The sequence below is a fragment of the Solanum verrucosum genome, unplaced genomic scaffold, assembly GCF_900185275.1.
Source record: "Solanum verrucosum unplaced genomic scaffold, falcon-dt-bn FXZP01000121.1, whole genome shotgun sequence".
Taxonomy (NCBI): Eukaryota; Viridiplantae; Streptophyta; class Magnoliopsida; order Solanales; family Solanaceae; genus Solanum; species Solanum verrucosum.
Window position 1 is genome coordinate 698,740 of NW_026020509.1, and position 104,651 is coordinate 803,390.

Consider the following 104,651-nt stretch of genomic DNA (forward strand, 5'->3'; position numbering starts at 1 on the left):
TTTGCATTAAATTAAGCAAGATTAATTAACTAAAGTAGTTAGATGAAGTTTAAAGGAGGAGTGTTGTTAATTAAAGGTGAGTTTGTGGTTGTGTTTTATCCTCAGCCTTTTTAGCAATCCCTTTCCTATTCATGAAATAAGCTTTTCAGTTGAACACTGTTTTTGTCTCCCTCTACTATCTCTCTACACTACAATCTCCTAACTACACATTATTATCTCCTTTAACTTTTACAAAAAGAACTCTAAAATAGTTAATTATGATTAAAATAATGTAACTATTTTATAGTCCCACAAGTTGGGCTTAGGAAGAATGAGGTATACGCAGATCTTATTTCTATTTTTATAAGGTAAAGAGGTTATTTTTTATAGATATGATTTGACAAAAATGTAAGAATAAATAGTTGTGGTAAAAATATTAAAAATAATCAAATTAAAAAAATTAAAATAATAATAGTCGTGACAAATCGAAAAATAAGATAATGCTAATATAATAATAATAATAATAACACTAGAAAGGGAACAAATAGCTGTACTTTGCTTTACCACTGGGAAGAGAGAACACCCGAGTATGTACTAACTATCTATCTTAATTCTCGACTTCGAGGCTCTCCTATCCACATGTCTTCGGTGAACTGAAGATATTAAGTCAAGTCATGTTAAATCACATCTTCACAATTCATTTTTGATTTAGTCAACCTCTCATACCTCTACCTTTTCTCATACCTACTCACGAAGACAGACGTGCTTCACATGTCTAAGCTATCTCAATCTCGCTTCATACACCATGGAGGACACATCGAACTTGCCCCGTATATCTTTGTTCCTATTCTTGTCTTTTCTAATATACCCACACATTCATCTAAGTATCGTCGTTTCAGCCATCTTTATCTTCTAAATGTGTGAGTTCTTATCTGACCAATACTCTACGCTATACAACATAGTCGGTCGTCTAGTAATCACTTTATAGAACTCACCTTTAAGTCTCATAAGGGGCACATACTTATTACACAGTATACTAGATGCGAGTTTCACTTTCATCCATCTCACTTCACTACTATGAGCGGTATCCTCATCAATCTCCCCATTTCCTTAAAATTCAAAATACTTTGAAACTTTCTCTTCTGAAGATAACTTGTATATCAATTCTTACTTTCCCATATGCCTCTTGTAATACGACACTAAACTTATACTCCATATACTCTATTTTAATCATACTCAGCCTAAATCCTTTTGAGCAGGGCGGATCCACACTAGGTAAGGTGTCAAGTGACACTCCTTCGTCAGTTCTAAGTTAAAAGTTTAGTCTAATGGTTAAGACGTGAAAATTCTTTGAGGTCGTGTGTGTTCTAATCCTATTAGCCTCATAATTATACTTTATAATGACACCCCTTAATGATAATCTTGATCTTGGTCTCGCTCGTGAGTTAAATATTATTTAAAAAAACACACTAATAGTTTCACTCACCAAATAACTACTAGTTCCTTTTCTTCTTTTTTTCTATTTTATTTCAATCACTTGTTTGTTGGTTTTTAAAAAAATCTGGAGTTATTTATAGTGACTCACCTCTCACTTTGTTCAAGCAAATAATCCCTCAACCGTAGAGAAGCTTACTTCCATCAGAACTTCCATCAGCCACCCACCCACCCCCGTTCCTTCTTCATATCTGCATTGAGTTTTCTTGGTACATTTTGTTAACTTCCTATTCAATTTCTTCTGCTACTCTGTTCTATTGACTCATGTAAACTGGTTATTGCTCTGCTCAAATAACTAACTTTCTTGCCTAATTGTTCTTCAAGGGTTCTAATTCTGAGTAATGTAATAGTAAAAAGCTACTATCTTTGGTACCCCTTTTGTTTAAATCATTCATTTTCAACTTCTTGATAATGGGTTCTCGTTAAATCTCTTGATTATTGCTTTCTTGATATACCCATTTGGTTGAACTTGCTTTAAACCACTAAAAATCACTTTTTTCTATAAATGGGGTCTCGCTAAATTCGTGATTCTTGGTATTTTTGTCACCAAATAGCTTTGTCAGATAGTAATAAAGTTCTGACATGTAACTGAAAATTAGATCCCTGTTTGCCCTTTGTTCTTGTTGAAGTGCATTTTGGTGGCAACTTGTATTCTCTATTTATACATGTAATGGATCTAGAGCTGTTCGGAGTCAATCGTTAATTCGAGATCTTTGTAGATGGAGTACTTCATTTCCTTTCGTTAAGGCTTGATTTTTTATATCAGTTATGGCTTTACTCCGTTAAATTTATATGAGTTGTGGTCCTATGGAATTCAAATAGGCTTGTTTGGAGGTCTTTGACATATCTCTAGACATATAGTATTCATTGCTAACTGATTCTTTTGTTCTATACTAACTTGTATTCTTTGTAAATCTGTTAATATGTAGAGTTAGATATATAACATCTTATTTTATGGACCTTAATGAAGGTCAGTATACAGTTAACTTAAATGAATCAGCCAATAATCTGTTTTATCCTAAACACTCTAGTCATGATCAAGTAGGGGTTGTTGTCTTCCTGCCCAAAGTTTTTTTCCCTTTGCCTATGCAAGTCTAGTTGAGTTTGATATTGGCCTCTCGAGTCCCTTCGATTCTGTTTTAGTTTGTTGTCCTTCGAGTTTTCTTATCTGTCAAAACGAAACAAAAAAGAACGAAATTTCCACCCTTCATTTCGGACAAATTTTGAGTGATCATGGAAGAAACATTTGTTCCCCTACGTGGAATCAAGAATGATCTCAAGGGGAGATTGTTATGCTACAAGCAAGACTGGACTGGTGGTCTCCGTGCTGGTATCAGGTTAGCTGAAGTGCAACTTAATTATCAATTATTTGCACTTGGAAAAGCTTTCTTTTTCAGTTAAATTGGACTATTAACAGTGTAGTGCATAAGTAGTACTAGTAAATTATTTTGTTCTCTTTACTTTTTTTGGATGCATAAAAGTTGTCTATCATATTCTGTTGCAGGATCTTAGCTCCAACGACCTACATTTTCTTTGCATCAGCAATTCCAGTTATTTCATTCGGGGAGCAACTGGAAAGAAGCACCGGTTAGATTTGATCTTTTCCTCCTGTATCCGCTATTTCTTATTGATGGTTTAGTCACTGAGATGTCGTGTCTGTCAAATGTTATCTCAGATGGAAGTATAACTGCGGTGCAGACTCTTGTTTCAACAGCACTTTGTGGTGTAATCCATTCCATTCTTGGTGGACAGCCACTCCTTATACTAGGAGTAGCTGAGCCAACTGTCTTGATGTACACTTTCATGTTCAACTTTGCGAAAGATCGGAAGGATTTGGGTCCGAATCTCTTTCTAGCCTGGACAGGATGGTAACTTCTGAGCACTCTCAAACTCCTCCTAGCTTCATCATCACCCTTTCTAACATGTTTATGTGCAGGGTTTGTGTTTGGACCGCCTTTCTGCTTTTCTTGCTAGCCGTTCTGGGGGCGTGCTCCATAATAAACAGATTTACACGTCTGGCTGGTGAATTATTTGGCATGCTCATAGCAATGCTCTTTATGCAAGAGGCTATTAAGGTAACCAAACTTGAATATGTTGTATGATACTAGTTTTCCGTCAATCTCCTGATCAGAAAAAACAAATTGAAAGCAATGCAGAGTGCATCAAACCAACATAATCACAAAGAACATAAAAATAAAATCTTAGTTCTGCTATTGTTTTTTCTCAGAAAGTAGCAGCCGACTTCCGTTCACTATAATGGAAGCTTTATCTTTGTGAAGCTCTTAGCTAAATAACCAAAAAATCTTATGAAGTTAATGTCTTTTTCGAACTATTTTCAGTATTTGGTGAGGTTTGGAAGACCAATTCCCTTTTAGCATCAGTAAAGCCAGTTATGGCCCATTTCTACAGTTTTTCCACAATTGGCTGGTTTGCACCAAAGACAGGGTTTTCCCCCAATTTGTACAATTGTCAAACATATTGGGACAATATTCTTAGAATTAGCATAATGCTTTTCTAAATTTCAATGCTCGTCGCAAAAATGCAGGGTTTGGTGGAGGAGTTTGGAATACCTCAAAGAGAAAATCCTCGTCAGGCTGCATTCTCACCTTCTTGGCGCTTTGGAAATGGAATGTTTGCACTAGTTTTATCTTTCGGGCTTCTTCTTACTGCACTGAGGAGCCGTAAAGCTAGATCCTGGCGCTATGGATCAGGTTTATAATTCTGTATAACTATGTGAATATTACTGATAACAGAATGAAATTTTATCGTCTTAAAAACATATTATTCTTAATATCTAATATAGTTTGTTGGTAAGACACTTTCTAATAGTCATCAATTTAGAATGGTCATTTCCTGTTGAAACTAAGAAGGTAATTTATTAATTTGCTGACACTTCAATGTTGTTCGAAGGCTGGTTTCGAGGATTTATTGCTGACTATGGTGTCCCACTAATGGTGCTCGTTTGGACGGCTGTATCTTACATACCAGCCCGTGATGTTCCACAAGGGATACCACGGAGGCTTTTCAGCCCCAATCCATGGTCACCTGGAGCTTACTCAAATTGGACAGTTATCAAGGTGCTTTTCTAAAAAAATCTGTAGTATTTGATCAATCTCAAGATCATGGATTTAAGATTTGAGATATTGATATCCAATCTTGCATATTTTAAAACTCAAGATGATGCGTTTTACAGGAAATGATGCATGTTCCTCCTCTATATATTGTCGGAGCATTTATCCCAGCCACAATGATTGCTGTCCTTTACTATTTCGATCACAGTATTGCATCTCAACTATCCCAACAAAAAGAGTTCAATCTAAAGAAACCTTCCTCGTATCATTATGACCTCCTTCTTTTGGGCTTCTTGGTATGCTGTTGACTCTGGCTTTCTTGTTTGTTGACGTCAATTTTACATTATAAGAGTACATTAATTACGTTTTATGTTCATTAGGTCATAATATGTGGTCTTCTTGGCATTCCTCCTTCAAATGGAGTTATTCCACAATCTCCAATGCACACAAAAAGCTTGGCCACTCTGAAACATCAGGTACTGAAATTATCTCTCAATATAGAAGTCTACACAGTTCTCCACAAATTCTAACCCTTTCTTGTTGAATAATGCAAGTCCAAACACCAGCCTCCTAGGCACATGTGAAATCTTAATTATTCTTATTTTTTTATTGAAGAGTAAGGAAATAAGGATCATGTAATCAAAAACCACATGATGGGCCCAGAATGGAAAAAGCTTTTTAGTTTATCAAGTATTTGTTTTCTCCTGCTTTCTTGGTAATTTAGGATGATCAGTCTAATTTTCTTATGTCAGAGAGTATTCTAATTTTCGCACTTCTATTTGAAACAGCTTTTACGGAATAAACTTGCATCAACAGCGAGAAAAAACATTGATAAAAATGCAAATCTTGGCCAATTATATAGGAGCATGCAGGAAGCTTACAATGAGATGCAGACTCCCCTTGTGTATCAAACTCCTTCTGGCCTGGTAAATAGTGAGTCATTTCCAAATGGCTATGATTAAGATAGTTAAAATGCTTATTGTTACAGTGTTCCTTCAAACAGGGGTTGAAAGAGCTAAAAGAGACCACAGTTCAACGGGCATCGAGTACCGGGTACATAGATGCACCAGTTGATGAAACAGTCTTTGATGTGGATAAGGATATTGATGAGCTCTTACCAGTAGAAGTCAAAGAACAGCGTCTAAGTAATCTCCTTCAGGCGTTAATGGTTGGTGCTTGTGTGGCTGCTATGCCTATCTTGAAAAGGATTCCTTCTTCTGTTCTCTGGGGATACTTTGCTTTCATGGCAATAGAGAGCTTGCCAGGAAATCAGTTTTGGGAGAGGATATTATTGCTTTTCACTGCACCAGGTAGAAGATACAAGTACGTCACTGCCCAATGCTCCAATCATATCTCAGTCCCTACTCTACCTCCCATCTTTGTTGTTCTAATATTGTTTCATAAGTTATAAGTGTGCATGTCGGATCACATCCCAGAGAGAGGTCTAAAGTAATTTAGACTGATTAGAATCTTTAAAAAAGAGATGACTTCTTAGTGAACTAAAAGATAACTTTTCTGAAAGACCTTTAAGAGTTAGAATCTATCCTCATTTTCACCATGACCTCTTACAGTTTCCCGCGAGGTTCTTATATTATACATATAGAATGTAGTCAGTTTTGTCTCTGATATTGCTTCTGGTATACCTTTCCTAATCTGCACATTTATCAGGGTCTTGGAAGATAATCATGCAACATTTGTCGAGACAGTACCTTTCAAGACAATTGCCTGGTTCACCTTGTTTCAGACAGTTTATTTGCTCCTATGTTTCGGCATCACATGGATACCAATAGCTGGTGTTCTTTTTCCTTTGTTGATCATGCTTCTAGTCCCAGTGCGCCAGTATTTGCTTCCCAAGTTTTTCAAAGGAGCACATTTACAAGATCTAGACGCTGCAGAATATGAAGAAGCCCCTGCAATAGCATACAGCATGTCCTATGCAGTAAGTTGTCAAAAGCCTTCCTACATCTTTCAGCATTTAAAAAGAAATTCTCTTTTTATCCTCATCAGTCTTAAATAACGCTCACCACTAACCATTGATCAGAATATGAAATTTGGCCTAGGAAAGTAGTGAATGAAAAAGTTTTAGATGGAAATGTATGATAGCAACTGTCCTGATGGTGTCTTCTTAATCCTATGATTTATGCACTTGCAGGATCAAGAACCAGCCTGCATTGATGGTGGTGAGCTTCTTGATGATATGATCACAAGAAGCCGTGGGGAAATCCGGCGCTCATGCAGCCCAAGAGTAACGAGTTCAACTCCCACCTCCCTTGAGGAAATCAAGTCAACACACAGCCCACAGCTATCTCAAAGGGCTTATAGTCCAAGAATCAATGTACTAAGAGGAGAAAGAAGCCCCAGATATGGCAAGGGACTTGAAATAAAGCAAACTCCCAGCCCTCAGCCATCTAAACTTGGTCAAAATGATCGCGGTCCGTCTTCCACCTAGTATTAACAAATATTGTTGTGAAATTAGAGTCTCTAGTTGTTCTCGAGAGGTCTTGTCTAAGTCTAAGTAATGTGATTAATCTTTTCCTAGGCATCTGTGTTTCCTTGTTTGTGTGCTTACTGGTCTTTAACAATGTATACTGTTTTATTTGTGATGTATTCTTGTATGCAAATCAAAATACTCTGGGCAGAGGATAGACAAACCATTATATCAATGAATAAAAGAGTGAAAATTTTCTTAAGTACAGCTGCTTTTGTCAAAGCTTTTCAACTACTAGCTTTTAACAGTTCTTCTGTAACTGCATTTTGTTTCATCTGCATCTGCATTGATCTTTTATTGCAATCTGCACAGACAAAGTTAACTCTGGACTTTTATTTATGCTGGTCCTTCAAATAACACTGAAGTTTATCATGTCACCTTTTCCACTCATCACCTGCACTGCTTAGCTTCTTTAAAACCAGGCGTCGATTGGTGGGTGGGATAAGGATAATAATTTCGAGATGTCCAGAATATCTTTGTCTATCTCATTCTACCAACCAAACGACCCCAAAGGTTAATCAGATAAGTATAATAATGACAAGCTAGGCTAACTTTATGTAACTTGTCCAATTCGTTAAGGGGGTGCACAACCTAGTGGAATGTATACAAGTCCTTCCACTCTATCTGCAGCTTGTTAATTATTATTCTAATATGTTAAAAGCAACCAAGTATCTTGTCAAATCTTAATGGAGACAAAAAATATGAAATAATGGCTGATATTTTTCCATTTGTCTAAATTTTGGAGGACAACATTACTTGGAGGATTAGTTTAAGGCATGCGTGCAAGTTGAACGGGACACCCTTTTATTAAAAAGAAAAAAGTAAAAGAGCATCAAAGTATCTTGCCTACCTAACTCCATATAAAACTTTGAGGGAGATAAAGATTTTATGACCACTTTTGGATGTCATAAAACAGATGTCTTAAACCTGATTTTGTAATTGGTCTTTTTCATTATCAGATCTTTGTGAATTATTTTATCTCTCTGTCAATTAAAGCAATTACAGGATTTTAAAACTCAAAAAGAATATAAAATAAGTATATGCTTACAATTGATTCATGATGTCAAGATACTGAGCATTCCAATTTGGTGTCAAAATCAACATGCACAAAAAGGAGATTAGATTAGGTATACTTACTATGACACTAAAGATTAAATGAGATAGAGAGGGGGATAATACTTGCGCGGAGGATGTGATGACTAGAAATTTAGACTTCGAGATAAAAACAATATTAATAAAAAGTGTCTCGGTGAATTTGAGTTGGTCGGAATCCAATGCAATAGCAACGTGACTAGATATATATATACAGATGCATACGATGTGTTTGTATATGAATATGAGTTAACATGAAAGAATAAAAAGGGAATTCGACAAGAATGACTTTGAGGTCACACGTATCGAATTAATAACACTACACTTCAATTTGTGTGTAACAATTTGCCCCAGTGTCAGATCACATGATTAAATTAACAAAAGAGATCAACTTGGTACAAGTCATAATCTTGATAAATTAGGACGTGATATGACACGTTCATATAAATTTTAAAATTTTTTTTAAGAAAGTACTTGTTAAAATGTGTTACGTATTAGAGACCTCTACTTTAAAGCAAAAGTATGAAATAATTAATACTCCTGAATTAGTAATAATATCGATAATGAAAAAGCATCCTTCAAAACATGTGGTTTCGTACACTACATTGGTGGCACTAAACTTGATCACAACTTCTAATAAAACTTATCACTTTCTCTGAATGAAAAAAAAAAAGTAAATGAGTCATCCCATACGCAAATGGGTCATAAAACTCAAAATAATTACATGTTTATATTCCAATCCAAAGTAATTCAGGAAATACCCATTCTCTAAAAAAAAATTACAGCTCATACCCCATTCATTAAGACTGATAGTTCTCACTTAACTGATACTAAATTAATATCATATTATTGGTATCATTAAGGCTGATAATGTCACTTAAGTGATACTAAATCAGTATATATATATTGTATTGGTATCATTAAGGTTTCTTCTTCTGAAATTACTCATTAGTCAATGATAATATAAGAGTATATGTATATTGTTGTGGTATCATTAAGGTTTCTTTTTCAGAAATTACTCATTAGTCAGTGTAAAAGGGTATATATTTGTAATTATTTTGATTTTATGGGATATTTACTTAGTTTCTCCTTTAATTTTTCGAAAAACTTATTTCACATGCTTTGAAACAAACACCAAAGCATTTGATTTAGAAAATTAGTACTAGTAATTTCATTAAGTTTTACTTCAAGTTTCAACACGAGTGGTAGTGGGCTGGGCTTGTAATGCAGATAAAGTCAAAATGAACTCAGTAGCCCAATATATAAGATGAGCCCAATAGGGCCATTGACCCGTTCATGCAACTTGGATGTACATTAACAGGCCCAAAAGTTTAGTATTTCGTGTCAATTTTGGGCCGTAAAATTTGGAAAAGTTGCACATTTGGCTAGATATTTGTATTTGAGAAAAATCTTTGTTTTATGTAAAGATAACCTACATTTCATAGTGGTAAGAGCTAATTATATCATATCTCTATTCTTTTCCAAATTACAAAGCTCTCGTAAAATGATAGGATTTCGGAACATCAGAAAACCTGCGTATACATAGCTCACAGATTGCGAATAATACATTACTTAATGAGAGGGAATAGGGATGTATCTAAGAGGAGAGTGATGTATACGAGAGGGGATATGGATGTATCCGAGTGGAGGTTTTTGTATTTTTTTTAAATGGTTGAGAATTTTAGAGAATATGGTAAAATAAAATGGGTATTTATGCATTTTTTTCTTGTATCACTGTCAATACAACAATAACATATCTAAATACAATTTTCACTTAAGTGAGATTTAAATAGGATAGAGTATTGTTAGATTAGGTCTTAGGCCTAACTCACACCCCAAAAGCTAGCTCAAAAGGAGGAGGATTGCCCAACATCTGGTGCGTGGGCAATTTTGATTTTGGGGGGCCCAACATCGGGTGAGACGGGCCCTGCTCTGATACCATGTTAGATTAGGTCTTAGGCCTAACTCTCATTAACCACCGATGTGGAACTTTTGTCATTCTTTAACAAGTATGTACAGACGTTAGAAGTTGTTTCCTTTTCTTTAATATATATAGTAATATATATCCTTTTTACGTTTAATTGGCTTCTTTCATTTTTCCTTCCTTCTCTTCTTCTCTTCTCATTTGTGCAAAGAAAAAACAAGACAAAAAAATCCAGGAATCTAGTTGTACTGAATGAGGCCACAAATAGTATTATTTGGTGACTCCATTACTGAACAATCCTACAGATTAGGTGGTTGGGGTGCTGCTCTTGCTGATACTTATACTCGCAAGGTTTGTATTTTTTTGAATTTTTTTTCAGTCAAGTTGATCTATTGAATGATTATAGGCATTTTAATGCTATAAAATCATTAGATTTGATGCATTATTGTAAAAGGCTGATATATTGAATCGTGGCTACGGTGGATACAACACCAGATGGGCATTGTTCTTGCTGCATCATCTATTTCCATTGGTATGTAACCCCATCCTTTTAGAATTTTCCTTTTTGGCACAATTTTTTTGGATCATATTATAATTTAAAGTAGAATATTTGATGGGTTGTAATTATTTAGGATATTTTGTTGGAGTACATTGCTTAATTTGTAATTTTGATGAAGAGTAGTAAGATCAGAAATTTTATTGAATTTGCAAAATTAATGGGCACTGAGAGAAAGAAAGATTTTGTGTTTTTTGTAATCGAACTAGTTGATGGATTCCGAGGATTCACGTAGCTGACCCCAACTTATTTTAGATCACATCCTATACCGCATGGTGATAAGATATTTGGGAGTTGTAATGATTTGGAAGTGTGCTGATGCTAGTAAAGAGAAGTATTTTTCAGCATTAATGCATATAGGAACTAGCTGACATCCTGGGATGTAAGGTGGAAAAGTTCCCCACTCTTAATTTGGGGCTTCCATTAGGATCAAGAAGGAATGATCAAAGTATTTGGCAAGGTGTCCTGGAAGGGGGCAGATTTACTCTTGTTAATAGTATATTGGATGGTATGCCTACCTATCTTATGTCCCTATTCTTAATGTGAGCTGCAACGGAGAAAAAAATGGAACTCTTTGTGAAGTCAATTCTTTAGGGATATGGTAATGCAGACAAAAATGGCAGGATGCTCCAACACTTCCTGCACTGTTACTTACTGCCAAATCTTTTGATTAGTGTATTTCTGTTGATATTACAGGATGCTCCAACACCTCCTGTTGCTGTCACTATATTTTTTGGAGCCAATGATGCTGCTCTTTTGGGAAGAACCAGTGAAAGACAACATGTCCCACTTGAGGAATATAAGGAAAACCTACGAAAAATGATACAACATTTCAAGGTTTGGAATTTTCTCAATTCAATCATGATTGTTCATTGCTAAATGCCAACTTTTGTACGTGCTAAAATTTCCCTCATAATTATGTTTGTCTGTGGAGGACTTGTCAAATAATGAAAACGGGAGGATCTGGAAGATGAAAAGTATAGAGTTACTAGTGACAATGATTTTTTAAAGTAGTATTAGGCCAATGCAGCAAAGAAAAAAGTGGAGTATATGCTATGCGGAATAAGTAAAACACAGAGTTACTCAATCCCACCGTTAAAAAGAAAATATTGCATAATTTATAGCTACTTTTTCCACATAATTAGATATAGAAGCATTGCAGCAATTTTTGTTCATATTATGAAGATACTGAAGAATCAAATTGAGCCTCTGATGCTGAGCTGTTATTTAAAGCTTGAAATTTTGTGAACAATATTTTTAAGGTCAGGTTAGTAGTCATTTCTATCTCATGGACTTCCTTGTCCGGCAATTTTGTAATTTGTGAAGCTTCACTACCGATTGTGGTTGTGGATATCCTGTGTTAATCAAATAAATTTATTGTAGGTTACTATATTCTTGAAGGCTGATAGGGTTATTTGCCTCTTAGTCGTACCTTTTGTTCTTCTTCTTGCCCACTTTAGAAGAGGAACACTTATATTGGTGGACTTACTACGAGTATAAGATTCAGATATGAACTTGGCAGGGTATGTGCAATTTTTAGCATATTTGTATTGTATTTTCAAGGTTAATGCAAAGTGAAGATATACATATCAAACCTGTTTGACATGATTACGTCTTGGCAAAGATAAGAGTCGGTGTATCATAGAGGAACACATATTCTTCATTAACATCAGAAAGAGTTAGGAGCCAATGCAACACAAAGGAACACATATCCGTTAGTGACATCAGAAAGAATGAAATATCTATTAAACCAAGTTTGGAAGACGCTATGCAAGTTGTGTTATGGTAGTCCATGATGGTATGCAACCTTGCAAGAAAACCTAGTTGCTATGCTAGTTGAAAGACATGCAGATTCTGCCCAATTTTTTGTTCATACTCTTGCTAAAATGGTAGATTTCTATCATAAGTGAGTGACTTTACTTAAAACCCAAATGATTTGCAAAAGAAAAAAAAAATCATTCAATTTTGCAGGAATATCTTAATTTTACAAACTATTCATTACCACAAATAAATGAGAGAAGTACAATGCAGGAAAATGGGAATGTTAAATTTGCAAAAGCAAGCTGAGTATTTTCCTTAATTGGCATAAGCAGGCCGAGTATAGATCTGGGTTGAGCTTTGCTCTATTTTGTATATCTCATTCATTTTATTTATAACACAGAAATGCTCCCCGTCAGTGCTAGTATTGCTGATAACTCCACCACCAATTGATGAAGCAGGACGGTTTGAATATGCAAGGTACGATCCACTTTCTCTTTATTCGTAAAATAAATAAAATGAGGCAACCAATTGCTATTCTGTTTTTTTTTTTAAGAAAAATTCTATGGCATCTAAGATGTTGGAGAACTTCTTGACACACCCCTAGCTCCTTTTAGCAATGGGATAGAACTTTAACTGTTCACAAGCAGAGTAGATAGCAGTATCCATAACTTATCAGCATATAACTGGAGAGATAAGCCAACCTCTCAAACATGAATCGGAGAGAATAATCTAACTTCCATCGAAAAATCCAAAACAGTGAAAGCAAAAAGAAAGTGGGAATGAGCAAATTGGTTTTTGTGTGCAGTGCCTATTTGAATGATAGATTACAGCTATTGCTGCAAAGACAGCTTCAGTATCATTAGGCACTGTCCATTGTCACGGCTATCAAACAGTACCCCATATAGCAGCCCATTATGCAGTTTCACACGAGACCAGCCCGACACCAGTGTCCCCTCATCAAAGAGGACATTCCTTTCTATAATTTTTACAGCAACAGTTGAGCAAATGTTCCTTATCATGTACTCCATGGACATCATGTCATATTCTTTGCATTGTTCTTTGGTCATTTTCCTTTTAGCCAATTTTTTCCACTTCGTTTTCCCTCTAAAAGCAAAGCAGTTCAGTTTTTTAACATTTGCAAGTGGATCAACTCTATTAGCGAAGCCAAGTTTTTTTTCCTATTTAATTTTTCATTTCATTTATTCAGCTTTTGGTATTGCATGAGTTTAAACATAAGTGTTTCACTGTCAACTGAATAAAATATTATTGTGTTGGGATATCTTACTTTTCAATTTTAAAAACAGGTCCCTATATGGAGACAAAGCAATGCAATTGCCAGAAAGGACAAATGAAGTTGCCGGAGAGTATGCAAAACAGTGTGTTGAATTGGCAGAGGAGCTAGGTCTCCCTTCTGTCAATCTGTGGTCTAAAATGCAGGAAACCGAGGGTTGGCAAAGAAAATTCCTCAGGTAAGTGACAAACTCTGCAGATCCTTTTAAGTAAAAAACTTTGCATAGTTCCATGAATATTTGAAGTTCGTTGTACTATATGGTGTTAGAGGAATGATCATGCCTATATATGTTTTATAAGAATGATTGGGAGTTCAGGGGAATGGGTGGGGGCGATTGACATTCTTGTTACAAGGTTATCAATATACGTGTGTCTGGACAGTTACTCTGCTTAGTACTTGTGCGATATTCTTAGTGGTGAAATGTGAAAATTCTCATTTGTTTTGTTTTATTTTGCTACAGTGATGGCTTACATCTCACACCAGACGGTAATGCCATTGTTTACCAAGAAGTCATTAAAGTGTTCAATGAAACAAGTCTCTCTGCTGCAAAGATGCCTGCTGATGTCCCTCACCATTCAATAATTGATGGACAAAAGCCCGAGAAGGCCTTCCAGCTACAATGCCCTGCTATCTAATCCTATATTTCAATGAGAAAGAAGCAAAAGGGTATTGTCTTCCCTGACTCCATCAAGCTCAAGAGTGGTAATTGCTTTCAAGTTTCCTAGGTTTCAAAGGATTCAGACAAATGACAGTTGAATTCACACCTATACTAGTTTTATCAACAAAAGAATGCCTTTCAGATTTGATTTAAATACAGAAACTTCTCTTTGCTTTGATGAACATAAAAATTGTGATGTTTTGGATTGTGTACACACCCTCCTCAACATTATGGTATGAAATGCAACAAGAGTAGACAGCTCAACTAATGTTTTTTAGTAACAAAATTGCTTTTACTACCAAAAGTGAGGTGAAAGATTGTAAGAGTTGTACATGTCATGACAGGGTAAAATGGGAGGATAAGGTTAAATAATACAAGTTCTAATATTTTAAAATAAATGAAAACGAAATAGTGTCATATAAGATGAAAAGGAAAAGGTGCTTAATATGGTGAATCATTTTGTTAGAAAAAATCTTGTCAATATTGCCACACCCTTTTTTGTTGGGGTCGTCCATCCGGCGTTTGGTATCAACATTGGAGTCCGACTATATCCTAATTCGCTTTGGGAAGTCCCAAATTAGGGCATGCGTTTTTTTCTTTTGGTTTTCCATCTGATGTCTGATATCCACATTGGAGCCTGACTAAATCCGAATTCGATCAGAAAAGTTCACATTTGGGGGGGAGGGAGGGGGGGGGGGGGTTAAGCGCTCCCTAAAAAAGGTTTGCTCTTATCGTCCTCATCCACCGCAACAACCTTTTTTGGTATTCTTCCCTTCAGGATTCAGCATAATCTTGGAAGAAATGTTCGCCCTAGTTTCTTTCCTGCCATTTTGTGCATAGAGGACTTGGACAATTTAGGCTTATATTCACTTTGCTATAAGCTTAAATTGTCCATTTCTAGGGCTTTATACTGAGTCGAATCAAAGAGTTCATCTCTGTATAAAAAGACAAGAAAGAAAATAGGTGAACATGTCTTTCAAAATTATGCTGAAACCTAAAGGAAAGAACACCATAAAGGTTGCGGTGGCGGATGAGGATAACAAGAACAATCATCTTCAATGCCAATACCACAAACCCAACAAATAAGGGGTGTAACAAATATCACCCTTTTTCGATATATTTTTCCTAGTGATTTGAGAGTTGATATCATACCTCACTTAATATACCTATTTCATCTTCTAATAAAATTTGACCAATATGCCTTTAAATTGTTTTTATTTTATTTTAAATAATAATAATAATAATAATAAAATACTATAGGTAGCTGCTGAATTAATTCATTATAATGGACTCAACATTACGTTTGCTAAGTCTTACTATGTCATCTATGATAATTTTCTTACTATTAATAACACTTAAATGTTGTTTTTTTAAAAATAACACTTTAATGTGATAGGGAGTAATTTCAGAATTTACTTCTGCGCAAAAAGCCTATTCGTAGGTACTAAGACAAACATTCTAATTGTCCAATTAAATGGTCAAAGTATTTATTGGTAGACTATAATGGTAAAAAATCTTTATTACATTTAAAGACTATAAAAATATAAAGTACTAAACTAAAACACGAAACATGTTTTTTTTTTTTTACCTATGGTAAATTTCTTTTCCAGAAATTAAAATGGGTTTTCAACATAAATTCTCACATGAATATTTTGACAAAAAAAAAATCCATTTTCAAAACATTTATCATATCATTGTATTTTAAATATATAGAAATATTTGGTCATATTTAATTAATGCAAAGGGCCAAAACTAAAATTGAAGAGTAATAAATTTTTGATTTTGAAAATGTATTTAGGAAAATTGTTTTTAAGGAACACTTATCTCAAAAGAAACTTTATTATCCTGAGTCAAAAATTTATTAAATTGCAGTCAAGTTTTATTACATTCATTTACACTAAATATAACAAGGAATTGCTACTATTGACTACTGCTTTAATTGAAGAAATGTTATTGACTTATTCTTCAATACTAAGTCAAATTTCATATTATGTGAATTTATCAATTGAAGCAGATATTTAGTGGTACATTTACTATGTCAAATATATTTGTAATTCGTCAGGATTAGCAAAGAATTTTATTATTTAACTATTGAATTTATCTATCGCTAATTTCTATTTTTAAACACTGATTTATATATGAATGGAAAAGAAAAAATGAATAAAATATTATATACTAATTTGGAATATCATTCCACCTACTAATTCTTTGTGATAATAAGTTTGGATCTAATTTTAGATACATACAAAATTGACCTGAGTTGATTAGTCACAACAATTCTTGGAAAAGAGAAGTGGTATTGAATTAACTTTTCTTTAATGTATATTTCCATCTATAAAAAAGGTAAAATGTACTTAATAATACATACCCAAGAAAAAAAGGAAAATTTGACTAGATAAAAAATCAAAGAAAAAAATAGATTTTGCAATCAAATCAGTCAAATTCAAGAAAAAAAATATCTACTTGGGAAATCCAATCATTTATACCTCTATTTAGTAACTACTTTGTTTTAAGTCTAACAAAAACAAGTCTGGTGTTTTAAATTATATTTTACCATTTAGATCACTCATATATAAAAATATCGAGTTTAATTTATATATATTGACAATAAAATTTTAACAATCTTGCAATTATTCTATATACATAAAGAAGTTTTTACACATTGATTACAAAAAAAAAATATTTAAATAAGCTGGCCACTATAGTTACAAACGCAAATATCACTCGACAAGTCTGTAAAAATAATACTAATTGACTTGCTACCACAATTAAAATTCTTTAACAATATAAAATATAAGTAAATAACTCACCTCCTAATTAAAAATTCTTTTTTTTTTAATTAATAATATCATAGTATAAAATTAAACTTCAAAAGGTCCAGGTACATTCACATTCAACAATGCAATAAATCTCACTCCTTTACTACTACCATTAAGATAACAAAGAGAAAAGGAAATTAATTATAGATAGCTAGAGAGCTCCATTTTTACCCCTCTAATTCCTCCTTTAATTTATTTTTCTCTCATACTAATTTTCTTCCAATGGAACTTGATCCATTTTTTATGTCCAACAACAACATGTTGAAACAAGAAAATGATGATTTTTGCATAGACTCTAAAGATTATCTTCAAGATTTTGAGCACCTTGATCTTAATTTTTCTAATACTTTCAACAATTTTTCTGAAAATTTTGTGATTGATGGTAACACCAATGGTACTTATCATGACCCCTTTGATCCATTTTCTAATATTGAGGATAATTTTTCTTCATTAGGGGATTTTAACTTTAGTAATTATGAGCTTAACCCATTTGATCAAGAAAATGGAGAGAGTAGTGGTATCAAAGTCATGAAGAATAATTTTCATGTTGTTGATGGTGTGAATGTGCCTGATGATCAAAGTTCATGTGTCACTGGTGATATTTATCATAACAACTTATCTTCATCTATGAAGAAAAAGCTAGGTGGGGATAGAGGGAGGCCGAAGAAGTCTAAATCGTCTAAAGGACAATGGACGATTGAAGAAGATATGTAAGTAACCATATCTCGACTATTGAATTATATCATCATCTCATCAGAGTGCATATGTACTTTTAGTTACTTATTTATGTTATAACTATTGAATTATATCGGAAACAATGCCTAGATTGTTACACATTTTTTTGTGCCCTTAAAAACTTGCTTTGGTTAATTTTCTATATTTTAAAGAAATTAATTGATATTTTTTTTCCAAATAGTAATAATAGCTTTATATTTTTTGTGAAGGCTTTTGATCCATTTGGTAGAGAAATTTGGAATTAGAAAATGGTCTCAAATTGCTCAAATGCTCAAAGGTAGGATAGGCAAGCAATGTAGGGAGAGGTGGCACAACCATCTCAGGCCTGATATAAAAGTAAGTATTTAACATTTTTTTCTTATTAATAATTTATTTTTTTGTAATTAATAATTTTAATCTTTCTTTCTGTTTAGGATCTTCTCTTAATATTAAAATAATATTGTTTCATCTTTTTGTTAAATACAAGTTTATCACATCCCATATAAAGGTTCTTTTTTCTTTATTTGTGATTGTTGTTTCTATCTATGTGCATGTGATGGATTTTGTTAACAATTTCTCTATTGATTCAAGTTATATATAATGACTCTTTTTTTTATTTCTCTTATGTCATGCGTGCATCTTTTTAGATCATGTTTGAAGATCGATTCCTTTTGAACAAACTAAATATTTTATTAGAAAATATTTCAAATGTTAGACGATAGTCCAATATTTTGCCTATAAGGTTGATCAATAAATGAGAAAAAAATAAAATCAAAATCTAATGTTTTTTGGAAGGATAATTTTTCAAAAGCTACATTTGCACAACTATTAAAAATATATACAAAATCTAAATGCTAGTATAAAAGGGGGAGATTTGTATAAATCAACCTACATACAAGTATTAAGATTTTCACCACCATCACTATAGTTTTACCAAAATAGCAGGTTAATTGCCATTTTTATCCATTTAAATTAATATTTATATATAATTACCTTATTATATAAATATTTTAACATATAATTATCTTATAAATGATCTGAACGTGTTGACTGTCAGTGCATAAAACTTAAATTTTGTTTGTATTTGTGTCGTCCAGAAGGATTTTTGGACGGAGGAGGAAGATAGGATCTTAATCCAAGCTCATGGTGAAGTTGGAAATAAATGGGCAGAAATTGCAAAGAGACTTCCTGGAAGAACTGAGAATTCAATTAAGAATCATTGGAATGCAACAAAAAGAAGGCAATTTTCAAGAAGAAAATGTCGTACCAAATGGCCAAGACCTAGTTCCCTCCTTCAAAATTACATCAAAAGTTTGAATTTAGAAAAAGGAAGCACCAAAAAGAGCAATGACACAAATCCCAATGGTCGCGTTGATTTGATCAGTCCTGTTGAGTTGTCTAATTATCCAGGAGGCTCAAGCTACACAGGTCCAATCCCTGAAAAGAAAAATGAAAATTTGGTCAACAGGCCTAATAAGCGCCATGCTAAGGTATCACCTAAGCCAGAAGCTATTGAATTTTGTCAAGGCAATAATAATAATATTGGTGATTTTGATTTGAGTGAAGTCCCAGAATTTACATTGGATGATACTTTTTTCATGGAAGAAATTAATATTCCTCATGTTGGTTCTTCATCTATTATGGTTAATGAGAATAATTATGAGAAATGCATGGGAATGGAGATTATGCCTTATTATGAAGTGCCAACAATGATGCAAGGTGAAGTCAACAAGGAGATTGATTTGATGGAGATGATTTCTAGAGTTAATTAATTATTAATCCATAGATATTAGTATAATGTTTTAGAAGATTTATACATGTTTAAATATTAAGTATGACAAAAATAAGTGTACTAGTTAATAGGGAGTGATAATGTTTCCTTGTGTTGTTTTATGCTAATTCTACCAACTTTATGCATGTAGTGAAAGACTCTAGTTAATATATCATACATTGTGTCTTATGTATAATTCTTTGGAGAAGTTGTTTTTCTAAAGAAACTTGCTTTTTCTAGAATTCAAAAATATTGACCAATCAAATATTAACAAAATTGAAAACACATTTTCTTAAAAATATTTTTCTTAACACATCTAAAAAGATTCTGTTTTTCACATTTTTTTCAATCTACGTGACTTGCTCCACTTTTGCAAATACAAATGATAATTGAACTTTTGTGTTATTTTATGCATTAAGTAAACTTACCTATATGTAAATTTAAAGGATCATTTAGCTCTTTTACTTTAACTAGTTTGATACACGTAAGTTACACGTGAATATCAAATCATGTATAATATTATTTTTAAAAATAATGTCAATATTATTAAATAGTGGATGTCAACTTTCTTTTAATTACTACTGCAAGTTGTCAAATCAACATCCGAAAAATGCCTATAACTATTTATAATATAAAGTTAGATATAGATAAGGTGATTTGACACTTCTCTGTGACCTTCAATATAATCTAATACAATATATAATATAAAAGATATATTTAATTTGGTGTTTTAAGTTGGGGGGGGATTATAATAATTTAACATTTAAGTTAGGTAGTTCATACTTTTAAGGTAGTATAGATATAGATTTGTCTAATTTTAATTTGATATGAAATTTTAATAAATAAAGTTATGTACAATATATAAAAATGTCTTTTAACTTTATGGTCTTAAACATGTCCAAAAAAAAGAGCTTTCAATATTTAACTGAATAAAAATAAAAGTACAACAATTAAATTGGAAACAAAGGAGTACTTATTAAATCTAGGTTGGACTATTCAAACAAGTTATTGATCAAATCTTTTTTCTCCAATAGTTTGAGGCTTTTCATAACTTGAACACCAAGTTGTAGTTTGTGCAACATAAAATCATTGAACTTCTTGTCAAGTAGAAGTTGTTGCAAAAGTATATTTATGGCAATGAAAATGAGTACATATTAATTATCTAGATAGTCTTCTCGTTTGAAGTTGCGTTATTCCATTCTCTTTGTTGCATCATTTTTTGTTGATCTGTCTAATTTATCCACAAAAAATATTGTAATTGCATAATTGAACAATTCTCACAGTCTGCCTTGTTTTAAGAAGAAGAATAATAGAAAACTTACAAAATTCGTAGATTAAAAATGTGAGAAAAATCCTCTATTTATAGACAACAAATGATAGTATGAACGAAATTGGCTGATTGAAAGAAATGAACAACTTAGTTGGGTAAAAAGGGTAGTGGGTGGGTGGATGGGTTGGGTTATCACATTAGGGCGGGTCAAATTGAAATTGAATTTCATAATACATAAATATGTCATTTAACTTGTCTTGCATTTACCCTCTATATATATACTAAATTGGGTGTCTTAAGTTTGTTGTATTATTGTAAATTAACATTTATGGAGTTCAAGTCCACTAAAGTCATAAAAAAAGTAAAGGTTCCACCGAGACTTGAACTCGGGTTACTGGATTCAGAGTCCAATGTCCTGACCACTAGACCATGGAACCCAATTTGCTAATTTCTCGGAACTTAATTAACAAATTGACAATTTCAATCAATTTTAAATGAAGCCAAACTTTGGACATTTTTATTGAAGATTTACTTGTCAAGACTAATTTTCAAACATTTTTTTTATTATTGAAGTACATGTAAAAAGTAGCTAAAACTACAGTCACGTGTGTGTGAAGTGTTTATTCCCCAAAACAAGGTATTGGAATTTCAACAACTCAGCATTCAAATCTACTTCAAGTAAGTTCAAATTTGAAGCATAATTTTCATATATCATAAATAACAAACTCCAATGATTAATCTTTCAAAACAATAACAAATCGAACAAACTCATTTGACATCGTTTTAATTTTGTATGACTAAAATGCATGTAAAAATTGACTAAAACTTCATTCATGTGCATCTAAACTCTGAAGTGCAATTGAATTATTTTCCCCAAAAAAATTATTCTTAAAATTTTAACAATTTGATACTGAACTTACTCAAAATATTTAAAACATAAATTTCATATATTACTAATAATATATATTTTAAAGAAGCTAAATGTTATTTTGAAAAAAGTGGATACTTTTTAAATGAGGACCACCAATTGGTTACCAGTGAAAATAGATATAGGTAATATAAAGCCCATTAACATATATTATCTCTAGCCCAAGTCCACTAATAGCCTAACCCTAAGCTTCACTACAAAACCCAATCTCTTCGTACATCAAAGGGTTATTCAACGGCGTCAGTCTTCTCTGCTATTTCTGTTCGATTCTCCGCCGGCGACAATGGTAAGTGATATCATGCAATGTATTTTGCTCTGGAAACTGCTTAGGATTAAGTGATATATCGAGAATTTATTACAATTTTCTGAAATTGAAAGAGAAAAGTAGCAGATCTTTACTAATCATTTCGTATAGAAGTATGCTGCTAGTTTGATTTTGTATAATTGTATGTGTTTCATTGAATCTAGTAATGTTTTGATGTGTTATTGATGGATTTATGAATGTTGAATTTTTGAAGGTGAACGTTCCTAAGACAAAGAAGACTTACTGCAAGTCGAAGGAGTGCAAGAAGCACACCTTGCATAAGGTTACGCAATACAAGAAGGGGAAAGATAGCTTAGCTGCTCAAGGAAAGCGTCGTTATGATCGCAAGCAGTCAGGTTATGGTGGACAAACAAAGCCCGTCTTTCACAAAAAGGTGAGAAACATTCTCTAGCATGTATACAACTTCTATGTTTCAATTCCAAATTTCTGCGTATTGGCTATATGATCTAGAAGATACATTTCCACTGGTATCAATCTAATAATCCAATTTTTAAGTGAGGTAGCTAATTCTATAAATAGTCATTTACAACAACATATGCAGTGTAGTACACAAAGCTAGGTCTGGGTAGTGTAGTCTATGTAGACCACCTACCTCTTACAAGTAGATAGGCTGTGTCCGATAGACCCATGTCTCATCACAAAACAGTCCAACGCAGTCCCGAGAAAGAAGTAACGGAAGTACAAGGAACAAGATTATAGCAAAAAGCAGATATTAACCGAACAAAAACTGCAATTAAACAACATTATATGAGCTATACTGCATTAAATAATCATTTACCTGTTTGGATAAAACTGATCATTGGCATTGCAAAACTTTGGTTACAAATTAAGACAGGTACAAATTAGTCTATGTCTTTATTCACTGTAAGTCCTAAACTGTTTAGATAGTATTGTTTTTTGTAGATATTATATTTTAGAATATCACCATCTGTAAATTAAAAGAAATATGAGATTCAATACACATAATGTATGTTTTGTATAAAAATAATGAAGATTTTGGGACTCTTGATTAAAAATATCGTTACTATAGTATTTTTTTTTATATAAGATATTTGCTAAAATTTGAATAGTGTCAAAAAGGATTGTTAATCTAAGTATGCTTTGTTATAATGTTAGGTAGTTTCTCTATTTTCAAAGTATGCTTTGTTATAATGTTCACGTATATTTGCCCAAATGATATGGATTCAAGGCTTCCATCTCTTATGTGATATTAGTCTCCCAATAATCACAGCTTGTTCGTTTATGATTTAAAGTGCATTGAGGCAAATGCGGTTGTGTTGGAAGTTAAAAGATATTGACATAAGGGTCTCACTTATTGTGTTAACAGCTCTAAAGACATTTATGTTTGCTTAAACAAACGAAGTGCTTATCGGCACTTTCTTGGCAAATACATTAATTTTTATCTTCAGTTTTAGTACTTGTATTCAAACATGTAACTGCCTATTGATAAATAAATTAGCTTCAACACTTCCAAGGTGTTTGTTTGACATTTAGTGTTTAAATACCTCTTCAAGCCACCTAAGCCAAACAGTCTATAGATCCCTCTTAATCCAATAATTAATGAACATTTGATAGTTAGTGACTTAAATGTATTTAAATAGAAATTTGATATTTAGGTCGCAGGTTCAAGCCCCACACCATGCAAAGCGAAGCCTGGTATTTAAGTGGAGAAGGGTAGAGGGGCGGGCCCATTATCCACCGAGTTTAGAAGGCTGTGATTGGTCCAAAGGGCGGGTCACAGACGGATTTCTCGGTTATCAAAAAAAAAAAAATTAAAAAAAAAATAATAGAAATATGGAATTCATTTGATAATTCAAGAAAGAGGGAGAGAATGAGATCTCCAATTACTAAGCGTCATAGTTAGTGTGTATGTGGGGCATGTTTGATATTCGAGGCTTGTTTCTTTATCACTGATTTGTTTTTATCTTTCTTTCACCTTTCCAAACCAGGCAAAGACCACAAAGAAGATTGTCTTGAGATTGCAATGCCAAGGTTGCAAACATGTGTCGCAACACCCAATCAAGGTTGGTTACTGATAAATCTCTACTCTGCAAGTTTCATTTTCATTATTATATATATAAAAAATATTCATTGTTCTTGATGTTGTGCAGAGGTGTAAGCATTTTGAGATTGGCGGAGACAAGAAAGGAAAAGGAACCTCTCTTTTCTAGATTGCTTGTGAAGCAGAATTTGATCTTTCTCTTCTGTTCTATTCACTGTTCAGATATTTTTGTTATATTGAATGTAGTCAAGGAGTTTATGTTATCAATTCACGATTAATTATGTGCTCAATCAGTGATATTATCAGGAGATGAAATGAATATTTCAAGTTTTTGATTTAGCAGTTTTGATTGTCTTGTTGATGCAATGATGCTTGAGCTTTGGCAAGAAAGTTCAACCGATGTACTGTCCTTGAATACATCAATTCGAACATTGGTGTTGTATTGTTTATTTAGCTACTTAAAAGTACACCAGTCACCAAAGTAGAATCTGTAGTGGAAGTTACATTTGTTGCAAGATATTTCCGGTTTTCCTCTCCCTTCCTTTCGGTAACTTGGAAATGCTGTGATTACTTCTTCTTTGAGTAAATATCTCAAAAGATACCTCGAACTTGAGCCTGAATGTTGAATCCACTTTTTTTATTCTTTCTCTTTCCTCCCTTGTTCTAAAAAGGGAAAAAAGAGAAGAGGGGGAGAGGGATTCATCATCAATATTTGATTGGATTGATTCGGCCATCAAGCTATTTTGTGGGGGTAGGGGACCAGACTGGTTATTGTGGCGGTTGTTGTCTGCAGGGTATGTGACACCCCACAAGTTATAGTGTTGAGCCAACTTTTAGAAATTACGTAGTAACGTCATTCAACTTTGTTTTGTATCAATAAAATCACTTATTCAAATTTTTAATCAAAAAAATCTGACTTGACAAATGAACTAATATATATATTATTTTTATTTGTTTTGTTTTTTATATAGAAAAAATCTAAAAATAATATAAAAAGAACTTTTCAGAATAATTTTCTTCATTTCATATTATATTTTCTCATACGATTATCATATGTTAAGTTTTCTTGATTGATAGTGAACTCCAAGGTAAACGTAACACCCACAAAATTCTATCATTACCTTTGAGTTCGTTATATTATTTTTATATTTACTAAAATTCTGTCAATTTTATTATGGATTAAAATTAAAAGATTATAGATAATTAATTAGTACTAAAAAGATGTTTAGTAACTTGATGTTTAATATCTCTCCTGTAAACTTGAGCTGCAAGAAACAATTAATAGTGCTCAGACTTTTGATCCCAATAAAAGTGAATTCATTTGATACGACATATATTTTAGGTCCAAATTAATTTGGAAAACTTATACTAAGACCTTAAGAAAAGGAAAATAGATGGAAGTTGTATTGCTTGACTGTCTTTTCCAGCCCAAGGATGTTTAGGATGTGGACTCTTCACCGACAACTTAAAACAAAGAAAGAGCAATATGCGTTTTCTCCATAGGGATTATGGCGTGTACGCGTAACTATTTAACCGTTTCGCTTTCTCTATCTATGCCCACCTCACATGGCCTTATCACCCAACACTTTCCTTATCATTTCTCTTTTTTCATGTCACCGTAACACGTATTGTTACTTTGTTTAACACACCTCACGGATTTTTCCTTTAACCCTACTCATACCTACTAATTTAAATTCATGCAACAACACCTTTTAATTTCTAGTGAGACGATGATGAGTGTATAAATTAATAAATATAAATAAAAATTGGTATGCTAATTTAATATTGATCGGACATAACAAGAAACTAAAAGAGAACACATTTCTTGAGTCAATACAATCATCGTTGAGCTAATGATATATCTCGAAGACTTGCAATTTTAGTATCATTTCAATTGCCTAAATCTTTGCAAAGTGCAATATTACTTTTTAAAAATATGTAGTATACATTTTTGGGTTTATCAAGAAAACTCAACAACCAATCCAACACAGAGAGGTGGGTCCTCACTTGCCACCTCCTCTCTATGCCATTTGAAAATTCAAAAGACTAAAATAGACTACTCCAAAAAGGTAATATATGATATGTCTTACTGGTTGCTACCCTTCTTATTTGTCTCGATTGTTACTTAAATTTTATTATAAACAAAAAGTCTCATTTGGTGTAATAACGTTATAGGGTGGTTATCTTAATTTTTTCATTTTGTCTGTACTTATTAATTTAATAACCTCATTTTATTATTTATCCTACTTTTTTTGTAATAGCTCTATATGTATTCTACTTTTCTTGTAGATTTACCCGTTAAATTATTAATATGTAACGATAAAAAATAATACAATCAATTTAAATATTATATTTATTAAAATAATACAGTATAATCCTAAAATTATACATTTTACACCCATCAGTATAGTTTTATATTTGCATGGGCATATAGAGATTGTGACTTTACATTGTAGGACTATACACCCTATTAGACATTAGCAGATCTTATTGGGATAATAAATAAAGAAACTTGTCCTCAAAGAACATCTTCCTTTTTTATTCTCTCTCTTCTCTTTATCAGTTTTTTTTTTTTCTCTTTTTTTATTTTTATAATCCTTAAAAGTAAAGAAGCAAAGCATTACACCCCACCCCACCACCTTGTCTTTCTTTGCTTACAATTAATTACTTAATATCAGTTCAAAATTGTTTACCTGGTAATAATACGTTTCTATAGTTAAGACGTCTTTTTAAAAATTCGGGACAACTTATGTACAAATATATACTGAAAAGTTTGGAATCTCTACTTTACTTTCTAACATCAATGTTGGTCAATTTCTTACCACCTGTTTTGCATTTTCTGAGCACAACAATAACTGTACAAATATTCCTCTTATATACATTGTCCATGAGAAACTTGCTTTATACTGCATTTCACCTTTGCCCTTAGCTTCCTTTATCTACTTTTACAGTACATAACATATTCCCCACAACATTTACACATCATATATCACAAGCTCCACATTTACAAAATTTAGAGTTTCAATTTTTTGTAAAAAATATGAAAAATATAATGAGTATTTTAACAAGAGCTCCAAAGAATTCTTGGCAGCCAGTGATGATTGCTGATACAACAATTCATAAGTACTGGCTTAATTGGAGGTTCTTGCTATGTTGCATTTGGGTTTTAACATCAATGATTTTTGCAGCAATACTTATAAAGAAGTATGAAGGTCCTCGAATTCGAAAAAATGGAAACAGTGAAGCCCAGAAAACAGAGTCCTCTGGTTTATTGTATCAAGATGAAGTTTGGAGGCCATGTCTCAAAACTATTCACCCTGCTTGGCTTCTTGCATTTAGAGTTTTCGCCTTTTTGATTCTTCTGTTGTTGCTAATTTTAAATGTTACTGTTGATGGAAGGGAGATTTTTTACTATTACACTCAGTAAGTAACGTTATTATAGAGAATGACTGTTATAGATAAGTCTGACTGTTTTTAACATTTGATTTTTTTTGTGGAATAGGTGGACATTTACGCTGATTACTATTTATTTCGCGGTAAGTGAGAGTAAAATTCATGGTTCAATGGGTACAATTTTCGTGTCTTATGTTATAATATAATGTTTGTTTTATGTAGATTGGATCTATTCTGTCGATGTATGGATGTTATAAGTATCACAATAAAATTGGTATTGATGGAACTGATATTGAGAAGTTAGATACTGAGTATGGTTCACAAAATTCAATTTCTGCAAAACATATGGGGGAAAATGCAGAAGCAGAACAGCCTTCTCGCCAAATTGCTGAGTTTTGGGAATATGTTTTTCAAATAATTTTTCAGGTATATCACGATTCGATTCAATGATATTTGAGAGGTGAAGTAAACAACTTTTGAGTTTTTTTAATTAAAGATTGTTTCTTTCTTGTTGTTATAGATGAATGCAGGAGCTGTAACGCTTACGGACTGTGTCTTTTGGTTCATACTTGTTCCATATTTAACCATTAAAGGCTACAAGTTAAATTTTGTGAGTATGCTACACTAGCTCAATGAGATTCTGCACATTACTGTTCGTTGTTGTTTCTAAATGTTATGTTATCTATGTTGCAGTGGATTATAAATATGCATTCAGTCAATGTTGTATTTCTACTTGGTGATACTGCTCTGAATTGTTTGGTAAGTTGCATACTTTTATCGATACCAAATGTGGTGTTTGTAGATTTAATATAGTTACTGATCAGCAGCTAATTCCCATTGTTATGCTATTTCAGCGGTTTCCATGGTTTCGGATTGGATACTTTTTTCTGTGGACAGGAGTTTATGTTATTTTCCAGTGGGTTGTTCATGCCTGCATTTCAATCTGGTAATGATAATGCTATATTTATATGTTGTTACATTTTCAATCTTGTTTGATTGATTAATTAGTATCGATGATATTTTGTTAAACAGGTGGCCCTATCCATTTCTTGATCTATCATCTGCAGTTTCACCTTTGTGGTATGTACTCCCTATCATGTCCTAAACTATACAAAAGAGCTATGTTGCTTGGATTCTTTAAAAATGTTGTGTATGCAGAATCCTATAAATTTTGTGTATTTTTGGAGAGTCCGAGTAGCATAGACAAAAAGAACTAGCAGATTACTGTTGATTCTTGATGGTTGCTCTCTTTAATCAAGAAAACAAACTGCTTAATTGATATTTCAGGTACTTGTTGGTGGCATTTATGCACATACCATGCTATGGTGTTTTTGTTTTGGTAATGAAGCTGAAACACCATTTGCTTTCGAAGTGGTTTCCTCAGTCTTATCAGTGTGCAATATGATACAACAACTTCCACGCGCCTCAGTCCCAACCAAGTCAGGATCGGCTTTATGAATCCTCATTGTACAAGGCCAAATAACAAATTTTCAGCTTTCAAGACGGATATACTAGGGGAAACACTTTTCTATATATATCGGAGAATATGACAGCAGTTCACGTTTTGAACACCAAACTTGGATCTTTTGTTCTTTTTTCTGGAAGGAACGATGAAATGGAAAAAAAATTATGTAGCAAAGTAGTTGTGAATCTTTAGAAGTTTAGGCAAAAAAAAATACAGTGATTTAAACTTCTGGTTTGTTAGATGTACATCTTGGGATAACTATGGAACAGAGATTTGTTATTCATATAACTTATTATTGAGCTCTTTACTTGCAATGTGTATAGATGATTCCATATTAATTATAAAGAAGTCTAAACATTTCTTTCCCCTTCTTTGTTCATTTCTAATCCTGGCTCCGCCTCTGAGTCTTGGGTGTTAGACAAGAGAATTAGTAGTACTTTGTTATTGTAATTTCTCTATTTCAGTTTGTTAATACAATATTCAATCTTCACTGTTGTTGAGTATTTGGAGTAGAAGAGTAGTATTGACTACAATGTGCTTTGTTAACTTAAATTGTAGAAGTTTCAACACTAGTGTTGAGATCTTTTGGTGGGGGCAATGACTAGATGTACTAGAAAAAGAAACTCAATCCCAGTCAAAAAGAGCTGGTTAAAGGATGTGGAATCATCATTTTTATATGATTATATCATAAAGATAGTCCCTTGGGACTTGGCTTTCATGTTTCAACAGGTTCAAATGGGCCCTTTTAATCCACAAAAGGTAGCACTCTAGGTTCTGTCTATAAGGACTGGATTTGACCATTGCCCCCCCATCCAGAGTCGTTGGTCACCACGCGCTCGCTAATGAGTATTATGTCTTTCTAGTGAAGTAGAGTCGTATTCATAGGCCTAGCTCAACAATCTCGGTGTTGATGTTCCTGTTGGGGTTTTGGGCCTTTTTCTCTTCCTATGTGGATAAATAAAAGTCTAAGGTTTTGGGTCTTCCTTCCTTTCCTTTGTGGATAAATTTAGCCCAAATTTGATTAGTCCACTTTTGCCCATAAGCCCAATATTATGGTGCATATGTAAGACTTTCTTTTAAGTCTTATTTGAGAAAAAATATCACAAGAGATTGAGAGCAGCCATATAGAAAGAAAAGTGAGAAAGTGCAGATTTTTGCACAAGCCCTAGCAACCAATTTCAAATCGCGATTCCCACTTCGTTTCTTGTCCGATTGAGCTGATTTTTAGACAGTTTGTTCTTTTCAACTTAATCTTTGATTGGGAACTGAGAGAGGGTGATTTGGAGTCTTGTAGCTCCAGATTTTAGCTCGTGAATAGTAGCTTTGGGTTTGGTGCTTTTGCTTCTTTTATTTCTAGTTTTTGGTGCTATCTTGTAGTTGTGTTGCTCATTGTTTGACACTTTGTTGGTGGCCATTTTGGAGAACACTTTTTGTAACTCTTGTAGATTATAGTGGAGCTTTGGCCTTGCGGTTTTTACTCTTCACACCGAAGAGGTTTTCCACGTTAAACTTTGGTGTCTCATGTGTTGATTTATTTTTCTTCCTTGGTTGATTTGTTTGCTGCCCAAACAATTTTATTCTTGCATTATTTTGTCTTCTCTTGGTTCAAATAGAAGGGAAAGTTTTGACTTGGGTTTTCTTCCGCTATAACCCTGTCGTGCACATTTATTTTGTGCTTGCCTTTCCCAACAGTTCCAAGAGTGACAGGCCAGGTCAAATTAAGATAAATTTGTACTTAATGTTTATATCAAATCATACAATTTAACCTAAGCAATTAAAAATTAAAGTGAGAATACGTATCATTTAATCACAGTTAAGTGATAAATATGCACATGAAAGACATAAGTAAATAACCAGTCCAAAAAGGTCCAAATTGGCCCTTTTAATCCACAAAAGGTAGCACTCTAGATTTTGTTTAAAGGGATTGGATTTTACCATATAACTCCCACTCTAGAGTTATTAGTGATAATGCGCTCATTAATGAGTATCACATCTTTTTAATATAATAAAACCATCTTCATAGGCCTAGCTAAACAATATCGATGGTGATGTTTCAAGCGTGATGGACCAAAGCAAATTAATAAGTTTGATGCACCTATACAATCAAGTTATTTAATTCAAAATTAGAGTAATAATACATATCATTTAATCACAGTTATTTGATAAATCTATGTATCAAAGACTTTAGTAAACAACCGATGCAAAAAGGTTCAAATTGGTAATCCACAAATAGTAACACTCTAAATTTCATTTAAAAGGACTGAATTTAACTATATCAATTCAAAATTATCGATCAACCAAACATCCACTAATAAATACCATATTTTTCTTATGAAGTAGAATCAGGCCTAGCTTAACAATCTTGATGGAGATGATTTTAATGGATGCCACTAGCAAAATGTGCTATTCAAGGTTGATTATTAATCCCTATATTATTGAAAACCATATATTATAGATGTGTAGGGTTGGTGCCAATTGCCAAACGTCCTTTTTTCGACAATTTGTCACCATACGTCCACATATCTTAATTAGAAATTAAATACTCTATAATATTCTACTACCCTATAACCAAATCAATGAAGGAAGCCTTTTTTTTTTTTTTTGTGTCTGTGTGTTTTTGTTTTATCAAATTCAAAACTGTTTAATGCAACAATCCATTTTAAGTATGGTATTTTTTTCATTTCAAAATACTTATCACAATTTTCTTTTTACGAGTTGAATTATATCAATTTTGATCAATATTTTACGATACATTTTTTTTATTATATTGGTGTGAGAAGAATTACAATTTATAGTACTTTTTGTATAGTTTTTAAATATCTAAATTTTAATTTTAAAATATCAAATTAAAAAATCATTTTTTTTAATAAAGTGAATAAAGCTACAGACCACTCACGTGGTCTATTTTGATCTTATTGTGTCCAATAATAAGTCTTGAATTGTTTTGGTCAGAAACCCTAATTTATGAATCTGGGCCCTTGGCAATTTTGACTACAATAAATTGCAATAATTACTTTATTTTTACTTATATACTGCTAATTCAAAAAATATAGAGTTGATTTATCAATTTATATCCAATTAGTCTTTTTATTAAGTACTAATTATTTTTCATTTTTCAATGAATAATAGACGTATAATAATTAGAGGTAATATCGTATAATTACTATTTTATTTATTGTTTTTAAGGCAATCTGCTTTGTTAAATATGAACGAATAAAGATAGACGACGATGATGATACAAATACTAAATAAATAAAAATAGTCCTACCCCTTTTTTGTATTATTTCTTACTTGGTGTTCAATATCTACATTGGCTGATGACTAAATCTGAATTTGCACTGAAAAGTCTTACCTAAAAAATAAAACATTGTTTAACAAGATGACATTGTATCAAAAAAACTTGAACCAAATCCTTTTAATTAAAGATCACGAAAACACTTTCTAACAAAATGACTTTGCACCAAAATGACTCGAACTGAATCCTTTTAATTAAGGGTGATAGAATACTAATCGGTCCAACAGTTTTTATTTCTATATATGATTGTTATTCCTTCTGTTACCCTTGAGCAAACTGCACACGGACTCAACTTGTTTGCCCATATTTATTGCACCTAAAAATCCCTTCTTCAGCTTCACTTCATTAAATTGGGTAACTGAATCACCTGTTTTATTCTTCATCTGCCACCAAAAATGGCTCTGTTTCAGTGCCGAATTCCATTTTCAGCAGTATCTCCGTCTCTTTCACCAAGAATTGAATTTACAAAGTTGTTTCTTGGAAATAGTAGTAACCCATTTGCTAAAACTACCCAAAAGAAGTTTTCATCTCTTTGTTATGCTTTGAATGATTCCAATAAGCATTCATCCATATCCACATTTTGTGAGGTAATAAAAGGTTTGACTTTTTTTGATTGTTGAATACAATTGTGAATTGGGTTTTTGTTATTTTGATTAAAGATTTGTTCTTTTTGTTGTGGGTGTGTTTTATGTTTGATTTGGTTTCAGTTGATTGAGGCTTTAATTAGTGGGAAGGATTTGACGGAATCTGAATCAGAAGATTCTCTTGATTTTTTGTTGGATGGTGCTGATGAAGCTTTGATTAGTGCTTTTCTTGTTCTTCTGAGAGCTAAAGGAGAAACCTTTGAAGAAGTAAGTTCCTTCCTTCAACTATTCACCCTGTTTCGATTGACTTATTTTAGGTGTTTTTAAGTACTTCTATAGCATTTGGGTAAGGTAAAAAAAAGTGTATTTAAGCACTTGTTTTTAAATCAAAATAAGCCAAAAGTTATAAGCGCATCCAATGAGACTCGGAGTAAAGGTTTATGTATACTCTTGAAGCATAATGTAGGTGAATGAATATTTTACCTTGTTCATTAGTATTTGTAGTCTCCCATGGTAGTGAGAGAAAAGTGGCTCTTCTGTGCATTTCCTTTCTGAGGAAAAAAAATCAGAAAAGTCTTATGTTTTTTTAAGCTCGAGCTCGTAGTTCAAAATATAATGTAAAGGTTCCATTTTGATGTACAATCCTTCGCGTAAGGGAGCATAATCCTCTGTCTAGGGATCTGATTTCACCAGAGCCAGAACGTGTTAATTCTCACCTTCATTATTGAGAGCTGGTAATCAACCATGAATTTGTCACTACTGTCTGATCCATTAAGCCTCATCGAACTAATAATGATTGCTAGGTAGTGGGATTGGCAAGGGCAATGATAAAACATTGCAGACGAGTTGAAGGTTTAGGTGACGCAGTTGATATTGTTGGGACAGGAGGAGATGGAGCAAACACGGTGAATATCTCAACAGGTGCTTCAATTCTTGCTGCAGCTTGTGGTGCAAAAGTGGCCAAGGTTGATAGAGTTATTCCTTCTCAATGCATATTTCATTTCATTGTAAGTTTGTGTACATTTGGGGCTGAAAGTTTGTGGAATTGAATTGTAGCAAGGGAATAGATCCAGCTCATCCGCTTGTGGGAGCGCCGATGTATTGGAAGAACTAGGTGTTGCCATTGAGCTGGACCCTGAGGTTAGTGAAATTGCTTTTCTTGGCTGAAATGTACTGTAGACTTGAGGACATTTACCATCATATGGTAGTTTTAAAAATCAAACGTTTAAAAATGAAGTTTATGCTGTTGTTTATGTAGGTAGCTGCTTTATAAGAAGAAAGACTGGTTGTGACATTCACCAAATCAATTATCAAACTAATTTAATGAGTCATCAAGCAACCAAGGATGTAATGAGAAGTAATTTATTAAAGAAAAGCACCCTTAGAATAGGCGATGCACTAAATCCCACACATTGTCCAATCCATTTGTACTTGATGATAACCCCTAAAACTACTGCTGTCCTTTTCTTGATACTAACTTGTCCACTGTAAGAACTTCCCAAATCTTATGATGGCAATAGCAGGATGTGTTTCCTTTCATTTGTGCTTATTCTAGATCTAAGTTGTCTGCATCACATGCTCATTTTATTTGCTCTTGGTAACTGCCACCAAGAGACAACAAAGATATGTTATATGTTCTCTTTCTTTTGGGACAATGGTTAATGGTTTTAAGAGCAAGTTTCTATAATAAATGGTGTTAGAGTATTACTGAAAAATGCATGATACATTAGGGATAACTGACATTATATATGATTTCAACTTGGTTGATCCTAATGTATCTCATTGTTACCGGCATCAGGGGGTGAAAGAGTGTGTAAATCAAGCTGGAATTGGTTTCATGATGTCTCCAATCTACCATCCGGCGATGAAGATTGTCAGACCTATCAGGAAAAAGCTGAAAGTAAAGACAGTGTTCAACATCTTGGGACCTATGTTGAACCCAGCAAGAGTGCCGTTTGCTGTAGTGGGAGTTTACAAAGAAGACCTGGTATATTTCGACTTTAATTACAGTAAAACCACCTGTTCTATGAATGTGGCTTTAAGAATCTTGTAAACATAACTTATGTGAACTGATGTGCTAATCTTTCTGGTGTCATCTCCATTTTGCCCTTTGGGTCATAGCTTCTTGACCCGTTTCAATTTTCTTCTTAGTATTTTTTACATTCAATTGGTGAATGAAGCAATCTCTTGTTATAGGTCCACAAAATGGCTAAAGCATTGCAAAGATTTGGCATGAAAAGAGCATTGGTTGTTCACTCAGAAGGCCTAGATGAGATGAGTCCTCTTGGTATGGTCCCCTTTCAGAATCTACTGTGTTTGGTAATTTCATGGCTTTTTTTAACTTTTGACTTTGCTTGTCTATTTTTTTTAAAAAAAATTGTGAGTAATTAGATCTGGACATTTCCATCATATTATGTGCGACAATTTATTTTGCAGGCCCTGGATTAGTCCTTGACGTCACACCAGATAATATTGAGAAGTTCTCCTTTGATCCATGTAAGTAACCTGCTAATATCAGGATCAGTTATAACTTTACTTTTTCTTTTTCTTTTTTGGTACAAGATTTCTTTATCTTATTGCTTTGTATAGATAAACAATGAATGCCACTCTAAATATGCATGGAAGAACTCTACAGTCTGCAGTAACGAATGATGCATTATGATTGATTTCTTTTTCTCCAGCATTTAACATTGTCTCTTTAAAAAACTAGTCTGACACGATTATCCTTCAATAGTGGACTTTGGCATCCCTCGTTGCACTCTTGAAAGCCTTCGAGGTGGAGGTCCAGAGTACAACGCCGAGATGCTCAGACGTGTGCTGTCAGGAGAAAAAGGGTCAATTGCTGATGCATTTGTAAGTTTCTTCATGAGCTTGTTACCAAATGTGCAAATCCTCATTAAAGAAATAGACATAGCTTCTTTCCATTTTCAATAACTTCCTTTTACCTTGAAGTTCTTACATTATCTCTATCAAATAAATCCACAGGCACTAAATGCATCAGCTGCTCTCCTGGTAAGTGGACGCGTTCATAATCTGGCTGAAGGAGTGGAATTAGCTCGTGAGACACTACTCTCTGGCAAAGCGGTGAAAACACTTGATCTATGGATAGAAGTTTCCAATGTAAGAAGAATTTCTCAGTAATTTTCGTATAGAAATTTGATCACTTGACCTCATGCTATGTCTTTGCTTACTTACAGAAGGTGAAGGAAGCAGTCTGCGTGAACTGATGGAAGACGCCAAGCTGACCATGTTATATTCTCGGGGCTCAACAGCATTCCCTGCCGAGTAATCGTTAAAAGACTCAAAATCAAAGAAAGACTGGATAACACAACTCAACTTGCAATTTTGGTTTGTGGAAAGATTAGAATTAAGGGGTTGAAAAAAGAACAAAAAAAAAATGTAACTTTGGCTTGTGAATTTTGTAAGGCAACTGTAGATTTCTGTGGAAAGCATTGTTTGTAATACTTACTTGTGACAATAACCAAGCAAAGCAAGTGGCTCCTGGTTAGTTGTTGGCCATTAAATTTTTCTGAGGGGGAAAAAGAAGAAGATATGACACACATTTTTTTTAAATTTTTTTTAATCATTTCTGGAATAATGACTATAAATGGCTTAGGGTCTTTTTATGTGAAGTTCTGTTGTAGTTATGTATTATTTTTCGTATAAATTTCCCTACGAACCAAAATGTAAAGACATTAACACCTCAGTAGATAAGTTTAACTCTAACCCTAAAAGTTAGCTCGCTCATAAGTAGAAGATTGCTCAAGAACAAGATTGACAACAATCTAAAACCACTCTCCAATTGGACTGGCCTAACGATCTTAAAGTAAGGATATATATAATCTTAAAGTAGAATGGAGGGTATTGACATATCATTCATAATAGTTGAAGGATATATTTGTCCTTTTTCTATTATTTTATATGACAATTATTTAGTAAATTTTTTTATTTTTTTTAATTTATCGACTTATAAGATCACGGTTCAAACTCCAAAGATGACAAACTAAGTAGATAAATTTGAATAAATATTAGACCTGAGTTTAACGTTATCTCGAAATATAATATTTTAAGGCCACTATTTGCAGAATTTATGAAATGTAAAATGGGGATTGTTACACCCGGCGTGTATATAATGTATCAGCGACTGAAAAACCTTTGGTTACTCACAGAAAAGACAAAAAACAGTTATTGCACAAACTCTTTTTTCCCGGGAAACATCGAGTGGATAACAAGAAAAAAAAAATACACTTGAACTTCAGTAGCCCAAATAGAAATCAAGAAAACACATTTTCAAGATTCTTGTCCCCAAAATTCAATCTTTAACTGATAGAAATCATAAATTTCTGACAAAGCTCAAATCTTGGGAGTGCTGGTTTAATTTCTTGAGTGAGGAGTTATGACTTTCGGGTCTGAATGGAAGTTCTCTCAAGTCTTTGGTGAACAAAATCCCCATGAGGATGTTCAAGATTGTAACTTTCTTTCACTATTCTTCATAGCTAAATCTTTACGTGAATGAATTTCAGTAACATACTGTTTGATTTGTATTTTTTCCTTCTTTTGGGGGTAGGGTAAGGGGTAGGGCTAGGGGTGGGAGTATGTCAAACTATCTTACTGCTGCTTATGTATGGTTTCCTTCCTTTAGTTTTCAATTTCTTCAATTTTTGTTTCGTATGGAATGTGTAACTTAACTCTCTTGTGTGGTTTGCGAGCTATTGCATAAGAGTGGGGTTTTCCCTGGGTGCCATAAAAGAAAAGATTAGAATTTAGATGCTGTGGAATTATACATGAAATCTTGAATCCTAATAGGTAAACTGGTCTGATTTAATACAGGGATTATTTTAGAAACTTGTTCAATTATGGCAGATGAAAAATTTAGAGCTAATCCCAACTAGCTTGAGATTGAAGCTCAATTGTGGTAGTAGTAGTAGTTGTTAATTGTGGAAGGAAGGATATTGCTTGAATTTGGAACATTTAATATTCAATTGAGATGAGAGACTGGTTGATGCTAGCAGAAACAATCCTTTAGCATTTTCCACCCGCTTTTTTAGTATTACATATACGGGAACCTTGTTGTAACTGGTAAAGTTGTTGCAGAGGCATAGAGTGTGAGAAGAAAACGGACTTTTGTATCCTTTGAATGAGAAGGGGATAGCATGTGTATGAGGTTTATTAACAACAGAAAGTTGGGATGGGTTTCTAAAGCCAATACTGTTTATATAATGGAACATAATTCTTTTTTTGAGCATGTTGGACCACATCCCCACACATTTTATTCTTCATCTAATAATAGATCTATCTTGAAATTCTCATATATACGGAGAAGATAATTGAGTTGCCTGTGAGCTTTTGGTACCTTTGCAGGTGACTGCTGATTTGTACTTCTATAACATTTTCGGCATTTCAGTTATCTAAAAATGAAAACAGCAAAGAGATGTCTAGTTCTTCTTTCCTTATTTTACCCTCTCACCTGAAACAAAAGAGAGGAATTATGGACCAAAAAAATACCAGGAACAAGAAGGAAATTGGTGTCACTTTTATTTCTGCCTTTATATTTCTCGATGACCTACACATTAAAAAAACATTTTATGTTAGGTGATATTATATCTGCAGTGGAGTTTGACAAGAATGGTGATAATCTGGCTGTTGGAGATCAAGCTGGACGTGTCATGATTTTTGAGCGACAGGCTGGTAAAGAAGTGCGGACAAAATTTTCAGAAATATCATTTTTGTCATATTCAAATTTTGCATCGCATGTAACCTGTTCACTTTTATGTTCTTTTAGGATCTCTTTGAGTGCAGTTCTCGAAGTGACTCTGGTCAGTTCAACCTTCCACAAAAGCAGCATCCTGAATTTGAATATAAGACGGAATTCCAGAGTCATGAACCTGAGGTATGATTAGATAATCATTTTATCTACCTTCGGGTATACATCTGTAAGGCTGCTTAAAATTCTGCATGTATAGCTGATCTTTATGAACTACAGATGCTGATCATGTTACATTTTCTTCAGTTTGATTATTTGAAGAGTGTGGAAATTGAAGAGAAGATTAATAAAATCAGATGGTGTACGAAGCTCGACAGATCCTTATTTCTTCTTACAGCAAACGACAGGACGATAAAACTTTGGAAGGTATGAAATTCCTGTGGCATTTGTGAAACTTCAGACAATGTCAAATTGAAGAAACAGATGGTTGTCTTATAAGTTTCTGCAAGTTTGGATTAGGCCTTTTAGGGGATTAAGTTATCTATTGGTTATGATATGTGATTTAATACTACAATGTACACTGAAAAATCAGTTGTTTGCCTTTACATAGTTCCTCTTTACATAACTGTGTCTGCATAAATCATGTGATAAAAAGATAAGAACTGTGCTCTATGGAATAACCTCAGGTTTCTCTGGTTGTTCTCTTGCTGGCTAAGAGCTCCTTCAGAGAATCAGAATGATACTAGACAAATACTGCTTACATGAGCTTTTTTATATTTCAGCTGCTACTACATTTCCACATTTACTCAAGAAATAGAGCATGCAAAATGGACTATCCTTTTTATGTGTGTGTGTGTCTGGTGCCACTCCAAATAGAAGGTTCTATTCTGGATGCCTTTTCCTGTATCATCAAAATATTGATAACTAGAAATGCATGTGGTACTATCATTTCTTATCTTCTAAAGTATCTCATCCTAAGATACTTTGCTGACATACACCTAACACCAAAACTAAAAACAAGGGGAAAATAAAGGAGGATTTCTCTGTGATGAAATTCAAGTATTAGCTATTGCCTGTTAAAAGTCTGTCCAAGATGGAATTTGTCTGTTCATTAAGAAAGAAGGCTGGCTCCATGAGGTAGTGGTAAGGTTTGCATACACTCTACCCTCCCTAGACCCCACTTTGTGGGATTTCACTGGGTACGTTGTTGTATTAAGAGAAAAGGCTGGATGGGTGTTCTTTCTGGATGAAGTTAGATAGACTTTTCAGTTCCCATTACTTTGTGCTTACTAAGTTGTACATATCAATGTACTATTTTCTTCATTTGTTTCTTTTACAGATCAAGGAACAGAAAGTAAAGAAAGTTAAACAAATGGACATCAATTCATCTGTGACTTCAGAGAATTCTCTTTTAGCTGATAGAAGTTACATGAGTGGACAAAGTGAATCATCTCATGTTAATGGTTACAGTCTAGAATGGACTAACAAAATCAACGGCACATCATCATCACATGTATGACACAGAGAGTGTAAATTATTCTACTTGTTACCTGAAATATTCTTGCATTTTTATTAAATTCACTTCTCCCTAAACTCTATGCATTTGACATGTTGTCATAGCTTGTAATTCTGGCCTCTATTGTATGTAGCTTGCAGATATCACAAATGTGGATTATACAAGATCCCGAAAAGTGTATGCAAATGCTCATGATTTCAACATCAATTCCATCTCAAATAATAGGTATTCTTGCGTTCTTGCAAATATTATGAATTTCAAACTTGCTCACTTGAAACGAAATTTGACCAGCACCTCTGATTGAGCTTGATCGATCAGCTCAGATTATCCTTCTTTAGTTATCAGTACCAGAAAGACTCAACTGTATGGAAGTTGTTTACCAGCTGAAGAAGTGTCAGGCATTAGATAATACTCTGGTTTTAATACTTTTACAGCGATGGTGAGACATTCCTCTCTGGGGATGACCTTAGGATAAACTTATGGAACCTTGAGGTTAGAGATCAGTGTTTCAATATCATTGATATGAAGCCAAAAGATATGGAAGATCTTACAGGTAATTGTGGATCTCTTCTCGAAGCATTTCACATGCTTTAACCTGCTGGATCTTATCTCATGCATCGGTGCTACTCTCTGTTAACCCAATTTGAAGTTTCCAGTTTATATTCTCTGAAAGTATGGAGATGTAATTTGTGAATATTACCTGCTAGATATAATGCCAGAGCACTTCAAGAACTTATAGAAGGTAAAATATGGTTTCAGGTAGTAGCTTTAGGTCTCATAGGTAACAACGTAAGGATATGTTTAGATTGTACATTTATGTATCTGACATCTACATAAGCCTCGCGAATTGAGATATACCATCTTAAGTTATCTACACTCTACTGTTAAAACTCATGCTAGGGATGACATTTCTGAGGCGACGGTTTTAGGCTTCTTTCTCAAAATGGTTTCTGGAGTAAGCAATCAAATGTTGCTTTCGGTTTTATCATCAAATTCCAAAAATGCATGCAGAAAATCAAAGCAAGAATGACATGACATCTAAGGGATCATTAGCAGTGATTTAGAAAAAGCATTAAAACAAAAAAGAATCCCCACCCTGCACCCTGAAAAAGCCTTTTTTTTCTTCTTCTTTAAGTGCATTCATTTATCATTCTGACATCTTGTTCTCCTCTGATATAAGGAGAATGCCTCCTATCATATCCAAGCAAGAAAAATAGAATAGAAGAAAAGAAAGAAAGAAAGAAAGAAACTCTTATGAACGTTTGAAAGGAACCAGAAACCGCCCTTACTCCTCCCCCTGAAAAGGACTTGACCAGTAAATTTGAAATGATGATCTACTTTATGACATGGATCAAATGATGCCATTAGGTAATTTAGTTTCATCACCATATGCTTCTATTCTGCATCAAAAGTTTGACCAGACTGCCACCTGATAAAGGATGAAAATGATCATCGCACCGTTGTCTATGTAGAGGTGATTACATCAGCAGAATTCCATCCATTTCACTGCAATTTGTTGGCTTATAGTAGTTCGCGGGGATTCATACGTCTTGTTGACATGAGGATGTCTGCACTATGTGATCACAATGTGAAAATGTAAGTTTTATACCCATTTCCATTTTATTTCTCTCGTCTGTATGACTCAATATGACTTCTATTCTGCTTCTCTGACGAGGCTTACAGTACTTCTAACAAACTGCAGCTTATGGTACTACTTTTTACAGACTGCAAGATGGAAGGAGCCATGGCTCTAAAACATTTTTCAGTGAGATCATTGCTTCTATATCTGACATGAAGTATGCAATGGATGGAAGGCATATTTTAAGTCGGGATTACATGACTCTGAAGGTTTTCTCAATTTCGATAATCCTTTTACTGTATATGTACACTGCACTTTAATTCATGAACTAAATTTCCTTTGCATTTATTGGTCTCTAATTACATTCGGCAAAGAAATGTTTTCCAAATATAAAATTTTCATTTTAATACTCAAGAACTAGATCGAGTGATTTACAGGATAGAGTTAGTATTAGTATGTGCTTCTCACACATTTTCAATCCTCGATTAGGTGCATCCTGCACTTTTTTATCCTGGAAATTCTGTGTGTCAACGTTTTCCTTGATTCATCTTTTGGGTCCTTAAAAGTGTATTCAGCTTGTGGACTTCAGCTTTCCTTTTTCTGTTTTCCTTTTTTGCCTTTTTAACTGCCACCTTGTTTTGATTCTTTCATCTCTCATTAGTGGAATCTTCTTTGTTCTGTTAATCTTGGTGACATGACAAATAAGCTGTGACTTTGTGTGGTTCATATTTCCCGTGCTCGTTGCCTTCTTATGTTTTACATTCACTGTCACAAGATGGATCTGTAATTATGTATTATTTGTTTAATGTTTGATAGCTATGGGACACTCACATGGAGTCTTCCCCAGTTGCAACATATAAGATTCATGAACACCTCCGCCCTAAGGTATGAGGGTCTCGCCACAATTTTTTCTCGGAGGTTTACAAAGATATAAACAGTTAGTGATATGGTGTAATGTGTGAACATGCTATATAATCAAAATAGATTGATAGCATTTTCTGATTTTGTGACCTAATACATGTTGTGTGGCAGCTTCCTAAGTTGTATACAAATGATGCCATCTTCGATAAATTCGATTGCTGCCTGAACGGAAACGAACTTCAATTTGCAACTGGATCTTACAGGTTTATCCTTCAATGAAAGTTTTAACCTATGCCTACATATGAATAGTTCTATCAGTTGTTGTGTAATTATGTACTTCCATTTTGTTGATAATCTGTACATATGATGAATTTTTATGGTAATCTTTTGTTGATTTAGCAATCATCTTCGTGTATTTTCGTTTGGAACTGGGAATGAAAATGGCATCACACTGGAAGTCAAAAAAGAAGCAATTAGGTAACCCTTGTACTAAGATGATCTTCTATTGTCTTTATTCTGTTGTTGAATTATTGACACTTCATTAACCTTGATTTGTAGAAAACCAACCTCTCAAACTACTTCAAGGCCTCGAAGGTCATCATTGAGCAACTTGGCACGAGGATTTTATCGCCAAGGTAGTTAGTAATGATTATGCATATGCTTGTGCAAGGCCCATAATTCATCAAATGGTGGAAAATCCACCCCACCACAATTTAGTTTTCATCTTTATCTACCTTGCTTTTTGTTGGCGATTTCAGGACAAGATCTCAACTCAGAAAATGAGATATCCTGTAAGCTGAAGTCCAAGTTGCTCCATATGGCTTGGCATCCAACGCACAATCTGATCGCTTGCTCCAGTGGAAGCAGCTTGTTCATGTACCATGCATAAAGTGCTATGAAGAGGACTCAGAGTCATAACCTTCCTGTAAAAAAATCATATTTTGTCCCTGTCAATATACCGTGTTTGTGAGGTTGGCTGGTCTAATCTCACCGTTAACAGTCTACCATAGGAAGTTTTTGAAAAAAAGTAACGATTCCTTTTTAAAAAATGGAATTTATTTTACAAGATAGCATACACAGAAGTTTGATACTTGCAAGTTGCATAAATACATTTTGTGCACATCTGAAGAAGTAAAGGTGGCAAACATTTTTGGTTGATACTGTTACAGTGTTACTTTATTATTCATTTCCTACTTTTCCCTGAATGTGATGGGTGCCAGAGACTATGCCTACAACTAAATGCCACAATTATGGTGGGAGCTGAGTGTGTTCTTTTTTCCCCACACCCTCGAGGAGGATCAGTAATAGTGTTCCCACTTATCCTTCAGTGTGACTCAAACCTTCGATCTATCAATTGATGATGAAGGTGCTCAATCACTTGTGCAAGCCTCGCTTATTGAGCTGAGAGGTTTGGTTTGGACCTCAATGTGTATATTAATAACCAAAACGTATGTAGATGTTGGGTTGGAACAACAAATATATCCAACTCCTATAATCTAATGTGAATGGCAGAGAACAAGAAAGTATAGAACTGTAGTGCCCTATAGTACAATTAGGTAAATGAGCATCAAAAAGGTTCCAACTAGGCTTGATTCTGAAAGTGATCGATTGTTGTACATGTACCTATTTAATATTAAGCTTTAGCTTCTGTACTTCACGGATGATTTTTCATCCTACAGAATGTGTCCTACCTTTTTTTTATCATAAAAATAAAGAAGACACTTGAATACAATGATCTCTATGTTCTATTATCTAATATTAGTATAATTATGATAACTAGTTATATTTCTTTTTAAATCCACTTTAGTTTTACTACCGAACGATATAAAATCAATCAAATCATGGTAAACTTATAGTCCAATGCATTTGGTCCATCTTATTTAAAAAATATGTACACAGTGTCTAAAATATGTATGCTCTATACTAAATAGACTTATAATATACATGTCTCTAGTGTATACTTCGATCATATTGATAAACTAACTAAATAAACAAATTAGTAATTAAGTCATAATATCTAACATAATTAGTCAAAAAAACAACACTTTAAAATATTTATTTAACGTGGCAGAATGACAATATTTTTATAAAATAATATGTATTCAGATTTTAGTATTTTAAATTAATTTTATTTATGGAAAGAGTTCTATATTGAACCAAATTATATACCAATAACCGTTTAAAGTGAAAAATAAATAAATTAAACCTATACCATTAACCTTTTTTCATCACCATTCACGTTTCTTCCCCAAATTTCACGTTTCTTCCCCACCTTTCACGTTTCAAGTTTATCTTTCTTCAAGGTGCTAAATTGTTGTTCATCAAGAAAATTTCTTTATTGTTAAACGAAATCTCTTTATTAATTCAAGCAGATTTCTCGGTTGGCAAGGTAATTTTCATTATCCATTTCGATTAGTTATTTTGATTTCTTTTCAATATCACCGTTTATGGTTTATATTTCGCATTGTACATATTACGGATTTTCCGTCAATTTTTTTTATTTTTATGCAAGTTTATTTACATATTCATCTAATATTTATATATTTCAATTAGTTATTTAGAATTCTTTTGATTTGTTTTCAATATCACCATTTATGATTTATATTTCGCATTGTACATATTACGGATTTTTCGTTAATTTTTTCAATTTTTATGCAAGTTTGTTTACATATTCATGTAAAATTTGTGTATTTTAGATTTTTAGTTAATTAAACAAAAAAAAATCGATTTTTTTTCTGATTTCGTTTTAATATTTCAGATTTATTAGAATCTTCAAATTCATTCATATGTTTATTTTGTTTGATTTTTCATACATTTATATTTGCTTTTAGGGTTTTAGATTTGGGGAAAGCATCTGTCTGAATCAACAGTTTATTTATGTATTCATTCTATCTATATATCAACAAGTTTTACATTTTTTATTTTTACATTGTATTTCAATCTCAATTAATATACCAACATGTTTGTATTTCAATCTCAATTAATATACCAACATGTTTGTATTTCCTTCTTAATTTGTATTCATCCTAACTGTATGCTAACAATTTTGTATTTTATTGGGTATTCATTATGTATTTCAATCTCAATTTATATGTGAGCAAGTTTGTATTTCTCTTTTGTTTTGTATTCAACCCAACAATTTTTGTATTTTATGTGCCTACTTTACCTTTCAAAGTCACTTTGTATTACAAATGAAGAGAGTATTTAGTTTCTTTTGTATTCACAACTTTATATTCAATCTCACTTTGTATTTATAACTTTGTATTTTCATCTCACTTTTGTATTCATATATTGTTGTATTCAACATATAGTTCATGATCCATTAGTTTGTATTTTACCTTTCAAAGTCGGGTTGTATTTCAAATGAAGAGAGTATTTCTTTTGTATTCACAACTTTATATTCAATCTCTCTTTGTATTTATAACTTTGTATTTTCATCTCACTTTTGTATTCATATATTGTTGTATTCAGCATATAGTTCATCATCGATTAGTTACATTAACTTAATGGGATACAAATTATTGTATGCATTCAAACATAAAAAACAACTACTAAACTAAAAAAAAACAATTTCATTCATTATACATCATAATTTGGATACAAAACATCCGAAAAAAGCTATAAATCCCAATGGATACAAAGATTTCACTGATTCAATCAAAAGAAAAAAAGCACTCTTGTACTCGACATATACGAATATCTCATCCAAACAAATAAAAAAAAAATACCTGATTGTTTTTCGATTGTTTACTGGATGCGACAAATTTATAGTTGTCAATTTTGAAAAATTCTGTTTCAAAAATATGTCGTATTCAACTTGAAGAAGCTTTGAAAGTTATCAGATGAATGATTCGGAAGACAAACTAAATTATTATTATTATTATTATTATTTTTTGATATTCTTAAGAAGAAAGCAAAAAAAACGTTTGACGGAAAGATGGCTATTTATGCTCTTTTCATAACGTAACTGATTTGTATTTAAAATCTTTTTTATCTTTTTTGAATGTTTTTGTTCCATGATTTTCTCTGTTCTGTTATTAATTATTTATATTCTTTCAAATTAATCAAAATAAAATAAATACATAACTAATCCCTTAACAAATTAAAATAATGACATTTAATAAATAATAAAACTGTTGCTAAGGAGTCTCATTAAAAGCTAAAATATTGTTGTTTTGAAAATTTTCCACGAAGATCACATTTACGTACGTTTCCCTCTATGGATGGATTGTTGTGAGTTGTGACCAACGACTCATTTTCAACAGCGTTGGCTTTTCATTTTTAATGGATGCCAACAAATGATGTGATTTCACCCCACTTTTATACAAGAAAAAAAAAACTTGATTAAACCCCACTTCATTATTATTCAAAAAAAAATAAATTGTTATTAATTTCTTGAACAAGCACTATTTTCCTATAGGAAGCAAAACATGCCAGTAAATTTATAGTTAGTCTGAAGTTGAATGAATTTAAGTTTTGATATCCTTGAATTTTAGAGATGATATAATATGATTCCACTATGGTGGTTTACCCTTCTCCACATGTCTCAACAGTACAAAAAAAAAGTTTCAAAAATTTCTTTCCACAAATAATGCATAGAGGAAAAGGTCAACTTATTCTTTTATTGGTTAAAAGAATAAGATTCAAGTACATCTCCCTTATATAACCATTTCATCCTTGCCTTATTTCTTAGTAATAAAATAATACCTCACTGAAAAGACTAGCAACCATGGAGGAAACTAACAAAGAATCAACTAAAGATGAAATCAAATACAGAGGAATCAGAGCAATGCCCTTTGTCATAGGTATATATTTTAATTTTTTGTGTCTACTAAACTTATTGTATACTTTTCGATGTATGTTAAACTATTTAGTATGACGATGATGTGAAATGAGCTTAAATGAAACTGTGGATTCATATAGCTGACTCCAACTTATCGTTGTATGTTAAACTGCAGGGAATGAGACATTTGAGAAGCTAGGAACAATTGGAAGCTCATCAAATCTCTTGGTTTATTTGACAAGTATATTTCATTTGAAGACCATAACAGCTACTAATATTGTCAATATCTTCAATGGGACTTGCAACTTTGGAACCTTGCTTGGAGCTTTTCTTTCTGATACGTACTTTGGCCGTTACAACATCCTTGGATTTGCCTCAGTGTGTTCCTTCTTGGTACAAGAAATATTCATGTTGAAAAAAGATTGAGATTTAGAGTTGTTTGGTACGACAGAAGTCATTTTTTATGTCCTGAGAAAATATTTCAAATCGGAAAGTGTTTTGAGTAGTAAAGATAAAATAATGATGTTTAAGTTATGGTTGAAGCAAGTCATATGAAGTGAAAATCTTTCTTGATATAATCTCATTTATCATTCAACATGAAAAAAAAAGACAAAAATTGTCTAGGAAATGACTTCTATCGTATCAAACACATACTAGTTTAATCATTATTTAAAAGTCCTTGTAATTACCAGATTTATCGCTGTTTTCCAATTTGATAATATACAGGGGATGTTAGTTCTGACTTTAACAGCAGCAGTCTCAAAGTTTCATCCACCTGCATGCGGAAACCAAGAAACTGCACCAATATGTGTTGGTCCAACAACAGGACAAATGACATTTTTACTAGGAGGTTTTGGATTGCTAGTAATTGGTGCTTCTGGCATAAGGCCTTGTAGTTTAGCATTTGGGGCTGATCAATTTGATCCCAATACTGAATCTGGAAGAAGAGGAGTTATGAGTTTCTTCAACTGGTACTATTTCACTCGCACGTTTGCTGTGATGGTCTCATTGACTATCATTGTGTATGTTCAAACAAATATCAGCTGGTCCCTGGGATTAGCCATCCCAACAATTATTATGTTCCTTTCTTGTGCACTTTTCTTTGTGGGAACTAAAATATATGTCAGGTTTGTGCCAAAAGGCAGCCCTTTGTCAAGTGTGGCACAGGTCTTAGTGGCTGCATTCAAGAAAAGGCACCTGCAGCTGCCAGAGCAACCATGCTTCTCCCTGTTCAACTATGTGCCTTCCAATTCCTTGAATTCTATACTTCCTTACACTAATCAGTTTAGGTAATTCCTCTTGCCACCATAATATTTATGGATAGTCTTATATTTAATCTTGTAAAGATATATCACATGAGCCTAACTCGAACTCCAAAAGTTAGCTCATAAAGACAAGATTGTCCTTGCCTATATAACCAATGTGGGACTCTAACACCCTTTCACGCGAGCGTGGACCGGAAGCCCAAACAGTGAAATATGGCACCCGGTCTAACTCAACTCCAAAAGTTAGCTCATGAGAGTAGGATTGCCCAAGTCCATATAAGCAGACTACCAATCCATTAGCTAAACCCACTCTAACAGTCACTAAGTCAAGATTAATTATTGACTAACTAAAACAGCTCATGATTTCAGATTCTTGAGTAAAGCAGCAGTGAAAACCCCCGAAGACCATATAAACTCATCAGATGGATCTGCAGTCGATCCATGGAGCCTTTGCAGCATTCAGCAAGTGGAAGAAGTGAAATGCTTACTGAGAGTAATCCCAATATGGGTTGCTGGAACTATCTATTATGTCTCTGTTGTACAGTCGCAAAATTATGTTATCTTCCAAGCCTTACAAAGTGACAATCAACTAGGCCACATCAATTTCCACATCCCACCAGCATCTTTCATAGTCATTTCCATGCTCAGCATAACAATTTGGCTACCTATATATGATCGCGTTTTACTTCCATGGCTTCGGAAATTCACTGGAAAAGAAGATGGAATCACCCTTCTCCAGAAAATGGGAATTGGGATATTTCTATCTATCGTAACAATGATCATATCAGGGGTTGTTGAAGACAAGAGAAGGACCCTGGCAATGACTAGGCCAATGCTGCAAATGACTCGGGGGAAAGGTGCAATTTCATCCATGTCAGGACTATGGCTAATACCTCAGATGGCATTATCAGGTAACCGTTTGCAAATCAATGTTTGTTTTACAATTTTTTGCTCATCATTTCAACTTGAAACAGAGAATTCGAAGTTCAAGAACAAGTTAGAGGAGTAATATTAAATATAGTAGTAACATTTTCCATTCACAATTTTTTTTGTTGCGGCTGTCTGTCCAATGTTGCATGTGTCCATGCATCATACACCAGTGGACAGTCGGGTGGTAGTTCTTAGTTAGAGGTGAAATTCTCAGATATATAAAAGACAAAGCATTTGCCAAGGATGTTTTCATTAATCAAGAACGAAAGTAACTTCTTTTTTCAAGTGAAATTCATGTTGAGACACAATTCTAACCTTCAAATTCTCGTGACTGAATACAGGTCTTTCGGAGGCATTCACATTAATCAGCGAGAACGAGTTCTTCTATAAACAATGCCCTGAAAACATGAGGAGCATCGCGGCGTCTTTCTTCTTTGTTGGAATGGCGGGGTCGAGTTATTTGAGCAGTTTCTTGACATCAGTTGTTCATAAGACATCAAATTGGTTGGCTGAGGACCTTAACAAGGGGAAATTAGACTCTTTTTATTACCTCATTGCAGCACTAGAGATTCTGAATTTGGGTTATTTTCTTGTGTGCGCAAAATGGTACAAGTACAAAGGAAGGGCAGGTGACAATAAAGTGAGTGAAAGAACAGACCAAAATGAAATTGTAATCTAATTTTCAGTCAGCAGAAACAGTATGGTAGTTTTTCCATGATTAGTAATGCTTTGTTGGAATCCAATATAGAAAGTAAAACGAGAAAAATGAAAATTATGTGTCACTCACCCTTCATGAGTTAATGCAGAAATCAATTGTGTCGCCCATATCAATGGAGTATTTATTTATGGTCAACAGAGTTTTATTAACTTCCTTTTTTATATATGTGCTTTCAATGTTACACGTTAAAGGTAGCAAAATCGACCCCAACAAAGGTACTAATATAAGTCGGGTCCACATCATCACTCAATCATCTCCATACTTGTCTCTTTGAATCATTGATTTTTATATCAATTATTGGATAAAACAACTCAAAATGCTCTTACCACAATGTGATGCTATTTCCCTTTTTAGACAAAATTCAGAGTTTTTCTCAAAAATTTCTCACAACATTAAAAATATTCAACATCAAATAAGTAATATTCCCCCTGCCCCCACTTTTCATGTGGGACTTTGTACACATACATGATACACTCAAAAGTCAGAACTTTTCTCCAAAACACGATTCTTTCCTTCAAAGTTCAAACTTAGGGTCCGTTTGACTATGCGATATAAAATCATAATATAAAATCATAAAATAAAGTTAAAGTTTTGTTTGGACATGCAATTTGAATTTTTTATGTTGTGTATTTCTTATAAACATAAAAACCTTATAAGTTGTAAAACTATTAAAATTGTCTCAATTCTTTATACGATATTACCAAATAAGCAAAAGTTTCCTAGTAGTTATTCATCAAACTTTAATTCAATAAAAAAAATTGAACATAAGTTGTAATGTATTAATCTTTAATATAATCCTCCCACATAGTATAAACAATCTCCTCACGTTGAACTTGCATTTCTCGATGATATGATAGGAAAGACTGACCAACATTGTTACTTTGAGTTATTTATTGGTAAATAAATTTGATAAAAAATAATGAATTTGGTGAATATAAATGGTAAAGTAAGAATTGATTTGAAGTAATAATAAATTTTATATATATTTGTGAGAATGATCGTTATATATAAGAAATAAATAGTTTTAAAAGTAACGATATGAATTATAAATTTTATTTATATAGAAAATAAATGGTTAGTAGATATAAATGTGAGTTTTTCTTACAAAATATAAACTTGTGGGTCAATTTTTGTATTTGAAAATTCCCAAATCATGATTTGAAATTCTCAAATCATCCTTTTTGGAGATTTGAGATTTCATCAGCGTAAAATTACATGTTCAAAGACTGATCTCATCTTATGATTTCATAACGTGATTTGAAATCGCAGGTCCAAACGTCTACTTAGTGCATTTGGTCATTGGAGTTGAAACTTAAATTTAGTGTTGATTTGAAATTAACGTTTATCTATGAAACGTAAATACAAACATAATTTCAAATCATCATTTGAAATTTCACATTCTCCAATAAATAAATAAGATTTCAAACTTTTCTGACTATAAAACTTGATTCTTAAGTTTATATTTTGTAAACAGAAATCCATCATTAAAAAAATTACATAAAAAAATCATGTTCATGTAAAGATAACCTAATGTCCATACTATGTAAGAGGATTATATTAAATGATAAATAGTTATTATTATTGCTGATTTATTGAACTAATAAATCTTTGTGAATTTTGTGTATTTGAAAATTTATAATAATACATATTTTCAAATATGTATTTATAAAAATAACATAAAAGATATATAATAAAATAATATAAAATGCGTAAAATACTATGTTATCTTATTTATGAACTAGGTGTTCATTCGTATCATATTTGTATCAAAGTTAGAATTTTTAAAAAAAATCATTTCACGAATTATGAAATTTTCATTTGGATTAGAAAAAATACAAATTAAGAAAGTTTTTGGCCGCACTCGCCATCACCGTTAACTGGACTGGGTAGACGCTTATCACCTGTTCCGTTCACGACGGTGCTTCGCCGGCAGTTACTCACTATGAAGTTGTTAGTGAAAAGTCAATTTTGGTGCGGATGTTGGAGTAGAAGTGTTATATGAAGTGAGGGTATAAATGTACTTTCAGATTTAGAGTTGCTTCTTTCTTAAGCTACATTTCTTATAAAATAAAAAAACACCTTTTGTCTTGGAGTTCTAACCCATCTTTTATTTTTCCTTATTAACCCCATTTTTGTTGCCTTAAACTACTCAAATTTCCTTTTCCCCAATTTCAAACCTAAAATGTTAGATTAGGGCTAAAATTTATCCCAATCTTCTCAAAACTCTTGGTGATTGGGCACAAACTAAGTAACTAGTAAGGTATGTACTGGACATTGATAACTGTTCAAGAGGTAAATGTGATTTTTTTGTTATGTTTGGTTCCATTTAAGATTTTTGGACTGTTGAAGTTGCCCTAATTGAGAAGTATTGCTTCTCTGTGAGATGCTTGGTAACTTGATTTGGTGAAATGTAATAAAGTATTCAGTGTGATAGTCAAGGTGCACCTAAGTTGGCTAATGCCCTAAACCCTTATCAATCAAAAAGTAGGTTTATGTGAGCTTATGTCATCAATATGTGAAGGGAAGTGATGAGGAAGGAGTGTAGTGGCTTTGAAGGTCTATAGTTGCTAATATTTAGGTTTTTCTTTTGTATGCATGTGTGTGTATATCTACTCCCAGCCAAGAGGAGGTTCCTTTGAGAGCTTTGAGTCCAACTATGAGGTTGAAAGTTCGAGTGAACCTGTTTGGATTGACTTATTTTAAGTGTCTTAAGCCAAAATTGCTTTTAAAAACTTTTATAGTGTTTGGGTAAAACAAAAAGTGCTTTAAAGCAATTGTTTTAAGCCAAAAAGGTAAAAATAAGCCAAAAGCATAAGGTTGATTCCTAATTTTTGACTTATAAGCCCATCTAAACAGGCTCTAAGGGAGGAAGGAAGTGCAAACAATTGTTGTTCCCAAGAGGGGATTTGGATTTTCGAGTGAATTGTCTACCACGATGGGAATAAAAAGGGGGATAAATCAAATTAGAGCATTGTTGCATAAATTGTTGTTCAAGTACTTTGCAAACGAAGTATATGAGTGTCTTATTTATAATAGGATGAGTTTTGAACAAATTGGAACTACTAAAACTCTATCATAATCTTTAAACCCCCTAAAAATTAACTCCCTCCCTTTGATATTAAATGACACTCATTCCTTGTTAGTCTATTTCATAAAAATGGCCCTTTTTTATATTTCAAAAGCCATTAACTTTGAAGTTTTGTTTTACTCTTAGGTTTTGTTTGGTACGTGTTCCAATTTTTGCATATTTGGTTGGTCAAAATTGTTAGAAAAATATTTTATCTAGGAAAATAAATTCTTTAAAAATGAGTAAAATGACTTTCTTAGTGGAAATAGGATAAACAAGTTTCATAGGTAACATTCCATACTCATCGTCTTCAACCCATTCATCCAATGTCCCAACCTCCGCCCTTTGACCATTACACTCCGCCACCCCAAATCCCTACTCCCCACCCCGTTCCATCTCACAGTGTTTTGTTAGATTACATATAAATGTTCTTGGGATAATATTTGTTGGCTTACTTACCAAACACTAGAAAATAAGGAAGAAACCTCTTGTTTTCCAAGAAATCATTTTCTAGGAAAACATATTCCTTCATACCAAACACATCCTTAATGACATGCTCCTTTAGCTATAGAAATGTCAATTAATCCACAAGTTTTAATGGTACTTTTGGTATGTGGGAAACTTTTTATATTAAACTCCATGCTAGTCAAACACTGTCATATAAACTAAAATGGGGAGGGGGTAGTATTGATGGTATTTTTCGCTTTTGAAAAGATAAGAGTTTTTTCTAAACTATAGATTGTTTCTTCGGTAAGATAAAGAAGAAGAACATAAAAAGTACTCCCTCTATCCAAATTTACGACACACTTTCCTTTCTAGTCAGTCCCAAAAAGAATTGACACATTTCCTTATATTTTACCCATGTTGGGTCCCACTTATTTGGCAAAAAACCCACAAAGGTGTACTTTTTTATTTAGAAATTCATTTATTTTAAGGGTGGGTTTGAAACATTGCGAAGTCTTCCTAGTTTTCTTAAATTTCGTGTCTAGTCAAATTACATCACATAAATTGGGATTGAGGGAATTGAGGGAGTAGAAGATAATGATAAAGATCTCGTCGCGATGTACATCAAGTGTTGGCTTAATTTGCTGTTTGGATTTTTGAATGACAAGTCAACCTGGAAAAGATTTACTTCCTCGCTGCCTCCAGTTTTTGCTTATTTTGCCAGTTGGCTTTACTAATGTTCGTGACCTTCACAAGGTAGGGTAAGACTGCATTCATACCACCCTCCCCAGACCCCACTTGTGGGACTATATTGGGTTTGTTGCTTAACTAATATTGGATGGACTTTGTGAAACTAAATAAAGTTAAGTTTTAGTGCTTGCTGAATTGAAAAGCTGGCTACAGTGGTGGAGCTAAAGGTGAGGAAGGAAGCGGTTTCAATTGAATACCCTTCATCCGGAATTTACAGTGTGCTAGTAGTGTACAAAATATGTGTTCTTTCGTATATATAACTGGTGAATCCTTAGCATAAAAGAACTTTCTAGGTATAGTTTTTTGTTTTTATTTCTTTGAATCCTTTGTTAGGATTCTGGCTCCAACAATTAGTTAGCTGAACTGGTTGTTGTATTTCTTCCGTGCTTTAGGCCCTATATAATGCTCATTACTAGGTGACAAAATAGTCTTTAGTTCATCTTGTCCCTTTGAATGAAATTCTAGATGTACAAATTGTAACTTCCCTGCTAAAAATTAAACAAGTTTAGTCGTGTTACAGGCATGGAGGTGGAAATACAGACACTAGTCCCCTGGTCAAGTATAATTGGACTTTAACTTACAGGACTTCCTGAGTAAGAATAGTATATGCATGTGTGAAGAGTTTCGTCTAACAGTGTCCTTTTGTCTGTCTTTGTCTCCGGACATCTCTGAAATTTTGGTCGCCTGGTCTTTAAAGCTAAGTTGCTCGGCCTCTTTGAATATGTCGCCACACTCGCGTTGGATCCTCCAAAAATGCACTATTTTTGAAGGATCTAACACACACCTGACGACATTTTTGAAGAGTCCGAGCAACATAACTTTAAAGTCCTATGCAGGTCACCTTCTAGCTTTAAAATCCTTATTCCTGACTTTTGTTTGTGGAATATATTATTTTCAGTTATTTAATTCCTTTTCAATCCTTAAGGAGTTTGACAAACATTATTGACTTGTTCAGCAATGATCCTGCAGGGGTGGATGTGAAGGCTCCTAAATTTTGGCAGTTGGTTTCGAAGGTCATGCAACTGAAGGAATACCAAGAAACTGAATTATCATGCAACCAGAATACCAAACCAGTAGTCGAAGGCAAGATGTTGAAAGCATCGGACATAGTGGAACCACTCTACTGGAGAAAGAGCACTCTCCCATTGATGCCTCAAGCCTCTCTATGTCACCTATATGTCCAGCACCTCTTTGCCGCCAGTTTTGGAAAGCTGGAAACTATGATTCCGGACTTATTTACAAGTCGTCCTCTAAAAGTATTCTTCTTTCAAGATGCTTTGATGACTTTAAAGATTCTATTAATGATGAGTCTGGCAGTGATTGCCTACTGCTTTTAAATTATTTGAAGTGATACTTTCACCTATTTTCTTCCTTTTCCTGCTAGTTAAAGTATGTATGTGAGGCTTCATGTCCATTAACTCACCAACTGATTCTGGGTCAAGTATGCATTTTACATCTCCATTATCTGTTATCTGACTTGTGGTTTCTTTTGGAAGATGGGACTAGTTTCCTGCGTGTTCACCCAAAGTTCCTTCACTCAAATGCCACTTCCCATAAATGGGCATTTGGGGGTATGTATTCTTGTCAATGTCTTAGCCTACATTGCTTGAAGAGCTTAGACATATCACAAGTAGCCACCCAACAGAATTTCTGACTTTCACTTGCTTTCCTTGTGTTCTATTTTGTAGCCATAGCTGAACTGCTTGACAATGCTGTTGATGAGGTAAATTGCTGCTCTTGCTTCTTAGTTTTTCTCTGTTTTGTTTCCTTTTTGGTCATGAAATCATGCAAGTCCCTTCAATTTTCCGCTGCGCTGTGGAAAAATTGCCAACATACTTAGTATATGGATGTTATTCTTGTTGTGAACTTTTCATGCTCTTATCTACTGAACCCTATTTTTGTTTAGAAGTCCTAATTGTGATGTCTTTGACCTACTTTTTTGTTTGAAAAACCTAAAGTAAGTGAAACATCTATGTTTAACCTATATTATCACTCCATTTGATCGGAATTTTAAGTTTGTTGATGTAGAGCAAAAGGACACGGGGTTAACCAAAGCTAGCTCATGAGGTGAGAGTTGCCAATACCACATAAGGAGACAAGAGTCTGTTCCAATGTGGTACATTCTAACTTCCCCATTGTACACCAAGGTTGGGATATTTGAAGCGTAGACGATATAATGTATGACCCAAACATTGGGTAAACTAACAATAGGGATGAGTCTGGTTATGATACCATATAAAAGAAAATGGATCTAGGGTCTAACCTGACCCCCAAAACTAGCTAATAAAGTGAGGATTGCCTAAGACCATATTAGGAGACAATAATCTATTCTGCTCAACATTTGGGGATTCTAACTGTTGACATGAGTAGCAATGTAAGATAATGTGATATAATTCTAGCCTAGTGAGTTAACTCCTTTTTCAAGGCTCTTCCCTTTTTTGATGGCGAATCTTGATTGATTGACACTAGGTACCGATTGCAATCTCTTTTCTTATGAGAACTACAAATCATTCTCATGAATAAGCTTTACTCTTCCTTAAGGAGATGGGGAGGCAATAGGTCCCGAGCAACTTTAACCTACTCTATTCCTCCATTTGCCTATCTGATGAGCTTGTCTTTTGGTTAAGGCCCGTTTGTTTTATATTAAGATTAAGATAAGATGTTTGAAACTGAATATTAAGATATTGTATTAAGATCTAAATACTAAATAACTAAAGATTGTTCATGACCCGTTTGGCCATGAGAATTCACTTTTTCAGAAATTTATTTCACTTAATTTGAAAATCAGTATTTGACCATAAAAATTTCAAATACAACTTGATGTTGTACTTGAAATTTAGAAAACACCAAAAACCCTGATTTCACCTTTTTTTCACTTTATAAATTTTTATTTTTCAAATTTACCCTAAATTTTTTATTTTTATGAAATAACCTCATTTAAATTATATTTATGTTCAAATCATATTTCATGTTCTTCTAAAAAAAACATTCAAATTCTAAATATTAAAAAGTATGGCCAAACACAACTCCAACTCCAACTCCAACTTTGAGAATTCTAAATAAAGTGATTTTTTTTGTTTTCATGGCTAAACGCCCACTTATTTTCTCGACATTGAAATGCATAAAATTTTTTGCTATTTAAAAACTAATAATTATGAAATTCAAACAAAATACTGCTTAATCTAATACTATACCAACTTTTTTTTTTAAAAAAAACTATGTGGTAGTTGATAGTAGGGATAGGCACATTGATGGTTGTGGCGGCTGATTGAGAGTGGTGGATGGTGATGGTGGTTGCGTATAGTATATAGTGGTTGATGGTAGTAGTGGTGCTGATGGTGGTGATTGTTTGCAATGATAGATGATTGTTGTGGTAATGGTAGTTGGTGGTGATGATTGTAAATGGTTGCTAGTAGTAGTGAGGCTGATTGTAGTTATTGAAGGCAGTGGTGTTTGTGGATGGTGGGAGGCTGTTGTTGCTGCAGTAATAGTTGATAGTGGTGGCCGGATGCTAGAGGTGAAATGTCATCTTTGTAGAAATACTTGAATTAATAGCATAGTAATGATAATAAGACTTTGTTATAGGTCTTAATCATTCTGTTCTATTTAGACCCAATAAGTGGTTGTAAATAAAAAAAAATGCTCTTTTATGTGTGCGCCTCTCAATTCAATTAGAGATCTCTTTTATCTTTTCACATATAGATGACAATATCAGGGATTATAATCAGTCAAAAATGTGATAATATTGTAACTCATGGATCTCATGCAGTTGGGTAATGTGCTTACTATTTTTATTTTTGAATTCCATGTTTCATTGATGGTAACAGATACAAAATGGGGCCACCTATGCCATTATAGATAAAATGTTAAATCCGAAGGATGGAACTTCAGCTTTGTTAATTCAAGGTATTCCACATCTTTCTGTTTTTTCTTTGTTTGTGATTGTGAAGTTTGTTCTTCTTGTTGAACAACTGTTAGTACGAGATTGTGACTTTGTCTGATATTCTACTAGATGATGGTGGTGGAATGGACCAAGAAGCCATGCGATGCTGTCTGAGTTTTGGATTTTCAGATAAGAAGTCCAAAACAGCCATTGGACAGTGTATGGATATTAAGTAATTATTGTTACTTTCTTGTTCTCCCATTACTTTTTATACAAGTATTACACCTCCTTTTCAGATGGAAACGGTTTTAAGACAAGTTCGATGAGACTTGGGGCTGACGTTGTTGTCTTCAGCCGCTGTATGAAGAACAGGTTTGATACCAGTGAACTATAACTGCACGTGCTGTATACTTTTTTTCCTTCTGTTGACCTGAGAGAACTTTACACTATTGAGCAGTCAATAGTGTGGTGTGTCTCTTCCTTTAGGTTATGCAGTTAGTTGGAGAGAGATGCTGATGTATCTCTACACAGCATTACAACTTTGTATAATAGGGGTTTATGGTCTTCTGTTCGACATAATAATCTTGATTTTTGACTTGTCGAAGTGAAGGAAGAAGCTTCCTACATACACCTTGAAGGAGTTGAAATTAGGGGGTAATATTTTGCTTGCAACTGCTTGTTTGTTTGGTTTGATCTGTTACTGATTTAAGCGTTATTATTAAAACCACCGTTTCATCTCTTAGAGTGATGGAAGTAATGTGAAGCGAGGAGTTATCCTTCATGGGTGAACTCCTACACGCTTCAAAGAAGTGTGCACTTCAAATAATGATGCACAAATGATCTCAACGAGAAGGCGATCTATTCCTTAAATTGTAGTTATCTTAATTGCAATTTGATTATTATAGTACAGAAAACAACTATTTTTTATATAACTTTGACGAAATTCATAGATATCTCACTCAAAGATAGACGCCTTTTTTGTCAGTGATCAAATTGACATACCTTCTTAGAGGAAGTGTATCTCTTATGACACTCTGACAAGACCATATGTGTGAAGTGCGAATGCTTCTGATGTGTCAAACAAACAAATCAGTGATCGACAAGTGTATAAAAAAAAGTAATTGTAACTTTTATTATTACTCTGTTCTTAAAGAAAAAGACTACCCCCATCCCCGCCCCCCTCTTTTTTTCTTTCTTTTTTTTGAAACTGGTAATGTTGTATTCCTCAGCATTAAGGATATGCTGGAGACCTTCAAAAGAGGAACAAGACAAAAAAAAAAGAGAGAGAAGGGGAGAAACTACTTACAGAGAGCCTAACAGATCTACCCCCCTCTTCTTCTTCTTCCAAGATTAGCCCCCTCTCCCTGCCAATGCTCGCCGCTTCGCTCCACCCGCCTCGTCCCCCTCTTCTCCGCTCCTCCGTTCCCTCCCTGCCTCTATTCTTCTTTCAAAATCTACTCCCTGTTATTGTTCTTCTCCCTTCTCTCTCCACCCCTGCTGTGGATATGTTTATTTTGGTGAATATGTGGTGGTGATATTGTTTTTGTTAGGATGGTGGCCAGAGGGTGTTGGTGTTGGGGTGAAGAAGTGGGGTTCACACGGAAAGAAACATAATTTTAAGGGTCTTCATGCGCCTGAAGTTGAGTGGAAAATACAATTTTTGCTGTTTCAGCATGAGGGGTTCACGGTCACACTTCTGCCAAGAAGTGTCTAGTCATGGGTAAAGTTTAGGTGTTCTAAATGGTATTTGGTGTCAAAATAGAGTGTCTATCCATGTGTTTCACCTATTCTTATTTTGTAAATTACGTGCTTTACTTCAACGAAGCATACACTTCACTTCTCGCTTTCCACTTCAAGCCCTAGGAGCCTTGTCGCTTCTTGTGCAAAACAAGAAAATTGGATTTAAGAGTTCCAGGACAAACTCTTTCACCAAATTAACTTGAGACCAAATTGGAGTTTGTCATAAGTTTTAGGAATTAAAGGTATTGTTTTCTCTCTCGCTTCCTCTTCTTATTTTTCCGTTCTCTTTTTAGATTTCTCTTTTGCACTTGTGGAGAAGAAGAGAAAAAGAGGTTCACTGTCAAAGTGAGATTTGTTTTACTTTAGGATAACTCAACACAGGAAGGAATTTTCTTTTATAAACAAGGTGAATGTACACTTTGAGATGCACTAGTCTTAGAAGAGATATTACTCCTTCCACCTCAAAAGTTTTCTTTTTGGAAAAAAAAATGAGATGGAGGGAGTAAGTATCTCTTCTTGGGACCGGTAGCATTTAAAAAGCAGAAAGGATTGCTCTTTCTTCTTTTCCTTTGAATACCTAGGGGATACCTTAGGTTATTCCTCCTTTGGAACATGGACTCATTGTTTTCTTTTCTATTTCCTGAATGGTCAGTTTATGTAAGATACTACTTATATTCATTCTAACGTGAATAAAAGCATCATCTTTTTTGGTCAACGAGTTTCTGACAGTCTCTTTGAACATTAATCTTTTAATTTCTTTACATTGCTACTGTGAGCAGGAAATTGACACAAAGTGTCGGTCTTCTCTCTTTTACATTTTTGACACGAGCAGGCCTTGACAGAATAGTGGTACCTATGGTGAGCCTCTTCATTTGCCTTTCAAAGCATTTTGGTGTAATCTACAAGTAATTGGATTGGTTATTTGATCTACAAGCATTTATTTATTCTGAAAATATCGTTCAGTCCCCTTTTTTCTCAAGACAGCCCCTTTCTTTTTTATGTTCTCAGCACGCCTGCGACAACATGAGCAATGGTACTTGTGTATTTGTGGTTTCGTTGAATGCGTTAAGTTAACCTTTAGAATGTAGGTGCAAGTTTTACCTTGTCCATATCCTTTTAAATTGTTTGGGATGCTATCTCTCATAGACTAACCCTCGCCAATAGGAGCGGCTCGAGGGGAAGGCAAATGAAGTCATTGCCTTATGCACCAAAAGTTAAAAGGCCCCAAAAATACTATGTACTAATTAATTATATGCAATGTTATTTATATAACAAATTGACAATCTTTAGAGATAAAAAAAATAAGGTTCAATTGGAATAGCAAGGTTTAACCATGTAATTTATTTGCTTCCTACTTTTGAATCTATTTCATGTATTACTTCATTTACATGCAATTTGCATCATCAAAGTGAAAAAAATTGTTTACGTGCAACAACAACAAAGCCAGTGTAATCCCCACATGTGGGGTCTAAGGAGGGTAGAGTGTACGCATACCTTGCCCCCTACCTTGAGAAGGTAGTGGTTGTTTCTGAAAGTTCCTCAGCTCAAAGAACAATAAAAAAGAGACAGTAGCAACAAGCAGAAACAACATCAAGATAATAAGATAACCGAGGCAAAAGGAACAACATGTAGAAACAGAAATTGAAAAATAATGAAAAACAAGAATAATACTGATACACAGGGAAAGGAAAAGAAATTCACCTGACTACCTACTAATCCTCTACCTTAATTTTCAACCTCCACACCCTCATATCAAGGGTCATGTCCTTGATGAGCTGCAGTTGCGACATATCCTGCCTAATCACTTTACACCTCACCTCAATACTTCTTTGGCTGAGCCTCCCCCCCACATCCCTTAAGCCCATTACGACCAACCACTCACACCTCCTAACCGGGGCAACATCTCATCCTCCACAGGGTGAAACCAAAATTTGTTACGAGTAATTTGAGATTTGAGAAAATTGAGGTGGGAAATGATTGTAGAATGTTGAAAGTTGAATAACTCTTTAGTGGCTAGTCAGTTGCCAGTCAATTATTTTAACTTCTTTGCTCATATGATACAGATTGAATATGAGTTCATGTCAGCAACTAGCAAATGGACTTCAATCTGCAGTGAACAGCATTTTGTGAACAATCTCTCATTGTTGTTGCAGTGGTCTCCATTTTCAACTGAGGAAGAGCTTCTTAAGCAAGTGAGTCTAAACCTGCATCAAATTTGCCTGTTCTTTTTTTTTTTTTCATTATTATTATTTTTAAGATGAAGTAATTGATTCCATTCATGGCATCAACAAGATGCAAAGTAGTTACAAAAGAGTGAGCACTAGTATGCTATCTCCAGTACACTATCATAGAGCAAACAAAATCTCAAAAGCTATCAGGGGAATCCATTGGGGACAAAAAAACCTAATGGTATAAATACAAAAGACAGTTAACTTTGAGCATAGATTGGCTAGTTGAGAGGGCATCAAAACATCTTCTATTTCTTTCATTCTTAATAGTCCAAAAAATGTCATCTTGTATCATCTTCCAAATCTTTTTGATGGTGCTGTCAACTGTCCAGTGGCTCCAGCATTCAAAAACTTCCCTGATAGTGTTGGCCATTACCCATCTGAGGCCAAAAAGGGTGAGGAACATGTGCCATAAGTCTGCAGCAGCCGGACACTGCAGAAACGGATGGCTATGAGTTTCTACTTCTCTGTTGCACATGTGGCATCTATTCACAATCTAAATCTTCCTCTTTTTAAGGTTGTCCTGTGTTAGAATGGCTTCATGCATTGCTCTCATCCATATGCCATTAAATACTCCATAAAATTCAGATTTATCTTGTATTAGACATTCTTCCATATACAGAACGTGTAATTAATTATAGTTATGCTGATGGTGTTTTGGTTATGTTGGAGAGTGATTTGACATGTAAGAAAGGGCTAAAGTGTGTGGAATAGCAAGGGCATGTGACTAGGGGAACATCTGGTGCATGAGTTAGAACACCTAAACACGTGCTTTCTTGTCATTATGAAAATGTGTTCTGGTTCTTCTTCCTTTGGTGCTTGAAAAATTCAGGATGTCATGGTGGTTTGATACTCAGAATTCTAGAGTCTATTTGAAACTGTTCACTCTGAAAGTTGCCTAGGCCTAGTTACTTCAATATTCTATTCGTGGACTTTCTTCATCTCTAATCACCTCATCAGAATAAATGTTTAAATACTTACCTTATCCATTGACCAGCTGTCTTAGATTTATAAGCCATTTTCCCTTTTTTCTCAAGGTGTTGGAGGGCTTGATTTTGTTACCGTTCTAAGTTTCCTGGATGGCTGGACCTATATTGATTAGATGAAACATTGTATTTTCTATATTCTGATTATGTTGCTATTTCTTTTCCCTTCACAGTTTGATAGCATTGGTGATCATGGCTCGAAGATCATAATCTACAATTTGTGGCTAAATGATGATGGAAAAATGGAGCTCGACTTCTACTCAGACCCTGAGGTTTGATTTCTTCTTTCTAAACTAATTTTCCCATTTGGAATTTCTAGCCCTGTTACTTACCATAATAGGACTACTTCTATTACAATAAGCAGGATATTCGTATCTCTTGTGATGCAGAAAGTGGTAAAAGTTACTCCCGCATGTCAGTAAGTGACCTGCATCTTGCCAACACTCTTCGATATTCACTCCGAGTAAGTTCTTTAATGATCAAGATGCACTTGAAGTTTCTTCATTCAAGGAGATCCCTAATTTCTAACTCTTTTGTGTTCTCTTCTAACAGGCATATTTATCTATCTTGTACTTGCGAATCCCAGAAAACTTTTGCATATGGCTGTGCGGGCAGATTGTAGAGTATCATAACATTGCCAATGATCTCAAGTATCGAGAATTTATCTTGTACAAACCTCAGAATGGTGGATGTGAAGAGGTTTCCACTAGTTTGTCTTTGATATGAGAGAACTTAGTCAAACATAGTGTAAAGTAAATCATTGACAACATTGATCGGAGCCTTCTCTTTTCCTCTATTTATTTTTCAGAACAGTATATGCTCTTTTCCTCTATTTTATTTGTCAGAACCATGCGCCGCCTGCTGGCCATCGGGGAATTCTCGGTTATTTAAAAAAAATAGGGACTTTATATTGTTCATTTATTCTTTTAATCTGCTTATGATTGAAAAGAGGCCTATATATAGTTACACACGCAACATATATGTAGATTTTTTGAAGCAAAATGTATAAACGTGTAAAGGGGTAGTTTGAGTTAAAACATTAATGGAACTTCTCCGAAGGATAAAAAGTAATACTACTGTAGAAATGATATTTTTGGAGAGCTACATAGTACAGTTTTTCTAAGATTCTTAAATTGTTATTTTTTGTTCTTTGCAGGGTTCTGTCATTACTTCCATTGGTTTCCTAAAGGAAGCTCCACTGGTGAATATTCATGGTTTCAATGTCTACCACAAGAATCGTTTGATACTGGTGTGTTTCCTCTATCCAATGTTTTGATTTTGTAAATGGTGCTTTGCCTTGTCTATCACCTTTAGAAATTTCCGCACTTCTTTCCAAGCCGGGTCACACTTTTCAAAAACATAGCTTTTTAGGTGGACTCTAGGACTTGATAATGATTGAAATTAATGAGTAAAATTGTAAATGGTAAAAATCCCACCTTTGTTCCTACAAAATTATTTTGCATAGATGTTCAGACCTTCACCGCTTATTAGGAACCCAATAATCTGATGAAAAAAGAAAATGAAAAAAAGGACAAGAAGGAAAATGGATGAGGACCTGATACATATGCAGTATTAAGGAAAAGGATTTCTAAATATAAACTGTTTGCTGCGGGTCTGAATAAGTGTTTCAGTATTAGTTCTGTTACACTCTTAGTTATGTATTCCTCTGTACACGTGACCTTTCCTTGAACATGCCTTTGGTAACCCTCAAATTTTCCTTCCATTTTTTGAAGTCTTTTACTTATCAACTAATGTTAAATGTACATTCTGCACTTAACCTGGTTTTGGGACAAGTGTACGGTATGCTCTGTGTTTATATCCCTTTGATAAATGATCTTCAGAGCCTATATATTTTCTCTTGAAAGTTCCCATTCGTTTCTTTGCAGCCATTTTGGCACGTGGTAGTAGGCATTTCTGTCAATAGAAGCAGAGGGGTTGTAGGTAAGCCTATGGAGCTTTTCTTTTCTACTTGTATGGTGTTCAATCCTTCTGTCAATTACTGGCTGGAAAAGGTGCTAACTAGTTTACTTGCCTTTTTTAGGTGTTCTAGAAGCAAATTTTATTAAGCCAACTCATAATAAACAGGACTTTGAGAAAACTCCCCTCTTTCACAAGCTTGAGCACCGATTAAAGGAGATGACATGGGAGTACTGGTAGGCTATTCTTTGAGAGAATTCGCCTACAAAGTTCTGTTTAGCACTCTGCTGATGCGCTCCTATAATTGGACAGCCAGTTTACCTTACTTCTGCACATGGATCATACACCTGTAAACTGTTGTTTAGGCACTGAACTGAATTGCTTCTGTTCTTAGACAGCCTATTCTATGCACAAATTTTTGTTTTCAGCAAGGAATTCTCAAATTTGTGCTCGTCTTTTTGTGTGATTCTCGGTAATTGAGTTTTTATCTGATGCTTGAATGCTTCTATGTATTATATTTGTTTTTGACAGGGACCATCACTGTGGATTAATTGGTTATCATGCAACTAAACAGCTTCGTGCACCTTCTCAGGATTCACCGCAATCTAGAAAGAAACATGGTACGCATCACCCCATTCTGTTGAGAAAAACTAGGGCTTAAACTGTCGTATTGTAATATGTCTGTTAGAATAGGAATAGGTTTATACAATCCTATTAGAATAAGAATATGTTTATACAATTCTATTAGAATAGGAATAGGTTTATACAATCCTATTAGAATAGGAATAGTAATAGAAATAGAAATAGGAATACTAAATAGTATCCTACTTGGTAAAGGATTGTATTCTAGGGTCTATAAATAGGGTCTCAATGTAATAATGTACACAACAACAATTCAATAATATTCTTTTCCTATATTTCTCACATGGTATCAGAGCCTCTACAAACTTGGTAGAGAATTAAAGAGCTTTCGCTGCCGGCGGGTGGCACCCATATATGCTGCCCGTCTGGCCAATGATTATGTTAACAAAAGTTGGGTCACCGTGTATCTATCCGGTGACTATTTTCTTATATCTAATTTGTGTAGCACCGTGCTATCATTCCGGTGACTACTTTTTCATATTTAATTTTTGTAGCACCGTGCCATCATTCTGGTGTCTACTTTTTTGTGTAGCACTGTGTCATCATTCCAGTGACTACTTTTTCATATATAATTTGTGTAGCACCGTGACATCCTTCCGGTGACTACCTTTTTTGCATATCTTATTTGTGTAGCACCGTGCATCTTTTCGGACTACTTTTCATATTTAATTTGTGCAGTACCGTGGATTTTTTCGAACTATTTTCTCATATCTGAGTTGCATAGCATCATGTGTCTTTTCAGTGACTCCTCAGATTTGATTTGCATAGTTCCATTCGTCTTTCCGGTGACTCCTCAAATCTGATTTGCGTAGGGTTGTGCCATCATTCCAACCCTACCCGTTTCTTTTTCAGTAGGGTCGTGCCAACATTCTGACCCTACCCATATTATTTCTCTTTTTCAATGGGGTCGTTCCATAAATTCAAACTATCCTATATAATTTATATTTTCTAGTTGGGTTGTAACATCATTCCGACTCTACCCATATAATTTTATTTCTTAGATTGTGACCACTTTTAGCCATCAAATCTAATACTCCGGCATATGAGCATGTTCTGGCTAGTTTTTCGGTGACTTGTCTGATATCAACTCGTCTAGTGATTCCAACATGATCCATATACTTTACACTAGATTTTGAGCACTTACGACCGTTGCATTGTGAAGAAGTCTATATGGAGCAACCACCTAATTTTGTTGCTCAGGGGGAGTTTAGTAGCCTTGTATGTTGATTACGTAAGTCACTCTATGGTCTGAAACAGTCTTTGCAAGTTTGGTTTGGAAAGTTCCAACACTGTAATTTTATCACTCTTCTGTGTTTTATCGGCATTATGCATCAAATTCAGTATTTCATGAGAAGACCAAGCACATTGAGATTGATTGTCAATTTTGTGAAGTCGAGTGATCAACTTGCAGATTTCACCAAGCCCCTCATCAGTCCTCGTGTTAATTACATTTGTAACAAGCTAGGTACATGAATTGTATGCACTAGCTTGAGGGGGAGTGTTAGAATAGGAATAGGTTTATACAATCCTATTAGAATAAGAATATGTTTATACAATTCTATTAGAATAGGAATAGGTTTATACAATCCTATTAGAATAGGAATAGTAATAGAAATAGAAATAGGAATACTAAATAGTATCCTACTTGGTAAAGGATTGTATTCTAGGGTCTATAAATAGGGTCTCAATGTAATAATGTACACAACAACAATTCAATAATATTCTTTTCCTATATTTCTCACACCATTGGACATTTTTAAGTATTTGATCAGATTAGGGGGACAGATGGAGACAGAAGAAAGTAACAATTCATATTAGATGTTTGTTTGGGAACTTATTGCTGTCTCCAGTCTTGCATGTTTTCATAGATCCCATTTCCATGTACTTATATGATTGTATGCATTGGACACAGTATTTGTTGGCTAATGACAAATTTCCAAGAAGATATTCTTGTCGTCAAAGATGTGATCCTCTAAGATGAGAAGATATTCTTCCTATCAAGATATGATCCTCTAAGATCTTAGTATAATTGTGGTAATCTAGAATATCATATCTCTGATTCTTTCTCTTAATGTAAAGATTTAGGTGATTCTATTCCACAGTCTTTTATGTATATATAAAGCCATGTACATGACATAGAAAGATATGAATGAAATTATTCAATAATCTTATTCCACATGGTATCAGAGCTTTAGGCTTATTCCTGGCCAATTTTATTCATCCTATCTTGAAAAATCCCGTTTTGCTATCTTTATCAGTCCAAACCATGTCTGAAAATGGTACTGCCGCAAATATTCCAGTCTCTGAAAATGTTTCTGCAACCGTAGAGAATAACTCTACAGTTTCAATTGGAGATTTGCAACATTCAGCTTCAGCAGATAGTTGTTTATTGGCCTTCACAGGTATTTCTTACTCTTTTATTACTAATGTCTCAGACAAACTTTCTCCAACGTGGGTGGTTGATTCCGGGGCAACTGATCACATGACCAGTCTCTCTCATCTCTTCATATCATATTCCCCTTGTCCTAGCTATAAAAAATAACTATAGCTGATGGTTCAGTTATTACTGTAGCTGGGCAAGGCGACATACCACTTGGAAAATCCTTGATACTTAAAGATGTCCTTCATATCCCAAAGTTATCCGCAAATCTCATTTCTATCCAGAAACTCACCAAAGATTCCAAATGCCAAGTAACTTTCTTCCCTTCATATTGCTTATTTCAGGAACAGAACACGAAGGAGATGATTGGGCGTGCTAGTGAGAAAGGTGGTCTTTATTGTTTGGATTTCCACAATGGTGAATATATATCTAAGAATTCCTTGTCTAGTTCATTCTTGTCTGAATCTATCATGTCCAATAAAGAGAAAATATGGCTTTATCATCGTCGGTTAGGTCACCCTTCCTTTTATGTAATCAAAAGGATGTTCCCATCTTTGTTCAAAGATTTGATTGTTGAGTCTTTTAATTGTGATGATTGTGAAATTGCAAAACACAAACATACTTCCTTTCCAATTAGTCACAAAAGATGTCAAACTCCATTCTCTCTTATTCATAGTGATATTTGGGGACCCTCTCCCATTCCTAATATTTCTGGTGCTAGATGGTTTGTGTCATTCATTGATGATTGTACAAGAGTTACGTGGATCTATTTGCTAAAGCAAAAATCAGATGTCAGTCAAATTCTTCCTACCTTTTTTAATATGATCAAAACCCAATATGATGTGGCAATTAAAAGATTTCGATCCGATAATGCCAAGGACTACTTCAATCAAAACCTCTCTGTTTTCTTCCAAAAAGAGGGAATTATTCATGAATCTTCATGTGTCAATACTCCTCAACAAAATGGGATAGCAGAGAGAAGAAATGGTCTGTTACTTGACATTACTAGATCATTATTGTTTCACAAAAAGGTGCCAAAACAGTATTGGGGGGAAGCTGTCCTAACTGCTGCACATCTTAGTAACAGAATGCCATCAAGAATTCTGAACTTTTAAAGTCCGCTTGATACTCTTAGGAATTTCTTTCCAAATTTTGAAATTTCCAATAAATTGGTTCCTAGAATCTTCGGAAGTGTTGCCTATGTTCATATTCATTCTCAAAATAGAGGCAAATTAGACCCACGTGCTCTTAAGTGTGTTTTCATAGGATATTCTCCTACTCAAAAAGGTTACAAGTGTTATCAACCATCATCAAAGAAATTCTTTGTTTCCGCAGATGTCACATTTGATGAGAGTGAATCCTTTTTTAATCATTCTTACAATCAGGGGGAGCCACTGAAGGGAAAGGAACCTCTAGACTTGTCACTGTTTGATTTGTCCATTTCTAGTCGTGCTAAATCCTTGCCTGAGTCGCCATTTCTACAGTCACCTGAGTCTCTAAATCCAAATGAACCCATTGAGTCTCCTAATCCAAATATAGATAATGGAATTCTAGAAAATAATCTACCATTGCAGGTATATTCCAGAAGAAAGAGACTAACTGATCAAACTACTCGGTTGCAATCATCTCCTCAGGTTACTGCTCCTGATACCCATCCTGAACTTGTTGAACCGTCAGAAACACCAAACCAAACTGATCATGAAGAAGAATTTAACCAACCTAATGTCCTTGACCTTCCCATTGCAATCAGAAAAGGAACCAGAACTTGCACACAACACCCTTTGAGCCTCTCCATGACATATCAAAATCTATCCCCAAGTCATAAAGCTTTTCTCTGTAACCTCCACACAATTCCTATCCCTAGAAATTTGTCTGAAGCATTAGGAAATAAAGAATGGGAGAAAGCTATGAAGGTAGAAATGGAAGCATTGGAGAAAAACAAAACTTGGGATATTGTGGAATTACCAAAAGGAAAAAGGTTGGTCGGGTGCAGATGGGTGTTTACTGTGAAATATAAGTCAGATGGGTCCATAGAAAGATATAAAGCACGTTTGGTAGCAAAGGGTTATACACAAACCTATGGAATTGATTATTTGGAGACTTTTGCCTCAGTGGCAAAAATGAATACAGTGAGAATTTTATTATCATTGGCTGCAGTTTTTAATTGGAACCTACAACAATTTGATGTAAAAAATGCCTTTTTACATGGAGACTTAGATGAGGAGATCTATATGGAGGTGCCACCTGCTTTTGAAAGCAAGAAGGGAATGGTGTGTAGACTGAAGAAGGCACTCTATGGATTAAAGCAATCACCTCGTGCATGGTTTGGAAGATTTACAAAGGTTATGGTCAAGCTAGGGTATCGACAAAGTCAAGGAGACCACACCTTGTTCATACGACACTCAAAAACAGGAAAAGTGACAGCATTGTTGGTTTATGTGGATGGCATCATAGTAACAGGTGATGATTCAGAGGAGATACAAAATTTGAAGAAGTGTTTACTCAAGGAATTTGACATCAAAGAGCTTGGGAAATTAAAGTATTTTTTGGGAATCGAAGTGGCACACTCAAAACAAGGAATCTTTATTTCCCAACAAAAATATGTGCTTGATTTGTTGAAAGAAACTGGAAAATTAGGGTGTAAACCAGTGGCTACACCAATTGAATACAATCATAGATTGTGCAATGCTCCAGAAGATTCAGTGGTAGATAAAGGCTTGTATCAAAGGCTTGTAGGGAAATTGATTTACTTGTCCCATACAAGGCCGGACATTGCATTTGCTGTAAGTGTTGTTAGCCAATTTATGCATGATCCTAGAGAAATGCATCTTCAAGCTGTCAACCGGATTCTACAATATCTTAAAGGAAGTCCAGGAAAAGGAATATTATTCAAAAGAGGAGGAAACATGGTTTTAGAGGCTTATACAAATGCGGACTATGCTGGTTCATTAGTGGATCGAAGGTCAAGTTCTGGATATTGCACCTTCTTAGGAGGAAATCTGGTGACTTGGAGGAGTAAAAAACAAAATGTAGTAGCTAGATCAAGTGCAGAATCTGAGTTTAGATCCATGGCGATGGGAGTTTGTGAGTTGTTATGCCTAAAGATAATCCTTGATGATTTGAAGATAAGATGGGGAGGACCTATGAGGCTATATTGTGACAATAAATCAGTAATAAGTATAGCTCATAATCCTGTACAACATGATCGCACTAAGCATATTGAGGTAGACAGACATTTCATTAAGGAGAAATTAGATAACGGACTCATTTGTACGCCATTTGTATCTACAAAAGATCAGGTTGCTGATGTTTTAACTAAAGGATTGCCAAACAATATGTTTCAAGATCTAATAAGCAAGCTAGGAATGGAAGATATCCATTCACCCGCTTGAGGGGGAGTGTTGGCTAATGACAAATTTCCAAGATATTCTTGTCATCAAAGATGTGATCCTCTAAGATGAGAAGATATTCTTCCTATCAAGACATGATCCTCTAAGATCTTAGTATAATTGTGGTAATCTAGAATATCATATCTCTGATTCTTTCTCTTAATGTAAAGATTTAGGTGATTCTATTCCACAATCTTTTATGTATATATAAAGCCATGTACATGACATAGAAAGATATGAATGAAATTATTCAATAATCTTATTCCACAGTATTGATGTATAAACTTCACTATGATCTCTTGAGGTTTGTTCAACTTGCATTTTACCTCCATTTGCTATCAAAATAGGTCTAACACTTAGCCATTTAACAAACTGATCCTTGAGTTTGCACTATACTTGCTAGCTATGTCAGTTCTTCGTTTTCCCTCACAAAAGTAATGTTAAATGTTTTTATCAGCTCTAAACACTTTTTGTCCTAAGCATCCTCTCATGTACTCTCTCTTGTGACTTACAGCAACCGCAAAAAGGAAAAACTGTGATCATCAAATAGAACCTGAAATTTTGAAACAGAAGGCGGGGTTAAGTGTAAATCTACCTGATCCTGAGTCTATTCAAAATCCGGTTTGTGTCTTGAACTTTCCTCCACCTACTTTGACTTCATTAATTGGCTGTGAAACGTAGCATTATGTTTTACCACATCTTTATTGTCCTATCATGCATTTGATGTCACATTTACTGCTACTGTTTTAATCTCTTTTTTGTGTTTAAATGAACATAGCCTGCAACCACTATCACAAGTCCCTTGGAAGATCAAGAGATGGTCCTCCTCCTTAAAGAGAATAAAAGGCTCCATGCAAGGTATGTTCAAAATGTGTCAATTGATTTCTTCTCTATCATAATTACCATCATGGCGGTGTTGAATTGGACGAGGAGTTTAATAAAGAATGAATTTTTTTTGACACAACATAAATAATATAGAAGAAGTTTGTGTTTTTTAATGACATGCCTTTTTTTCTTTTTTTGGTTTTATTGTCATGTCATTAAGTGATAAATGAGAATGTTAAAGTATACGACTTGTCAATAATAAAAAGGTATCACAAAAATGAATAATGTTACTCCCTCTGTTTCATTTTATGTGTTCATAGTTTGACTTTTGATAAGAAATCTTTTGAATTTCGTGGTCTTAAACTAAGACGCATGTAGTATACAAAGTGTCATTTGAATCATGTGGTCTTAAACATGTTTTATGAGATATTGTAATTAAAGAGTTATTAAAAATAAAAAGTACCATTCTCTTTTAAACAGACCAAAAGGGAAGTTAGATACATAAATTGAAACAAATGGAATATATATATATATATAATAATGGAATGGAAGAGGAGTACCATGATAGAATTCTAGACAAGGGGGGTTGCTCAGATGGTAAGCACCCTCCACCTTCAATCCTATGGTTTTAGGTTCGAGTCACCAAGAAAGCAAAATGGTGGGAGCTCCCAAGGAGCGGTATAAAAAGACATGATAGAATTCCAATTGCAGCCGAACTTTAGGAAAGGGTACATGTACATAAGTTCATAATTGCCAGCAGTTTGCATTCTCCCATGTGAAGAACCTCGTGGAGTTGTAACTTGTTACATACTACCTTTTCAGATTCTCTTTTCTGAAGTTCCTTTCATGTGGTTTTTCTGTGTCTCAGATGCTTGGAAATTGAGAAGAAGGAAGAGGAATTTAATGCCAAGGTAATTTTAATAGAATTGCAGACCTGTTATATTTTGATGTTTGAAAGATACATGCTATATATCATTTGTAGCAGTTGAACAGCAGCATCTAGTTTCAAGTTTTTGCTCTAGTATATTATGAAAGATCAGCTGGGAACATGTAATTTTTTTTTTATGTATGTAGGTAACTTTGCTAAGGAAGGAACTAAAAGAAGAACAACGTAAATATGCCCGCTTGCTAGTTCAATCAGCAGTGCTGGAGAACTCCAAGAGGGAGCATACTGTTATAATTGTATAGATGAGCTTGCTATATTGCTTCTAATATTGTTTTTGTAAATTTATATTTCTGGTTTACGAAAAAATTCCATGATATGTGCTTGTTAGAATGGAGAGCTAATGATCTCTCCCATGTTGCCTGCCCTTTTTCAACTTCCGCTGGGGAGGAGTTATTTCTGTTTTTGTCAAAATGGGATTAGGACTATGTTGTCTAGGTCCAACAGTAAAGTTGTAGCTATGCGACTAGAACGTCATGGTTCAAACCCCAACCATAGAAACAACTCTCTATATGATTTGACTCTTCTCTGGTCCTTGTGCATAGCGAGAGTTTAGTACACTAGGTAACTCTTTAGTTGTTGTGTTCATGTGTTGAGAGAAGAAAAGTAAAGCAAAATTAGTGATCTTGGAAGTCATACAAGTAAGCCGGCTAATTTTATTTGGCCAAGTTAAATAAGTCTTTGTCTAGTATTTGTCCAGGCCAATTTAGTACATATGATTGTATATGAATATTATTACATCAATGTAAAAGTTGGAACAAAATACAACTTTAATATCTTGAAGGAAGTGAGAAAAAACGAAGCATGATCAAGAAAAAGCAATTACAACCAAAACAACAATAAGAAGAAGAAGAAGGCAACTGCGATAGCAAAAGTAATTAGCGGATTGATTTTAGGAAAAAAGTTATAAATTTAAAAATATTTAACTCGAAACTTTTATTCTACACAAACGATACGTATTCAATTTTATTCTTGAACTTTCTAGTCATATTACATTCTCCCTTCACCACAAAATGGACACTGGGGGTTAAGTAGTTTCCATTTCCTTATCGTCCAGTGACTTTCTAACTTCTTTATTTTCATTCCTAGTCTTTTTCAAATATTTAGGAGTACAAGCTAAAGTGAGGGAAATCTTTTTCCCAATAATGACTTAATGATTGTTTGGTGGAATGTATTTGAGAAAATAATATTTGTATTAGTTATTCATCCTACAAACGATTCCCTAATTAATTTAAGATACGGAGTTTTTGTGGCCAAGAAAAAACATAGTTAGTTTAGTTTTGTATCAACAAAAATGCATGGATCCAAATATATATATACTCCACTAGTAAAATTACCCGGAATTTAATATCATGGAATTTATAAAATAATACTTAAAACCCATCACTCATTAAAACTAAAACACTATATTGTCCTACATACAAGATTACGTAGTACAAACATTAATAAAGTAAAAGAAAATGAAAATTATTACATCTTATCATTTATCCTTAATAATATAAGCATAAATTAATGACAATTAGCAATTAGAGAAGAGATTGTGAAATTGAAGGAGCAACTATTTCTTGATGATTCATCACCCGCTAACAGAAGTATTCTTCAGAAGGCTCATGCAGAGCTCAAGGTTTATTTACACTTTGAAGAAGAGTTTTGGAGACAAAAAGCTAGTGTGCAATGGTTTGAGAAAGGGGACAGGAACACTAAATTTTTTCACAGTTTAGTGAGAGGGAGAAGAAAGAGGCTTTACCTGAGGAGAATAATTAAATCTGATGGCTCATGGGCAGAATAAAAAAATGTGATTGCAGAAGAATGGGTTAATTTTTTTACCAAACAATTTACTGCAAGGGTTAATCATTCTGACCTATCTCTACTAATGCATATTAATCTTGTAATCTCACAAAAGGAAAATGATATATTGACCAAGTTACCTGATGAGGCTGAGATCAAGAGGGTAGTATTTAAGTTAAATGCATAAAGCTCTTGTGGACCAGATGATTTTTCTGGTTGTTTTTATCAAAACTGTTGGGACACTGTTGGTTTAGATGTAATAAAATTAGTTTAGGCTTTCTTCAAAGGAGCTACTTTACCTAAGTCTATTACTCATACTAACTTGGTGCTATTACCTAAAAAGGATTTTCCTCAATACTTTTCTGATCTTAGACCTATTAGCTTGAGTAATTTCCTTAATAAAATCATATCTAGATTGGTGCATGATAGAATGGAGGTGTTGCTTCCTAGATTGATATCCCAGAATCAATCTGGATTTGTCAAAGGAAGAAATATTACTGAAAATGTATTGTTGGCTCAAGAAATTGTTACTGATATTAGGTTGAGGGGCAAACCGGATAATGTGATTATCAAGCTTGACATGGCAAAGGCGTATGACAGGGTTGATTGGAGATTTTTTATTAAAGTAATGGAAAAAATGGGTTTTAATTATATGATGCTTGACATGATTTAGAGAATTATTGCTAATAATTGATACTCTGTATTGATTAATGGTCAAGCACATGATTTTTTCCATTCATCAAGGGAGGTTAAACAAGAAGATCATTTGTCTCCTGCTTTGTTTATACTTAGTGCTGAGGTATTAACGAGAGCTCTAAATCATCTATTCCTAGAAGAGGAATATAAAAGGATATGGTCTTCCTAAATAGAGTGAACAGTTGAATCACTTATCTTATGCTGATGATACAATTATTTTTGCCTCAGCTGATATGAGTTCTCTCCAGTTGATAATGCACACATTGAAAATGTATGAACAACAATCAGGACAACTTATAAACAAAGAAAAAAGTTTATTTTACTTGTTTAACAAAGCTGCTTTTAGCTCTGTTCAAATGGTGGAGGAAATCACAGGTTTCTGCAAAGAAAATTTTCCTTTAACTTATTTGGGTTGTCCTATTGGTCATGCTAAGAAGAAGAAGATTTATTTCAAAGAGCTCATCAAGAAGATTCAGAATAAACTTCAAATGTGGAAAGGGAAACTTCTATCTTATGGTGGCAAAGCAGTGTTGATTAACCATGTATTACAGAGTATTCTTGTCTATCTCCTCTTATCTATCACGCCTCCTAAATGTGTCATTGATGATATTCATAAGATTTTTGCAAAATTCTTGTGGAATTCTTAAGAACAAGGAAGAGCCACTCACTGGGTAGCATGGGGTGATATTTTTCTACCCAAGGAGGAATGAGGTTTAGGTTTTAGATCTTTATTTGATGTATCCAAAGATTTATTTGCTAAGCTGTGGTGGAATTTTAGAACCAAAAATACCATGTGGACAAATTTTATGTGGAATAAGTATTGTAAAAGACAAAAGCCACAGTTGGTGGACTGGAATTGAGGATCTCAAGTTTGGAAAGTTATGTTACAAGCTAGGGATTTCTTTGATCAAGAGATCTGGTGGGAACCTAGAGAAGGACAAGCCAGTGTGTGGTTTGATAACTGGACACAACTGGGTGCTTTGCATTTTTTGATGCCTATATCACATAACCAAAGTCAACTGGAAGATGTCAAAGAACTATATGCTGAAAATGGATGGAAGATTAATGCACTGGAAAGTAATTTCAATGAGGATATATGCAATCACACATGTAATACCTTAGGAAGCTTTACTAGTACTGAAAGAAGAGATAGAGCATGGTGAATGCCTAGTAGTGATGGTAAATTCAAAGTTAGCTCAGCGTGGGAATTATGCAGAAGTAGAAGAGAGTATATAGAAGATATCTCCAAAATTTGGGAGAAAGGTTTGCCTTTTAAGGTGTCCTTTTTATATGAAGATTATGGTTTAGAAGGATTCCTATTGGGGAGGTCTTAATTAGAAGGAACATAGTGGAGAGGGTTGATTGTAGTTGCTGCAATAATAGTGCTCCTGAAACTTTCTCTCATCTATTTGTTAATTGTCCCAGTGTTCAATCTGTTTGGAAAACTTTTAGAAATTTTGCAGGGTTATCATTTCCAATTAATCAGCTTCAACAAATTATGGAAGATTGGTGGAAAGCTGATGGTAGTCCTAAATATAAGCAATTGTTTAAAGTAATTCATGTTTTCATAACTTGGGAAATTTGGAAGAGGAGGAATGTGATGAAGCATAGTGGAAATATGTCAACAACCTCAATGATTGTAGAGATACATAGAAACATCTACTTATTTACTAAGAGTAGATATCCATGGTTAAAGAATGTCCCTCAAAACTGGCCCTTAATTGTCAACTATCTTGAAGGATATGCTCAATTGACAAAAACTATGGTGGTCAGATAGAGTCATCCCCCATGGGAGTATATAAATGCAATACTGATGTTTCTTATCAGCTTGAATCAGGAGTTGGGTGTATAGCCTTTTGTATTAGAGATATAGGAGGAGATTTTAAATATGCAGAATCTAGAAGAATTAATACTACATCTATTTTGGAGGCAGATGTCATGGCAATTAAAGAAGGGTTACAATACTGCAATTAAGGAAATTTCCTTCCCTTGATAATTGAGACGACTCACTGGTGGCTCAGAAAGTTATACATGGAGTATGAGAGGTCCCATGGCAGATAGCTTGGGATATCAAACACATTCAGACAATGATAAGGAGTCATGTGGTGGAGGTGGTTCACGTCCTCAGATAAGGGAATAACTTTGTTGATGTTTTAACTAAGTTGTTTGCTCATTTTGCAAGTACAGAGAGACAACAATATCGAAATATACAGGAACTACCACAACAGGCCAAGCTATTTTGCAACAGGATAAAGAAAAAACTCCTAATTTGAGGATTCAGAAAGTTCAAAACAAACATTATAATGGTGTTTAATAAAGAAAAAAGAGCACCACATCAGTTCAAAGCAAATCAGGAGAGGACTAAAATAAGAAGGTGAAAGATTACCTTAGTCTCCTGGAAAAGGGTGAGCGATGCAAGGTCGGAGATTAGTCGACTTAAACAATGGTATTAATTTCGGTGGGGTTTAACCTGTTGAGGAGAATAATCAAGGACTGAGTATCAAAATATATCTCAAAGATGAGTAATTAAATTATAAAGGTAAAACTTATCTCAATAGATCTTGTCTTCAAATCTGGATGGTGACTGAAGCGTGTCCCCAAAATTCTTGCGCATAACTTGAGATCTAGCTCAAATCGATAAAATTCAGGTAGAAGAAGTCTTCAAAGGTATTTGAATCATTACATCAATGAGATTTGTTGATGTGGAAGTGATTGCAACCCATACCTGGATCGATATCAAACAGAGCTCATATCAAGAGAAGGTGAGTATTTGGAAAGACTAGTCGTCACTTTGGGAGGATTCTCCGGCGACTGTCACATCGGAGAAGCTGGATTTTTTTCCAGACATTAGAGTTTATTTCCTTTTCTATTAGTTTGTTTTCTTCCTGTAGTTTACTTTGTTTTGTTGTTTCCAATCGGGACATTTTTGGACCCAATTGGTATTGATTTATGTTTTTTAATAAAGCTGTGGACTTGGTCCACATTTAAACTAAACTAAAAAAATTAAAAAAAATTAATGACTATAAAATACATATCAGGATCTATAACATAAGTAATGGTGTTAGTGAGCCACTCAACAGGAGCAAAGTACACAAATATTTAATTGTGAAGAAGAAGAAGAAGAAGATGAGGTTTAGAATTTTCGTTGTTTTAAAATGAGAAGAAATCCCTCTATTTATAGACAACAAAGGGTAGTGTGAACAAATATTTATTGTGCCTTATCAGAAATGTTACAACTATTTGGAAAAGTTGCAACCATTCGGAAATGTCACAACCTTTCATTAAAGTCGCAACTCTTCATTAAAGTCACAACTTTTCATAAAAGTCACAGCTTTTCATAAAAGTCATAAATTTTCATAAAAGTCGCAACTTTTGATAAAAGTCGCAACTTTTGATAAAAGTCACAGTTTTTTATGTAAGGAAAATGCTAGTTTTGGAAATAAATAAATTAAAAGGGAATTCTGATTTGTTGTGGCGCCACGTAGGCGAGCCTAAAGTTTTCTTTTATATATATATATATATATATATATATATATATATATATATGATATGATATGATTGGTTTCTTATTATTTCTTGTCCCCAAAGTCCAAAAATATTGTCTCAAATTTATTATTAATTTATAAAATTAAGATAGAATCAATTTAAAAAATATTTTATTCTAAAAATTTATATTTTTTGAAATTATAAATATTTTTAAGTTTTTAAAAAAGTTCATCAATTGTAAATCTCAATTTTGATATATAAGGAAAATTAATAAAGTATAAAGATAAGTCAAAAACACACTTAAATTTTTTTATTTTTTTTTTTAGTTTCATACCTAAACTATTGGAATGTGAATTTTATAGCTAAACTATCACTTATTAATTTGATATAAACTAGATATGAAACAAACTTACACTTTCAATAGTTTTAGATGTAAAACTCAAAAAAAATGAGATAGTTTAAATATGTGTTTAACCTTTATATATTAAAAAGAGTTTAATAATGGGCAGATCTACTTAGCTCCCCAAATTACCCTTGTCACCAGCATATACCAACTTGGAACACTCTATAAAAGGCACCAACAAACCCTAATGAGATCCATCTTTTCATTCTTTGCCTCCTTTCTTTCGTCTTTTCGTATTTGTGGAATCGTTTAGGTATATTGATAGTCATTTTCATAACTTTGTTTAAGAAAAATCGCATCTTTTTCTTTTCCCCATCATTGTATTTGATTCGAATACTACTACTTTATGAATTGAAATCAAAAAGTACCTCTTAACTTTTTTGGAAGTTTTATTTTTAAACTGGAAACAATATTGTTATTATGTGCAAAATCTTCCATCCGCTTGCCAAATAACAATGGGCAACAGCGGCCATCTTTTGCGCAAAGTGAATTAAATGCTCTTATAAAAAGTGAAAACACTTTATAGTGTTTTTTCTTCTGGATCTAAAAGGTTTTCACTTTATTAATAAGTTTAACCTTCCTAGGTTCATCGAGCACACATTTGGTATTTTAATTTTCTTGAATTTTGTTTTTAGAATTGAATATATGTTGTTTTTTTTTTACAAATTATGGATTCAGGTTTTACTCTGTTGTAATTTTGTGGGCTTTACACAATCATAACGTTGATCTATGTATATTTAGTTCTCAACACTAGAACATAATGAAGTGTTGTGGGATGAATGCAACTCCTTTACCCTTAACATAAACATCACCTTTAATTATATGGGATTAATAATTTGACCATACAATTTGTACCTTCAAAGTAGGCAAGCTAAGATGATTTAACATATTTATTATACCAAACTTTGGGCTTGTTTGGCCATAGATTTTCCAAATAATATTTGGGGAAAAATTTGATAAATAGTATTTGTCCAGTTTGTTATTATTTGGCAAATATCCCAAATTTTCAAATACTAGTTTTTTCTAGTATTTAGGACAAATTTCATTATTTGAGATCTTTTGAAATAATGAAATTTGTCTCAAATACTAGAAAGAACTAGCTTAGTAGTTGTTTGTGTTGTATTATATAATATTTTATGTGAACACCAAAGTAGTGATGAAATATTCGATGAATATAAAAGTAATGATATGGTCGTTGATGAAAATGACGAGCAATCGGCTCAGGGTAACAAAGTTTTGTGTTTTGTCTATTTCATGATGTATGAAATGATGTTTGTTGCACTCACTCCAAACTATTACATTGTTATAGTGTCATGGACACTACTTGTTATTTGTTGCAACAAAAATCTAATTGAATTGAAATACAAACTTATGGTTAGTTTTGATAGTTTTTAAAACTTATGAGTATAAATCATATTTTTTTTTAAAAGTAAAATATATTTCTTTTCCAAATACTATGGCCAAACACATAGTGAAATTTCACCAAATAATATTTGCTAAGAATATTTAGAAATTTATGGCCAAACGCTAGCTTAGTTGTGTGTCTAAAATTTGTAAGCAATATATCAAACTTGAGACAAATTTTATACTCCTATTTCATTTTATACGAGGTAGTTTAATTTAGTTGTAAATCATTTAATTAAAAATAAAATAGATATTTTATATTTAAATTGTTATTTAATATAAAAATGTGTCATTTCACATAAATTGAAAGAAATGGAGTAATTTCTTTGACCATACCTTAAATAGGATCTCAAAAATCAGCTATACCTACACTTTACCCACTCATGGGTGGATGAGGTCCAAGCCCAAGTATAAAGTTTTGGGCCTACCTCCCACGGGCTTTACTAATTTGGACGCGAGTTACGTACCGGGCCACATATTTTTGGATGTTTGAGAAGGAATGGAAGAAAAAACAAGTGAACTTTTTTTAAATTTTGAGGGCGGAATGGCCTGATAGACCTTTGTTTTTGTATGAGTTTGTATTCTGGATTATTCTACTTGATTATTTGTCATTTGAACCCTTAAATTTTGTAAAATTAAGGCTTAAGTCATTGACGGCCCCTTAAAGTTGTCCGCATATTTCACTTAGACACCTCAACACATCCATTTTCCTATCAGACACTTCAATCTTAAAAAATAAATACCTATCAAACATTTTTCTGACACCTAGTTAAAAATGAAGTGCGTGTAATGCATACGCGGCTAATATGGCAAAATAATAAATTAAACGAAGACATGTGGCATTTTAATTTAATTACTTTAAATAAATGAATTTTAAATATAAAAAAATCTAAATCTGTAAAGAAAAAGAGTTTCAACTAAAAAAAAAAAGAAAAATCTACTTAAACCAACCCCACCCGACCCGCGGCACCCCTACCCACCACAAACCTCCCCCTTCTTCTCTTTCCCTAAAATATATCCCTTGTCCACCATTGTTATTGTTCATCTTGAGAAAAAAAAATGGAGATTTAAACATATACTAAGTATGAATTCACCATTTTTGTTTCTCTTTATGCCGTATTTTTTATTCATATTTTAAATTGATGTTGTTTTTTCTTAAAAAAATATGTTCTTCCTTTTTTAATTTTGATTTCGAATTTTGATTCTGCTTTGTTGTGGAGGAAAAAGGGATGTGGATCAGGGGTGGTGTATATGGTCTCCATTTTTTCTGGTAAAGGAGATGTGGATGGTAGTCTTCGTTTTTTCTGGCAAAAAAATGTGGATGGTAGTTTTCATTTTTTCCGGTGAAAATGACGGCATAATATAATTCTAAATCTGAAAAATTAATACAATGACAATTGACAAGAAGGTTAAAAAAATTGAAGAGATGTCCTTGTGTATAACAAAGCTAGGGTTTATCTGCTCCAATAAAATTACTATTGAGAAAAAAAAGGTTGAAAATGTGTTTGATTAAATGATTCACGCGCCCAATAAGGCGTGAATCCCACTTTTTGTGCCACATATGCACAAAGTGTCTAATTGGTTCAAATTCAGAATAGTCAAGGTGTTCCATAGGTACAAGCCTTAGTTAAAGTGTCTAAGTGAATTATGGGGACAACTTTAGAAAGCGGTGTATGACTTAAGCCTAAAATTAAGCATTTTAAACCCCTTTCGTTGTGTGTGAACTTCAATGCTTGATAAAAATGACATATCATCATCCACATCCTTTTAAATGACACATCACTTATTATTATTATTATTATTTTGAAAAATCAATCTTTTCTTTCTTTTTTCACTTCATTCTTTCTTCATCCCTTCACCTCATCTTTTTTACATTAGAGATACCACCACAACCTTCCATTCTCACTAGTATCATTACATTCCTCAATAACTAACAATTATCATTCGATTATTTTTTTCGAAATTTCTTTCATTCACAACTTTTAAACGTATTTCTTTTACTAACATTTACATCTATCACTTGTACCATGATGAATTTCTTTCCCTCATTGATGTTGATGAATAGCTATTTAAAAATACATCAATATACTCTAATATTTATACACAATTTTACATAACACATTTCACCTAATTTTACAAAGACATTCAATAATCAATTTTCATTTTTCAAGATTGTTGAATCCTTATCACTTATGGGTTATAAATTACCTCAAAAATAAAAGGAAAATACAGATCTACAACAACAATACAATTTTGTTTCTAATCCCGGGAGGAAGAAAATGTAAAAAAAAATAGAAAAAGAAAGAGAAACAAGAAATTGGAAAGGGCTAGAAAGGGGAGAAAGAAGAGAAATGGGGGGGGGGGGTAGATAGAAAAAAGGAAATGGGGAGGGGTAGGGTGGAAAAATAAGAAAGAACTGAAAAATATTAATTATCTTATTTTTGATCTTTTTATTCTATTTTTTTAAAAAAACAAAATTGTTTTTAGTCTAAAATTTGATCTTTCACGCTCATCTATGCGTGACATCACGTATTCGTGTCAACTCAATAATTAAGTTGCCACATAAGTTTTTAGTCAATGATCAGAAGGGCTTAAAACTTGAAATTTCATTGAGTTTAATGGTTCAGTTGACAAATAGTCAAGTAGAAAGGTCCATCAGGCCATTTCACCTAATTTGAGTAAGGTCTGCATACATTTTATCATCATCAAATTTTAGTTATGAGATTTCATTAGATATGCTGTTATAACCAGCAACAAGTGATGAAACAATACAAATTGAAGCTAAAATCATTTCAAATAAGCCTCCCGATTCTACCTGGCTTCAATCCTACTTGGAGTGTGACTTTCGGTGATGAAAATAATAGTGCAACCAAAAAGATAAATATTGATGACATGGTCTCCACATTCTTCTTCTCCACTTAAACCTACACATGCCTAATGCTTGAACAGCTGAGCCTGAGGCCCAAGTTTTTTTGCATTAGCAAACTGAATTAATTTTTGGTACGTTAAAAAAATATTAAAAGCTAATAAATTATTTTATAAGATACACTTAAAGAAACTTCATTTCCTTAACCGCATTTTTTTCCATATTAGCAAATTCGTTATATGTCTCTAATCTTCATTTGCCAAAAAAATCAGCATATTGATTTGTCTCGCTCCAAATATGAATAATATTTGTCTTGTTTACTTTCGATATTTATCTGAAATCTTCAATAATTAGCAAATTCAACAATTAACCAAATTACTTCTACCATATTCATCCTTAACTTCACAAGGGAATTACATTTTTCGGGCAATATATTTGACAATTTGATTATCAAGGTGATAGCGCTGTGATAATTAAAGTCTGTGTACAATATATTCTCTCAAAACTTCATGAAAATAGAAATAAAATTTGCGTATAATACTTTATTCTCTTCAAATTCCATTTGATAAATTTTATTGGTGAGTTGTAGTTTGTGCAATAACCTATAGCTATTTATGTAAGTATAAGTAAAGGTTGTAGCACATTTTTTTTAAAGATATAAACCATGCCCATAAAATATGATGAGAAGATTCAAAAGAAAAAACAATAAATTTATAATTTCAAGTCAGTGAGTGGGGAATCTACTTTAGAAAAAGGAAAACTTTAGTGCTCATGATAATAGTATATGAAATCATTCAAAAATAAATAAATAATTTATAATTTCTCAGCTTATAGTACTGGAATTTTGGGATTGAAACTTATGGGCAAATATTCACCTTCTAACATACATTTCATTCTTTGTATTAAAAAAAGATATGAAATAATATATTACTACTTGTATTAAAAAAAACTATAAAGGAAGTGGGAGGCAACTGTCACAAACCTCACAAAGGTAATTAAAAAGAGAACCTAATTGCCTAAGGCTATTGGCCTCTGTGAAATATGCTTAGTAATATAGTGCAATACCATGTGCTAAGATAATTTCTAGTCACTATACTTACTACCTTCTCAGTCGAGCTCATTGACCATATTTATCTAGTACGATTTATATTTTTTATATGATTTGTGGGCTATTATATAATTGCAGATTTATCCGATGCGCACTCAAAGGATAGCGACCACGAATTTCCTGAAAGTTACAAGAAAAAAAATCTTATTGCACATATTGAATTCGGCTGAACCAATACCATATAAGTTACTCATTAAAAAAACAGGTCCAATTAACTTTGACTACAATTATGTTGTATAACTAAGGCATAATACATAAATATGACCTTTAACTTGACCTCATTTCACATTTATGCCCTCAAACTTTGGATGTGCACATGTAATCACTTTAACTTATATATAATTGAACAAATAGACACACACGTCATCCTACATGTAGTCCTACGTGTATTTTGCCACATAGTACTCATATTTCTATTTGTTCAACTTTATACAACTTTAAATGCTTACTTATGCACACCCAAAATTAAAAAAACGTAAATGTAAAATAAGGTCAAATTAAAAGACATATTTATGTGTGTATAACTAATAAGTGAGGTTTTTGTTTGTCAGAACCCAAAACCAACACAAACACATACACAAATAGTTGTTTTTATCTGTCAAATTAATTCTTTAAAAAGATTAAAAAAAAAAAAAAGGTTTTGAAAATGGTGAGTGAGTGACCTTGTTTTAACTTTTACTCTTTGGACTTTTCCTTTATTAGTCTTTTGTTTTTTTTTGTATGGATTTGTAGCTAACTAGAGAAAGTGTTTCCATGGACAAAATTTTGGAATAAATCCTCTTGGCTTCTTCTTGTGTTGCTGCTCATTACAGTACTAGACAACCACAAAGGGTCAAAACAACCACACAAAGACTAACATTCCAAAATTAATCATCATGATTAGTAGTAATTCTAAGCCATTTTCAATCATTTTTTCATTTGTTGGTTTCTTGTTTCTTGCTTCTACATTTGGTACTGTAATCTCAGATCCAACTGTGCAACATTCAAACCATCATTTGCTCACAAACCAAACTTTTAAACCAAAGCAAGAGTTGATTAAACTTAAGAGATTAAGGACTTATCTTAAGAACATCAACAAACCAGCAGTCAAGACAATTCAGGCAAGTTAAATTCCTCTGTTATCTTCTTTTTCAACATTAAAGTTTGAAACTTTTTTCATGAATCAAGATTTTGAAAATAATTGTACACTTTGTTTTTTTGTTTTGTGATTGCAGAGTTCAGATGGAGATCTAATAGATTGTGTATTGTCTCATCTTCAACCAGCTTTTGATCATCCTCACCTCAAAGGAATGAAGCCATTGGTATTAGTTTTGCATATATATAAGTTGTCGAATCCCCCTTTGTATAATACTTTTTTAGTCCTCGTATTTGAATTCCTAGCTCCGCCACTGAACATGAGAAATACTCGAGGCCTAAAGAGCAGAACTCATTCACTCTAAATTTTGGATTTTTGGCAGGAACCTCCAACTAGGCCTAAAGCGAATGAATCGACACAAATTAGGAGCTATCAGTTGTGGACAGTTTCAGGAGAATCGTGCCCTGAAGGGACAGTTCCAATTAGAAGAACTACAGAGAAAGATGTTATGAGAGCTAGTACTTTACAACGATTTGGAAGAAAAATTATGAGAGGCGTAAGGCGCGAGACAATGAGCAATGGTCATGAGGTTTGTGTATATGTAAATGTAGTCTAAATTTGAAAGACGAATATTGTACATGATATGTTCAATTTATAATTATAACACAAGCAATTTGTGAAAATTTTGTCATTTGCAGCATGCAATAGCATTTGTGAATGGTGAAGAATATTATGGTGCAAAAGCTAGCATTAGTGTATGGACACCAAAAGTAACAGACCAATATGAATTCAGTTTGTCACAACTATGGATCATTTCTGGCACTTTTGGTGATGATCTTAATACCATTGAAGCTGGCTGGCAGGTAAATATTATTTGCAAATTCATCTGTTGTCCTAAGTAGTCAAAACATCGATGATCGATGAAGTATATTCCTTCTTAACTTTATCACACTTGTTGTTTTTAGTTTGAGAATATGATTGCTGCTAAGCTAAGCTATGACATCAAACTAACCATATGACAGCTAATAATTAGTACAAAATTTCAGAGTGAACAGAGATTTGGTACATTAAAAATTGCTTAATTGCACATGCCATGTTCATATTGTCAGGTTAGTCCAGAACTATATGGAGACATTTATCCAAGGTTCTTCACATATTGGACGGTAAGACTTGTTTACGCAAAGAAATCCCAGTTTACGTTAAGTTAATCTTTGTTTTGTTGATGCTTTAGACATTCACAGACTTAAAATATACACTACTACATTTTAAAAAATGCAGAGTGATGCATACCAAACCACTGGATGCTACAATTTACTGTGCTCAGGTTTTGTGCAAACAAATAGCAGGATTGCTATGGGGGCTGCAATATCTCCAACATCATCAACTGATGGTAGTCAATTGGATATTGGCATAATGATATGGAAGGTATACTGTATACTTAAGCCCTCCACAAATATCTTTGAGCGTCTTTTGCTCTGTTTAACTACTTAATCTTTTATATGAGATGGTCACACGCTTCAACATGACATTAGAGTTAGACCGATTCCAATTCATTGTTTACCGATGTTCTCTCCCCAGACCCCCTCTACATTGTCTTGTCCTCTGAGTGTGCGGGGGGAAGGGGGCACATCGGTGGGATAAGGTGGACTTGGACACTTTTTGAGTTGAGTTAGGCTCGATGTCCAGTGTATACTCTTTGAGATTATATAGTCACACTTACAAACAGACAATTTGGTTTTGTGTAGGACCCAAAGCATGGAAATTGGTGGCTAGAATTGGGGTCAGGGCAATTAGTAGGGTATTGGCCATCATTCTTGTTCAGCCATTTGCAAGAACATGCAAGCATGATACAATTTGGAGGAGAAATAGTGAACTCAAGATCATCAATTCAGGGATTTCACACATCAACACAAATGGGAAGTGGTCATTTTGCAGATGAAGGCTTTGGCAAGGCATCTTATTTTAGAAATTTGCAAGTTGTTGATTGGGACAATAATTTGGTCCCATTATCAAATCTTCATCTTTTAGCTGACCACCCAAATTGCTATGACATTAAAGCTGGAAAAAATAATGTTTGGGGTGATTATTTTTACTATGGTGGTCCTGGTAGGAATTCAAAATGTCCCTAAAGAAAAAGCCATCATAACATTTTCTTGGTCTTGTAGAGTAGGTACATATCATGTATTATTTTTTCAATTGAATATATAGTGTTTGAGTCATATTTTATTACAGAATGAATTGGGTTTGCTCATATAACTAGTTCACTCACAATTATCTATAGCCATGTAATTTTTTTTTGTAACAAGTTGATGATATACAAAATAAAATGGCTTCTTTAATAAAGCCTGACAGACTAAGCCGAGTTTATCGAGGTTTTACCGCTTGAAACAACAAGATTAATTCTCCATATAAAATTGCACATTTTCCCCTTTAAGTGAGTTGATTTTTAAATTTTATCTTTGAGCAATGAGGCATAAGTTGGTTAGAAATTGAAGCTATGTTCGAGTATAACTTGTGTGATATTATGAAACGAAAATATAATATATATTTTTTTGCAAAAATATTATTTATTACGAGGAATATAAGTTGGAAATCAACACAAAATAGGCATAAAAGAGCAAATGACCCCCTATTCTACTTACACTTTCATGTGGTTCATTTATATTATTGATAAAGTCTCTTAAATAAATAAAGCCCCCTTTTTTTTATGATAAGATAAAGAGTCATTTGCACTTCAATGTATTTGTGTTGGTTGTTAATTTTTGTTCGTAGAGGTAAATAACTTAATAACTTTTTGGCAAAATGGTCTGGTGGACCCTTATACTTGTATTAGTTTGTATTTTGAACCCTTCTACTTACACCTTTGTCATCTGGACCCTTAAACTCAATTAAAATGAGACTTTTAAGCCCCTCCAACCATGTGTGTAGTTCACTCTCCTTTATATAATTGACATGTCATATCCACGTCAGATATATTAATGTCACATCATAATTATTTCATAACTATTTTTAAAAATTATTAACCAAAATTATTTAATAAAATGTAAAATAATAAAATTTTAATTTATTATTGGCATTTCTAATTCTCCCTATTTCATGACCAAAAGAAAGCCATCGCCGGAGTCGTGCCATTTTTGCCGGCGAAATCACATATGCTTTCTCCCTCACCCGTCTTCATCTCCGCTGCACACCATCACTATTTTTCTTTCCTCCTCCAATCTACACAGTAACAACAACCTAAGCCACTGCACAACCAGATCTAGCCACCGCACAACTAGATCTGGCCAAACTTTTCGTAATCCAACACCAACTACTATTTTCACACCCCAAATTGCTTACAAATACAATTTCACACGAACCTCTGCCGTAAAACTCGTCGAAATCTACCCATTATTGTTTCTCCTCTTCCCACTGTTTCATGGCCCAAACCGTCGTCGCCGTCGCCATTGTTGCCGGCTAAACCACTCATATTCCTTCCTTTACCTGCCTTCATCTCCGCCACACATCACGACCATTCACCGCCATGATTAGATCCTTGCACCCTCACCCACCTCGTTTTCCTCTCCGTTGACCAGCCGCGCTTCTCTCTCACTCCACTATGTATCAATGGTGTCCGACGATCGCATCACTAGCGTCGTTGTCTCCCTCCATTGGTGAGTTAGTTGACTCAAGGAGGTGCCCAAGATAATCTAAATAAATGAAAATAGATTGTGGAAAAAAAGAAAAAAAAGGTTGGGCAGGAGATGAATATGACTGAAAAGGAGGTGTAATGGGTGAAGAAGAAGGAGTGTTTTAATTAATGGTTTAAAAATATTTTTAAAATTATTTTTTTATAATTTTTAATATTTTTTAAGTAAAAATGCTCCTAACTCGCCTTAATAGGCGTGTAGTTACACACTTTTGCCAACTCAGACATCCAAATGCCATATAAGCATGGTCAATGGTCAGATGAGTTTGTTAAATTGTGTTTTATTGAGTGTAAGGGTCCAGATGACAAAGGTGTGAGTAGAAGGGTTCATACTACAAACTGATACAAGTATAAGGGTCCACCAGACCATTTTGCCTAACTTTTTTATGTGACAAAAGTTTATATTTCTCCATCATAATATTTATGCGTTATGCCCTGAATCTTTATAAAACTCATGCTTCCCTAGACGTAAAATTGATTTCTAAGAAAAACTATTAAAGACAACCCACTTAAAGAACAAATCAAAATCAATAGAGAATACTCTCTCTGTCCACTTTTAATTGTAATGTTGTGTTTTTTGAAAATCAATTTGACTAATTTTTCAAGTTAAGTTAGATTACACTAATTTGATATTTTAAACAAAAAAATTAGATATTCAAAAACTATACGAAATGTACTATAAATTGCATTTTTTTTGCATATCAATATGATGAAAAAATACATCGTAAAATGATAGTCAAAATTCTTATCGTTTGACTCTAAAAAAAGAAATCATGATAATTAAAAGTGAACGAGGGAGTATTAGTAAGTATATATTTGATGGAGACGAAAATTACTAACTTTAATAAACTTATAGGACCCAAACAGCTCAAGAGTATATATTTAAGGGATTACTTTGCACCTACGTACAAAAGACTAGGGACCTTTTATGTTATTTTCTCGTCAAAATCAACTTGTGAATTTTCTTTTCGGGGATCAATCATTGTCATCCACCATTTTTAAAGAAAGGAAAAAATCGCGGGCTTTGAAAAGCTTCATCTCCCACCAAATTCAAATCTCACAAAAAAACTGTGTAAGATTTCTCAGATATACAGTGAAGAAACACAAAAAAAAAGGGGTTTGAGAAGAGATGCAGAATGGAGCAGCAGCAACTCTACGAGCAAAAATGGAGCAACTTAGGTTAAAATGTAATAGGGATTTACAAATTCAACAACAGAGTATAGATGCAGGCGCTATCTCTTTTCGAAAATCTTTAGATTCAACGAAGACCCAAGCTCAACAAACCCTTCAATTCCAAGGTAAAATTGAAATACTACATTTACGATTTCTCCAATGTCCTCAGAGTTCTCTTTTTCTAATGAATTTTAGTCGGAGTTTTACCTAGCAGCACATTCTGTATATGATGGAATTTAGTATGTTGAACTTTTTCATTTACAAACATTCTAAAAAGTATCAGTCTTTGAAGGGTATTTTCTATTTTTGGGATTGAATTAAACTCTATTTAAAAAAAGAATCATTTTTTTTCCTGGGTGTCCATTTTCATGGAATCTTACTAATTAAGTATTTTTTGTTTTGATGTTTTTTTGTCATGGCAGAAAAACTTGGGAAATTGAAAACTGCGCTTAGAGAGGCAGAAGATAATTTAGTAAAAGCATTTGCAGGTATATAACAATCTCTCACAATATATTTTTTTACATGCTGTAGTATATTGTTTAGTCTTTATGTCCATTGCTATTTTTCTTTGATCTCTGGATCAAACTTTGAAGAGAATCGCGTGTCTAGGTTGAGGAAGGTTTTAGGTTTACTCACCTTACTGACATTGCTGTCCTAGTTGCTTCTCCGAATTTGGTTTATTTATGCAAATGCTTTCCACATCCGAAGATGGAAATCGGAAGAGTTAGTCTTTTGATTCACCTCTTCATATTAGTCATCACAATGGAAAAAGGGTGACCATAGTACTTAAGAGTAAACATAGAGTAACTTATGGAACTTTAACCGCAAAGTGCATGTTTTAGTGGAGGAAGACACAAATGAAGAAAAAATAAAAGAGATAAATATAAGCTAAAGCTTATTGATAAAAGAATGAAACAAAAGCTACAAATAAGTAAAATTTTGTAGCAAGTTTAAGAAAAAAGAAATGCCTTTGAAACTTGTGGTTTAAAACATGCCATAGACATTTGTGTGGCTATACAATCATGTATTTAGAGTACAATTGGAAGTTTAAATTAAAATATTTATAAATATAGAAAGGTGTCATTGTTTTTGGCACAAACTAAAAAGAAAAGTATGTCACATAAAATGGAACATAGGGAGTAATAACAATGTGGAAACCTTAAAGTAACAATACCTTCAAAGCCTTAAAGGGTATATGAAGCATGGAATCTAAATTTTAAGTGTTTTACTGACTTCTGTTTGTATTTGATGTAAACAAGGAGAATGCATGAAGATCCACATTAAAGTAGCTATAACAGGGAAATTTCTTGGGATTATTTTCTTTCTCTATTACTTCTCATTCACAATATTACCAAATGCTATAGTTTTTAAGAGGTTAATGAATTAATCAACACATATATGTCTCTTTAGCAGGAAATTTGGTGCTAACTGCTCATTCTCTAAGTTTGTTAATATTTATATTCTCATAAAGTCTTCTTTTCATTCCTTTTTTCTGTTAATAACTTTATCAAGTCATCACATTTTCAGTCAAGACCCGAAAAGAGGCAAAGAGGATAGAAATAGCTGAACTAATATCTTCTACCAATGCTAGAGTGGAAGAGCTTAGAGGGGTCGTGGAAGATAAAAGGGCCAGGAAACATGAATATTCCACCCTAATATCTCAACAAGATGATGGTAAGTTTCATCTTTGTAAAAATTATGCTTCTCTCATCTGTTACCTTCTTCAAAAAATGTTTTCCTTCTCTCGTTCCATTTAGAAACACGAGTCATGTTTCGAGTCTTTTAATTAAACAAATAGGAAGTGGTAATGTTTCGGGAAGTACAACAACAACAAACCTAGTGCAATACCACTAGTGCTTTTGCACACGTAATTCTTAATAATTTTTGCTGTTTTCATTAAGTGTTTCATATTGTATGGTAATTGAGCTGTGCTTTTCTTTGATGTCGGGGTGAAAGCTCTGGAAGCACTTGAAGAAAAGCTTAACCAGAACACTGGACATAGAGAGGCAATAGAGGAGGCTACTGTGTGGTACAATAAGGTCCTTGGTTTACGTATTGAATGTGGCCAAGGTATGTTGAATCTTCTCTGCTAGACACATTTTAGCATACTAGAGCAAATCTTTTCTTGCTGAAAACATGCTTTATAATAAAGAACAGATTTCTATACAGATTCTGAACTCTAGTACAGGTACAATTCTTTGAACATTCACGGCCTACATTATCTGCAGGAGTAAAATTCATCTTTACCAATATAAATGCCAATAATCCAGATGATGAGTACTCTTTTACTATTCGTCGTGAGAATGATGCACATACTTGTAAGTTTGGTCTTGATCAACTTTAATAAATTGAAGGTAGTTCTGAATGATAATTCTTTCCTTTGTTTGGATTGTTAGTGATTGATTGTGATCCACAGCTGAATGACGCAAAAGAACTGATCATTGAGTTAAATAAAAGCAATGGAATGTTCAAGTTTGTCAGGACTATGAGAGAGAAGTTTCTAGAAGCTGTAGCACGTGGTACGTCCTGTGTCTTGCCTGTTTCTTTGTTTGTCTTCCCATTTCGAGTTTTTTCTTTCTTTTGAAAATAAAATAAAATCATGGCAATATATTGATAGTTGTACAAGACATGCAAGAGTAATTGTTATAGTTTGCAGACTCACAAGTATGATTGGAGTGTTTTCACCTTTCATGCAAATGCAGTTACTGTTTCTGATTTTGGATATGTTTGATAAGCTGCTCTGTTTTATTTGGTTCCTACCAGGATTAACATCGCAAGATCAAGATACTTCTATGGTCTCTATGCCTGCAGTGATGTCGTCCATCTCAATTAGTAGTAGAGATGAATCATCTCCCCAGAAAGCGGAGCCTCAGTCTGATAAATATAAAAAGGGAGCTTCCAGGAAGCTTGCCCTTGGTAAAAGGGATAGGTCAGCCATTCTCTCTCCTGTATCTGCATCATCTCTTCGCCGCTCTCCTCGTTTTAAGGTATCTTTCCGTTAACCCCAAACATATTTTGACCATTCGCTCAAATCAATTTCAGTGTTTATTTATCCCTTGATTTCTTTTTTCCCTTGGAAGATGTTGAATAGATAGAAAATAAGTAGTCCATTATTGTTGATTCTATTTATAAGCACTGTGATATGAAACCACCTATGGCTAGAAAACTAATCTGAAACAAGAGACCACCTATGTTTGGAAAATTGATTTTTAAAAAAATAGACTGCATGGCTATATGAATCCTTGCTGAACATGTTACACTTAGACATATCTTTGTCCAACATTATACAAAAATAAACAAGATTCAATAATTTGATAACACTTTCTGAATGCTTGTTCAAAAAAACATTTTCTGAATGATTACAGTGATAATAAACAACCACAACTTACCCAGTGTAATCCCACAAGTTGGGTCCGGGGAGGGTAGTGTGTACGCAGATCTTATCCCTACCTTGGGAGATAGAGAGGTTGTTTCCAATAGACCCTTAGCTCAAAGGCAGTCCGTATAAAGAAAACAACGAGAGAGTACCAGCCAAGACACGTGCTAGAGAAAGCATGATAAATCATACTAAAAGAAGGAACGACCACTACAACAAAATAATATTATAGTCGAAGTGCAAGAAACACTAAAATAGTAACAGAAATGGATTACAGTGATAACAAACATTCTCACTAATTTACCCTTCGGGGTGGCCCAGTGGTTTGAGCTTGGGACTTCCATGTTGGAGGTCTCAAGTTCGAAACCCCTTACCAGCGAAACCAAGGGGTTTGCCTTCTGGGTCGAGCTCGTCGCACTGGGTTGCCTAGTGCGGGTTACCTCTCCTATGTGGTTTGCGAGCTATTGCATAGGAGCGGGGGTTTTACCCTGTGCGCACCCAAAGGGTAGCGACTGCGGGTTTCCCTTGTCATAAAAAAAAATATTCTCACTAATTTCACAGCATTAGATGAATAATTACAGAAGTATATTAACCCCAAACAATTGATTTAGTATGGCTTTGCGGGAAATGTTTTTTACCAGATACACTGATGCTTAATGAATCATCTCATAACATCAATAAAGTTAATTAGATTGGATTTGAATAAGCATGTCATACAACGTGAGACCCTAATGAACAAAATTTTCTTCTCTGGCAGGTCAAGAAATGATAATTATCAGCCTTCTTTTTTTCATCTGTATTTGTTGAGGCGCCTTCTTGAAGTTGATCAGCCATCATATATTATCAATTGGCGAGTACTGACTAGCAAATACTCCCTCTTCAATTTATGTATATTATTTTCCTTCATAGTTTGTCTAAAAAAATGCGACCTTTATAAATTTAGTAAATTTTTAATTCTGACATTCCCATGTTACCCTTAGGACAATCCCTTATAGGAATGACATGACATGTTTAAGACTTGAGATTCAATAGATATTTTTAGTATGTCATATACACCTTTAGTTTACGACCAATTTAGAAGTCTTTATATTCTTGGTAAAAACTGGTCAAATTAAGATACATGAAATGTAAATGGAGGGAGCATCTGATTTTCTTGTACCTAAAGAGTGGAAAGTATCGAACCAACTATTACCTAAGCAGATTTGGACCTGTCTCTTCCTAGGGTTTGAATTAGCTGACTTTGTTTCTTAGGTCAAAACAACTTCTTTGATTTTTGCTCAAGTATATATCGTTACAGCTTTCGAATTATCAACTCCATTCTCCTTATAGTTATATTGGTCGTGGTCTTTGCAATAACTTATGGTTTTTACTTCTATACATTTAAATCTTGTTGTATTTGTTATAGAACAGAGACAGCTGACTGCTGCAGTTATTTTTTCTGTTCTGTCTCGGATCCTTGTACTTGATTTGTGTCGTATTGGTAGAACACTTCAATATCAAGATAGTAAAAGAGCACACACATTGTGGGGAAAAGATCTTATAGTTGCCCCCTATTTGTTTGGGATTGAGGCTTGGTTGATCGATTGCTTAGAATGCAGCAGAGGATATTAGGAACACAACCAAACTTTGTTTCAGTATTGTGCTTTTCATGTAGTGATACATGATAAAACAACTGTTATAATATTGATTCTTTTGGGGTTACAGTTACTTGCAATATTGATTCGAAGACAATCTCAAAAGAAAGTAGTGTAACAATTAGTCATGTAATGTCTGGTAAAGTTGATGGAATCCTTTTTACTGGTATTTGTATAATCCAAAAGGTATTTAGTACATGGAAGCAGAGGTGGTAAAGGGCCACTAATGGTGTTTTTTGAACCTAGCAAATTACTCAATTGAATTTTCTAAGTGCTAAGAGAAAAGGGAAAGCATGTTATAGTCCATAATAATTGTCTGGGGCCACCGAAAAAGATGAAGGGAATTTTATGCTCTTACTAGTAAGTACTGCAACTGTTTCATTTTATGTGACACCGTTTCCAATCACATTTTCATATTCAAAACTTCGTATTGATTCAAATTATGTTGGAATGGAGTGCATATTTACAGGTTTCTCTCTCTTGAAAAAATAATTTAAGAAAAGATTGTGATTCCTGGAAACGATCTTCGATGAATTAGAGCACGAGTGTGCTTCCATAGTTTATGAGCTTCAATTTCATCATTAGCTAAAGCTGAGCAGTGACATTCATTGCAATCTGCAAAGTATTTCCCATTTACTCCCCTTGTTTGTGGATTCAGTGCTACATAACATGTACTTGCTGAACCCTGTGATGTTGACTTAAGAAGCTTTGATGCCATAAAATAGAGAGAATCTGTGTAAATTTAAAGTTAGTTTTTTTAATTGTCTTTACTTCTTTCAGCCGCAAATTTAGTGAAAAGCAAAGAAAAAGCTCAAAACGACAAAAAAGAAAATGCATGCCTGTGATAAAGCCCTTATGATCCCGTGTTATTCCTGTCTTCACAATGCCTGGATGGACAGCATTGATAGCTACATTTGCATTTCTTGCCTGTTCACATTCCAACTAATAAGTTTTCAGTATCCAAACAGAGCTATTGGGCAAAACAACTAGAGAATTGGCACCAATGGTAAACTGACGTAACGACCCCAAGTACAACAACATACCTAGCGAAATTCCACAAGTGGGGGATGGGGGAGGGTAGAGTGTATGCAGACCTTACCAGTAACTCGTGGAGGTAGAGAGACTGATTCCAGAAGACCCTCAACTCGAGTATAATAATCAGAGTAAGTATGAAAAGGAAAAATGACTGAGCAGGACACTAAGCCTTTCCCTTTAGGAATCAAGAGAACACTCCCACCACCTATTAACCTTCTACTCTAATCCGCGACCTCCACACCCCTAGTGAAAAAGGAAAAAAAATAGGCATATATTGTTCACCTTTAGCTGTCTTGACAATTCCTTGGCATGTAAAATGTTGGCCAATTTCGACTGAGCATATGCTCGAGTACCATTATAACTGTAAGCAAGCAATTTCAAAATAAATTAGATTAGTACTATTTGTTTTCAATCTTTGATATGCTGGTAATTGGTATTAGTATATTACTAATGAGCTAGGTTTGTATTATACTTACTTTTTAGGATTAAGCATTTGGCTGAAGCAAAACTTATCTCTTTTTACCCAGTTGTGAACTACAGAGCTAACATTTACAATCCTTCCTTCAATCCCTGTCTGTTCTGCTGTCTCTGCCATCTTATCTAGAAGCATCTCTGTCAATAAAAAATGACCTGTCCAACAACATAACTGTAATTTCATGTTCAAATTCCAATGAGACAAAAACACTCGGGGATTCCTTCCTATCTGTGCAAGCCTTAGTGGACATACAAAGTTAATTAGTTACCAGTGTTGATGGGAGGTAGAATGTATACGTGCTTTATGGAATTAGTTGAGGTGCGTGCATGTTAATCAGGACACCATGATTGTCAAAACAAAGATTGTTATTATAGAACAGGAGTTACCTAAGTAGTTTGTGGCAAATGAGAGTTCAAATTTGTCTTCAGAAAACTCCAACTTCTGTGAGAATTTCCCCGCATTATTTCTACATGATAAATTATAAGTCATCAGTGTCATAGTCAGGATTTTCACCGAGAGGATTCAAAATATAGAGAAAAAGGAAAAGCACAAACAAGAAACATACATGAGAATGTGAAGAGGCAATCCTAAAGACAAGAATTGGGCACAAAATCTTTGTATAGAAGCAAATGAACTCAAATCTATCTCTAATAAAATAATGTCAGCCCAAGGACTCTGCTTTTTTATGGCTTCCTTTAGTATGGCTGCCTTCTTCAAATCCCTTGCTGGAATGACTAATCTTACACCCCTCTTTGCCAGCACCCTTGCTGTTTCTGCTCCAATGCCAGATGTTGCACCTGTAAAATTTCAATCATCAAAATCCGAAAGGAAATTGAAACGAATTTAAGTTCTATACACTGTCAGTATTAAAAAATATTTATATAATCTGCTCACTTATAAGGTGATTAATTACAGGTATATCTTTTCTTTTTATATATATAACCATGCTATCTGTACCAGTCTGTGTGCACCTTGACTAATTCCACAGGATACCATCTATATATAAGAATAAAAAAAAAGAAGAAAATGTAAATCACGCTTTGTCTAAACTTTACATGACAAATTGAATCTATGGATAGAGCACTAATATAATGAATGGTGAATAAAATTGTAATCTATGGAAGTGTAGACTGTGATTTAAATAAATAGATATTGAACTTTTTGTTGTTAAAGATAACATGATTAGCTCTTAGTATTGTCCAGATGTAAACTATATAATATATATTTCGAAACATTAATCTATAATAGAATAGTACTCAGTAGAGACAAAACTATATCTTCCTTAAATTTATTTTTTGAAAGAACCACTAAAGACCCTGTTTTCCTCTTTTCTTGGAGGCAGAGTGAACCCACTGGTGTCATTTGATGCTGCTTCGTTGAATTTTTTATTAATTATAATATATTGTAAAGATATTCTCAACAGTGGTAGAGTCAGGAATTTCACGAAGGGTGTCCACAAATTGCACAATAAAAGCTCTTTTTAAAAAAGGGAAAAAATTATTGCTAGTGAGATATGAACACGTGAGCACTGACTTATTCAAGGTGTCTGAAACCCATTCAAGGGATCTGAAACCACTGGGCTACAACAACATGTTAAGTCAAGGGTATCCAATATATGTTATTTAATCACTATGTGTATCATTCTATTTGTATATACAGAGTATAACAACATCAGGATTCAGGAGACAAAATGATGAGTGGAGACATCAATAGTACCCTACAGCTGAAAATCACACGAAGAAGCTGAGGGGATTCAACGAGTGTATATGAGCGGAAGAATTCTCTTCCATAAGATAGAAAGAAACGAAATGAGACGTATGATGCAACAATCTATTTCCATAACTTTTCACTACACAACGAACATATAGGGATTTCGAAACTAACCAGTGATAATAGCAGTAAGCTGAGAAGTAAAGGAAACAGAACAAACTTGAGTGACTTGTTCTGCAGTTGTTTTAGAACCATAACCACTTGGACCAGCAATGCCTGCTAAATACTTAAGAGTAGCCTTCATAAGGTCACAACTTGGAAATTTGAACTGCAATATTGCACCTATTGTTGAAAAACATGTATATATAAATGCCTTGTAATTAACCTTATGAAAATCCATGCAAGAAAATATATATATACAGAATAGATCCCTATAATATTGTCAGAATATTTCAACTAAGGGATAAAAAGTTATGGTGTTTTTATTTGACTATTAGATGATGATATAATATATTATGTCATATAGTATGGCACACGCACACAATTATGTGATTTATCAAAACATTCTTGCTTTGAATAATTGCTGTCTGCCCTTATAGTCTTACCTTACTTTTTTCTTTTTCAACCATGTTGGGGAAAGGTTAATTATTTTTTTTGTTGTTTTTAGGGTACAAACATTAACTGCTGTGTTTCCACCAAATGTAGTAGGAGTATTAAGTTTTTACACCATCAAGATCACTCAAACCTCCTTAAATTATGAGATTGTGTTCTAGTAAATAAGATAGATTAACTGTTATAATAGATAATTATGATATGATCCGTTAAATAACTTTTGACTATTGGTAACCTCCATGAAATTATCCTACCAATAACTTTAAAAATGAGTGGTCTTGAACTTTTGACTCCCGCTTTACTCCCAACCTTCAAGGTTAAAAGCCAAAATTATTGAGTTAAAACTAAGTTATTGAATTTGATTGAATTGATACGTCATGAGCTATCAGGTAACCTCATGAATTGAGTTATGCCAAGGTCTATTAATATGGTGAAGAGAACCACAGAATGGTAACTATTCCTTCATCCTTAAATAAAAGATCTAAGATTTTAGTCCTTTGGATACATTCTTTTAGTTAATATTTTCTTAAGGACTTATGAAATGCAAACATTACAAGTTGAATTGATCGGAAATAAGATTCCTTGACATTTTTTTGCTTTGTCGAACCTTCGGTGGTCACAGCATGGGAAAAAAGTTGACATCTTTGTCAAAGGGAACAAATTTCAAGAAAATGTCACACAATTTTGTGGACTTGATGTCTACTATTCATTGATTAGTACAAATCCAATTAATTAGCATATGGTAGTATCGATCGTATACTTCTCCTTTTTATATATCTTGTGAATTAAGAACATTAAGAATGAAGTAAGTATGATTAATTTCCTAATTACATTCTAATTAAACACCACAAATGTTTGTTATCAAGTAGATTCAAAATGCATCTCACACGTGAACATCTAGATAAATTTGATGAACCAGGGAATATTATGAATTATAATTACATTTTGTGTGTCTGGATAAGTAAGAAAAAAAATGCAAATTTTGATGATGAGAAATAGTACAAGACAAAAAAAACATGGAATTTTTTTTTTTTTTTTTTTAAAACTTCTGGGACAAAAGTGCAAAGCGTGCCATTGACATATCTTTTTTGGTCTTTAAGAAGCCCCATTTATTTTATTTTTGGAAAATAGATTTGTTACTTATTTCATCTTTCATTATACGGTTGCTAGTTGCTAGTATTATTTTACAATGTATCGTATCATATTGTATTATATTATATTGTACCGTATTGTATTGTTTAAATAAATATAAATATTTGGATATATTGTATTGTTCTCCGTCATTATATAAAAAAGACGTAGAATACGAAATAGGACTATTATAAAAAGACACGATAAAAGATAAAATAAAATGATGACAAATGCTTGAGAATTGAGTGTGTAGAAGAGAACATTGAGGTTGACTCCTTTAAAATGGAGTTGTGAACTGGCTATGCACTTTGGTCCCATGAAGACCCTAATTGGTAAACAACTCTCATTAACTTGCTTCAAGTTTTGGAGACATTGATCTTTGTAATTTTCACATGTGATCTTCCCTCATCTTCTTTGTCCTTCTTACCCCTTTTTTTTTACCATATGATATTCGAAACTCACTGATTCAAGTAGTTCTAATTTGAGGCACATAAAACCCATTTAAGTGCATAATACAACCTATTAGAAGCCTGAACTCGAAATTTCTAACTAAGAACAATAAGAGATCTCATTCATCCACCACATTCCTCAAGGGTAAATTTCACATGAGTCATTCAACTTATGTTTTGTTCCATGAATGCCACTAAATTATTTTTTTTAACGAAACAAGTCATTCAACTTTATCTAAATATCGCATGAAATCACTAAACTATTTTTGTTATACAAAGTCACTCAATTTTGCCTACCTATCACATAAAGCCACTAAAAATCATCAAATCAGATTGTATATATTTCGTAACCAAAAGGTACTCAAATAATTTGTGACTTCTATAATACTTAAATAATATTGATCTACTTTGATGTAATAAAGTGAAAGTCCAATGAGCATTCATAGATTTTAACTCCATTCTTTGGTCGTCTTGTTCTCTTTAACTTATTGGTAGGTCCATAAAGATGAAAAAATAAAGGGTTATGGTAGGATTAATTACCAAAGTGCTTATATATCCTTATCATGAAAGCTAATTAAGTAATTATTCTTTGGAGCTACCAATCTTAATTTTCAGAATACAAGTAAACCATATCAAAGAAAACAACTCTTGTAAAAGGATTTTGAAATGCTTTTCGGTAATAATGAGAGTCGTGTGAAGGTAATGAAGTAAATAATGAGCAAAAATAAGGAAATTATGCACAAAATTCTTGAGTAAGCTATAGACTTAATAATTTCTTTAATTGGTGGAGGAAAAGACAAGTCATGCATGATCAAATGTAAAGTTAGTGGAAATTATTCACACAATTTCAAAGCTCAATCATTTCTTTTTCCAATCTTCTTTAGACACTTTTAATACTAATCGATATATATGTTCTATACTTTTGATCACTTTTTTTCCTTTTGGTGATTTGACAATGAAACACACTCGACAATGCTTTGAAAGATAATTTAGCTTAGTAGAGTAATCACCACTAATCCTCTTTGAGTACGAAAATAAATTCATCCAAAAATGTTAAGAAAAAGGGAAATTACAAATTTCAAAAAGAAAAAAAGAAAGAATTTTGAAGTCACTAATTATTAGGTCCTTCACTCATTAATCCGACAAAATGCAGCAAGTTGATGGTAGTCGTAGTCTAATGACCAATCTGCTCAGACAAACAGACCACCCGTAGCCCCTAACCTGTGCCCGCCCATTTGGTTTTTGCCCTAAATGGAATGGATCTCTTAGTTATGCTGGACTCTGACCTGAGTCCCCATGGCGTTTTTCCCCAACCCCGCAACCTAATAAGTTGGCAAAACCAATACAAGATTAAGGCCCATCCCCATCATTCTATGCCTGACCCCGGCCCAACCTGGTTTCTTGGGAAGCCTATTCCCACTGCACTCACGGCCTTTGTGCTAGAACAAGAGACAGTGTGCTGCTTCTTACAAGACTGAGAAATGAGATTATTACCAAACAATAACAGAGAGTTAGAGGTAGAGCGCTGAGTATAGAACAACCAACCCAAGCAACATCAAAATAGTAGTTAATAAGAGAGCATTTGAAGGGCGTAGCAAAAGACCGTAATGCAATGTACCAGCAACATACCGTAAAAGGCGTTTTGACAGCTGCAAAATGATGAGGCCGAGGGGACTACAAATTCTGGTTAGCAGTGTTAACAACATAAGGAATATCTGGATGCATTACTAATGGAGCTGTCAACTAAAGAGTCCAAATACGAAAATAGAAGGAGACACCAGTGTGGCAACTGGCCTGCAACCAATTAGGCCGGTCCAATCAAGAATATCCCGAATATACTTAGCTTGAGAAATATGAAGACATGCAGAAGTGTGAGGAAAAGGTGAACATTTCCAAGATCATTAATAGAAAACTCAGAGCATATATATAGCAGGTTAGAAAACCATGATAACAAAGAAAATCAGAATCTGTAAGGATAGTATCAGAAGAAGATATATATATTGATTACCATATGCATAAACGAATAAAGAGTCATCAACTCGGCTATTATGAAATTCATGAGAGATGAGAAAGTGGCCAAAGCAGGCAAACCAACCAGGTGCTTGATTAAGACCACACTGAACCTTACGAAACTTACAGACATAATTGGGGATAGTGAGAGTCCTGAAAACCTTGCGGTTGCTCCATCTACACAGTCTCAGTCAATAAACCATTAAGAAAGGCATTGTTAATGTCAGACCAATGAATATGCCATCCACAAGATAAGGTAATAAGGGAAACAACCAGTGTAACAGTAGTAGGACGAATCAGTTGATTGAATGTCTCACCATAGTCCACACCATAAGACTATGTATAACCTTGGCTACCAAACGAGCCTTACATTGATCGAGAGAGCCATCGATTTTCTACTTAACCTGACACAGTGTTATCAAAAGCGAAAAGCGCAAAAAAGCTCTAAGGTCCATTGAGACTTTAAGTACAAAGCGCAAATAAAGCTCTAATTTATTTCAAATGATGCATCTAGTAAGTCTCATTATTAATGGATCAGCTTTGTTCTCGTTCTTTTTAGTCATTCCGACAGTTTTGCTTTTGCTGCTCTATGTTTTATGCTCTTAAAAAGGAGTCTTAAGTGATTTAATGGTCTCAACTGAATACAATCACGGGAGAACAGATTGACTGCTGAGCCAACTGGATAATGTTCTGCAAGAGGTATCTTTTGTACATTTCTATGTTACTATGTTCATTCTAACGTGACCAAGTAGCTAATATTGTCAAGATTTTATTCTAGTACTTCTCCTTTCGCCTTTTGAAACTTTTCAAAAAGGACATATTGTAGCTTTGTTATGTAAGCTAGAAGGTTAGAAGCTCCTATTAGTTGAGGAAGGGAAGTAAAAACTAAAGGAGGAAATAGATCTGCTAGAATACAGTCTCCAGAAGGTAGCAGTTTTTTTCAACTAAAAACAAGATTGACAGTATGTACTGTCTTTTACTTAGATTGACAAAAGACTTGATGCTCTAAATGAGGATCTACGAGCTCATTTCTCAGAGGTCTATGTGAACTTTCACAAAAGTAGAGAAGAAATATGAATATGATCTTATTTGTGCAGGTTCA

General features: G+C 33.7%; 12 protein-coding genes and 1 non-coding gene across 14 annotated transcripts; 11 read left to right on the top strand and 2 right to left on the bottom strand.

The window, feature by feature from the left end:
- Positions 1 to 1,544: 1,544 nt before the first annotated feature.
- On the top strand, positions 1,545 to 7,234 carry LOC125809716 (probable boron transporter 2). The gene is made up of 12 exons (XM_049489312.1): positions 1,545 to 2,810; positions 2,978 to 3,060; positions 3,149 to 3,341; positions 3,410 to 3,548; positions 4,019 to 4,184; positions 4,384 to 4,550; positions 4,667 to 4,840; positions 4,925 to 5,020; positions 5,333 to 5,470; positions 5,548 to 5,867; positions 6,213 to 6,483; positions 6,697 to 7,234. The coding sequence occupies exons 1-12, from the start codon at positions 2,707 to 2,709 to the stop codon at positions 6,991 to 6,993; spliced, it is 2,148 nt and encodes a 715-aa protein (XP_049345269.1). The 5' UTR covers positions 1,545 to 2,706; the 3' UTR covers positions 6,994 to 7,234.
- A 2,971-nt stretch (positions 7,235 to 10,205) lies between these two features.
- On the top strand, positions 10,206 to 14,496 carry LOC125809712 (GDSL esterase/lipase At5g62930). The gene is made up of 6 exons (XM_049489307.1): positions 10,206 to 10,399; positions 10,503 to 10,580; positions 11,301 to 11,441; positions 12,766 to 12,842; positions 13,670 to 13,834; positions 14,117 to 14,496. Exons 1-6 carry the CDS (start codon positions 10,301 to 10,303, stop codon positions 14,289 to 14,291), a joined length of 735 nt encoding a protein of 244 aa, XP_049345264.1. The 5' UTR covers positions 10,206 to 10,300; the 3' UTR covers positions 14,292 to 14,496.
- A 2,859-nt stretch (positions 14,497 to 17,355) lies between these two features.
- LOC125809630 (transcription factor MYB98-like) lies at positions 17,356 to 19,619 on the top strand. The gene is made up of 3 exons (XM_049489226.1): positions 17,356 to 17,843; positions 18,078 to 18,204; positions 18,945 to 19,619. Exons 1-3 carry the CDS (start codon positions 17,356 to 17,358, stop codon positions 19,617 to 19,619), a joined length of 1,290 nt encoding a protein of 429 aa, XP_049345183.1.
- A 1,634-nt stretch (positions 19,620 to 21,253) lies between these two features.
- On the bottom strand, positions 21,254 to 21,325 carry TRNAQ-CUG (transfer RNA glutamine (anticodon CUG)). Its single transcript has one exon. It is a non-coding gene; the product is annotated as a tRNA-Gln (tRNA).
- A 665-nt stretch (positions 21,326 to 21,990) lies between these two features.
- On the top strand, positions 21,991 to 24,485 carry LOC125809714 (60S ribosomal protein L44). The gene is made up of 4 exons (XM_049489309.1): positions 21,991 to 22,102; positions 22,335 to 22,514; positions 24,091 to 24,165; positions 24,253 to 24,485. Exons 1-4 carry the CDS (start codon positions 22,100 to 22,102, stop codon positions 24,310 to 24,312), a joined length of 318 nt encoding a protein of 105 aa, XP_049345266.1. The 5' UTR covers positions 21,991 to 22,099; the 3' UTR covers positions 24,313 to 24,485.
- A 2,534-nt stretch (positions 24,486 to 27,019) lies between these two features.
- On the top strand, positions 27,020 to 29,308 carry LOC125809706 (uncharacterized). The gene is made up of 8 exons (XM_049489300.1): positions 27,020 to 27,566; positions 27,646 to 27,679; positions 27,759 to 27,962; positions 28,057 to 28,146; positions 28,230 to 28,295; positions 28,391 to 28,482; positions 28,569 to 28,616; positions 28,824 to 29,308. The coding sequence occupies exons 1-8, from the start codon at positions 27,184 to 27,186 to the stop codon at positions 28,939 to 28,941; spliced, it is 1,035 nt and encodes a 344-aa protein (XP_049345257.1). The 5' UTR covers positions 27,020 to 27,183; the 3' UTR covers positions 28,942 to 29,308.
- A 3,242-nt stretch (positions 29,309 to 32,550) lies between these two features.
- On the top strand, positions 32,551 to 36,404 carry LOC125809704 (anthranilate phosphoribosyltransferase, chloroplastic-like). The gene is made up of 10 exons (XM_049489299.1): positions 32,551 to 32,883; positions 33,004 to 33,147; positions 33,684 to 33,845; positions 33,937 to 34,020; positions 34,679 to 34,867; positions 35,077 to 35,167; positions 35,317 to 35,376; positions 35,615 to 35,733; positions 35,866 to 36,000; positions 36,078 to 36,404. The coding sequence occupies exons 1-10, from the start codon at positions 32,692 to 32,694 to the stop codon at positions 36,105 to 36,107; spliced, it is 1,206 nt and encodes a 401-aa protein (XP_049345256.1). The 5' UTR covers positions 32,551 to 32,691; the 3' UTR covers positions 36,108 to 36,404.
- Positions 36,405 to 37,156: 752 nt separating this feature from the next.
- Positions 37,157 to 43,698, top strand: LOC125809698 (serine/threonine protein phosphatase 2A 55 kDa regulatory subunit B beta isoform-like). Its single transcript, XM_049489294.1, has 14 exons — positions 37,157 to 37,349; positions 38,473 to 38,576; positions 38,663 to 38,770; positions 38,891 to 39,010; positions 39,924 to 40,097; positions 40,234 to 40,325; positions 40,535 to 40,653; positions 41,573 to 41,696; positions 41,825 to 41,948; positions 42,496 to 42,564; positions 42,712 to 42,803; positions 42,940 to 43,017; positions 43,099 to 43,175; positions 43,299 to 43,698. Exons 1-14 carry the CDS (start codon positions 37,277 to 37,279, stop codon positions 43,427 to 43,429), a joined length of 1,485 nt encoding a protein of 494 aa, XP_049345251.1. The 5' UTR covers positions 37,157 to 37,276; the 3' UTR covers positions 43,430 to 43,698.
- Positions 43,699 to 47,216: 3,518 nt separating this feature from the next.
- Positions 47,217 to 50,295, top strand: LOC125809703 (protein NRT1/ PTR FAMILY 2.11-like). The gene is made up of 5 exons (XM_049489298.1): positions 47,217 to 47,345; positions 47,499 to 47,716; positions 48,050 to 48,612; positions 48,958 to 49,499; positions 49,860 to 50,295. The coding sequence occupies exons 1-5, from the start codon at positions 47,270 to 47,272 to the stop codon at positions 50,195 to 50,197; spliced, it is 1,737 nt and encodes a 578-aa protein (XP_049345255.1). The 5' UTR covers positions 47,217 to 47,269; the 3' UTR covers positions 50,198 to 50,295.
- Positions 50,296 to 55,231: 4,936 nt separating this feature from the next.
- Positions 55,232 to 73,747, top strand: LOC125809696 (protein MICRORCHIDIA 6-like). Of its 2 annotated transcripts, XM_049489290.1 has the most exons (19): positions 55,233 to 55,753; positions 55,994 to 56,068; positions 56,186 to 56,220; positions 58,325 to 58,403; positions 58,510 to 58,599; positions 58,677 to 58,752; positions 60,900 to 60,978; positions 62,184 to 62,312; positions 63,508 to 63,606; positions 63,699 to 63,797; positions 63,887 to 64,033; positions 64,491 to 64,583; positions 65,221 to 65,275; positions 65,376 to 65,487; positions 65,783 to 65,871; positions 72,177 to 72,283; positions 72,441 to 72,520; positions 73,356 to 73,398; positions 73,562 to 73,747. In XM_049489290.1, exons 1-19 carry the CDS (start codon positions 55,549 to 55,551, stop codon positions 73,673 to 73,675), a joined length of 1,806 nt encoding a protein of 601 aa, XP_049345247.1. In that variant the 5' UTR covers positions 55,233 to 55,548; the 3' UTR covers positions 73,676 to 73,747. The 2 variants fall into 2 exon arrangements, with proteins under 2 accessions (XP_049345248.1, XP_049345247.1); XM_049489291.1 differs by lacking the exons at positions 55,994 to 56,068; positions 56,186 to 56,220 and having other exon boundaries at positions 55,232 to 55,753.
- A 12,294-nt stretch (positions 73,748 to 86,041) lies between these two features.
- LOC125809702 (uncharacterized) lies at positions 86,042 to 88,595 on the top strand. Its single transcript, XM_049489297.1, has 7 exons — positions 86,042 to 86,281; positions 86,396 to 86,482; positions 86,639 to 86,845; positions 86,955 to 87,119; positions 87,366 to 87,419; positions 87,535 to 87,681; positions 88,002 to 88,595. The coding sequence occupies exons 1-7, from the start codon at positions 86,057 to 86,059 to the stop codon at positions 88,383 to 88,385; spliced, it is 1,269 nt and encodes a 422-aa protein (XP_049345254.1). The 5' UTR covers positions 86,042 to 86,056; the 3' UTR covers positions 88,386 to 88,595.
- A 2,364-nt stretch (positions 88,596 to 90,959) lies between these two features.
- Positions 90,960 to 95,451, top strand: LOC125809709 (kinetochore protein SPC25 homolog). Its single transcript, XM_049489304.1, has 8 exons — positions 90,960 to 91,242; positions 91,540 to 91,605; positions 92,645 to 92,791; positions 93,074 to 93,187; positions 93,346 to 93,435; positions 93,514 to 93,636; positions 93,881 to 94,104; positions 95,251 to 95,451. Exons 1-8 carry the CDS (start codon positions 91,074 to 91,076, stop codon positions 95,260 to 95,262), a joined length of 945 nt encoding a protein of 314 aa, XP_049345261.1. The 5' UTR covers positions 90,960 to 91,073; the 3' UTR covers positions 95,263 to 95,451.
- Positions 95,452 to 96,620: 1,169 nt separating this feature from the next.
- On the bottom strand, positions 96,621 to 99,755 carry LOC125809631 (short-chain dehydrogenase TIC 32 B, chloroplastic-like). The gene is made up of 7 exons (XM_049489227.1): positions 99,522 to 99,755; positions 98,203 to 98,434; positions 98,024 to 98,103; positions 97,639 to 97,792; positions 97,445 to 97,523; positions 96,967 to 97,054; positions 96,621 to 96,859 (listed from the first exon to the last, which is right to left on the bottom strand). The coding sequence occupies exons 1-7, from the start codon at positions 99,745 to 99,747 to the stop codon at positions 96,621 to 96,623; spliced, it is 1,098 nt and encodes a 365-aa protein (XP_049345184.1). The 5' UTR covers positions 99,748 to 99,755.
- Between the last annotated feature and the right edge of the window lie 4,896 nt (positions 99,756 to 104,651).

Coding starts and splice junctions, on each gene's coding strand:
- LOC125809716 (XM_049489312.1), top strand. CDS start 2,707: ATGGAAGAAACATTTGTTCCCCTACGTGGAATCAAGAATGATCTCAAG. Junction 4,185..4,383: donor ATCCTGGCGCTATGGATCAG/GTTTATAATTCT, acceptor TGTTGTTCGAAG/GCTGGTTTCGAGGATTTATT. Junction 4,841..4,924: donor TCCTTCTTTTGGGCTTCTTG/GTATGCTGTTGA, acceptor TATGTTCATTAG/GTCATAATATGTGGTCTTCT.
- LOC125809712 (XM_049489307.1), top strand. CDS start 10,301: ATGAGGCCACAAATAGTATTATTTGGTGACTCCATTACTGAACAATCC. Junction 12,843..13,669: donor GGACGGTTTGAATATGCAAG/GTACGATCCACT, acceptor TTTTAAAAACAG/GTCCCTATATGGAGACAAAG. Junction 13,835..14,116: donor TGGCAAAGAAAATTCCTCAG/GTAAGTGACAAA, acceptor ATTTTGCTACAG/TGATGGCTTACATCTCACAC.
- LOC125809630 (XM_049489226.1), top strand. CDS start 17,356: ATGGAACTTGATCCATTTTTTATGTCCAACAACAACATGTTGAAACAA. Junction 17,844..18,077: donor TGGACGATTGAAGAAGATAT/GTAAGTAACCAT, acceptor TTTTTTGTGAAG/GCTTTTGATCCATTTGGTAG. Junction 18,205..18,944: donor ATCTCAGGCCTGATATAAAA/GTAAGTATTTAA, acceptor TGTGTCGTCCAG/AAGGATTTTTGGACGGAGGA.
- LOC125809714 (XM_049489309.1), top strand. Junction 22,515..24,090: donor AGCCCGTCTTTCACAAAAAG/GTGAGAAACATT, acceptor TTTCCAAACCAG/GCAAAGACCACAAAGAAGAT. Junction 24,166..24,252: donor TGTCGCAACACCCAATCAAG/GTTGGTTACTGA, acceptor GATGTTGTGCAG/AGGTGTAAGCATTTTGAGAT.
- LOC125809706 (XM_049489300.1), top strand. CDS start 27,184: ATGAAAAATATAATGAGTATTTTAACAAGAGCTCCAAAGAATTCTTGG. Junction 28,296..28,390: donor ATACTGCTCTGAATTGTTTG/GTAAGTTGCATA, acceptor ATGCTATTTCAG/CGGTTTCCATGGTTTCGGAT. Junction 28,617..28,823: donor TCTGCAGTTTCACCTTTGTG/GTATGTACTCCC, acceptor TTGATATTTCAG/GTACTTGTTGGTGGCATTTA.
- LOC125809704 (XM_049489299.1), top strand. CDS start 32,692: ATGGCTCTGTTTCAGTGCCGAATTCCATTTTCAGCAGTATCTCCGTCT. Junction 34,021..34,678: donor CCATTGAGCTGGACCCTGAG/GTTAGTGAAATT, acceptor TACCGGCATCAG/GGGGTGAAAGAGTGTGTAAA. Junction 34,868..35,076: donor GAGTTTACAAAGAAGACCTG/GTATATTTCGAC, acceptor CTCTTGTTATAG/GTCCACAAAATGGCTAAAGC.
- LOC125809698 (XM_049489294.1), top strand. CDS start 37,277: ATGACTTTCGGGTCTGAATGGAAGTTCTCTCAAGTCTTTGGTGAACAA. Junction 37,350..38,472: donor CCATGAGGATGTTCAAGATT/GTAACTTTCTTT, acceptor ATTTTATGTTAG/GTGATATTATATCTGCAGTG. Junction 42,565..42,711: donor ATGAACACCTCCGCCCTAAG/GTATGAGGGTCT, acceptor GTTGTGTGGCAG/CTTCCTAAGTTGTATACAAA.
- LOC125809703 (XM_049489298.1), top strand. CDS start 47,270: ATGGAGGAAACTAACAAAGAATCAACTAAAGATGAAATCAAATACAGA. Junction 47,346..47,498: donor AGCAATGCCCTTTGTCATAG/GTATATATTTTA, acceptor GTTAAACTGCAG/GGAATGAGACATTTGAGAAG. Junction 47,717..48,049: donor CCTCAGTGTGTTCCTTCTTG/GTACAAGAAATA, acceptor GATAATATACAG/GGGATGTTAGTTCTGACTTT.
- LOC125809696 (XM_049489290.1), top strand. CDS start 55,549: ATGCAACCAGAATACCAAACCAGTAGTCGAAGGCAAGATGTTGAAAGC. Junction 65,872..72,176: donor GCAATCTAGAAAGAAACATG/GTACGCATCACC, acceptor TGTGACTTACAG/CAACCGCAAAAAGGAAAAAC. Junction 72,521..73,355: donor AATAAAAGGCTCCATGCAAG/GTATGTTCAAAA, acceptor TCTGTGTCTCAG/ATGCTTGGAAATTGAGAAGA.
- LOC125809702 (XM_049489297.1), top strand. CDS start 86,057: ATGATTAGTAGTAATTCTAAGCCATTTTCAATCATTTTTTCATTTGTT. Junction 87,120..87,365: donor CCATTGAAGCTGGCTGGCAG/GTAAATATTATT, acceptor TCATATTGTCAG/GTTAGTCCAGAACTATATGG. Junction 87,420..87,534: donor GGTTCTTCACATATTGGACG/GTAAGACTTGTT, acceptor TAAAAAATGCAG/AGTGATGCATACCAAACCAC.
- LOC125809709 (XM_049489304.1), top strand. CDS start 91,074: ATGCAGAATGGAGCAGCAGCAACTCTACGAGCAAAAATGGAGCAACTT. Junction 91,243..91,539: donor ACAAACCCTTCAATTCCAAG/GTAAAATTGAAA, acceptor TTGTCATGGCAG/AAAAACTTGGGAAATTGAAA. Junction 93,188..93,345: donor ACGTATTGAATGTGGCCAAG/GTATGTTGAATC, acceptor CATTATCTGCAG/GAGTAAAATTCATCTTTACC.
- LOC125809631 (XM_049489227.1), bottom strand. CDS start 99,747: ATGGATTTTCATAAGGTTAATTACAAGGCATTTATATATACATGTTTT. Junction 98,104..98,202: donor TTGCCTCTTCACATTCTCAT/GTATGTTTCTTG, acceptor TTTATCATGTAG/AAATAATGCGGGGAAATTCT. Junction 96,860..96,966: donor TCATAAGGGCTTTATCACAG/GCATGCATTTTC, acceptor AAATTTACACAG/ATTCTCTCTATTTTATGGCA.